The sequence below is a fragment of the Balaenoptera physalus genome, assembly GCF_965194825.1.
Source record: "Balaenoptera physalus genome assembly, chromosome: 14".
Classification (NCBI taxonomy): Eukaryota; Metazoa; Chordata; class Mammalia; order Artiodactyla; family Balaenopteridae; genus Balaenoptera; species Balaenoptera physalus.
Window position 1 is genome coordinate 31678734 of NC_138893.1, and position 144179 is coordinate 31822912.

At 48.8% G+C, this 144179-nt stretch overlaps 1 protein-coding gene across 1 annotated transcript; it reads right to left on the reverse strand.

Annotated features, from left to right (window-relative positions):
* Window positions 1-1105: 1105 nt before the first annotated feature.
* DMBT1 (deleted in malignant brain tumors 1) lies at window positions 1106-110380 on the reverse strand. Its single transcript, XM_082424981.1, has 52 exons — window positions 108781-110380; window positions 100646-100708; window positions 99558-99587; window positions 97540-97569; window positions 95118-95394; window positions 92991-93020; window positions 92009-92038; window positions 91119-91160; window positions 90694-90836; window positions 90166-90386; window positions 89263-89839; window positions 88630-88659; window positions 87267-87590; window positions 86106-86132; window positions 84585-84617; window positions 79416-79739; window positions 78609-78638; window positions 77976-78005; window positions 76593-76936; window positions 68762-69110; window positions 67955-67984; window positions 67322-67351; window positions 65959-66282; window positions 58096-58419; window positions 57289-57318; window positions 56657-56686; window positions 55274-55617; window positions 46198-46549; window positions 45390-45419; window positions 44757-44786; window positions 43394-43717; window positions 37551-37580; window positions 36918-36947; window positions 35536-35879; window positions 32733-33104; window positions 24890-25241; window positions 24083-24112; window positions 23235-23479; window positions 22067-22451; window positions 20907-20933; window positions 19386-19418; window positions 15304-15457; window positions 14804-15006; window positions 13765-14085; window positions 13154-13174; window positions 12051-12080; window positions 11651-11801; window positions 9748-9956; window positions 8703-8887; window positions 3999-4387; window positions 3143-3414; window positions 1106-1660 (listed from the first exon to the last, which is right to left on the reverse strand). Exons 1-52 carry the CDS (start codon window positions 108839-108841, stop codon window positions 1494-1496), a joined length of 8793 nt encoding a protein of 2930 aa, XP_082281107.1. The 5' UTR covers window positions 108842-110380; the 3' UTR covers window positions 1106-1493.
* Window positions 110381-144179: the final 33799 nt, after the last annotated feature.

Genomic DNA, 144179 nt, shown 5'->3' on the forward strand with positions numbered 1-144179 from the left:
CCAGTCCTGAGTAAAACCTGAGGTCTTCTCACCCATCTGTTCTTGGCCCCTAGAGACCAAAAAAATATGACCAGACACTAACCTGAGCTAAGGGCAGTCTCCCAAATCCTGTGTCCGGGGGATCAAGGCAGGTAGCAGCCAGCTTGGCTGCTGCACTTTGGCCTGGTCTCCTGCCCGCTTCTCCATCCTGTCTGCTACATTTCGTGGTTGTCATGGGAACCTAGACCCCGGCTCCCCGCTAGCCCTGCCGCCCAAAGTTTAGGTTGACCAACCCTCCCGGTTAGTCGGGGAACAGAGGGGGTTCTCAGGACAAGCGGCAGCAGTGCCAAACCAAGGAGGTCCTAGGAAGATAAGGGTGAGTGGTCCCCTCCCAAACAAGGGTGATATAAATGAGGCTCCAGTGGCCAAAGGACAGGGGACAGAGGTTTGAGTGGTCAGATGGCCAACCGCATGCAGCGGTGTCAAGCAGGTCCCCTGTCAACCTAGTGGGAGATGCTTTCACACAGATGTTAAAGGCTCCAACTTCCTGTACTTCCTGACCCTCCACCAAGTCTACTCCACACTTCACACTTCACAGGAGGCCATGTGGGAGGGAGCGGACACGTCAAGGGTCACCGCAGGTCTCTGTCGAGAGTTTTCTGTCCTGTTTCCCCCATGATCTCCTGACATTTCACCCTCTCAGCCCACACCCCAAGCTCGACACTACCCCAGGCCCCTCGGGCCAACCTCAGCCCTCCTACAACTACCTGCTCCGTCAAGGACACGTACAAGAAGGGAATGTGCCCAACTTTGCCTCCCATGCCCTGCGTACAGAGGCTGTAATGGGTCCAGGGAGGGGGGGCAGGTTGATGTGGGCGTGGCTGCCCGCCCGTCACAGCCGCCTTGCCCGTGAAGACCCCGAGGGGCTGTGCGTGGGGGATGCGCTGAAGCTGTCTCACCCCCACCTGTCCACTGCTCACTCCACACTCTCCTCCGCCCCAGGGCCACGACAGGGCAGGGCCCCGTGGCCTTTCTCAATCCTTGTGGGAGCCCACGGTACCTGTCTACCTCACATGAGGGGATCAGTGCTTAGATGTGGCACTGGAAACAGGGACCAAACCGACACTTGCTTTGAAAAAAGTTCTTTATTTGGCTTGTCCTATAATAAGAAAAGGCTAAGCTATACACTACAGGCCAAAGAAGCTGGTTCATAAAAAGTCAGAAGAGAAATTCTATCTACAACAAGCGCTGCCGCTCCCAGTGTGCGGCTCACCGCTTCACGTGGGATTTTAGGTTCCAGCACCTGCTTGCCTGACGTTTTGTCCCGGCACCAAGTCTGTGTTTCTGGGAAAACCTGCTCCCATCTTTCTCACCCCCACCTCCACCCACCACTGTGCGTCTGGGCCAGAGTTGGGTGCTCTGGCTGCCAAGCTCTGGACACTGGTTTCTCCCCTCCTCGTACGGGCTCCGGAGCGTGGGGCCCTGCGTCCGAGCATCGCGTGTGTTCCCCTGCTTCACATCCTAGAGCTCAGAGGCAGGCCACGGGCACCACGGGTGCCCCTCCCCAGTGCGAAGGCGGCTACGGCCAAGAGCACGACCAGGAAGACCCCAGCAAGGAGGGTGGCACTGTGGGAGCTCCCCTGGGCGCTGGCCTCCTCTTCCAGGTCAACCTCTGGCCGGTCTGTGAAGGAGAGGGGAGAGAAGTAAGGATGGGGGTCCCAGGGCAGGGTGATGGCAATCAGAACTGTTTGGTGGGCGGGGAAAAGAAGGGAGAAAAGAGTGCCTTTCAGGAAACTGAGGTCAGACCCCAAAGAGCAGCTGAGTGTCAGCCCTGGCAGACTTCACGGTGTCTTGTCAGCCAACAGGAGCAAAGAAGGTTTGTGAACAGGAAGTCAGAGCTGGGCTTTGGCATAAGATATCTGGCTGAAGGCTCCCGATGGATGGGAGGAGAGTGAGTTGGGGCATTTGAGCCCATTTGGGAAATGGGTACAAAGGTCCTAGCAAGAGGGACACCGGCCTTAAGCTACCGCAGTGTCGGTGGGAAGAGAAGGAAAAGGAGAGACATGAACAGCGTCCCCATCGGCCGCCTTTGCCTCTCCCCCTGCCCTGCCTTCCTTCTCTCTTGTAGCTCCAGCCCCCATGGTGGGTACCATGCAGGTGACTTATGACTGCACTGTGTCCCCTCCTGCTGGAATGGAAGCTCCTCAGGGCAAGGATTTTGATGTATTTAGTTCTCTGTCTCCTGGCACATAATAGGTCTTCCAAAGATGCCTGGAATGTTGAATATGGGAGGGAAGAGCCTGGAAGCAGCCAGACTTCCAGGGGAGGGCCTGAATCTGGGCCCTGAGGGGAGCGAGCTGTCAAAGATCCTCTGTGGGGTGAAGCCCTGTGACTGCTGGAGGATTTGTGACTAGTGCTGCCCCACATCTGCCCCTGTCACCAATGCCACCACACTTGTTGACCTGGCCCGGCCTGGACCAGAAATCATGGGAATCCCTCGGCAAACATTTCCTCACCCACACGCACACCAGAACAGCACAGTGGGAAACCTGCTCCCCGTTCTAGATGGGGAAAATGAAATGGCTTTTCCAGGATCAACCCCTGGGAGCCGTGAGAATAAACCAGTCCTGCCTGGATCTACACGGCCCTGCCCAGACCCTGATCGCACTACTCCAGGGCTACAGTTTGTCATCATCATTATAAGTAATAACGTGATGATTAATGTTAACATTGGTGACAATAACGATAGTAACAAAATCACCGTTCTTTGCAGCCAGTGACTTATACCAGGCAGGGGGCCAGAGCAGTGGAACTAACAGTGTTTTGTGTAACCCTCTCAACAGTCCTAAGAGGTAAGTATTAACGTTTTTGTTTTACAGATGAGGAGTGTGAGGTTGGGTATTCAGAACCCAGAGGGTAAAAGTGTCAGGTGTTCTGTGTCCCACATTAGAACTGTCTTGACCAAACCCTACACGTGCATCCCCCACGGACCAGAAGCTCTCGGAAGAAGGTGAGAACCAGGTCTAGCTCCACTTCATATCGCGCACGGTAGCACAGGAGCCCTATTCGAGGGGAAACGGGACACCCACGGAAGCATCCCAAGTCCCCGTGGTTCACGGGCCTGGGCCCCGGCAGATGGCGGGGTGGGAAGATGACCACCTACCCAGGCTCCTCTTCTCAGCGTGCGGGACCTGCAGCAGGATGGGTCCCAGGGCGACATCCACCTTCTCCTGGTAGGAGCCCACGCCCCTCTTGGCCCTCACGATGCAGCCTCTGCTGCAGCGGGACAAGGCATCGTACGCCCTGCACACGACCATCTTGCACTGCAGGTACACGGAAGGGAAGCGGCTCAGGAAGTGGAAGGAACTGAACTTGAAGCGGAGGACGTTGGGTGAGGGCTGCTGGTAGGATTGGTAGGTTTCATCCTTCACACACCTGCAGGAGGAGAGGAGTCACCGTCAGCTCTCAGCAAGGCGCTGCCTTCCTCATGCCACCCACCCCATGGGCTGGGCGTCCTCCTCAGAGGGTGGCGGTCAGGGGACCGCCTGCTGCCTTCACAACATTCCTTGTGGACCACCTGCTGGGCATGCTCTTTGTGCGGCACCCCATCTCCTCCTTGTTTAATCCTTCCAACAGGCTGTGATATGGGCTCCACTACGCTCATTTGATGGCTGCAGAAACTGGTTCAGAGAGGTGCTATTGCCTGTCCAGAGTGATGCAGCTGGGACGGGGCAGAGCTGGCATCTCAACCTCCATCTGCTTCAAAAACAACGTTTTCCCACTACAGGCATGTCTTTTTAATATTAAGGCATGCCTGGAGTTCAGTCACTTAGTCTAATTTTACTTTATAGCTAACCTGCTTGATGGCCACTCTCAGTTCTCCAGATGCCCAGAGAGGACAGCCTGGCTGGTTAAGCTTGAGCTACTGGGAGCCCAATCTGCCTCCCTTGCGCTCTGGGCTGGTTGTGTGTGAGTTATCAGGTAAAGGCTGAAGTCCACCCCATGAAGACACTCCTTACCCACTCCGGATGAGATCATAAGTCAAAGATGTAAAGTCATTGGGATCTGGTGACGCCACACATGTGTCCACAAATAAGGCCAGGGAGGCGTTAGAATGGAGGATTTCAGCCTGAAGGTACAAATCCTGGTTCAGGTCCACATAGTATGGGCTGCTGGTCACGGGATACAAGAATGAAGGGGATGTATAAAAGGAAATGTTCACGTCAAAATTGCTGTATTGTATGTTCTTGATCTCGAGGGTGTCATTAGCAATGTACATCGTGTTAACCCAGGTGTTCTGGAGCATTTTGCAGCTGATGTGAATGAGGAGGTCCTTCCTCCTCTTGATGATGCCACTCGAAACAGCTGCTTTGAGGAAGTTGGAGTAGGTGATGGTATCATTATCCACCTGGGAGAGACAGGCAGGCGAGCAGAGTCAGGCAAACGTCATCTACTAAGGGAATCTCGTTGCTGGTTTGGGTGAGAATGAGACTGAAGTGACACTGCAAGATTTCAAAACCCTCCCAGAACCACACAGAGATGGCACATGCCTATCACCATGGCTACCATTACCTGGGATGGATACACTTCACCAGCAAGACTCCCTCCTTTCACACATCCCCTTTCCTCTGCCACGTGATGGGGACCACAGTGTGTTGGTGCCTCCCAGGAACTGCTGCTTATGGAAAGATGGGGGCGTCTAGATGACCCCCTACCCCTGCTGTATGACTAAGCAGAGTTTGGTCTCCATGGCTCAGGGCCCTTCTGGCTTGTTCTATTTCATTCTCGCTCTTGCTGGGAGAAATCAGGGGAGGCAGTCGTGGGAGGGGCTAGTGGGATTCGTTTTCACTGTGCTGTTTGGATGGGTCAGTAGTTATTGCAGTTTGGTGTCTGAAGCTGCCGGAGCCTGAAGCAACAGAGATCCAGAGTTATGGCTGCGGCAGGTCTCTGACCTCTGGGGCAGGAAATTCCCCAGAGGCTCATATGGACAACAAGGTGGTGGTATGTGTGTGTGTGTGGGGGGGGGTTGGAATGGGGGCCATGGCAATGCTGGAGCACTTCCTGTCATGCTTTGCTTCTCCACTCCCCAAACCACAGGACCATTTCCTGCTGTGCCTTTCATGAAGCAGCAAATTCATAAGAATGTTGGTCTCTATGCTGTTTGATGTGCCTAACGTCTCATAAGAGTGACCTTTCCAGAGACAAGAGTCTCACACCTGGTGGTCTGTAAGCATTTCAAGGAAAGGGTGATGTCTAAGCATCTCTCTCTTCCCAGGGCTTGGTGTAGTGTTAACTATAGCATCAGTAGCATCAATAAAGATCCATGGAATGGAGGAAAGGTCCAGGGGACAGAAGTCCAGCAAAAGTACTTGTGATGAAAGAAGGGTGGTGCCAGGAGCAACCAGCCCAAATGGCCAAGAGGACACAGGTGAGCAAGCGCCCCTGGAAGCCCCATGGTCATGATCATCTGGCCGCAGGTGAGGTGAGCACAAGAGCAGCATCTCCAGTTGGAGACTGGGCGTGGCGCACTCTTTCCCTCCCACATGCTGTGATGGTCATAAGCAAACTTGTCCTTGCCTGCTACGAGTTCCCACCAGCCGTGGGTGCCTCTGCAAGGACAGGCACAAAAATAACACCACAGTGGCCTCAATAGAAGCCCTAAAATGTAAGACAACCTTACTCTTAAAAAAAAAAAAAAAAGAATAGCAAGTTTGTCATTGAGTGACATTTAGTCATATGCACTGTCAGGAGCAAAAGTTCATTCCTGGCCATTTGGGAGATTAGACAAGTTCCCTTCTGAAGCCAGCGCTCGTACAACCTAAATATAATTATTCTTTAGAGCAGCGTGTGTTGGAGAGGCTTTCACTTCATGTCTGAAGTTGCAAAATTCAGCTCTGAGTTTGTCCCTTCCAGAAAGACATGTGAAAAGAGGAAAGTTTAACAACTATCTAAAGTGGTCTTGCCACCCTGGGACCCTTGCCTACTCTCTGACCATGGGTTTCCCTTTTCTCCCGTCAGAGGGAGGCTCTGGCCTGCAGGGGACGCCAGAGCCTGCACTTTGGACTCATGTCTGGCAAAGGGCCTAGGATGGGCTCTACGCCTCCATTCCTTCATGGGAAGTACACTGTGTTTTCTGCCTTTATATTTTCTTAAAAAAAGGGGGGGGGCTTTATATTGGAGTGCCAGTGGTTATCGCAATAAACCATGTAAATGTTGCCACCTTGTTACTCCTTCAAAGACAAGCTGAGGTGCCTTCAATTGAACTCTGTACATTCACATGAAAGTGTTCTTGAATCCACATTTGCCTGTGGTTTCCATGGTCAAGCTAGATTCTGAATGCACGCCAAACAATGAAAGTGGGGTGCAGGTTTATTTCTTGATCATCAGAAGCTGTTCTGATTTTAAATTAAAATTCATTATTAGACGTCTGCTCAGTGTGCAAGGCACTTGGGATGGAGTGGGAGTCTGGCAGACGTGTCAACGGCTATCCCACAGAGACTCGGCCTCTTCCGCCTGGCATCCCACTCCTGTGGTGGGGAGACCTCGCCTATTCAGACACACGAGCCAACGTTTGTCAGACACCCACTAAACGGGGCACCTGGAGGAGATGCAGAAAGTCCCAGCTACGGATCACACCGTCCTGCCTTTGAATCCCGGCTCCACAGTTCGTGATCATGTGGCCTTGGGCAAGTGGCTTAACCTCTGCAAGCTTCTGTTTCCTCACAATTAAATGGGAATAGAAGTTGTCTCGAGAATTTTGAAAGTCTTGTGGAACTCTTAGTTCAGTGCCTGGCACGCATACTAGCCCTTAATAATCTGATTATAAAGGCTTCGGCTCCACGCCAGGGGCACTGGCAGTTGCAAAGGTGAATGAAACATCGGCCTGCCCTGGAGGCACGGTTTGCTAGGGGAAACAGGTATTTAAATAAGCAGAGGAATCAGAATGTAGCCTGTGCTGCCCGCCACCAGCCAGAGTAGAGGACCAGGGCTGGCCCGTGGCTTTGGCAGCTCCTATTGGAGATGAAGGGACACAGATAGGATGGCTCAGATGTCAGAGGCTCCAGGCTGCATATTTGGAACTGGGAGGGGTGGTCACCTTTGGTAGACTGATTCCCACTGACTGAACTCAGGACAAACCAGAATCCAACACGACTGGTTGACAGGGCGAAATGTAAACTCCAGGTCCACTAGAACGTTTGCAGGGCGTGACTCATCTGTACCCTTCTCTGCATATAAGCCTCCCCGACCCAGTCAGCTCCTATCAGAAGGAGATCTGGTGTCTGTAGGGACTGTCCAATGGGAGCTGGGGGGCCACAGTGGCAACTGCAGACCCTCGGGCCCGGGCACCCACCTGTGGCTGACAGGCCCATCTGGTTAGCTAAACGAGTGTCCCCTCCCTCTCTCACGGTTCCTTGTGACCTTGCCAGATAATGAACAGCACCCTCATAGCACCTAGCTTGGCACGCGGCAAATGTACGGTACGTCTTTGGTGACGGGCAAAGCCTCTGATCGCGTGTGTCACACACATTGTACGTATTTGAGCATTTTGTGCTGTATATTTACTGCGGTCCTAAACCTAATAAAAGTATTTGTGCTGTGTCTGTTCCCTGACAGACAAAATCTTGAAGTGATTACTTAGGTGTCAGCCAAAAATTCAGAACTTAGAGTGCAGAATTTAAAATGAATTTACATAAAGTTAAATGCAACGACTCTAAGTTTACCATTCGGTGGGGTTTGACAGTAAAAGACTCAACACTCTCATTAATTCAAACAGCTCCATCCTGCCCCTTTGCAGGCAGTCCCCTCCCGCCAGGTCGGCTCACTATCGTACACAAATTTCATAGAAATGACATCACAGGGTGGGTAATCTTGCATGCCTGGCTTCTTTCACTCAGTGCCACATTTTTGAGATTCTCAGAGTCTGGCGTTGGCCCTACCGCTTCCTGGCTAAGTAGCTTTAAGCAACCTGCTTGACGCCTCAAAGCCCAGTCTCCCTGTTTTTCAAGTAGGATGACAATGAGGGGAGACTTGCATCATCTTGGTGGGGATTTGGGGGAGTTTGACACAGACTAATCTCAGTGTCTGCCACTTGTAGGGTGACAGGATTAAGGAGTTTCCTGGGACATGAGACTTCTCCATGCTAAAATCTGCAAAGTCCCAGGTCAACCGAGACAACTGGTCACCCCAGGTGGAGACAGCTCAACAAATGATAGCTGCAGAGGCCAATTTACTGTGAAGCTAATGAAACTTAAGCTTCAGGGCCCCCCTGCTCAGGCTCTTCCGGGGCTCAGCAATGCACTGGCACAGCCATGTGTTTTTGTAAGATTTCTAAAACTAAGATATGCTTGCATTCTTTCCATGAATGAGGCACCTGCCTCTCTCGCTCACCCCAACACCAACCTGTAGAAGCTCCAGGCCCTTCAGAACCTGGAGCTGCCCCTGGGAGCTGCTATCGCTCTTGCCGAAGTGATAGCAGCCTGCCAGGCACCCTCTCTGGTGGATAATGTGGGAAAACCTCCTCCCCACTGACTTTCCTTCCTTCTATTTGGACATGGCTGCAGCTACGTCATGGCACCAAGGGACGGATTTATATCTTCAGCCCGATTATGTTCTGGATATACCATACTCATGTTTTCTGGGTCCCTGGAATTCACAAAGCACAGCACAGGGCACTGTAAGAAAGCTGGCTCAGCAGGAGGGAGAGGGAGAAGCTCCAGGCTTACCTGCTGGATGGTGCCACAGCCGGAGTAGGGAACTGTGAAGGTCACCTGGCTCGAAGAAATCTGGGGCTGACACTGGTAGTTCCTGTTCCAGCCGGGAATGACAAGGTCTCTGGCAGAGTAGCCCAGGGACAGGAGGTAGCCCACGCTCACGCTGGCTTGCATGTGATTCTGCAGGCAAAGCAGCTCTGGGGGCCGAGGGTAGACAGTGCGGTCAGTGTCAGCGCCCCCCCCAAGCCCACAGAAAGGTGCAGAGATTGAGATGGCTGGCAGATGGTCTGCCTGCAGACACGGCTCACCACCACACCAGGTGCCCTGGGGCTCAAGTCAGTTTTACTCTCGTGAGACCCCTCGAGGGCACAGGGGCTAGGATTCCTCTGATGGAGAAGCGAAGGCAGGGTGGGAAACAAGCAACATGTTTTGCCAAGTTGCCGCTTATCCATATAGTAAAGTAACGCTCGGGTTGAATTGCGAGGATGTCGGAAAATCAACATCCTTAGCTATGGACCTAAACATAGGTCCTTTAGCTAAGGGGCAGGTCGGTGCTTAAAATCCTGACCTCAAAGGGAGCCAGTACCTCACCTCGCCCGGCCCCTGGCCAATCTGTACATCAGTCCACTTAACAGCTCAAACCGTGGCCATCAGCCTCTGCTGGACGTGGCTGAGTGACCAGCTCAGATCATCTTCAGGCAGCAGCCGAATGTGCTAGGTCTCAGGACAAGGTCACAGTGTCCCACACGCTGGGAAGGCCACAAGGCCTCAAGCCAGGTGATCCCCTCTGCCCTTGGCACTGACATCTCACTATCTGTTGAAGGCATCACCTTGCCCTTCTACTTCATCTCTGCTGACCACGGAAAGGCCAACGCACCACCCATCGGCCATGTCTGGGAGCCAAAGTCCCAAGACCCACTGCTCTTGGCCCCTTTCTGCACCAGATAGAGCCTTGGTGACCTGAAAAGGCGGCCATCATTTCTCATTTCACAGCCATGGGAAGGCTGAGCAGCAGAAGTCACTCTGAGGGGCCCCACCCAGACGGACGGGGACTTACTTGTGCTCCCATTGAAAAATTTGGAGTAGTATTCAGCCTGGAACCCTCTCTTCGTGACGCTGCCATCGCTGATGAAGCGAATGGACATGAAGTTGGACGACGAGGTGAAGGAGCCCCTTGTCCCATCACAAACCCGGGCGAGCAGAGGGGAACTGTGGTAAGGGCCGTCAAACACTTCAATATAATCGTAGTTACAGCCGCCTTCAAGCCTGCAGAGACACAACACACAGTTCTGGCTTCACTTTTAACCAGGATTTGATGCAGGGGGTCAGATCTCCGTGAGAGGCATCACACCTCTAAGCCAGAAACTCTGACAAAATTAATTGAAAGTAATAGATTTCCTTTTTTTATTGAAGTATAGTTGATGTACAATATTATACAAGTTACGGGTGTACAATGTAGTGATTCACAATGTTTAAAGGTTATACTCCATTTCTAGTTATTATAAAATATTGGCTATGTTCCCTGCGTTGTATTGATACAATGTATCCTTGTAGCTTATTTTATACATAACAGTTTCTACCTCTTAATCCCCTCCCCCTGTACTGTCCCTCCTCCAATCCCTCTCCCTACTGGTAACCACCAGTTTGTGAGACTTTCTTAAATCGGGCGGAGATTCATCTTCCCATGACCTCCATACATGGTTCTAGCCCTGCCTTTTGGGGTCACACATATGAGATCTACAGCCCCTCTCCTGACAGCCTTTTGCATCACGTGAGAAAGGATCACATCCTACCTTAGACTTTTTCTTTGATCAAAAAAACCCCAGTTTCCCATAGAATTTTTTAAAATCCATGAATTCATAGGGAGAGAAACAAATAATTGAACAAAAAAATACTGGGCAAGTCAAATAGCCTCTCTGCAGCTCAGGTTTCTTATTTACGAAGGTGAAATCTCCCTACCCATGTATACTGAAGAAAGCCGTTGTGAGGCTCAAACAATGTTAATATATGGAAAAGTGCTTCATAAAATGTCACAAATGGTGGTCATTGTTATTAAGATGCTGACTCAGAACCAGTCACGTTCAACCTTTCTCCAAAGGATTTCATACAGTCCCCACAATCCAGTACGAATTGTAACGATGAAGAGATTAAAATAATATTGTACCTTTCACAAAACCCCACACAAATTTCCAAGGCAGAGACTCCCAAGGCCACTGCAACCAGGAATCAAGAGAGAAAACTACTTTGTTCAGTGGTGGCTGTTAGAGGAGAAATTATGGTACCCCCTTCCCAGGACTCTAGAAACTACTGGTGACTCGCTGTGGTCACCCCCCTCCTTGAACCAATCATGTATCACTGTCGTGCTGATGAAGTCTCCTCCACTTAAAACAAGGATTCCCACTCTTCATTGGATGAGGAACAGATAACCTAACCTCTGCTGCAGGGATTTCTCCTCCTCTGCCTGAAACTCACCCAAAAAAAGGAGGGAGTAGAGCGAAAAGGGTTCAGAGAAACTGGTGTGGTTGTTAATAGGATTCTTCTTATTATTACTCCTAACAATTATTATTGTTATTATTATTATTACTATTATAATAATTATTGTAATAATAATAATTATTAGTACTCCTAACTATAATCCCTCCCACTGGATAACATTGTCCAAGTATTTTCATATATTTCTCTCTTGTGACCCTCCCAGTAACCAGCAAGGGTAGGACAGCAGTTATTTTATTCTCCTCTCTTGAGGCTAAGGTGAATTAAATGATTTCCCGTGGTCACACAGGAAATTAGTGACATAGGTGCAACCTGAAACCAGGGCTCTGGTCCTGGTGCTACCTCTGTGCTCAGTCGAAAATGGAACCCATAAGAAAAAATGTCAACGGGGCCAACACCTCTCCTGAAGTGCTAGGTGCCATTTATCCCCTTCTACAGTGTCTGCAAGGTCCCTCACACACACTTACTGGACATCTCTGAAGACCACAGTCACACGGTAGTTGTTTTGAACTTCAATGTCCCACACACACTTGGCGTTGTTCGGATAGTTCCCAGGGTAGAATGGGCTGAAGAAGCTCCCTGAAGATTGGGACAGGAAGCCTCCGCAGGTATAATTTGCTGTTGGGATAAAATGGAAACACTGATGACCTACAGTGCACACTGCACAGTCACCTGGGGGAGAGTTTTTAAACAAATCCCAAGACAGAAACCCACCAGGAGGTGCCTAGACCCAAACTACGCACTGATGGTCAGTGGGGTGCCCCTCCACAGAGGCTGGACTCAGGGTAACCATCTCCTCGTCCCTCCCCAGTGTCACTGTCACCGAGGAGAAGGGAAAGGGGACCTGTCAGGGAGCTCAGAACTTACTGGCTGGGCGGGTGAGGTTGTAAACAGGATCTGTTGACAAAGAGAAAACATAATGATCAGTTTCCCGGTACCCTTGACACAACTGTTGAGTCCTTGCTGGCTCTGTGCCTGGAAATGTGCCAACCCTGGGTTCACAGTGAATGCTGGATACAGGCCTTGCCCTCAGGGACCACACAGCCTGGAGGAGAGGATGGAAAAGAGCCAATCCCAGCGTCATGGGCTGGGACTGTGGTGGAGCAAAGCGCAGGAGGCGGTGGGAGCCTGGAGCTTTGGCTCCTGACCCAGACTGAGCAGGGAAAGGGTGGGTGGATAATCAGGGAGGCGAGGCAAAAAGGGAGAAAGGGTGTTCCAGGCAGAGAGAACAGTGTGTGCGAAGGAAACTAGGTGTACCTGGCACATTTGGGGAACCTCAGCGTGCATGCAGCAGGGACAGGAGGGATGGCGGGAACTAAGCAGACAACAGGAGAGAATTGTGCAGCGCCCCAGAGGTTGTCCTGAGCAGTGAGGATCTGTGACCAGAAGGCCCTGAGGAATCAGTCCCCAAGGTTGGGACTGACCTTGGCATCTTGTAAAGATGCCCCTAGCTGCACTGCAGAGAATGGATCAGAGGGGAGGGCCAGCCTGAAGCTGCTGCTGCTGCAGGAAGCCAGGTGGTGAGGAGGGGAGGGTGGGGACGCAGAGGAAAGATCTCGGGGAGGTGGGGGGGAGGGGGAGTGTTGAGCAGCAGCTCAAGAGCAGCCAGTCAGGAGCTCTTGCTGATTACACACCGAGCTCAGAGGTGAAGCAGGCTCCAGCCAGCCAGCACTGCCCAGGGGCTAGTGTCCAAGGGGAGGGGTGGGATCTACACGGGGGAGGGGGGGCAGTCTCGCCTAGGGACTGACCAGAGATCCGAATCTTAGGCTGGCCAGGCTACTAAAGGACAAAGAAGAGCCTAGAGAGAGGCTCAGCCCTCTTGGGGTTGGGACATCAGCTGCAGGCGATGCCACGTGCCAGAAGCAGCAGGAGAGGCAAACTCTTTGGAGAGTGAGCACCATGACTGCAGCTCGGGGACCAGCAGCAGAGAGGGGGCAGCTGGGTGGTGAGATGAAACCGCGGGTACTTACCAGGTGTGGTTGTATAGGTTCCTAAAAAGGGATAGAAAGAAAGTATGGGTCACTGAAGTGTGGCTGGAAATCAGTGAGTGCACCTAGGGTCTACTGCTGGGGAGGTCTGTGACACTAGGAGGAGGCCTAAGTGGGTTTCCACAGCTGCTCCCCCAGATCCATCGTTACTTGGGGGTCATCAGCTTCACAGCCAAGGTCATAACACCATCACTTCCTACTTGACCAGAGCTGTTCTAAGGATTTACATGCATTATCCCTTTAATTCTCTAATCACCATTGGAAGCAGGTTCTACCATGATCACATCCCCTTAATAAAGGAGGAAGATGAAGCTTCGAGGTTAACTCATTGCTAAAGGTCATAAAGCAAATGGGAGAGTAAGAATAAACTGGACACCAGCTGTGTGTTCTGTACAAGGACCCCAGGCCTACCAGAGATCAAGTGGCCCCTGCAAGGTCTCCTGGAGTGGACAGGCCAAGGGGACAAACTGACAAGCTCCTGCCTGCCCCCTCCCCATGAACTGAGCCACAGACCATCAGCCACCGGCCTCCAGCTTCCACTTGTAGCAGGTCAGAGGTGACATGGGCCTTCCGCGAATGACATCACGCAATACCTGTGCAAATGACCCCAGCGTCTTCGCGGTGGGCACAGTTATGGGAGAACCAGCCTCGGTTCCGGCACTGCCAGAGGTTAGATTCCACCCCTGAGCACTCCACGTCATCCAAGGTGATGGGGCCAGAGCCGGAGCCAAAATAGGCGTTTCCTGGGGCTGATACTGCATAGCCACACCCCAGCTGTCTGCACACCACCTGGGCATCCTGAATGCCCCAGTTGTCATCACACACTGTTCCCCACTGGCCACCGTGGTAAATTTCCACACGCCCGGCACATGCAGGATGGGAGGAGTTCCAATCGACCAATCTCAAGCTGGCGTCTGAAAGACACATGACATAAAAGGTGATGGCCACATCCCCCAACAAAAGCCAAAGGCCAGATAACCCACTGTCCTTTCCAAATCCCCAGAGTCACCCAGTGGCACTGATCAGGGTACAGACAGCTACGTGATCGACTTGGAAAGGGCTCCAGACATCACAGAGCTCAGCCCCCCTCACCCTCCAGATGGGAAGGTGTTGGCTCAGTAAGGTGAGTTATCAGGTGCCCAGGGTGTTGGTGGTGGCAAACCCAAGGCCAGGGTGTGTCACCTATTCTCCACACCTTGCTGCCTTGGATTACCATGGTCAGCTGTGAGACAAGGACGATGAGCAAAGCATCACTGAAGCCCTTCTTTGAATACACCATGATGCACGTAGAAGAGGGGGCTGCAGGAATCCACGGAGCCTCAGAGGTCAGGTCTAGTTTGCACTCATGTCTTTTTTAAAACTTATTTTATTGAAATATAGTTGATTTACAATGTTGTGTTAATTTCTGCTATACAGCAAAGTGACTCAGTTATACATACGTATATTCTTTTCTATTACGGTTTATCACAGGATATTGAATATAGTTCCCTGTGCTATACAGTAGGACCTTGTTGTTTATCCACCCTATATATAGTAGTTTGCATCTGCTAACCCCAAACTCCCAATCCATCCCTTCCCCACAAGCCCTTCCCCTTGGCAACCACAAGTCTGTTCTCTATGTCTTGCACTCACCTCTTGGAAAGGAGTTATACCAAGCGGAAAAGCCAGTGTTTTGGATACTGACATCACTTCGAAATCGAATAGTCATTCGGTTGTAAGAAGAGGTGAATATATCCCTGGTGTAATTACAAATTTTCCTCAGCGAAACATTGCTGCTCAATGACCCATCAAAGATTTCAACATAATCAAACCTGCAACTACTGTGCATCTCCAACCTGTATGGAAAAATAGATTCATGTCAACAACAGAATTCCTGTTGCTTATATATTTTATAGATATTTTGGACTTCATGAATGATGCCCTTGAATCTAAGATTTTCTTCTTGCTCTTCCTCAATCAGATCAAAGGACTTCCCAATATTGCCTGATGCTTCCTGGTAGGGAACAGAGCAACCTGAAATATAGTCTATAGCACGTGAGAGTGAAAAGCCTCACAACCTAGAACACAAGCCAAACCCACAAGGTGTTCCATGGAGGACACATCCTTTTCCAGGTGGCCTGGGTGTTACTTACTGCAGACTGTTGAAGCCCAGGTTAATGAGGTAGCTGGAGTTCACTTGTATTTCCCAGACACAGTTGGCATTGTTGGGGTAGTATCCAGGGTAGGATGGGCTGGAAAATGTCCCACTGGCACTGGATAAGAAGCCGCCACAACTTGAAGAGGGGCCTAGAGAGGAGAGAGAGAGGGACATCCCCATTGTGGTGGCTCTTCAGGGGTGTTGTTCTGGGTGAGACTCCTCAAGGTTTATCCTCTGCACTTACAGCAGGACTCAACTTTTCTTTAAACAAGTCCCCTCTCTCAGGCCTGGTCCCACATTAGAGGCCTTGATCTGAGTTTCTACTTCCCACAATGGGCCTAGCTAGAACAGTGATTATCTGGCAGGAGGTGACTCCAGTGCAGAGGGAGCATGTGTCCCCTTACAGCAAAAAAGTGCCAAGAAAGCAACAAAGACACTGCTGTCACTGTTCAATTACAGACAGGGACATGGGGATAAATCTTGGGTGAGAGAAGTGCTGGCCCGTGGAGAACACCCTGTGATATAATTTATCCCCTAGTGTCTCCTGGGAGCACGAGATTCTGCCACTTGACAAGAAGCAGTGTAAAGTGGGGTCTGTGTAAACAGAACGTCTGTGTTTCTGCCACAGAAGGTCTGAGCTTGCATCTCGGCTCTGCCTTCATCAGCTCCGTGAGCCTGAGCGAGTTACTTATCCTCTCTGCCTCAGTTTCCTCATCTGAAAAATGGGGATGGTAATAGCATCTGCCTCATCAGATTCCGGTAGGTGTGAAATGAGATAATACATGAAAACCTTTAGAAGAGTGCCCAGCACATAACAAGCACCCAACAATATTACCTATTACTATTTATCAGAGAGTGATTGATAAATAATACTGCACATTCAAGCTTTTCATTGGTTGGTTTATTTATTAAAATAAATAAGTGGTCTATTAAGACCACGTAAAAATATTTATGTTCTCCTCAGTAGTGATCTAACTTAAAACTGTTTTTTCTCCTCATTCATAACTTTTTGTTTTTTCTGAAGTATGCAACACCATGGTTTTTAGTATATTCAGAGTGCTGCAATCATCACCACAGTCAATTTTAGAACATTTTCATGACTCCAAAGAGAAACCCTGTACCTATTAGCAGTCCGTCTGCATTTTCCCCAATACCTTCAGCCCTAGGCAACCACTAATCTACTTTCTATCTCTATAGATTTGTCTATTCTGGACACTTCATATAAATGGAATCATACAACATGTGGTCTTTTGTGACTGGTTTCTCTCACTTAGCATAATCTTTTCAAAGTTCATCCATGTTTTAACATGTATGAACATGTATCAGGACTTCATTTCTTTGTATTGCCAAATAATATTGTATAGTGTGGATAGACCGTATTCTGTTTGTCCATTCACCATGATGAACATTTGGGTTATTTCCACTTGGGGGCTGTTAGGAATAATGCTGCTATCTATGAACATTTGCATGTAAGTTTCTGTGTGAACATATGCTTTCTTTTCTCCTGAGTATATGCCTAGGAGTAGAATTGCTGGGTCATATAGTGACCTGATGTTTAAATACTTGAGGAACCACCAAACTATATTTCAAAGTGGACGTACCTTTTTGCATTCCCACTAGCAGTGTATGAGTGTTCCAATTTCTCCATGTCCTTGTCAACACTTATTATTATCCAACTCTTTGATTCCAGCCAACCTACTGGGTGTGAAGTGGCATCTCTTTGTGGTTTTGGTTTACATTTCCCTCAGGCTAATGATGTTAGGCATATGTTCATGTACTTGTGACCATTTGTTGACCATCTTCTATGGAGAAATATCTATTCAGAGCCTTAGCTTATTTTTAGTTGGGTTATTTGACTGTTTATTATTGACTTATAAAATTTCTTTATATGTTCTAGATACAAATCTCTTATGAGACGTATAATTTGCAAATATTTCCTCTCATTCTGTGAAAAAACAGTGTATCTGAAATATAATTTGGCCTTTCAAATATACCCACTCAGAAGTTTTATTTCTATACTAGGAAATAATCAAAGATAAGGCCAAAGTTTTAGACACAGGATATGCATTACAGATTTCTAAAAATATAATAGAGATTTAGAAGATAAAATAAAATTATTACTGGATGTAATTACTTAAATATGTAACATATAATTAGAAAGAATTACTTCTTTTGTCCTATGAATAGCCATTATTTAACTAAATCATGGTATATCCATACAATTGAAAACTGTGCAGCCATTAAACTTTATGGTGTAGAAATAATTTCAGGTCCATAAAAATGTTAACTTTAAGACCATCAAGAAAGTATTTATTATATACTCAAGTGAAAAAGGATGTTATACAATAGGGTAAAAAGCATACCGTACTTCCTGTGTGTGTGTGTGTGTGTGTGTGTGTGTGCGCGTGCCTGTATATGTATATGGACTATACATCAGAATGCCAATAGTAATTATACATTCATCCATCCATTCATGTGTTCACTATTCTTTCTACTTATGGAATGCCAGACACAATGCTAGATAATAAGGATGCAATAATGAAAATGGTAGACAGAATTCCTGCCCTCGGGAAGTGCAGTTTGGCAGAAAAGATACGTGTGATCTTCTGCAAACACACTTCTGATTGTGGAATTCCCTAGCTTAAAACATTTCAGCAGCTCCCACTGCCCTTAGCATAAAGCCAAGAGTTTTAACCTGCACACAAGCTCTGAAGGATCTGGCCCTCCCTCACCCAGCTCTCCCACAATCCCTCCTGTCACCACCTGTCACTCATTTGAAAAGCCAAGATCCTTCCCACGCAGACCATCAAAGCATTCTTTCTGGCTGGAAGGCATTTTACCAATGAACCTGCTTCTCCTGTAAGCCTCAGCAAAAGTGTCACTTCGTAAAGAACTTCCCTAATCCCTTGAGCAAGTAAAGACTCTGCTAATATGCCTCCTTGCACACTGAACTTTCCCTGTGAAGCACCTTTCACTGTAATAATATCATTAATTCGGTATTTGATATTTAATACCTGAGTGAGGAGATTAATATATATCCTTTTCAGTGTTCTGTAATTTTACAACCATTCTTAATGGTGATTTGACCATACACAAAGCAAAGATTGTAAAATATTTAACGTAATAAGAGTTAGTATTTCTTCAGTACATTCTATGTACAAGGCACTATATTAAATTTAGCCAGTAAATCTATTTCTGTCCTAAAAAAATATTGAGGAGGTATGCAAAATTTATTTATAAAAATATTCTTCATCGCAGGGGCATTTATTTAAAACGATGGGAAGAGAAGACAATGACAAGGAAAAGTAGCCATATCATTTCTTAAGAACAATGGGGCTGCCCTGGTGGCGCAGTGGTTAAGAGTCTGCCTGCCAATGCAGGAAACACGGGTTCGAGCCCTGGTCTGGGAAGATCCCACATGCCATGGAGCAACTAAGCCCGTGAGCCACAAGTACTGAGCCTGCGCATCTGGAGCCTGTGCTCCGCAACAGGAGAGGCCGCGACAGTGAGAGACCCACCCATGGCGATGAAGAGTGGCCCCCGCTTGCCACAACTGGAGAAAGCCCTCGCACAGAAACGAAGACCCAAAAACAGCCAAAAATAAATAAATAAATTAATTAAATAAATAAAAAAAAAAGAACAATGGAAACCTAATGAACTATATCCCTATCATGAGGTAAAAAATACTTGTAAAAGCATGCTTATTTGGGAAATTATCCATTTATTCTTTATCCCCCTTCTTTCTCCCAAAGCTTTGGAGATACTCCAAGAAATAAAAGCCATGAGGTCTATTTTTTTGAGAATCACTTATCTCATTCACAAAAAGGAAGGGGAAGGCGATCTCCTTAGTTAAAACAAAAGTCATCTACCGAGCAGGGGAGAATGAGGCTGAGAGTGTGCAAGGTCCATGCTGGCTGCGGGTGAGGGCAGGGGCAGGACGTGGTGGGGCAGCCTGGGTGGGCTGTGTGTGCAGGTTGAGGTGGGCTATGCATGTGTCGGCATTAGCTGCATAGACAGCCACACCTGGGGACAGGAAACCCATGCCCTGTGGGTCAGGTGGAAAAACGTGACACTTACTTTCCGTGGTTGGAGTTGATGGACGCCACCAATCTAGAAAGAAAATGAAGTGATTTTAGGATATTGCTGAATAATTTTTTAATTCCATGTTGTCAGTTTGATTGAGAAAGTCAATCGTTTTCCTTACTGCAGGACTTCTCAGAGCCTTGACCATCCCACCTGCACTGAGACTGGCCAAATGGGCTGGAGTACACAGCACTTCCCACCTTCTTTGGCACCAGATATTATCACTATGGCAATGAGGCAGGAGAAAGATGGGCTCCAGGCTAGAAATTAACAGCTGGCCTCCTGTTCACACTTCCTGGGGTGAGAAGAAGATGGACTCCAGGCCAGACATTCATTACCAACCCCCTGTTTACATTTCCTGAGGCAAGAGACAAACGGGCTCTGGACTACATATTTATGACCAGACTCCTATCTATATTTCGAGATCTGCACTTCAATATAAGAAACAACAACAGGAATGGGGTAGATAACCGAACACTGGTCACTTTTATGGCAGGGACAGAGAGGGGGCTAAACCCTGTTAAAAGATCAAGAGGTCATACATTTCCCATCCTTGGGGCAAGGGAAACATTGCACATGCACAGAAAGGCTCTTTGGGGGTCAAAAAGGAGGGGGCGCCACCCCACAATATGTGATGCTAAGGCCGTCCCATAGGCCTCTGGGCTGGAATGCATCTTGGAAAAAAGTTGCGCAAGCATGTGGGGAGGGTCCTAGGGCAGGGCAGGTGTGGAAAAAGAAGCCAGATAATTGGCCAAAGGTAAACAAAGACCCGGAAGAGCTGCCCTATGTAAGTGACTTCACCGCCTCTTCACTGCGCTCCTCCTCATTAGGCGGGACGCCCACACCCTTTCTCTGCCCTGCTTCTGTCTTAACAAACAGTTTCTCTGTGTGCTCTCCCACTTGTTGTTCTGCTATGTCTCTAATAATAAACTTTGTGCCTGTTTTTACAGTCTTTGCCTCCGTGAGAAATGCGTTTTCACTGGGGGCAAGAGCCAGGGGGTGTGGTGACTAGGATTCCTGGTTTTCATCCAGGCTACCCAGGTTCAATTCCTGGGCAGGGAATCAAGATCTCGCTTCATGCCACCACTCACTGCTGCCTCTGTGAGATCAGCAAGAAGATCATTTGGGGGATTGCTCTCAACATGAAGGATTCTTTAACGGACACACGTTTGTAAGACTGCTACTCGGCCATGCTTCTAACACGGTCACAGTTGTCCATGGGATGACTGGGACAGCTATTTTCATCCAAAATGACCAGAGGAAACAATCTTTTTCTTCCACAGTCTCTCTGAATGAACACGGGCAGCAGGAGGTGACAGGAGACCAGAGGGGCCCTCCAGCCCAAGATGAGTGACAGCCATGGTCTTGGCGATTCAGCTGGTCACTGAAACGGATTCCAGAGTCCTCAGGGGGAAATCAGTCCCTAGGAGGGATATGCTCTCCTCCTTCTATTTCTGGACACCCGAGAGGGTAGGATTCCAGAGAGGAGTCTTGGGGTGGGCTGCAGGGACTCACCTGGGGTAGTAGAACTGATCTGTGCAGCTGCAAGAAAGAGGAAACATGATCAGCCTCAGCACCCAGTATGTGCTGCAACAAACCCATCAGGTTCCTGAGAGAGAGATGCTGAGTGCCTGGCCCCTACCCTCCAGGGCGTGAGAAGGGCGGCCTGGGAGATGTCCAGGAGAGCTGAGTAGCAAACCTCAAACTCATCTATCAATCAGTCTCCACAATAAAAAAGGTTTTTGCGGAATTTGTTGTTACAACTTGTATTCACCCTTCTCTGCCCTGGTGGTCCACTAAGGAAGGTGCTACACCAGACCCAAGAAATTCAGGGACCAAGGTACATGGGTGATGCCTTCAGGGAAACTGCCCATCTTTCAGGGAAGTTCAGTGTGAGAGGAGCTCAGCACGAAGACCCCTTTTCTGGAGAAGACCACACTAAAATAGAAGCTCAATGACTTGGAAGCCAAGCTGAGCAGATGACACTGGCGGCCTCGTGGTGCCCACAGTTGTGGGAGTTCCAACAGCTGTGGGAACTGCTCTACAGGCAGCCAGACGGAGGGGTCCAGGCAGCCCTACATCGCTTATTTCCAACGTCAAGGTGATTATCTCTGTGTCTAGATGACCGAGTGGACCCAAACCAGTCATCAGCCTCACAGCTTTTATGGGCCCACTGAGGCAGCAAGACTGAGGGGTCCAGTTCGAAGTCCAAATCCCGTGTGAGATCTGTCAGCCAGACCATAGGTGATGACAAGGCTGTGCCCGGCAGGCCACACAGGGGCCACTGCCCTGCACACGGTAGACCTGGTGCCCAGACAGTGCATCCCACTTCCCTGGAGGGGCTACCGTCCAGGGCTCAGCAACCAAACCCTGGGCCACCTGCAGTCCTAGGCCATGACCTCCATTCACAGACCTCCTGACAGAACTAGCCTCTTTTGCCTCTGGCTTGCACTGTGGCATGGAGAAAATGGCTTCAAGTCACTTTCAGTTTGCTTCTTTGTTCTAATTCACCAGTTACATGCCTGGCAGCTTGTCAGAAAGTTCACACTAATTCTTAGCAGAGAGACAAAGTGATTTAAGGAAGCGAGAAATGTAAACATGCTTTAAAAGAGATTCAGAATGTCAGAAGGAAACGACACCCCCAGAGAGGGACACCCAGCTTATATGAGACCAACCTGAGCAGACGACACTGGCGTCCTCGCTGTGTGCACAGTTGTGTGTGTTCCAGCCACGGTGAGGGCAGCTCCACAGGTAGCTCTCGTGCCCCGAGCAGCCCACGTCGTCCAGGACGATCGGCCCTGAGCCCTGACCGTACCGGGCATTTCCTGGGGCCGACGTGGCCCAGCCACAGCCCAGCTGCCTGCAGACCACGTTGGCGTCATTGGTGTCCCAGCTGTCGTCACACACGGTGCCCCAGGAGCCTTGGTACAGGACCTCCACCCGGCCCTGACACCTGTCACCTCCATTCACCAGCCTCAGGGCCAAACCTGATTCAGTTCCTGGAAGGAGACGGGAAAATGCACTCTCCTGTGTCTTCCGGAGGAAGAGGTCCTGAGGACTCAACGAGATTCAGAATCCTTCCAGGGAAAGACTTGTGAGATCAAGCTAATGTTTTCCTTCCGGAGGACCTGACTGAGCCTGGCCATCATCGTTTATCCTCACGGGGCTGTTTGATAGAACCCTTGGCTGTGGACTGAGCGACGCATGTTCTCTGAATGGTTCCCCACAAGGCCCAGCAATTCAGTGGCTGATCCCAGCCTTGGGATGGAGGTGGGAAGAGGGGAAGCCCACAGCCTGAATCCCCAGGGACCACTGGGATGAACTTGAGCCCCTGCAGCAGGAGACCACCAGAGACAGCTTCCCAGACCCCGCCAGGCAGCCACCTTCAGATGTTCGCTCCCACATGGGAACCCACTCCATCAGGCCCACGTGTATTCTGAAGACTACTTTTCACTGAGCACTCACTCATGTCCTTTTCAAACCCCAAACTTAAGCTGACTCTTGAACAAGCCATGCACCCGCTGAAAATCATCAGAGCACATGGACATGATTAGGGAGAAGGCATCTATTGGTAGCAGGCTGTTCAGAGTCCTTCCAGGGCTTATCCGCTGAAGAGCTAGAAAGAAAACAGAATCTCTCCCCTACTGGGATACAGACCTCAGGCTGACAACTGCCCCTTGGCAGGAAGCAAGCTGACAGCGAAGTCCATAAACATAAGACAATAGAGGCAAGAAAAGTGCAGGGGAAAAGCTCTACTGGAACTTCTGGATCCAGCTCTACCTGAAGACGGACCACCTCTTAGCTATGGAAGTCATTGCGGCCCCCTCTCCCACCCCCAACTCAAGAGAGTGTGAGTTGGGATCCTATCACTTGGCAACAAAAGCATTCTGAGTCATGTATGCCACAACTGGGAGGTGAAGGTTCTCCGTAACTCCGGCACGCGAAAGGAACCCTCCCCATTAGATGAGGTGGTGAGCTCAGAGGCTCCAACCAAGAGTCAGGAACTGCACCCAGGCCTGATGACTGGCGCGTTACGGCAGGATCCAAGTGATGCTTACCATAGGCAGGAGTTGCGGAAGTCCACCAACCTGAAGGGGAGACACAGCAGGATTAGAAAGAAGGTGTCTAGGGTCAAGGTCGGTCTAGTGCCCTGTCACTCACATCGGGGAAAGGAGGGTCTGAGAATCTCCACTGCCTGGGGGAGGAAGAGGCCTTTGCTGAAGGCTTGCCGTGAGCCAGAGCATGCCCTCAAATGTCCTCGGCATGGCGATGAGGCGCCACACTCCACAAGAGCAATTAGCTCGCTCTCCTGACTGAGTGCGCTCTGGGGAAAGTATCCCTTTTGGATTCCGCGGGGGGTGGGGGACCTGAAACAGCCCTGTTCTCCCCGCACACGTAACTCTCGGTCTAGACAATGCTTTCGAGCAGAAATGACCCCAGGACAGGCCTCCCTGTCACCCAAAGCTCTGGGGAGACACTGTGTAGCCACCATGTCCTGAAATCGCTGAGCCAGACCCGAGGATCCTTGTGCTATGGTCCCTCTGGAAGCGTCTGCTCGCTCTAGAGTGACCAGGGCAGGTGCTGAGAGGTGGAAAACGTCCACTCGCCCCACCTGGGGCTCCTGGATGGAGTCTGTGGAGGTGAGTGGGGAGGGAGGGGACACCCCGGAGTCAAGAGGCAGCAGGACTCACCTGGCAGGAGCGTGGACTGGGGCCTGGCATCTGGGAGAGAGAGAAGGCAGATCAGACCCCTTGCACAGAAGGGGCACGACACGGGCAAAGGGGGTCGACGCTGAGCAGGTGAGACGCTCGGTCCATGCCTGTGCCCTGCCACACAGGGTGGGACCTCTGCCATCCTCACCCCCCAAAGATGCTCCTCCTGACAGGTCCAGGCAGCCCAGCATCCCTTATTTCCAATGTCAAGGTGATTAAATCTGGGTCTAGGTAAGCGAGTGGACCCAAACCAGTCATCAGCCTCACAGCTTTTATGGGGCCACTGAGGCAGCAAGACTGAGGGGTCCAGTTTGAAGTTCAAATCCCGTGTGAGATCTGCCAGGCCAGACCATAGGTGATGACAAGGCTGTGCCCGGCAGGCCACACAGGGGCCACTGCCCTGCACACGGCAGACCCGGTGCCCAGACAGTGCATCCCACTTCCCTGGAGGGGCTACCGTCCAGGGCTCAGGAACCAAACCCTGGGCCACCTGCAGTCCTAGGCCCTGACCTCCATTCACAGACCTCCTGACAGAACTAGCCTCTTTTGCCTCTGGCTTGCACTGTGGCATGGAGAAAATGGCTTCAAGTCACTTTCAGTTTGGTTCTTTCTTCTAATTCACCAGCTACATGCCTGGCAGCTTGTCAGAAAGCTCATACTAATTCTTAGCAGAGAGACAAAGTGATTTAAGGAAGCGAGAAATGTAAACATGCTTTAAAAGAGATTCAGAATGTCAGAAGGAAACGACACCCCCAGAGAGGGACACCCAGCTTATTTGAGACCAACCTGAGCAGACGACACTGGCGTCCTCGCTGTGTGCACAGTTGTGTGTGTTCCAGCCACGGTGAGGGCAGCTCCACAGGTAGCTCTCGTGCCCCGAGCAGCCCACGTCGTCCAGGACGATCGGCCCTGAGCCCTGACCGTACCGGGCATTTCCTGGGGCCGACGTGGCCCAGCCACAGCCCAGCTGCCTGCAGACCACGTTGGCGTCGTTGGTGTCCCAGCTGTCATCACACACGGTTCCCCAGGAGCCTCGGTACAGGACCTCCACCCGGCCCTGACACCTGTCACCTCCATTCACCAGCCTCAGGGCCAAACCTGATTCAGTTCCTGAAAGGAGATGGGAAAATGCACTCTCCTGTGTCTTACAAAGGAAAAGATCCTGAGGACCGAACGAGATCCAGAATCCTTCCAGGGAAAGACTTCTGAGATCAAGATAATGTTTTTCTTCCGGAGGACCTGACTGAGGCTGGCCATCATCATTTATCCTCACGGGGCTGTTTGATAGAACCCTTGGCTGTGGACTGAGCGACGCATGTTCTCTGATGGGTTCCCCACAAGGCCCAGCAATTCAGTGGCTGATCCCAGCCTTGGGATGCAGGTGGGAAGAGGGGAAGCCCGCAGCCTGAATCCCCAGGGACCACTGGGATGAACTTGAGCCCCTGCAGCAGGAGACCACCAGAGACAGCTTCCCAGACCCCGCCAAGCAGCCACCTACAGATGTTCACTCCCACATGGGAACCCACTCCATCAGGCCCAAGTGTATTCTGAAGACTACTTTTCACTGAGCACTCACTCATGGCATTTTCAAACCCCAAACTTAAGCTGACTCTTGAACAAGCCATGCACCCGCTGAAAATCATCAGAGCACATGGACATGATTAGGGAGAAGGCATGTATTGGTAGCAGGCTGTTCAGAGTCCTTCCAGGGCTTGTCAGAAGAAGAGCTACAAAAAAACCAGACTCTCTCCCCTACTGGGATGTAGACCTGTGGCTGACAACTGCCCCTTGGCAGGAAGCAAGCTGACAGCGAAGTCCATAAACATAAGACAACAGAGGTAAGAAAAGTGCAGGGGAAAAGCTGTACTGGAACTTCTGGATCCAGCCCTACCTGAAGACGGACCACCTCTTAGCTATGGAAGTCACTGTGGCCCCCTCTCCCACCCCCAACTCAAGAGAGTGTGAGTTGGGATCCTATCACTTGGCAAGAAAAGCATTCTGAGTCATGTATGCCACAACTGGGAGGTGAAGGTTCTCCATAACTCCGGCACGCGAAAGGAACCCTCCACATTAGATGAGGTGGTGAGCTCAGAGGCTCCAACCAAGAGTCAGGAACTGCACCCAGGCCTGATGACTGGAGCGTTACGGCAGGATCCAAGTGATGCTTACCATTGGCAGGAGGTGCGGAAGTCCACCAACCTGAAGGGGAGACACAGCAGGATTAGAAAGAAGGTGTCTAGAGTCAAGGTCGGTCTAGTGCCCTGTCACTCACATCGGGGAAAGGAGGGTCTGAGAATCTCCACTGCCTGGGGGAGGAAGAGGCCTTTGCTGAAGGCTTGCCGTGAGTCAGATCATGCCGTCAAATGTCCACGGCATGGCGATGAGGCGCCACACTCCGCAAGAGCAATTAGCTCGCTCTCCTGACTGAGTGCTCTCGGGGGAAAGTATCCCTTTTGGATTCCGCGGGGGGTGGGGGACCTGAAACAGCCCTGTTCTCCCCGCACGCATAACTCTCGGTCTAGACAATGCTTTCGAGCAGAAATGACCCCAGGACAGGCCTCCCTGTCACCCAAATCTCTGGGGAGACACTGTGTAGCCACAATGTCCTGAAATCGCTGAGCCAGACCCGAGGATCCTTGTGCCATGGTTCCTCTGGAAGCGTCTGCTCGCTCTAGAGTGACCAGGGCAGGTGCTGAGAGGTGGAAAACGTCCCCTCGCCCCACCTGGGGCTCCTGGCTGGAGTCGGTGGAGGTGAGTGGGGAGGGAGGGGACACCCCGGAGTCAAGAGGCAGCAGGACTCACCTGGCAGGAGCGTGGACTGGGGCCTGGCACCTGGGAGACAGAGAAGGCAGATCAGACACGTTGCACAGAAGGGGCACGACACGGGCAAAGGGGAACGACGCTGAGCAGGTGAGAGGACTCATTCTCATTCTATGAGGCCACCATCACCCTGATACCAAAACCAGACAAAGACACCACAAAAAAAGAAAATTACAGACCAATATCACTGATGAATATAGATGCAAAAATCCTCAACAAAATACTAGCAAACAGAATCCAACAACACATTAAAAAGATCATACACCACGATCAAGTGGGATTTATCCCAGGGCTGCAAGGATTCTTCAATATATGCAAATCAATCAATGTGATACACCATATTAACAAACTGAAGAATAAAAACCATATGATCTTCTCAATAGATGCAGAAAAAGCTTTTGACAAAATTCAACACCCATTTATGATAAAAACTCTCCAGAAAGTGGGCATAGAGGGAACCTACCTCAACATAATAAAGGCCATATATGACAAACCCACTGCAAACATCATTCTCAACGGTGAAAAACTGAAAGCATTTCCTCTACGATCAGGAATGAGACAAGGATGTCCACTCTCACCACTATTACTCAACATAGTTCTGGAAGTCCTAGCCATGGCAATCAGAGAAGAAAAAGAAATAAAAGGAATACAAATTGGAAAAGAAGAAGTAAAACTGTCACTGTTTGCAGATGACATGATACTATACATAGAGAATCCTAAAACTGCCACCAGAAAACTGCTAGAGCTAATTAATGAATATGGTAAAGTTGCAGGATACAAAATTAATGCACAGAAATCTCTGGCATTCCTATACACTAATGATGAAAAATCTGAAAGAGAAATTATGGAAACACTCCCATTTACCATTGCAACAAAAAGAATAAAATACCTAGGAATAAACCTACCTAGGGAGACAAAAGACCTGTATGCAGAAAACTATAAGACACTGATGAAAGAAATTAAAGATGATACCAACAGATGGAGAGACATGCCATGTTCTTGGATTGGAAGAATCAACATTGTGAAAATGACTATACTACCCAAAGCGACCTACAGATTCAATGCAATCCCTATCAAATTACCAATGGCATTTTTTATGGAGCTAGAACAAATCATCTTAAAATTTGTATGGAGACACAAAAGACCCCGAATAGCCAAAGCAGTCTTGAGGGAAAAAAACGGAGCTGGAGGAATCAGACTCCCTGACTTCAGACCATACTACAAAGCTACAGTAATCAAGACAATATGGTACTGGCACAAAAACAGAAACATAGGTCAATGGAACAAGATAGAAAGCCCAGAGATAAACCCACGCACCTATGGTCAACTAATCTATGACAAAGGAGGCAAAGATATACAATGGAGAAAAGAAAGTCTCTTCAATAAGTGGTGCTGGGAAAACTGGACAGCTACATGGAAAAGAATGAAATTAGAATACTCCCTAACACCGTACACAAAAATAAACTCAAAATGGATTAGAGACCTAAATGTAAGACTGGACACTATAAAACTCTTAGAGCAAAACATAGGAAGAACACTCTTTGACATAAATCACAGCGAGATCTTTTTTGATCCACCTCCTAGAGTAATGGAAATAAAAACAAAAATAAACAAATGGGACCTAATGAAACTTCAAAGCTTTTGCACAGCAAAGGAAACCATAAACAAGACGAAAAGACAACCCTCAGAATGGGAGAAAATATTTGCAAACGAATCAACGGACAAAGGATTAATCTCCAAAATATATAAACAGCTCATGCAGCTCAATATTAAAGAAACAAACACCCCAATCCAAAAAGGGGCAGAAGACCTAAATAGACATTTCTCCAAAGAAGACATACAGACGGCCACGAAGCACATGAAAAGATGCTCAACATCACTAATTATTAGAGAAATGCAAATCAAAACTACAATGAGGTATCACCTCACACCAGTTAGAATGGGCATCATCAGAAAATCTACAAACAACAAATGCTGGAGAGGGTGAGGAGAAAAGGGAACCCTCTTGCACTGTTGGTGGGAATGTAAATTGATACAGCCACTATGGAGAACAATATGGAGGTTCCTTAAAAAACTAAAAATAGAATTACCATATGACCCAGCAATCCCACTACTGGGCATTTACCCAGAGAAAACAATAATTCAAAAAGACACATTCACCCGAATGTTCATTGCAGCACTATTTACAATAGCCAGGTCATGGAAGCAACCTAAATGCCCATCAACAGACGAATGGATAAAGAAGTGGTGGTACATGTATACAATGGAATATTACTCAGCCATAAAAAGGAACGAAACTGAGTCATTTGTTGAGACGTGGATGGATCTAGAGACTGTCATACAGAGTGAAGTAAGTCAGAAAGAGAAAAACAAATATCGTATATTAACGCATGTATGTGGAACCTAGAAAAATGGTACAGATGAGCCGGTTTGCAGGGCAGAAGTTGAGACACAGATGTAGAGAACGGACATATGGACACCAAGGGGGGAAAACTGCGGTGAACTGGGGATGGTGGTGTGCTGAATTGGGCGATTGGGATTGACATGTATACACTGATGTGTATAAAATTGATGCCTAATAAGAACATGCAGTATAAAACAAACAAACAAACAAACAAACAAAAATATTCTTCATCGCAGGGGCATTTATTTAAAACGATGGGAAGAGAAGACAATGACAAGGAAAAGTAGCCATATCATTTCTTAAGAACAATGGAAACCTACTGAACTATATCCATATCATGAGGTAAAAAATACTTGTAAAAGCATGCTTATTTGGGAAATTATCCATTTATTCTTTATCCCCCTTCTTTCTCCCAAAGCTTTGGAGATACTCCAAGAAATAAAAGCCATGAGGTCTATTTTTTTGAGAATCACTTATCTCATTCACAAAAAGGAAGGGGAAGGCGATCTCCTTAGTTAAAACAAAAGTCATCTACCGAGCAGGGGAGAATGAGGCTGAGAGTGTGCAAGGTCCATGCTGGCTGCGGGTGAGGGCAGGGGCAGGACGTGGTGGGGCAGCCTGGGTGGGCTGTGTGTGCAGGTTGAGGTGGGCTATGCATGTGTCGGCATTAGCTGCATAGACAGCCACACCTGGGGACAGGAAACCCATGCCCTGTGGGTCAGGTGGAAAAACGTGACACTTACTTTCCGTGGCTGGAGTTGATGGACGCCACCAATCTAGAAAGAAAATGAAGTGATTTTAGGATATTGCTGAATAATTTTTTAATTCCATGTTGTCAGTTTGATTGAGAAAGTCAATCGTTTTCCTTGCTGCAGGACTTCTCAGAGCCTTGACCATCCCACCTGCATTGAGACTGGCCAAATGGGCTGGAGTACACAGCACTTCCCACCTTCTTTGGCACCAGATATTATCACTATGGCAATGAGGCAGGAGAAAGATGGGCTCCAGGCTAGAAATTTACAACTGGCCTCCTGTTCACACTTCCTGGGGTGAGAAGAAGATGGACTCCAGGCCAGACATTCATTACCAACCCCCTGTTTACATTTCCTGAGGCAAGAGACAAACGGGCTCTGGACTACATATTTATGACCAGACTCCTATCTATATTTCGAGATCTGCACTTCAATATAAGAAACAACAACAGGAATGGGGTAGATAACCGAACACTGGTCACTTTTATGGCAGGGACAGAGAGGGGGCTAAACCCTGTTAAAAGATCAAGAGGTCATACATTTCCCATCCTTGGGGCAAGGGAAACATTGCACATGCACAGAAAGGCTCTTTGGGGGTCAAAAAGGAGGGGGCGCCACCCCACAATATGTGATGCTAAGGCCGTCCCATAGGCCTCTGGGCTGGAATGCATCTTGGAAAAAAGTTGCGCAAGCATGTGGGGAGGGTCCTAGGGCAGGGCAGGTGTGGAAAAAGAAGCCAGATAATTGGCCAAAGGTAAACAAAGACCCGGAAGAGCTGCCCTATGTAAGTGACTTCACCGCCTCTTCACTGCGCTCCTCCTCATTAGGCGGGACGCCCACACCCTTTCTCTGCCCTGCTTCTGTCTTAACAAACAGTTTCTCTGTGTGCTCTCCCACTTGTTGTTCTGCTATGTCTCTAATAATAAACTTTGTGCCTGTTTTTACAGTCTTTGCCTCCGTGAGAAATGCGTTTTCACTGGGGGCAAGAGCCAGGGGGTGTGGTGGCTAGGATTCCTGGTTTTCATCCAGGCTACCCAGGTTCAATTCCTGGGCAGGGAATCAAGATCTCGCTTCATGCCACCACTCACTGCTGCCTCTGTGAGATCAGCAAGAAGATCATTTGGGGGATTGCTCTCAACATGAAGGATTCTTTAACGGACACACGTTTGTAAGACTGCTACTCGGCCATGCTTCTAACACGGTCACAGTTGTCCATGGGATGACTGGGACAGCTATTTTCATCCAAAATGACCAGAGGAAACAATCTTTTTCTTCCACAGTCTCTCTGAATGAACACGGGCAGCAGGAGGTGACAGGAGACCAGAGGGGCCCTCCAGCCCAAGATGAGTGACAGCCATGGTCTTGGCGATTCAGCTGGTCACTGAAACGGATTCCAGAGTCCTCAGAGGGAAATCAGTCCCTAGGAGGGGTATGCTCTCCTCCTTCTATTTCTGGACACCCGAGAGGGTAGGATTCCAGAGAGGAGTCTTGGGGTGGGCTGCAGGGACTCACCTGGGGTAGTAGAACTGATCTGTGCAGCTGCAAGAAAGAGGAAACACGATCAGCCTCAGCACCCAGTATGTGCTGCAACAAACCCATCAGGTTCCTGAGAGAGAGATGCTGAGTGCCTGGCCCCTACCCTCCAGGGCGTGAGAAGGGCGGCCTGGGAGATGTCCAGGAGAGCTGAGTAGCAAACCTCAAACTCATCTATCAATCAGTCTCCGCAATAAAAAAGGTTTTTGCGGAATTTGTTGTTACAACTTGTATTCACCTTTCTCTGCCCTGGTGGTCCACTAAGGAAGGTGCTACACCAGACCCAAGAAATTCAGGGACCAAGGTACATGGGTGATGCCTTCAGGGAAACTGCCCATCTTTCAGGGAAGTTCAGTGTGAGAGGAGCTCAGCACGAAGACCCCTTTTCTGGAGAAGACCACACTAAAATAGAAGCTCAATGACTTGGAAGCCAAGCTGAGCAGATGACACTGGCGGCCTCGTGGTGCCCACAGTTGTGGGAGTTCCAACAGCTGTGGGAACTGCTCTACAGGCAGCCAGACCGAGGGGTCCAGGCAGCCCTACATCGCTTATTTCCAACGTCAAGGTGATTATCTCTGTGTCTACATGACCGAGTGGACCCAAACCAGTCATCAGCCTCACAGCTTTTATGGGCCCACTGAGGCAGCAAGACTGAGGGGTCCAGTTCGAAGTCCAAATACCGTGTGAGATCTGTCAGCCAGACCATAGGTGATGACAAGGCTGTGCCCGGCAGGCCACACAGGGGCCACTGCCCTGCACACGGCAGACCCGGTGCCCAGACAGTGCATCCCACTTCCCTGGAGGGGCTACCGTCCAGGGCTCAGCAACCAAACCCTGGGCCACCTGCAGTCCTAGGCCATGACCTCCATTCACAGACCTCCTGACAGAACTAGCCTCTTTTGCCTCTGGCTTGCACTGTGGCATGGAGAAAATGGCTTCAAGTCACTTTCAGTTTGGTTCTTTGTTCTAATTCACCAGCTACATGCCTGGCAGCTTGTCAGAAAGCTCATACTAATTCTTAGCAGAGAGACAGGGTGATTTAAGGAAGCGAGAAATGTAGAAAATGCTTTGAGAGGGGATCAGAGTGTTAGAAGGGAACCACACCCCCAGAGAGGGACACCCAGCTTATTTGAGACCAACCTGAGCAGACGACACTGGCGTCCTCGCTGTGTGCACAGTTGTGTGTGTTCCAGCCACGGTGAGGGCAGCTCCACAGGTAGCTCTCGTGCCCCGAGCAGCCCACGTCGTCCAGGACGATCGGCCCTGAGCCCTGACCGTACCGGGCATTTCCTGGGGCTGACGTGGCCCAGCCACAGCCCAGCTGCCTGCAGACCACGGTGGCGTCGTTGGTGTCCCAGCTGTCGTCACACACGGTGCCCCAGGAGCCTCGGTACAGGACCTCCACCCGGCCCTGACACCTGTCACCTCCATTCACCAGCCTCAGGGCCAAACCTGATTCAGTTCCTGGAAGGAGACGGGAAAATGCACTCTCCTGTGTCTTCCGGAGGAAGAGGTCCGGAGGACTCAACGAGATTCAGAATCCTTCCAGGGAAAGACTTCTGAGCTCAAGCTAATGTTTTCCTTCCGGAGGACCTGACTGAGCCTGGCCATCATCGTTTATCCTCACGGGGCTGTTTGATAGAACCCTTGGCTGTGGACTGAGCGACGCATGTTCTCTGATGGGTTCCCCACAAGGCCCAGCAATTCAGTGGCTGATCCCAGCCTTGGGATGGAGGTGGGAAGAGGGGAAGCCCGCAGCCTGAGTCCCCAGGGACCACTGGGATGAACTTGAGCCCTTGCAGCTTCCCAGACCCTGCCAAGCAGCCACCTTCAGATGTTCACTCCCACATGGGAACCCACTCCATCAGGCCCAAGTGTATTCTGAAGACTACTTTTCGCTGAGCACTCACTCATGTCATTTTCAAACCCCAAACTTAAGTTGACTCTTGAACAAGCCATGCACCCGCTGAAAATCATCAGAGCACATGGACATGATTAGGGAGAAGGCATCTATTGGTAGCAGGCTGTTCAGAGTCCTTCCAGGGCTTGTCAGCAGAAGAGCTAGAAAGAAAACAGAATCTCTCCCCTACTGGGATACAGACCTCAGGCTGACAACTGCCCCTTGGCAGGAAGAAAGCTGACAGCGAAGTCCATGAACATAAGACAACAGAGGTAAGAAAAGTGCAGGGGAAAAGCTCTACTGGAACTTCTGGATCCAGCCCTACCTGAAGACGGACCACCTCTTAGCTATGGAAGTCATTTCGGCCCCCTCTCCCACCCCCAACTCAAGAGAGTGTGAGTTGGGATCCTATCACTTGGCAACAAAAGCATTCTCAGTCATGTATGCCACAACTGGGAGGTGAAGGTTCTCCATAACTCCGGCACGCGAAAGGAACCCTCCACATTAGATGAGGTGGTGAGCTCAGAGGCTCCAACCAAGAGTCAGGAACTGCACCCAGGCCTGATGACTGCAGCGTTATGGCAGGATCCAAGTGATGCTTACCATAGGCAGGAGTTGCGGAAGTCCACAAACCTGAAGGGGAGACACAGCAGGATTAGAAAGAAGGTGTCTAGAGTCAAGGTCGGTCTAGTGCCCTGTCACTCACATCAGGGAAAGGAGGGTCTGAGAATCTCCACTGCCTGGGGGAGGAAGAGGCCTTTGCTGAAGGCTTGCCGTGAGCCAGAGCATGCCCTCAAATGTCCACGGCATGGCGATGAGGCGCCACACTCCACAAGAGCAATTAGCTCGCTCTCCTGACTGAGTGCGCTCTGGGGAAAGTATCCCTTTTGGATTCCGCGGGGGGTGGGGGACCTGAAACAGCCCTGTTCTCCCCGCACACGTAACTCTCGGTCTAGACAATGCTTTCGAGCAGAAATGACCCCAGGACAGGCCTCCCTGTCACCCAAAGCTCTGGGGAGACACTGTGTAGCCACCATGTCCTGAAATCGCTGAGCCAGACCCGAGGATCCTTGTGCTATGGCTCCTCTGGAAGCGTCTGCTCGCTCTATTATGACCAGGGCAGGTGCTGAGAGGTGGAAAACGTCCACTCGCCCCACCTGGGGCTCCTGGCTGGAGTCTGTGGAGGTGAGTGGGGAGGGAGGGGACACCCCGGAGTCAAGAGGCAACAGGACTCACCTGGCAGGAGCGTGGACTGGGGCCTGGCATCTGGGAGAGAGAGAAGGCAGATCAGACATCTTGCACAGAAGGGGCACGACACGGGCAAAGGGGGTCGACGCTGAGCAGGTGAGACGCTCGGTCCACGCCTGTGCCCTGCCACGCAGGGTGGGACCTCTGCCATCCTCACCCCCCAAAAATGCTCCTCTTGACAGGTCCAGGCAGCCCAGCATCCCTTATTTCCAATGTCAAGGTGATTAGCTCTGTGTCTACATGACCGAGTGGACCCAAACCAGTCATCAGCCTCACAGCTTTTATGGGCCCACTGAGGCAGCAAGACTGAGGGGTCCAGTTCGAAGTTCAAATCCCATGTGTGATCTGTCAGGCCCGACCGTCGGTGATCACAAGGCTTTGCCCGGAAGGCCACACAGGGGCCACTGCCCTGCACACGGCAGACCCGGTGCCCAGACAGTGCATCCCGGTTCCCTGGAGGGGCTACCGTCCAGGGCTCAGGAACCAAACGCTGGGCCACCTGCAGTCCTAGGCCATGACCTCCATTCACAGACCTCCTGACAGAACTAGCCTCTTTTGCCTCTGGCTTGCACTGTGGCATGGAGAAAATGGCTTCAAGTCACTTTCAGTTTGGTTCTTTGTTCTAATTCACCAGCTACATGCCTGGCAGCTTGTCAGAAAGCTCACACTAATTCTTAGCAGAGAGACAAAGTGATTTAAGGAAGCGAGAAATGTAAACATGCTTTAAAAGAGATTCAGAATGTCAGAAGGAAACGACACCCCCAGAGAGGGACACCCAGCTTGTTTGAGACCAACCTGAGCAGACGACACTGGCGTCCTCGCTGTGTCCACAGTTGTGTGTGTTCCAGGGGTTGTGAGGGCAGCTCCACAGGTAGTTCTCGTGCCCTGAGCAACCCACGTCGTCCAGGACGATGGGCCCTGAGCCCTGACCGTACCGGGCATTTCCTGGGGCCGACGTGGCCCAGCCACAGCCCAGCTGCCTGCAGACCACGTTGGCGTCGTTGGTGTCCCAGCTGTCGTCACACACGGTGCCCCAGGAGCCTCGGTACAGGACCTCCACCCGGCCCTGACACCTGTCACCTCCATTCACCAGCCTCAGGGCCAAACCTGATTCAGTTCCTGGAAGGAGACGGGAAAATGCACTCTCTTGTGTCTTCCAAAGGAAGAGGTCCGGAGGACTCAACGAGATTCAGAATCCTTCCAGGGAAAGACTTGTGAGATCAAGCTAATGTTTTCCTTCCAGAGGACCTGACTGAGCCTGGCCATCATCGTTTATCCTCACGGGGCTGTTTGATAGAACCCTTGGCTGTGGACTGAGCGACGCATGTTCTCTGATGGGTTCCCCTGAAGGCCCAGCATTCAGTGGCTGATTCCAGCCTTGGGATGGAGGTGGGAAGAGGGGAAGCCTGCAGCCTGAGTCCCCAGGGACCACTGGGATGAACTTGAGCCCTTGCAGCTTCCCAGACCCTGCCAAGCAGCCACCTTCAGATGTTCGCTCCCACATGGGAACCCACTCCATCAGGCCCAAGTGTATTCTGAAGACTACTTTTCACTGAGCACTCACTCATGGCATTTTCAAACCCCAAACTTAAGCTGACTCTTGAACAAGCCATGCACCCGCTGAAAATCATCAGAGCACATGGACATGATTAGGGAGAAGGCATCTGTTGGTAGCAGGCTGTTCAGAGTCCTTCCAGGGCTTGTCCGCTGAAGAGCTACAAAAAAACCAGACTCTCTCCCCTCCTGGGCTGTAGACCTGTGGCTGACAACTGCCCCTTGGCAGGAAGAAAGCTGACAGTGAAGTCCATAAACATAAGACAATAGAGGCAAGAAAAGTGCAGGGGAAAAGCTCTACTGGAACTTCTGGATCCAGCCCTACCTGAAGACCGACCACCTCTTAGTTATGGAAGTCACTGCGGCCCCCTCTCCCACCCCCAACTCAAGAGAATGTGAGTTGGGATCCTATCAGTTGGCAAGAAAAGCATTCTGAGTCATGTATGCCACAACTGGGAGGTGAAGGTTCTCCGTAACTCCGGCACGCGAAAGGAACCCTCCACATTAGATGAGGTGGTGAGCTCAGAGGCTCCAACCAAGAGTCAGGAACTGCACCCAGGCCTGATGACTGGCGCGTTACGGCAGGATCCAAGTGATGCTTACCATAGGCAGGAGTTGCGGAAGTCCACCAACCTGAAGGGGAGACACAGCAGGATTAGAAAGACGGTGTCTAGAGTCAAGGTCGGTCTAGTGCCCTGTCACTCACATCGGGGAAAGGAGGGTCTGAGAATCTCCACTGCCTGGGGGAGGAAGAGGCCTTTGCTGAAGGCTTGCCGTGAGCCAGAGCATGCCCTCAAATGTCCACGGCATGGCGATGAGGCGCCACACTCCACAAGAGCAATTAGCTCGCTCTCCTGACTGAGTGCTCTCTGGGGAAAGTATCCCTTTTGGATTCCGCGGGGGGTGGGGGACCTGAAACAGCCCTGTTCTCCCCGCACACGTAACTCTCGGTCTAGACAATGCTTTCGAGCAGAAATGACCCCAGGACAGGCCTCCTTGTCACCCAAAGCTCTGGGGAGACACTGTGTAGCCACAATGTCCTGAAATCGCTGAGCCAGACCCGAGGATCCTTGTGCCATGGCTCCTCTGGAAGCGTCTGCTCGCTCTAGAGTGACCAGGGCAGGTGCTGAGAGGTGGAAAACGTCCCCTCGCCCCACCTGGGGCTCCTGGCTGGAGTCTGTGGAGGTGAGTGGGGAGGGAGGGGACACCCCGGAGTCAAGAGGCAGCAGGACTCACCTGGCAGGAGCGTGGACTGGGGCCTGTCACCTGGGAGAGAGAGAAGGCAGATCAGACACGTTGCACAGAAGGGGCACGACACGGGCAAAGGGGAACGACGCTGAGCAGGTGAGAGGACTCATTCTCATTCTATGAGGCCACCATCACCCTGATACCAAAACCAGACAAAGACACCACAAAAAAAGAAAATTACAGACCAATATCACTGATGAATATAGATGTAAAAATCCTCAACAAAATACTAGCAAACAGAATCCAACAACACATTAAAAAGATCATACACCACGATCACGTGGGATTTATCCCAGGGCTGCAAGGATTCTTCAATATACGCAAATCAATCAATGTGATACACCATATTAACAAACTGAAGAATAAAAACCATATGATCTTCTCAATAGATGCAGAAAAAGCTTTTGACAAAATTCAACACCCATTCATGATAAAAACTCTCCAGAAAGTGGGCATAGAGGGAACCTACCTCAACATAATAAAGGCCATATATGACAAACCCACTGCAAGCATCATTCTCAATGGTGAAAAACTGAAAGCATTTCCTCTAAGATCAGGAATGAGACAAGGATGTCCACTCTCACCACTATTACTCAACATAGTTCCGGAAGTCCTAGCCATGGCAATCAGAGAAGAAAAAGAAATAAAAGGAATACAAATTGGAAAAGAAGAAGTAAAACTGTCACTGTTTGCAGATGACATGATACTATACATAGAGAATCCTAAAACTGCCACCAGAAAACTGCTAGAGCTAATTAATGAATATGGTAAAGTTGCAGGATACAAAATTAATGCACAGAAATCTCTGGCATTCCTATACACTAATGATGAAAAATCTGAAAGAGAAATTATGGAAACACTCCCATTTACCATTGCAACAAAAAGAATAAAATACCTAGGAATAAACCTACCTAGGGAGACAAAAGACCTGTATGCAGAAAACTATAAGACACTGATGAAAGAAATTAAAGATGATACCAACAGATGGAGAGACATGCCATGTTCTTGGATTGGAAGAATCAACATTGTGAAAATGACTATACTACCCAAAGCGACCTACAGATTCAATGCAATCCCTATCAAATTACCAATGGCATTTTTTATGGAGCTAGAACAAATCATCTTAAAATTTGTATGGAGACACAAAAGACCCCGAATAGCCAAAGCAGTCTTGAGGGAAAAAAACGGAGCTGGAGGAATCAGACTCCCTGACTTCAGACTATACTACAAAGCTACAGTAATCAAGACAATATGGTACTGGCACAAAAACAGAAACATAGGTCAATGGAACAAGATAGAAAGCCCAGAGATAAACCCACGCACCTATGGTCAACTAATCTATGACAAAGGAGGCAAAGATATACAATGGAGAAAAGACAGTCTCTTCAATAAGTGGTGCTGGGAAAACTGGACAGCTACATGGAAAAGAATGAAATTAGAATACTCCCTAACACCGTACACAAAAATAAACTCAAAATGGATTAGAGACCTAAATGTAAGACTGGACACTATAAAACTCTTAGAGCAAAACATAGGAAGAACACTCTTTGACATAAATCACAGCGAGATCTTTTTTGATCCACCTCCTAGAGTAATGGAAATAAAAACAAAAATAAACAAATGGGACCTAATGAAACTTCAAAGCTTTTGCACAGCAAAGGAAACCATAAACAAGACGAAAAGACAACCCTCAGAATGGGAGAAAATATTTGCAAACGAATCAACGGACAAAGGATTAATCTCCAAAATATATAAACAGCTCATGCAGCTCAATATTAAAGAAACAAACACCCCAATCCAAAAAGGGGCAGAAGACCTAAATAGACATTTCTCCAAAGAAGACATACAGACGGCCACGAAGCACATGAAAAGATGCTCAACATCACTAATTATTAGAGAAATGCAAATCAAAACTACAATGAGGTATCACCTCACACCAGTTAGAATGGGCATCATCAGAAAATCTACAAACAACAAATGCTGGAGAGGGTGAGGAGAAAAGGGAACCCTCTTGCACTGTTGGTGGGAATGTAAATTGATACAGCCACTATGGAGAACAATATGGAGGTTCCTTAAAAAACTAAAAATAGAATTACCATATGACCCAGCAATCCCACTACTGGGCATTTACCCAGAGAAAACAATAATTCAAAAAGACACATTCACCCGAATGTTCATTGCAGCACTATTTACAATAGCCAGGTCATGGAAGCAACCTAAATGCCCATCAACAGACGAATGGATAAAGAAGTGGTGGTACATGTATACAATGGAATATTACTCAGCCATAAAAAGGAACGAAACTGAGTCATTTGTTGAGACGTGGATGGATCTAGAGACTGTCATACAGAGTGAAGTAAGTCAGAAAGAGAAAAACAAATATCGTATATTAACGCATGTATGTGGAACCTAGAAAAATGGTACAGATGAGCCGGTTTGCAGGGCAGAAGTTGAGACACAGATGTAGAGAACGGACATATGGACACCAAGGGGGGAAAACTGCGGTGAACTGGGGATGGTGGTGTGCTGAATTGGGCGATTGGGATTGACATGTATACACTGATGTGTATAAAATTGATGCCTAATAAGAACATGCAGTATAAAACAAACAAACAAACAAACAAAAATATTCTTCATCGCAGGGGCATTTATTTAAAACGATGGGAAGAGAAGACAATGACAAGGAAAAGTAGCCATATCATTTCTTAAGAACAATGGAAACCTACTGAACTATATCCATATCATGAGGTAAAAAATACTTGTAAAAGCATGCTTATTTGGGAAATTATCCATTTATTCTTTATCCCCCTTCTTTCTCCCAAAGCTTTGGAGATACTCCAAGAAATAAAAGCCATGAGGTCTATTTTTTTGAGAATCACTTATCTCATTCACAAAAAGGAAGGGGAAGGCGATCTCCTTAGTTAAAACAAAAGTCATCTACCGAGCAGGGGAGAATGAGGCTGAGAGTGTGCAAGGTCCATGCTGGCTGCGGGTGAGGGCAGGGGCAGGACGTGGTGGGGCAGCCTGGGTGGGCTGTGTGTGCAGGTTGAGGTGGGCTATGCATGTGTCGGCATTAGCTGCATAGACAGCCACACCTGGGGACAGGAAACCCATGCCCTGTGGGTCAGGTGGAAAAACGTGACACTTACTTTCCGTGGCTGGAGTTGATGGACGCCACCAATCTAGAAAGAAAATGAAGTGATTTTAGGATATTGCTGAATAATTTTTTAATTCCATGTTGTCAGTTTGATTGAGAAAGTCAATCGTTTTCCTTGCTGCAGGACTTCTCAGAGCCTTGACCATCCCACCTGCATTGAGACTGGCCAAATGGGCTGGAGTACACAGCACTTCCCACCTTCTTTGGCACCAGATATTATCACTATGGCAATGAGGCAGGAGAAAGATGGGCTCCAGGCTAGAAATTTACAACTGGCCTCCTGTTCACACTTCCTGGGGTGAGAAGAAGATGGACTCCAGGCCAGACATTCATTACCAACCCCCTGTTTACATTTCCTGAGGCAAGAGACAAACGGGCTCTGGACTACATATTTATGACCAGACTCCTATCTATATTTCGAGATCTGCACTTCAATATAAGAAACAACAACAGGAATGGGGTAGATAACCGAACACTGGTCACTTTTATGGCAGGGACAGAGAGGGGGCTAAACCCTGTTAAAAGATCAAGAGGTCATACATTTCCCATCCTTGGGGCAAGGGAAACATTGCACATGCACAGAAAGGCTCTTTGGGGGTCAAAAAGGAGGGGGCGCCACCCCACAATATGTGATGCTAAGGCCGTCCCATAGGCCTCTGGGCTGGAATGCATCTTGGAAAAAAGTTGCGCAAGCATGTGGGGAGGGTCCTAGGGCAGGGCAGGTGTGGAAAAAGAAGCCAGATAATTGGCCAAAGGTAAACAAAGACCCGGAAGAGCTGCCCTATGTAAGTGACTTCACCGCCTCTTCACTGCGCTCCTCCTCATTAGGCGGGACGCCCACACCCTTTCTCTGCCCTGCTTCTGTCTTAACAAACAGTTTCTCTGTGTGCTCTCCCACTTGTTGTTCTGCTATGTCTCTAATAATAAACTTTGTGCCTGTTTTTACAGTCTTTGCCTCCGTGAGAAATGCGTTTTCACTGGGGGCAAGAGCCAGGGGGTGTGGTGGCTAGGATTCCTGGTTTTCATCCAGGCTACCCAGGTTCAATTCCTGGGCAGGGAATCAAGATCTCGCTTCATGCCACCACTCACTGCTGCCTCTGTGAGATCAGCAAGAAGATCATTTGGGGGATTGCTCTCAACATGAAGGATTCTTTAACGGACACACGTTTGTAAGACTGCTACTCGGCCATGCTTCTAACACGGTCACAGTTGTCCATGGGATGACTGGGACAGCTATTTTCATCCAAAATGACCAGAGGAAACAATCTTTTTCTTCCACAGTCTCTCTGAATGAACACGGGCAGCAGGAGGTGACAGGAGACCAGAGGGGCCCTCCAGCCCAAGATGAGTGACAGCCATGGTCTTGGCGATTCAGCTGGTCACTGAAACGGATTCCAGAGTCCTCAGAGGGAAATCAGTCCCTAGGAGGGGTATGCTCTCCTCCTTCTATTTCTGGACACCCGAGAGGGTAGGATTCCAGAGAGGAGTCTTGGGGTGGGCTGCAGGGACTCACCTGGGGTAGTAGAACTGATCTGTGCAGCTGCAAGAAAGAGGAAACACGATCAGCCTCAGCACCCAGTATGTGCTGCAACAAACCCATCAGGTTCCTGAGAGAGAGATGCTGAGTGCCTGGCCCCTACCCTCCAGGGCGTGAGAAGGGCGGCCTGGGAGATGTCCAGGAGAGCTGAGTAGCAAACCTCAAACTCATCTATCAATCAGTCTCCGCAATAAAAAAGGTTTTTGCGGAATTTGTTGTTACAACTTGTATTCACCCTTCTCTGCCCTGGTGGTCCACTAAGGAAGGTGCTACACCAGACCCAAGAAATTCAGGGACCAAGGTACATGGGTGATGCCTTCAGGGAAACTGCCCATCTTTCAGGGAAGTTCAGTGTGAGAGGAGCTCAGCACGAAGACCCCTTTTCTGGAGAAGACCACACTAAAATAGAAGCTCAATGACTTGGAAGCCAAGCTGAGCAGATGACACTGGCGGCCTCGTGGTGCCCACAGTTGTGGGAGTTCCAACAGCTGTGGGAACTGCTCTACAGGCAGCCAGACCGAGGGGTCCAGGCAGCCCTACATCGCTTATTTCCAACGTCAAGGTGATTATCTCTGTGTCTAGATGACCGAGTGGACCCAAACCAGTCATCAGCCTCACAGCTTTTATGGGCCCACTGAGGCAGCAAGACTGAGGGGTCCAGTTCGAAGTCCAAATCCCGTGTGAGATCTGTCAGCCAGACCATAGGTGATGACAAGGCTGTGCCCGGCAGGCCACACAGGGGCCACTGCCCTGCACACGGCAGACCCGGTGCCCAGACAGTGCATCCCACTTCCCTGGAGGGGCTACCGTCCAGGGCTCAGGAACCAAACCCTGGGCCACCTGCAGTCCTAGGCCATGACCTCCATTCACAGACCTCCTGACAGAACTAGCCTCTTTTGCCTCTGGCTTGCACTGTGGCATGGAGAAAATGGCTTCAAGTCACTTTCAGTTTGCTTCTTTGTTCTAATTCACCAGCTACATGCCTGGCAGCTTGTCAGAAAGCTCATACTAATTCTTAGCAGAGAGACAGGGTGATTTAAGGAAGCGAGAAATGTAGAAAATGCTTTGAGAGGGGATCAGAGTGTTAGAAGGGAACCACACCCCCAGAGAGGGACACCCAGCTTATTTGAGACCAACCTGAGCAGACGACACTGGCGTCCTCGCTGTGTGCACAGTTGTGTGTGTTCCAGCCACGGTGAGGGCAGCTCCACAGGTAGCTCTCGTGCCCCGAGCAGCCCACGTCGTCCAGGACGATCGGCCCTGAGCCCTGACCGTACCGGGCATTTCCTGGGGCTGACGTGGCCCAGCCACAGCCCAGCTGCCTGCAGACCACGGTGGCGTCGTTGGTGTCCCAGCTGTCGTCACACACGGTGCCCCAGGAGCCTCGGTACAGGACCTCCACCCGGCCCTGACACCTGTCACCTCCATTCACCAGCCTCAGGGCCAAACCTGATTCAGTTCCTGGAAGGAGACGGGAAAATGCACTCTCCTGTGTCTTCCGGAGGAAGAGGTCCGGAGGACTCAACGAGATTCAGAATCCTTCCAGGGAAAGACTTCTGAGCTCAAGCTAATGTTTTCCTTCCGGAGGACCTGACTGAGCCTGGCCATCATCATTTATCCTCACGGGGCTGTTTGATAGAACCCTTGGCTGTGGACTGAGCGACGCATGTTCTCTGATGGGTTCCCCACAAGGCCCAGCAATTCAGTGGCTGATCCCAGCCTTGGGATGGAGGTGGGAAGAGGGGAAGCCCGCAGCCTGAGTCCCCAGGGACCACTGGGATGAACTTGAGCCCTTGCAGCTTCCCAGACCCTGCCAAGCAGCCACCTTCAGATGTTCACTCCCACATGGGAACCCACTCCATCAGGCCCAAGTGTATTCTGAAGACTACTTTTCGCTGAGCACTCACTCATGTCATTTTCAAACCCCAAACTTAAGTTGACTCTTGAACAAGCCATGCACCCGCTGAAAATCATCAGAGCACATGGACATGATTAGGGAGAAGGCATCTATTGGTAGCAGGCTGTTCAGAGTCCTTCCAGGGCTTGTCAGCAGAAGCGCTAGAAAGAAAACAGAATCTCTCCCCTACTGGGATACAGACCTCAGGCTGACAACTGCCCCTTGGCAGGAAGAAAGCTGACAGCGAAGTCCATGAACATAAGACAACAGAGGTAAGAAAAGTGCAGGGGAAAAGCTCTACTGGAACTTCTGGATCCAGCCCTACCTGAAGACGGACCACCTCTTAGCTATGGAAGTCATTTCGGCCCCCTCTCCCACCCCCAACTCAAGAGAGTGTGAGTTGGGATCCTATCACTTGGCAACAAAAGCATTCTCAGTCATGTATGCCACAACTGGGAGGTGAAGGTTCTCCATAACTCCGGCACGCGAAAGGAACCCTCCACATTAGATGAGGTGGTGAGCTCAGAGGCTCCAACCAAGAGTCAGGAACTGCACCCAGGCCTGATGACTGCAGCGTTATGGCAGGATCCAAGTGATGCTTACCATAGGCAGGAGTTGCGGAAGTCCACAAACCTGAAGGGGAGACACAGCAGGATTAGAAAGAAGGTGTCTAGAGTCAAGGTCGGTCTAGTGCCCTGTCACTCACATCAGGGAAAGGAGGGTCTGAGAATCTCCACTGCCTGGGGGAGGAAGAGGCCTTTGCTGAAGGCTTGCCGTGAGCCAGAGCATGCCCTCAAATGTCCACGGCATGGCGATGAGGCGCCACACTCCACAAGAGCAATTAGCTCGCTCTCCTGACTGAGTGCTCTCTGGGGAAAGTATCCCTTTTGGATTCCGCGGGGGGTGGGGGACCTGAAACAGCCCTGTTCTCCCCGCACACGTAACTCTCGGTCTAGACAATGCTTTCGAGCAGAAATGACCCCAGGACAGGCCTCCCTGTCACCCAAAGCTCTGGGGAGACACTGTGTAGCCACAATGTCCTGAAATCGCTGAGCCATTCCCGAGGATCCTTGTGCTCTGGTCCCTCTGGAAGCGTCTGCTCCCTCTAGAGTGACCAGGGCAGGTGCTGAGAGGTGGAAAACGTCCCCTCGCCCCACCTGGGGCTCCTGCCTGGAGTCTGTGGAGGTGAGAGGGGAGGGAGGGGACACCCCGGAGTCAAGAGGCAACAGGACTCACCTGGCAGGAGCGTGGACTGGGGCCTGGCATCTGGGAGAGAGAGAAGGCAGATCAGACACCTTGCACAGAAGGGGCACGACACGGGCAAAGGGGGTCGACGCTGAGCAGGTGAGACGCTCGGTCCATGCCTGTGCCCTGCCACACAGGGTGGGACCTCTGCCATCCTCACCCCCCAAAGATGCTCCTCCTGACAGGTCCAGGCAGCCCAGCATCCCTTATTTCCAATGTCAAGGTGATTAAATCTGGGTCTAGGTAAGCGAGTGGACCCAAACCAGTCATCAGCCTCACAGCTTTTATGGGACCAATGAGGCAGCAAGACTGAGGGGTCCAGTTCGATGTTCAAATCCCATATGTGATCTGTCAGGCCCGACCGTAGGTGATGACAAGGCTGTGCCCCGCAGGCCACACAGGGGCCACTGCCCTGCACACGGCAGACCTGGTGCCCAGACAGTGCATCCCGGTTCCCTGGAGGGGCTACCGTCCAGGGCTCAGGAACCAAACCCTGGGCCACCTGCAGTCCTAGGCCATGACCTCCATTCACAGACCTCCTGACAGAACTAGCCTCTTTTGCCTCTGGCTTGCACTGTGGCATGGAGAAAATGGCTTCAAGTCACTTTCAGTTTGCTTCTTTGTTCTAATTCACCAGCTACATGCCTGGCAGCTTGTCAGAAAGCTCATACTAATTCTTAGCAGAGAGACAGGGTGATTTAAGGAAGCGAGAAATGTAGAAAATGCTTTGAGAGGGGATCAGAGTGTCAGAAGGGAACCACACCCCCAGAGAGGGACACCCAGCTTATTTGAGACCAACCTGAGCAGACGACACTGGCGTCCTCACTGTGTCCACAGTTGTGTGTGTTCCAGCCACTGTGAGGGCAGCTCCACAGGTAGCTCTCGTGCCCCAAGCAGCGCACGTCGTCCAGGACGATGGGCCCTGAGCCCTGACCGTACTGGGCATATCCTGGGGCCGACGTGGCCCAGCCACAGCCCAGCTGCCTGCAGACCACGTTGGCGTCGTTGGTGTCCCAGCTGTCGTCACACACGGTGCCCCAGGAGCCTCGGTACAGGACCTCCACCCGGCCCTGACACCTGTCACTTCCATTCACCAGCCTCAGGGCCAAACCTGATTCAGTTCCTGGAAGGAGACGGGAAAATGCACTCTCCTGTGTCTTCCGAAGGAAGAGGTCCGGAGGACTCAACGAGATTCAGAATCCTTCCAGGGAAAGACTTCTGAGATCAAGCTAATGTTTTCCTTCCGGAGGACCTGACTGAGCCTGGCCATCATCGTTTATCCTCACAGGGCTGTTTGATAGAACCCTTGGCTGTGGACTGAGCTACGCATGTTCTCTGATGGGTTCCCCACAAGGCCCAGCAATTCAGTGGCTGATCCCAGCCTTGGGATGGAGGTGGGAAGAGGGGAAGCCCGCAGCCTGAGTCCCCAGGGACCACTGGGATGAACTTGAGCCCTTGCAGCTTCCCAGACCCTGCCAAGCAGCCACCTTCAGATGTTCACTCCCACATGGGAACCCACTCTATCAGGCCTAAGTGTATTCTGAAGACTACTTTTCGCTGAGCACTCACTCATGTCATTTTCAAACCCCAAACTTAAGCTGACTCTTGAACAAGCCATGCACCCGCTGAAAATCATCAGAGCACATGGACATGATTAGGGAGAAGGCATCTATTGGTAGCAGGCTGTTCAGAGTCCTTCCAGGGCTTGTCAGCAGAAGAGCTAGAAAGAAAACAGAATCTCTCCCCTACTGGGATACAGACCTGTGGCTGACAACTGCCCCTTGGCAGGAAGCAAGCTGACAGTGAAGTCCATAAACATAAGAAAATAGAGGTAAGAAAAGTGCAGGGGAAAAGCTCTACTGGAACTTCTGGATCCAGCTCTACCTGAAGCCTGACCACCTCTTAGCTATAGAAGTCATTGCGGCCCCCTCTCCCACCCTCAACTCAAGAGAGTGTGAGTTGGGATCCTATCACTTGGCAACAAAAGCATTCTGAGTCATGTATGCAACAACTGGGAGGTGAAGGTTCTCCATAACTCTGGCACACGAAAGGAACCCTCCACATTAGATGAGGTGGTGAGCTCAGAGGCTCCAACCAAGAGTCAGGAATTGCACCCAGACCTGATGACTGGAAAGAGAGAGAAAGGACCAGAGAAAATATTTGAAGAGATTATAGTCGAAAACTTGTGTAACATGGGAAAGGAAATAGCCACCCAAGTCCAGGAAGCGCAGAGAGTCCCATACAGGATAAACCCAAGGAGAAACACGCCGAGACACATAGTAATCAAAGTGGCAAAAATTAAAGACAAAGAACAATTTTTGAAAGCGGCAAGGGAAAAATGACAAATAACATACAAGGGAACTCCCACACGGTTAACAGCTGATTTCTCAGCAGAAACTCTACAAGCCAGAAGGGAGTGGCATGATATACTTAAAGTGATGAAAGGGAAGAACCTACAACCAAGATTACTCTACCCGGCAAGGATCTCATTTAGATTTGATGGAGAAATCAAAAGCTTTACAGACAAGCAAAAGCTAAGAGAATTCAGCACCACCAAACCAGCTCTACAACAAATGCTAAAGGAACTTCTCTAACTGGGAAACACAAGAGAAGAAAAGGACCTACAAAAACAAACCCAAAACAATTGAGAAAATGGTCATGGGAACATACATATCGATAATTACCTTAAATGTGAATGGATTAAATGCTCCAACCAAAAGACACAGGCTTGCTGAATGGATACAAAAACAAGACCCATATATATGCTGTCTACAAGAGACCCACTTTAGACCTAGGGACACATACAGACTGAAAGTGAGGGGATGGAAAAAGATATTCCATGCAAATGGAAATCAAAAGAAAGCTGGAGTAGCTATACTCATATCAGATAAAATAGACTTTAAAATAAAGAATGTTACAAGAGACAAGGAAGGACACTACATAATGACCAAGGGATCAATCCAAGAAGAAGATATAACAATTATAAATATATATGCACCCAACATAGGAGCACCTCAATACATAAGGCAACTGCTAACAGCTATAAAAGAGGAAATTGACAGTAACACAATAATAGTGGGGGACTTTAACACCTCTCACATACACCAATGGACAGGTCATCCAAAATGAAAATAAATAAGGAAACAGAAGCTTTAAATGACACAATAGACCAGATAGATTTAAGTGATATTTATAGGACATTCCATCCAAAAACAGCAGATTACACGTTCTTCTCAAGTGCGCATGGAACATTCTCCAGGATAGATCACATCTTGGGTCACAAATCAAGCCTCAGTAAATTTAAGAAAATTGAAATCATATCAAGCATCTTTTCTGATCACAACGCTATGAGATTAGAAATGAATTACTGGGAAAAAAACGTAAAAAAGACAAACACATGGAGGCCAAACAATACGTTACTAAATAACCAAGAGATCACTGAAGAAATCAAAGAGGAAATCAGAAAATACCTAGAGACAAATGACAATGAAAACACGATGACCCAAAACCTATGGGATGCAGCAAAAGCAGTTCTAAGAGGGAAGTTTATAGCTATACAAGCCTACCTAAAGAAACAAGAAAAATCTCAAGTAAACAATCTAACCTTACACCTAAAGAAACTAGAGAAAGAAGAACAAACAAAACCCAAAGTTAGCAGAAGGAAACAAATCATAAAGATCCGAGTGGAAATAAATGAAATAGAAACAAAGAAAACAATAGCAAAGATCAACAAAACTAAAAGCTGGTTCTTTGAGAAGATAAACAAAATTGATAAGCCATTAGCCAGACTCATCACGAAAAAGAGGGAGAGGACTCAAAACAATAAAATCAGAAATGAAAAAGGAGAAGTTACAACAGACACCGCAGAAATACAAGGCATCCTAAGAGACAACTACAAGCAACTTTATGCCAATAAAATGGACAACCTGGAAGAAATGGACAAATTCTTAGAAAGGTGTAACCTTCCAAGACTGAACCAGGAAGAAACAGAAAATAGGAACAGACCAATCACAAGTAATGAAATTGAAACTGTGATTAAAAATCTTCCAACAAACAAAAGTCCAGGACCAGATGGCTTCACAGGTGAATTCTATCAAACATTTAGAGAAGAGCTAACACCTATCCTTCTCAAACTCTTCCAAAAAATTGCAGAGGGAGGAACACTCCCAAACTCATTCTATGAGGCCACCATCACCCTGATACCAAAACCAGACAAAGACACCACAAAAAAAGAAAATTACAGACCAATATCACTGATGAATATAGATGCAAAAATCCTCAACAAAATACTAGCAAACAGAATCCAACAACACATTAAAAAGATCATACACCACGATCAAGTGGGATTTATCCCAGGGCTGCAAGGATTCTTCAATATACGCAAATCAATCAATGTGATACACCATATTAACAAACTGAAGAATAAAAACCATATGATCTTCTCAATAGATGCAGAAAAAGCTTTTGACAAAATTCAACACCCATTTATGATAAAAACTCTCCAGAAAGTGGGCATAGAGGGAACCTACCTCAACATAATAAAGGCCATATATGACAAACCCACTGCAAACATCATTCTCAATGGTGAAAAACTGAAAGCGTTTCCTCTACGATCAGGAATGAGACAAGGATGTCCACTCTCACCACTATTACTCAACATAGTTCTGGAAGTCCTAGCCATGGCAATCAGAGAAGAAAAAGAAATAAAAGGAATACAAATTGGAAAAGAAGAAGTAAAACTGTCACTGTTTGCAGATGACATGATACTATACATAGAGAATCCTAAAACTGCCACCAGAAAACTGCTAGAGCTAATTAATGAATATGGTAAAGTTGCAGGATACAAAATTAATGCACAGAAATCTCTGGCATTCCTATACACTAATGATGAAAAATCTGAAAGAGAAATTATGGAAACACTCCCATTTACCATTGCAACAAAAAGAATAAAATACCTAGGAATAAACCTACCTAGGGAGACAAAAGACCTGTATGCAGAAAACTATAAGACACTGATGAAAGAAATTAAAGATGATACCAACAGATGGAGAGATATACCATGTTCTTGGATTGGAAGAATCAACATTGTGAAAATGACTATACTACCCAAAGCAACCTACAGATTCAATGCAATCCCTATCAAATTACCAATGGCATTTTTTATGGAGCTAGAACAAATCATCTTAAAATTTGTATGGAGACACAAAAGACCCCGAATAGCCAAAGCAGTCTTGAGGGAAAAAAACGGAGCTGGAGGAATCAGACTCCCTGACTTCAGACTATACTACAAAGCTACAGTAATCATGACAATATGGTACTGGCACAAAAACAGAAACATAGGTCAATGGAACAAGATAGAAAGCCCAGAGATAAACCCATGCACCTATGGTCAACTAATCTATGAGAAAGGAGGCAAAGATATACAATGGAGAAAAGACAGTCTCTTCAATAAGTGGTGCTGGGAAAACTGGACAGCTACATGGAAAAGAATGAAATTAGAATACTCCCTAACACCGTACACAAAAATAAACTCAAAATGGATTAGAGACCTAAATGTAAGACTGGACACTATAAAACTCTTAGAGCAAAACATAGGAAGAACACTCTTTGACATAAATCACAGCGAGATCTTTTTTGATCCACCTCCTAGAGTAATGGAAATAAAAACAAAAATAAACAAATGGGACCTAATGAAACTTCAAAGCTTTTGCACAGCAAAGGAAACCATAAACAAGACGAAAAGACAACCCTCAGAATGGGAGAAAATATTTGCAAACGAATCAACGGACAAAGGATTAATCTCCAAAATATATAAACAGCTCATGCAGCTCAATATTAAAGAAACAAACACCCCAATCCAAAAAGGGGCAGAAGACCTAAATAGACATTTCTCCAAAGAAGACATACAGACGGCCACGAAGCACATGAAAAGATGCTCAACATCACTAATTATTAGAGAAATGCAAATCAAAACTACAATGAGGTATCACCTCACACCAGTTAGAATGGGCATCATCAGAAAATCTACAAACAACAAATGCTGGAGAGGGTGAGGAGAAAAGGGAACCCTCTTGCACTGTTGGTGGGAATGTAAATTGATACAGCCACTATGGAGAACAATATGGAGGTTCCTTAAAAAACTAAAAATAGAATTACCATATGACCCAGCAATCCCACTACTGGGCATTTACCCAGAGAAAACAATAATTCAAAAAGACACATTCACCCGAATGTTCATTGCAGCACTATTTACAATAGCCAGGTCATGGAAGCAACCTAAATGCCCATCAACAGACGAATGGATAAAGAAGTGGTGGTACATGTATACAATGGAATATTACTCAGCCATAAAAAGGAACGAAACTGAGTCATTTGTTGAGACGTGGATGGATCTAGAGACTGTCATACAGAGTGAAGTAAGTCAGAAAGAGAAAAACAAATATCGTATATTAACGCATGTATGTGGAACCTAGAAAAATGGTACAGATGAGCCGGTTTGCAGGGCAGAAGTTGAGACACAGATGTAGAGAACGGACATATGGACACCAAGGGGGGAAAACTGCGGTGAACTGGGGATGGTGGTGTGCTGAATTGGGCGATTGGGATTGACATGTATACACTGATGTGTATAAAATTGATGCCTAATAAGAACATGCAGTATAAAACAAACAAACAAACAAACAAACAAAAATATTCTTCATCGCAGGGGCATTTATTTAAAACGATGGGAAGAGAAGACAATGACAAGGAAAAGTAGCCATATCATTTCTTAAGAACAATGGAAACCTACTGAACTATATCCATATCATGAGGTAAAAAATACTTGTAAAAGCATGCTTATTTGGGAAATTATCCATTTATTCTTTATCCCCCTTCTTTCTCCCAAAGCTTTGGAGATACTCCAAGAAATAAAAGCCATGAGGTCTATTTTTTTGAGAATCACTTATCTCATTCACAAAAAGGAAGGGGAAGGCGATCTCCTTAGTTAAAACAAAAGTCATCTACCGAGCAGGGGAGAATGAGGCTGAGAGTGTGCAAGGTCCATGCTGGCTGCGGGTGAGGGCTGGGGCAGGACGTGGTGGGGCAGCCTGGGTGGGCTGTGTGTGCAGGTTGAGGTGGGCTATGCATGTGTCGGCATTAGCTGCATAGACAGCCACACCTGGGGACAGGAAACCCATGCCCTGTGGGTCAGGTGGAAAAACGTGACACTTACTTTCCGTGGCTGGAGTTGATGGACGCCACCAATCTAGAAAGAAAATGAAGTGATTTTAGGATATTGCTGAATAATTTTTTAATTCCATGTTGTCAGTTTGATTGAGAAAGTCAATCGTTTTCCTTGCTGCAGGACTTCTCAGAGCCTTGACCATCCCACCTGCACTGAGACTGGCCAAATGGGCTGGAGTACACAGCACTTCCCACCTTCTTTGGCACCAGATATTATCACTATGGCAATGAGGCAGGAGAAAGATGGGCTCCAGGCTAGAAATTTACAGCTGGCCTCCTGTTCACACTTCCTGGGGTGAGAAGAAGATGGACTCCAGGCCAGACATTCATTACCAACCCCCTGTTTACATTTCCTGAGGCAAGAGACAAACGGGCTCTGGACTACCTATTTATGACCAGACTCCTATCTATATTTCGAGATCTGCACTTCAATATAAGAAACAACAACAGGAATGGGGTAGATAACCGAACACTGGTCACTTTTATGGCAGGGACAGAGAGGGGGCTAAACCCTGTTAAAAGATCAAGAGGTCATACATTTCCCATCCTTGGGGCAAGGGAAACATTGCACATGCACAGAAAGGCTCTTTGGGGGTCAAAAAGGAGGGGGCGCCACCCCACAATATGTGATGCTAAGGCCGTCCCATAGGCCTCTGGGCTGGAATGCATCTTGGAAAAAAGTTGCGCAAGCATGTGGGGAGGGTCCTAGGGCAGGTCAGGTGTGGAAAAAGAAGCCAGATAATTGGCCAAAGGTAAACAAAGACCCGGAAGAGCTGCCCTATGTAAGTGACTTCACCGCCTCTTCACTGCGCTCCTCCTCATTAGGCGGGACGCCCACACCCTTTCTCTGCCCTGCTTCTGTCTTAACAAACAGTTTCTCTGTGTGCTCTCCCACTTGTTGTTCTGCTATGTCTCTAATAATAAACTTTGTGCCTGTTTTTACAGTCTTTGCCTCCGTGAGAAATGCGTTTTCACTGGGGGCAAGAGCCAGGGGGTGTGGTGGCTAGGATTCCTGGTTTTCATCCAGGCTACCCAGGTTCAATTCCTGGGCAGGGAATCAAGATCTCGCTTCATGCCACCACTCACTGCTGCCTCTGTGAGATCAGCAAGAAGATCATTTGGGGGATTGCTCTCAACATGAAGGATTCTTTAACGGACACACGTTTGTAAGACTGCTACTCGGCCATGCTTCTAACACGGTCACAGTTGTCCATGGGATGACTGGGACAGCTATTTTCATCCAAAATGACCAGAGGAAACAATCTTTTTCTTCCACAGTCTCTCTGAATGAACACGGGCAGCAGGAGGTGACAGGAGACCAGAGGGGCCCTCCAGCCCAAGATGAGTGACAGCCATGGTCTTGGCGATTCAGCTGGTCACTGAAACGGATTCCAGAGTCCTCAGAGGGAAATCAGTCCCTAGGAGGGGTATGCTCTCCTCCTTCTATTTCTGGACACCCGAGAGGGTAGGATTCCAGAGAGGAGTCTTGGGGTGGGCTGCAGGGACTCACCTGGGGTAGTAGAACTGATCTGTGCAGCTGCAAGAAAGAGGAAACACGATCAGCCTCAGCACCCAGTATGTGCTGCAACAAACCCATCAGGTTCCTGAGAGAGAGATGCTGAGTGCCTGGCCCCTACCCTCCAGGGCGTGAGAAGGGCGGCCTGGGAGATGTCCAGGAGAGCTGAGTAGCAAACCTCAAACTCATCTATCAATCAGTCTCCACAATAAAAAAGGTTTTTGCGGAATTTGTTGTTACAACTTGTATTCACCCTTCTCTGCCCTGGTGGTCCACTAAGGAAGGTGCTACACCAGACCCAAGAAATTCAGGGACCAAGGTACATGGGTGATGCCTTCAGGGAAACTGCCCATCTTTCAGGGAAGTTCAGTGTGAGAGGAGCTCAGCACGAAGACCCCTTTTCTGGAGAAGACCACACTAAAATAGAAGCTCAATGACTTGGAAGCCAAGCTGAGCAGATGACACTGGCGGCCTCGTGGTGCCCACAGTTGTGGGAGTTCCAACAGCTGTGGGAACTGCTCTACAGGCAGCCAGACGGAGGGGTCCAGGCAGCCCTACATCGCTTATTTCCAACGTCAAGGTGATTATCTCTGTGTCTACATGACCGAGTGGACCCAAACCAGTCATCAGCCTCACAGCTTTTATGGGCCCACTGAGGCAGCAAGACTGAGGGGTCCAGTTCGAAGTCCAAATCCCGTGTGAGATCTGTCAGCCAGACCATAGGTGATGACAAGGCTGTGCCCGGCAGGCCACACAGGGGCCACTGCCCTGCACACGGCAGACCTGGTGCCCAGACAGTGCATCCCACTTCCCTGGAGGGGCTACCGTCCAGGGCTCAGCAACCAAACCCTGGGCCACCTGCAGTCCTAGGCCATGACCTCCATTCACAGACCTCCTGACAGAATTAGCCTCTTTTGCCTCTGGCTTGCACTGTGGCATGGAGAAAATGGCTTCAAGTCACTTTCAGTTTGCTTCTTTGTTCTAATTCACCAGCTACATGCCTGGCAGCTTGTCAGAAAGCTCATACTAATTCTTAGCAGAGAGACAGGGTGATTTAAGGAAGCGAGAAATGTAGAAAATGCTTTGAGAGGGGATCAGAGTGTCAGAAGGGAACCACACCCCCAGAGAGGGACACCCAGCTTATTTGAGACCAACCAGAGCAGACGACACTGGCGTCCTCACTGTGTCCACAGTTGTGTGTGTTCCAGCCACTGTGAGGGCAGCTCCACAGGTAGCTCTCGTGCCCCGAGCAGCGCACGTCGTCCAGGACGATGGGCCCTGAGCCCTGACCGTACCGGGCATATCCTGGGGCCGACGTGGCCCAGCCACAGCCCAGCTGCCTGCAGACCACGTTGGCGTCGTTGGTGTCCCAGCTGTCGTCACACACGGTGCCCCAGGAGCCTCGGTACAGGACCTCCACCCGGCCCTGACACCTGTCACCTCCATTCACCAGCCTCAGGGCCAAACCTGATTCAGTTCCTGGAAGGAGACGGGAAAATGCACTCTCCTGTGTCTTCCGGAGGAAGAGGTCCGGAGGACTCAACGAGATTCAGAATCCTTCCAGGGAAAGACTTCTGAGATCAAGCTAATGTTTTCCTTCCGGAGGACCTGACTGAGCCTGGCCATCATCGTTTATCCTCACGGGGCTGTTTGATAGAACCCTTGGCTGTGGACTGAGCTACGCATGTTCTCTGATGGGTTCCCCACAAGGCCCAGCAATTCAGTGGCTGATCCCAGCTTTGGGATGGAGGTGGGAAGAGGGGAAGCCCGCAGCCTGAGTCCCCAGGGACCACTGGGATGAACTTGAGCCCTTGCAGCTTCCCAGACCCCGCCAAGCAGCCACCTTCAGATGTTCACTCCCACATGGGAACCCACTCCATCAGGCCCAAGTGTATTCTGAAGACTACTTTTCACTGAGCACTCACTCATGGCATTTTCAAACCCCAAACTTAAGCTGACTCTTGAACAAGCCATGCACCCGCTGAAAATCATCAGAGCACATGGACATGATTAGGGAGAAGGCATCTATTGGTAGCACGCTGTTCAGAGTCCTTCCAGGGTTTGTCCGCTGAAGAGCTACAAAAAAACCAGACTCTCTCCCCTACTGGGATGTAGACCTGTGGCTGACAACTGCCCCTTGGCAGGAAGCAAGCTGACAGTGAAGTCCATAAACATAAGAAAATAGAGGTAAGAAAAGTGCAGGGGAAAAGCTCTACTGGAACTTCTGGATCCAGCTCTACCTGAAGACCGACCACCTCTTAGTTATGGAAGTCACTGCGGTCCCCTCTCCCACCCCCAACTCAAGAGAGTGTGAGTTGGGATCCTATCACTTGGCAACAAAAGCATTCTGAGTCATGTATGCCACAACTGGGAGGTGAAGGTTCTCCGTAACTCCGGCACGCGAAAGGAACCCTCCACATTAGATGAGGTGGTGAGCTCAGAGGCTCCAACCAAGAGTCAGGAACTGCACCCAGGCCTGATGACTGGAGCGTTACGACAGGATCCACGTGATGCTTACCATAGGCAGGAGTTGCGGAAGTCCACCAACCTGAAGGGGAGACACAGCAGGATTAGAAAGACGGTGTCTAGAGTCAAGGTCGGTCTAGTGCCCTGTCACTCACATCGGGGAAAGGAGGGTCTGAGAATCTCCACTGCCTGGGGGAGGAAGAGGCCTTTGCTGAAGGCTTGCCGTGAGCCAGAGCATGCCCTCAAATGTCCACGGCATGGCGATGAGGCGCCACACTCCACAAGAGCAATTAGCTCGCTCTCCTGACTGAGTGCGCTCTGGGGAAAGTATCCCTTTTGGATTCCGCGGGGGGTGGGGACCTGAAACAGCCCTGTTCTCCCCGCACACATAACTCTCGGTCTAGACAATGCTTTCGAGCAGAAATGACCCCAGGACAGGCCTCCCTGTCACCCAAAGCTCTGGGGAGACACTGTGTAGCCACCATGTCCTGAAATCGCTGAGCCAGACCCGAGGATCCTTGTGCTATGGCTGCTCTGGAAGCGTCTGCTCGCTCTATTATGACCAGGGCAGGTGCTGAGAGGTGGAAAACGTCCACTCGCCCCACCTGGGGCTCCTGGATGGAGTCTGTGGAGGTGAGTGGGGAGGGAGGGGACACCCCGGAGTCAAGAGGCAACAGGACTCACCTGGCAGGAGCGTGGACTGGGGCCTGGCATCTGGGAGAGAGAGAAGGCAGATCAGACACCTTGCACAGAAGGGGCACGACACGGGCAAAGGGGGTCGACGCTGAGCAGGTGAGACGCTCGGTCCACGCCTGTGCCCTGCCACGCAGGGTGGGACCTCTGCCATCCTCACCCCCCAAAAATGCTCCTCTTGACAGGTCCAGGCAGCCCAGCATCCCTTATTTCCAATGTCAAGGTGATTAGCTCTGTGTCTACATGACCGAGTGGACCCAAACCAGTCATCAGCCTCACAGCTTTTATGGGCCCACTGAGGCAGCAAGACTGAGGGGTCCAGTTCGAAGTTCAAATCCCATGTGTGATCTGTCAGGCCCGACCGTCGGTGATCACAAGGCTTTGCCCGGAAGGCCACACAGGGGCCACTGCCCTGCACACGGCAGACCCGGTGCCCAGACAGTGCATCCCGGTTCCCTGGAGGGGCTACCGTCCAGGGCTCAGGAACCAAACCCTGGGCCACCTGCAGTCCTAGGCCATGACCTCCATTCACAGACCTCCTGACAGAACTAGCCTCTTTTGCCTCTGGCTTGCACTGTGGCATGGAGAAAATGGCTTCAAGTCACTTTCAGTTTGGTTCTTTGTTCTAATTCACCAGCTACATGCCTGGCAGCTTGTCAGAAAGCTCACACTAATTCTTAGCAGAGAGACAAAGTGATTTAAGGAAGCGAGAAATGTAAACATGCTTTAAAAGAGATTCAGAATGTCAGAAGGAAACGACACCCCCAGAGAGGGACACCCAGCGTGTTTGAGACCAACCTGAGCAGACGACACTGGCGTCCTCGCTGTGTCCACAGTTGTGTGTGTTCCAGGGGTTGTGAGGGCAGCTCCACAGGTAGTTCTCGTGCCCCGAGCAACCCACGTCGTCCAGGACGATGGGCCCTGAGCCCTGACCGTACCGGGCATTTCCTGGGGCCGACGTGGCCCAGCCACAGCCCAGCTGCCTGCAGACCACGTTGGCGTCGTTGGTGTCCCAGCTGTCGTCACACACGGTGCCCCAGGAGCCTCGGTACAGGACCTCCACCCGGCCCTGACACCTGTCACCTCCATTCACCAGCCTCAGGGCCAAACCTGATTCAGTTCCTGGAAGGAGACGGGAAAATGCACTCTCTTGTGTCTTCCAAAGGAAGAGGTCCGGAGGACTCAACGAGATTCAGAATCCTTCCAGGGAAAGACTTGTGAGATCAAGCTAATGTTTTCCTTCCAGAGGACCTGAATGAGCCTGGCCATCATCGTTTATCCTCACGGGGCTGTTTGATAGAACCCTTGGCTGTGGACTGAGCGACGCATGTTCTCTGATGGGTTCCCCACAAGGCCCAGCAATTCAGTGGCTGATCCCAGCTTTGGGATGGAGGTGGGAAGAGGGGAAGCCCACAGCCTGAATCCCCAGGGACCACTGGGATGAACTTGAGCCCCTGCAGCAGGAGACCATCAGAGACAGCTTCCCAGACCTTGCCAAAGGGCCACCTTCAGATGTTCACTCCCACATGGGAACCCACTCCATCAGGCCCAAGTGTATTCTGAAGACGACTTTTCACTGAGCACTCACTCATGGCATTTTCAAACCCCAAACTTAAGCTGACTCTTGAACAAGCCATGCACCCGCTGAAAATCATCAGAGCACATGGACATGATTAGGGAGAAGGCATCTGTTGGTAGCAGGCTGTTCAGAGTCCTTCCAGGGCTTGTCCGCTGAAGAGCTACAAAAAAACCAGACTCTCTCCCCTCCTGGGCTGTAGACCTGTGGCTGACAACTGCCCCTTGGCAGGAAGAAAGCTGACAGTGAAGTCCATAAACATAAGACAATAGAGGCAAGAAAAGTGCAGGGGAAAAGCTCTACTGGAACTTCTGGATCCAGCCCTACCTGAAGACCGACCACCTCTTAGTTATGGAAGTCACTGCGGCCCCCTCTCCCACCCCCAACTCAAGAGAATGTGAGTTGGGATCCTATCACTTGTCAAGAAAAGCATTCTGAGTCATGTATGCCACAACTGGGAGGTGAAGGTTCTCCATAACTCCGGCACGCGAAAGGAACCCTCCACATTAGATGAGGTGGTGAGCTCAGAGGCTCCAACCAAGAGTCAGGAACTGCACCCAGGCCTGATGACTGGAGCGTTACGGCAGGATCCAAGTGATGCTTACCATAGGAAGGAGTTGCGGAAGTCCACCAACCTGAAGGGGAGACACAGCAGGATTAGAAAGACGGTGTCTAGAGTCAAGGTCGGTCTAGTGCCCTGTCACTCACATCGGGGAAAGGAGGGTCTGAGAATCTCCACTGCCTGGGGGAGGAAGAGGCCTTTGCTGAAGGCTTGCCGTGAGCCAGAGCATGCTCTCAAATGTCCACGGCATGGCGATGAGGCGCCACACTCCACAAGAGCAATTAGCTCGCTCTCCTGACTGAGTGCTCTCTGGGGAAAGTATCCCTTTTGGATTCCGCGGGGGGTGGGGGACCTGAAACAGCCCTGTTCTCCCCGCACACGTAACTCTCGGTCTAGACAATGCTTTCGAGCAGAAATGACCCCAGGACAGGCCTCCCTGTCACCCAAAGCTCTGGGGAGACACTGTGTAGCCACAATGTCCTGAAATCGCTGAGCCAGACCATAGGATCCTTGTGCCATGGCTCCTCTGGAAGCGTCTGCTCGCTCTAGAGTGACCAGGGCAGGTGCTGAGAGGTGGAAAACGTCCCCTCGCCCCACCTGGGGCTCCTGGCTGGAGTCTGTGGAGGTGAGTGGGGAGGGAGGGGACACCCCGGAGTCAAGAGGCAGCAGGACTCACCTGGCAGGAGCGTGGACTGGGGCCTGTCACCTGGGAGAGAGAGAAGGCAGATCAGACACGTTGCACAGAAGGGGCACGACACGGGCAAAGGGGAACGACGCTGAGCAGGTGAGAGGACTCATTCTCATTCTATGAGGCCACCATCACCCTGATACCAAAACCAGACAAAGACACCACAAAAAAAGAAAATTACAGACCAATATCACTGATGAATATAGATGTAAAAATCCTCAACAAAATACTAGCAAACAGAATCCAACAACACATTAAAAAGATCATACACCACGATCAAGTGGGATTTATCCCAGGGCTGCAAGGATTCTTCAATATACGCAAATCAATCAATGTGATACACCATATTAACAAACTGAAGAATAAAAACCATATGATCTTCTCAATAGATGCAGAAAAAGCTTTTGACAAAATTCAACACCCATTTATGATAAAAACTCTCCAGAAAGTGGGCATAGAGGGAACCTACCTCAACATAATAAAGGCCATATATGACAAACCCACTGCAAACATCATTCTCAATGGTGAAAAACTGAAAGCATTTCCTCTAAGATCAGGAATGAGACAAGGATGTCCACTCTCACCACTATTACTCAACATAGTTCTGGAAGTCCTAGCCATGGCAATCAGAGAAGAAAAAGAAATAAAAGGAATACAAATTGGAAAAGAAGAGGTAAAACTGTCACTGTTTGCAGATGACATGATACTATACATAGAGAATCCTAAAACTGCCACCAGAAAACTGCTAGAGCTAATTAATGAATATGGTAAAGTTGCAGGATACAAAATTAATGCACAGAAATCTCTGGCATTCCTATACACTAATGATGAAAAATCTGAAAGAGAAATTATGGAAACACTCCCATTTACCATTGCAACAAAAAGAATAAAATACCTAGGAATAAACCTACCTAGGGAGACAAAAGACCTGTATGCAGAAAACTATAAGACACTGATGAAAGAAATTAAAGATGATACCAACAGATGGAGAGACATGCCATGTTCTTGGATTGGAAGAATCAACATTGTGAAAATGACTATACTACCCAAAGCGACCTACAGATTCAATGCAATCCCTATCAAATTACCAATGGCATTTTTTATGGAGCTAGAACAAATCATCTTAAAATTTGTATGGAGACACAAAAGACCCCGAATAGCCAAAGCAGTCTTGAGGGAAAAAAACGGAGCTGGAGGAATCAGACTCCCTGACTTCAGACTATACTACAAAGCTACAGTAATCAAGACAATATGGTACTGGCACAAAAACAGAAACATAGGTCAATGGAACAAGATAGAAAGCCCAGAGATAAACCCACGCACCTATGGTCAACTAATCTATGACAAAGGAGGCAAAGATATACAATGGAGAAAAGACAGTCTCTTCAATAAGTGGTGCTGGGAAAACTGGACAGCTACATGGAAAAGAATGAAATTAGAATACTCCCTAACACCGTACACAAAAATAAACTCAAAATGGATTAGAGACCTAAATGTAAGACTGGACACTATAAAACTCTTAGAGCAAAACATAGGAAGAACACTCTTTGACATAAATCACAGCGAGATCTTTTTTGATCCACCTCCTAGAGTAATGGAAATAAAAACAAAAATAAACAAATGGGACCTAATGAAACTTCAAAGCTTTTGCACAGCAAAGGAAACCATAAACAAGACGAAAAGACAACCCTCAGAATGGGAGAAAATATTTGCAAACGAATCAACGGACAAAGGATTAATCTCCAAAATATATAAACAGCTCATGCAGCTCAATATTAAAGAAACAAACACCCCAATCCAAAAAGGGGCAGAAGACCTAAATAGACATTTCTCCAAAGAAGACATACAGACGGCCACAAAGCACATGAAAAGATGCTCAACATCACTAATTATTAGAGAAATGCAAATCAAAACTACAATGAGGTATCACCTCACACCAGTTAGAATGGGCATCATCAGAAAATCTACAAACAACAAATGCTGGAGAGGGTGAGGAGAAAAGGGAACCCTCTTGCACTGTTGGTGGGAATGTAAATTGATACAGCCACTATGGAGAACAATATGGAGGTTCCTTAAAAAACTAAAAATAGAATTACCATATGACCCAGCAATCCCACTACTGGGCATTTACCCAGAGAAAACAATAATTCAAAAAGACACATTCACCCGAATGTTCATTGCAGCACTATTTACAATAGCCAGGTCATGGAAGCAACCTAAATGCCCATCAACAGACGAATGGATAAAGAAGTGGTGGTACATGTATACAATGGAATATTACTCAGCCATAAAAAGGAACGAAACTGAGTCATTTGTTGAGACGTGGATGGATCTAGAGACTGTCATACAGAGTGAAGTAAGTCAGAAAGAGAAAAACAAATATCGTATATTAACGCATGTATGTGGAACCTAGAAAAATGGTACAGATGAGCCGGTTTGCAGGGCAGAAGTTGAGACACAGATGTAGAGAACGGACATATGGACACCAAGGGGGGAAAACTGCGGTGAACTGGGGATGGTGGTGTGCTGAATTGGGCGATTGGGATTGACATGTATACACTGATGTGTATAAAATTGATGCCTAATAAGAACATGCAGTATAAAACAAACAAACAAACAAACAAACAAAAATATTCTTCATCGCAGGGGCATTTATTTAAAACGATGGGAAGAGAAGACAATGACAAGGAAAAGTAGCCATATCATTTCTTAAGAACAATGGAAACCTACTGAACTATATCCATATCATGAGGTAAAAAATACTTGTAAAAGCATGCTTATTTGGGAAATTATCCATTTATTCTTTATCCCCCTTCTTTCTCCCAAAGCTTTGGAGATACTCCAAGAAATAAAAGCCATGAGGTCTATTTTTTTGAGAATCACTTATCTCATTCACAAAAAGGAAGGGGAAGGCGATCTCCTTAGTTAAAACAAAAGTCATCTACCGAGCAGGGGAGAATGAGGCTGAGAGTGTGCAAGGTCCATGCTGGCTGCGGGTGAGGGCAGGGGCAGGACGTGGTGGGGCAGCCTGGGTGGGCTGTGTGTGCAGGTTGAGGTGGGCTATGCATGTGTCGGCATTAGCTGCATAGACAGCCACACCTGGGGACAGGAAACCCATGCCCTGTGGGTCAGGTGGAAAAACGTGACACTTACTTTCCGTGGCTGGAGTTGATGGACGCCACCAATCTAGAAAGAAAATGAAGTGATTTTAGGATATTGCTGAATAATTTTTTAATTCCATGTTGTCAGTTTGATTGAGAAAGTCAATCGTTTTCCTTGCTGCAGGACTTCTCAGAGCCCTGACCATCCCACCTGCACTGAGACTGGCCAAATGGGCTGGAGTACACAGCACTTCCCACCTTCTTTGGCACCAGATATTATCACTATGGCAATGAGGCAGGAGAAAGATGGGCTCCAGGCTAGAAATTTACAGCTGGCCTCCTGTTCACACTTCCTGGGGTGAGAAGAAGATGGACTCCAGGCCAGACATTCATTACCAACCCCCTGTTTACATTTCCTGAGGCAAGAGACAAACGGGCTCTGGACTACCTATTTATGACCAGACTCCTATCTATATTTCGAGATCTGCACTTCAATATAAGAAACAACAACAGGAATGGGGTAGATAAACGAACACTGGTCACCTTTATGGCAGGGACAGAGAGGGGGCTAAACCCTGTTAAAAGATCAAGAGGTCATACATTTCCCATCCTTGGGGCAAGGGAAACATTGCACATGCACAGAAAGGCTCTTTGGGGGTCAAAAAGGAGGGGGCGCCACCCCATAATATGTGATGCTAAGGCCGTCCCATAGGCCTCTGGGCTGGAATGCATCTTGGAAAAAAGTTGCGCAAGCATGTGGGGAGGGTCCTAGGGCAGGGCAGGTGTGGAAAAAGAAGCCAGATAATTGGCCAAAGGTAAACAAAGACCCGGAAGAGCTGCCCTATGTAAGTGACTTCACCGCCTCTTCACTGCGCTCCTCCTCATTAGGCGGGACGCCCACACCCTTTCTCTGCCCTGCTTCTGTCTTAACAAACAGTTTCTCTGTGTGCTCTCCCACTTGTTGTTCTGCTATGTCTCTAATAATAAACTTTGTGCCTGTTTTTACAGTCTTTGCCTCCGTGAGAAATGCGTTTTCACTGGGGGCAAGAGCCAGGGGGTGTGGTGGCTAGGATTCCTGGTTTTCATCCAGGCTACCCAGGTTCAATTCCTGGGCAGGGAATCAAGATCTCGCTTCATGCCACCACTCACTGCTGCCTCTGTGAGATCAGCAAGAAGATCATTTGGGGGATTGCTCTCAACATGAAGGATTCTTTAACGGACACACGTTTGTAAGACTGCTACTTGGCCATGCTTCTAACACGGTCACAGTTGTCCATGGGATGACTGGGACAGCTATTTTCATCCAAAATGACCAGAGGAAACAATCTTTTTCTTCCACAGTCTCTCTGAATGAACACGGGCAGCAGGAGGTGACAGGAGACCAGAGGGGCCCTCCAGCCCAAGATGAGTGACAGCCATGGTCTTGGCGATTCAGCTGGTCACTGAAACGGATTCCAGAGTCCTCAGAGGGAAATCAGTCCCTAGGAGGGGTATGCTCTCCTCCTTCTATTTCTGGACACCCGAGAGGGTAGGATTCCAGAGAGGAGTCTTGGGGTGGGCTGCAGGGACTCACCTGGGGTAGTAGAACTGATCTGTGCAGCTGCAAGAAAGAGGAAACACGATCAGCCTCAGCACCCAGTATGTGCTGCAACAAACCCATCAGGTTCCTGAGAGAGAGATGCTGAGTGCCTGGCCCCTACCCTCCAGGGCGTGAGAAGGGCGGCCTGGGAGATGTCCAGGAGAGCTGAGTAGCAAACCTCAAACTCATCTATCAATCAGTCTCCACAATAAAAAAGGTTTTTGCGGAATTTGTTGTTACAACTTGTATTCACCCTTCTCTGCCCTGGTGGTCCACTAAGGAAGGTGCTACACCAGACCCAAGAAATTCAGGGACCAAGGTACATGGGTGATGCCTTCAGGGAAACTGCCCATCTTTCAGGGAAGTTCAGTGTGAGAGGAGCTCAGCACGAAGACCCCTTTTCTGGAGAAGACCACACTAAAATAGAAGCTCAATGACTTGGAAGCCAAGCTGAGCAGATGACACTGGCGGCCTCGTGGTGCCCACAGTTGTGGGAGTTCCAACAGCTGTGGGAACTGCTCTACAGGCAGCCAGACGGAGGGGTCCAGGCAGCCCTACATCGCTTATTTCCAACGTCAAGGTGATTATCTCTGTGTCTACATGACCGAGTGGACCCAAACCAGTCATCAGCCTCACAGCTTTTATGGGCCCACTGAGGCAGCAAGACTGAGGGGTCCAGTTCGAAGTCCAAATCCCGTGTGAGATCTGTCAGCCAGACCATAGGTGATGACAAGGCTGTGCCCGGCAGGCCACACAGGGGCCACTGCCCTGCACACGGCAGACCTGGTGCCCAGACAGTGCATCCCACTTCCCTGGAGGGGCTACCGTCCAGGGCTCAGCAACCAAACCCTGGGCCACCTGCAGTCCTAGGCCATGACCTCCATTCACAGACCTCCTGACAGAATTAGCCTCTTTTGCCTCTGGCTTGCACTGTGGCATGGAGAAAATGGCTTCAAGTCACTTTCAGTTTGCTTCTTTGTTCTAATTCACCAGCTACATGCCTGGCAGCTTGTCAGAAAGCTCATACTAATTCTTAGCAGAGAGACAGGGTGATTTAAGGAAGCGAGAAATGTAGAAAATGCTTTGAGAGGGGATCAGAGTGTCAGAAGGGAACCACACCCCCAGAGAGGGACACCCAGCTTATTTGAGACCAACCAGAGCAGACGACACTGGCGTCCTCACTGTGTCCACAGTTGTGTGTGTTCCAGCCACTGTGAGGGCAGCTCCACAGGTAGCTCTCGTGCCCCGAGCAGCGCACGTCGTCCAGGACGATGGGCCCTGAGCCCTGACCGTACCGGGCATATCCTGGGGCCGACGTGGCCCAGCCACAGCCCAGCTGCCTGCAGACCACGTTGGCGTCGTTGGTGTCCCAGCTGTCGTCACACACGGTGCCCCAGGAGCCTCGGTACAGGACCTCCACCCGGCCCTGACACCTGTCACCTCCATTCACCAGCCTCAGGGCCAAACCTGATTCAGTTCCTGGAAGGAGACGGGAAAATGCACTCTCCTGTGTCTTCCGGAGGAAGAGGTCCGGAGGACTCAACGAGATTCAGAATCCTTCCAGGGAAAGACTTCTGAGATCAAGCTAATGTTTTCCTTCCGGAGGACCTGACTGAGCCTGGCCATCATCGTTTATCCTCACGGGGCTGTTTGATAGAACCCTTGGCTGTGGACTGAGCTACGCATGTTCTCTGATGGGTTCCCCACAAGGCCCAGCAATTCAGTGGCTGATCCCAGCTTTGGGATGGAGGTGGGAAGAGGGGAAGCCCGCAGCCTGAGTCCCCAGGGACCACTGGGATGAACTTGAGCCCTTGCAGCTTCCCAGACCCTGCCAAGCAGCCACCTTCAGATGTTCACTCCCACATGGGAACCCACTCCATCAGGCCCAAGTGTATTCTGAAGACTACTTTTCACTGAGCACTCACTCATGGCATTTTCAAACCCCAAACTTAAGTTGACTCTTGAACAAGCCATGCACCCGCTGAAAATCATCAGAGCACATGGACATGATTAGGGAGAAGGCATCTATTGGTAGCACGCTGTTCAGAGTCCTTCCAGGGTTTGTCCGCTGAAGAGCTACAAAAAAACCAGACTCTCTCCCCTACTGGGATGTAGACCTGTGGCTGACAACTGCCCCTTGGCAGGAAGCAAGCTGACAGTGAAGTCCATAAACATAAGAAAATAGAGGTAAGAAAAGTGCAGGGGAAAAGCTCTACTGGAACTTCTGGATCCAGCTCTACCTGAAGACCGACCACCTCTTAGTTATGGAAGTCACTGCGGTCCCCTCTCCCACCCCCAACTCAAGAGAGTGTGAGTTGGGATCCTATCACTTGGCAACAAAAGCATTCTGAGTCATGTATGCCACAACTGGGAGGTGAAGGTTCTCCGTAACTCCGGCACGCGAAAGGAACCCTCCACATTAGATGAGGTGGTGAGCTCAGAGGCTCCAACCAAGAGTCAGGAACTGCACCCAGGCCTGATGACTGGAGCGTTACGGCAGGATCCACGTGATGCTTACCATAGGCAGGAGTTGCGGAAGTCCACCAACCTGAAGGGGAGACACAGCAGGATTAGAAAGAAGGTGTCTAGAGTCAAGGTCGGTCTAGTGCCCTGTCACTCACATCGGGGAAAGGAGGGTCTGAGAATCTCCACTGCCTGGGGGAGGAAGAGGCCTTTGCTGAAGGCTTGCCGTGAGCCAGATCATGCCCTCAAATGTCCACGGCATGGCGATGAGGCGCCACACTCCACAAGAGCAATTAGCTCGCTCTTCTGACTGAGTGCGCTCTGGGGAAAGTATCCCTTTTGGATTCCGCGGGGGGTGGGGGACCTGAAACAGCCCTGTTCTCCCCGCACACATAACTCTCGGTCTAGACAATGCTTTCGAGCAGAAATGACCCCAGGACAGGCCTCCCTGTCACCCAAAGCTCTGGGGAGACACTGTGTAGCCACCATGTCCTGAAATCGCTGAGCCAGACCCGAGGATCCTTGTGCTATGGCTGCTCTGGAAGCGTCTGCTCGCTCTATTATGACCAGGGCAGGTGCTGAGAGGTGGAAAACGTCCACTCGCCCCACCTGGGGCTCCTGGCTGGAGTCTGTGGAGGTGAGTGGGGAGGGAGGGGACACCCCGGAGTCAAGAGGCAACAGGACTCACCTGGCAGGAGCGTGGACTGGGGCCTGGCATCTGGGAGAGAGAGAAGGCAGATCAGACACCTTGCACAGAAGGGGCACGACACGGGCAAAGGGGGTCGACGCTGAGCAGGTGAGACGCTCGGTCCACGCCTGTGCCCTGCCACGCAGGGTGGGACCTCTGCCATCCTCACCCCCCAAAAATGCTCCTCTTGACAGGTCCAGGCAGCCCAGCATCCCTTATTTCCAATGTCAAGGTGATTAGCTCTGTGTCTACATGACCGAGTGGACCCAAACCAGTCATCAGCCTCACAGCTTTTATGGGCCCACTGAGGCAGCAAGACTGAGGGGTCCAGTTCGAAGTTCAAATCCCATGTGTGATCTGTCAGGCCCAACCGTCGGTGATCACAAGGCTTTGCCCGGAAGGCCACACAGGGGCCACTGCCCTGCACACGGCAGACCCGGTGCCCAGACAGTGCATCCCGGTTCCCTGGAGGGGCTACCGTCCAGGGCTCAGGAACCAAACCCTGGGCCACCTGCAGTCCTAGGCCATGACCTCCATTCACAGACCTCCTGACAGAACTAGCCTCTTTTGCCTCTGGCTTGCACTGTGGCATGGAGAAAATGGCTTCAAGTCACTTTCAGTTTGGTTCTTTGTTCTAATTCACCAGCTACATGCCTGGCAGCTTGTCAGAAAGCTCACACTAATTCTTAGCAGAGAGACAAAGTGATTTAAGGAAGCGAGAAATGTAAACATGCTTTAAAAGAGATTCAGAATGTCAGAAGGAAACGACACCCCCAGAGAGGGACACCCAGCGTGTTTGAGACCAACCTGAGCAGACGACACTGGCGTCCTCGCTGTGTCCACAGTTGTGTGTGTTCCAGGGGTTGTGAGGGCAGCTCCACAGGTAGTTCTCGTGCCCCGAGCAACCCACGTCGTCCAGGACGATGGGCCCTGAGCCCTGACCGTACCGGGCATTTCCTGGGGCCGACGTGGCCCAGCCACAGCCCAGCTGCCTGCAGACCACGTTGGCGTCGTTGGTGTCCCAGCTGTCGTCACACACGGTGCCCCAGGAGCCTCGGTACAGGACCTCCACCCGGCCCTGACACCTGTCACCTCCATTCACCAGCCTCAGGGCCAAACCTGATTCAGTTCCTGGAAGGAGACGGGAAAATGCACTCTCTTGTGTCTTCCAAAGGAAGAGGTCCGGAGGACTCAACGAGATTCAGAATCCTTCCAGGGAAAGACTTGTGAGATCAAGCTAATGTTTTCCTTCCAGAGGACCTGACTGAGCCTGGCCATCATCGTTTATCCTCACGGGGCTGTTTGATAGAACCCTTGGCTGTGGACTGAGCTACGCATGTTCTCTGATGGGTTCCCCACAAGGCCCAGCAATTCAGTGGCTGATCCCAGCTTTGGGATGGAGGTGGGAAGAGGGGAAGCCCACAGCCTGAATCCCCAGGGACCACTGGGATGAACTTGAGCCCCTGCAGCAGGAGACCATCAGAGACAGCTTCCCAGACCTTGCCAAAGGGCCACCTTCAGATGTTCACTCCCACATGGGAACCCACTCCATCAGGCCCAAGTGTATTCTGAAGACTACTTTTCACTGAGCACTCACTCATGGCATTTTCAAACCCCAAACTTCAGCTGACTCTTGAACAAGCCATGCACCCGCTGAAAATCATCAGAGCACATGGACATGATTAGGGAGAAGGCATCTGTTGGTAGCAGGCTGTTCAGAGTCCTTCCAGGGCTTGTCCGCTGAAGAGCTACAAAAAAACCAGACTCTCTCCCCTCCTGGGCTGTAGACCTGTGGCTGACAACTGCCCCTTGGCAGGAAGAAAGCTGACAGTGAAGTCCATAAACATAAGACAATAGAGGCAAGAAAAGTGCAGGGGAAAAGCTCTACTGGAACTTCTGGATCCAGCCCTACCTGAAGACCGACCACCTCTTAGTTATGGAAGTCACTGCGGCCCCCTCTCCCACCCCCAACTCAAGAGAGTGTGAGTTGGGATCCTATCACTTGTCAAGAAAAGCATTCTGAGTCATGTATGCCACAACTGGGAGGTGAAGGTTCTCCATAACTCCGGCACGCGAAAGGAACCCTCCACATTAGATGAGGTGGTGAGCTCAGAGGCTCCAACCAAGAGTCAGGAACTGCACCCAGGCCTGATGACTGCAGCGTTACGGCAGGATCCAAGTGATGCTTACCATAGGAAGGAGTTGCGGAAGTCCACCAACCTGAAGGGGAGACACAGCAGGATTAGAAAGACGGTGTCTAGAGTCAAGGTCAGTCTAGTGCCCTGTCACTCACATCGGGGAAAGGAGGGTCTGAGAATCTCCACTGCCTGGGGGAGGAAGAGGCCTTTGCTGAAGGCTTGCCGTGAGCCAGAGCATGCCCTCAAATGTCCACGGCATGGCGATGAGGCGCCACACTCCACAAGAGCAATTAGCTCGCTCTCCTGACTGAGTGCTCTCTGGGGAAAGTATCCCTTTTGGATTTCGCGGGGGGTGGGGGACCTGAAACAGCCCTGTTCTCCCCGCACACGTAACTCTCGGTCTAGACAATGCTTTCGAGCAGAAATGACCCCAGGACAGGCCTCCCTGTCACCCAAAGCTCTGGGGAGACACTGTGTAGCCACAATGTCCTGAAATCGCTGAGCCAGACCCGAGGATCCTTGTGCCATGGCTCCTCTGGAAGCGTCTGCTCGCTCTAGAGTGACCAGGGCAGGTGCTGAGAGGTGGAAAACGTCCCCTCGCCCCACCTGGGGCTCCTGGCTGGAGTCTGTGGAGGTGAGTGGGGAGGGAGGGGACACCCCGGAGTCAAGAGGCAGCAGGACTCACCTGGCAGGAGCGTGGACTGGGGCCTGGCACCTGGGAGACAGAGAAGGCAGATCAGACACCTTGCACAGAAGGGGCACGACACGGGCAAAGGGGAACGACGCTGAGCAGGTGAGAGGACTCATTCTCATTCTATGAGGCCACCATCACCCTGATACCAAAACCAGACAAAGACACCACGAAAAAAGAAAATTACAGACCAATATCACTGATGAATATAGATGTAAAAATCCTCAACAAAATACTAGCAAACAGAATCCAACAACACATTAAAAAGATCATACACCACGATCAAGTGGGATTTATCCCAGGGCTGCAAGGATTCTTCAATATACGCAAATCAATCAATGTGATACACCATATTAACAAACTGAAGAATAAAAACCATATGATCTTCTCAATAGATGCAGAAAAAGCTTTTGACAAAATTCAACACCCATTTATGATAAAAACTCTCCAGAAAGTGGGCATAGAGGGAACCTACCTCAACATAATAAAGGCCATATATGACAAACCCACTGCAAACATCATTCTCAATGGTGAAAAACTGAAAGCATTTCCTCTAAGATCAGGAATGAGACAAGGATGTCCACTCTCACCACTATTACTCAACATAGTTCTGGAAGTCCTAGCCATGGCAATCAGAGAAGAAAAAGAAATAAAAGGAATACAAATTGGAAAAGAAGAGGTAAAACTGTCACTGTTTGCAGATGACATGATACTATACATAGAGAATCCTAAAACTGCCACCAGAAAACTGCTAGAGCTAATTAATGAATATGGTAAAGTTGCAGGATACAAAATTAATGCACAGAAATCTCTGGCATTCCTATACACTAATGATGAAAAATCTGAAAGAGAAATTATGGAAACACTCCCATTTACCATTGCAACAAAAAGAATAAAATACCTAGGAATAAACCTACCTAGGGAGACAAAAGACCTGTATGCAGAAAACTATAAGACACTGATGAAAGAAATTAAAGATGATACCAACAGATGGAGAGACATGCCATGTTCTTGGATTGGAAGAATCAACATTGTGAAAATGACTATACTACCCAAAGCGACCTACAGATTCAATGCAATCCCTATCAAATTACCAATGGCATTTTTTATGGAGCTAGAACAAATCATCTTAAAATTTGTATGGAGACACAAAAGACCCCGAATAGCCAAAGCAGTCTTGAGGGAAAAAAACGGAGCTGGAGGAATCAGACTCCCTGACTTCAGACTATACTACAAAGCTACAGTAATCAAGACAATATGGTACTGGCACAAAAACAGAAACATAGGTCAATGGAACAAGATAGAAAGCCCAGAGATAAACCCACGCACCTATGGTCAACTAATCTATGAGAAAGGAGGCAAAGATATACAATGGAGAAAAGACAGTCTCTTCAATAAGTGGTGCTGGGAAAACTGGACAGCTACATGGAAAAGAATGAAATTAGAATACTCCCTAACACCGTACACAAAAATAAACTCAAAATGGATTAGAGACCTAAATGTAAGACTGGACACTATAAAACTCTTAGAGCAAAACATAGGAAGAACACTCTTTGACATAAATCACAGCGAGATCTTTCTTGATCCACCTCCTAGAGTAATGGAAATAAAAACAAAAATAAACAAATGGGACCTAATGAAACTTCAAAGCTTTTGCACAGCAAAGGAAACCATAAACAAGACGAAAAGACAACCCTCAGAATGGGAGAAAATATTTGCAAACGAATCAACGGACAAAGGATTAATCTCCAAAATATATAAACAGCTCATGCAGCTCAATATTAAAGAAACAAACACCCCAATCCAAAAAGGGGCAGAAGACCTAAATAGACATTTCTCCAAAGAAGACATACAGACGGCCACGAAGCACATGAAAAGATGCTCAACATCACTAATTATTAGAGAAATGCAAATCAAAACTACAATGAGGTATCACCTCACACCAGTTAGAATGGGCATCATCAGAAAATCTACAAACAACAAATGCTGGAGAGGGTGAGGAGAAAAGGGAACCCTCTTGCACTGTTGGTGGGAATGTAAATTGATACAGCCACTATGGAGAACAATATGGAGGTTCCTTAAAAAACTAAAAATAGAATTACCATATGACCCAGCAATCCCACTACTGGGCATTTACCCAGAGAAAACAATAATTCAAAAAGACACATTCACCCGAATGTTCATTGCAGCACTATTTACAATAGCCAGGTCATGGAAGCAACCTAAATGCCCATCAACAGACGAATGGATAAAGAAGTGGTGGTACATGTATACAATGGAATATTACTCAGCCATAAAAAGGAACGAAACTGAGTCATTTGTTGAGACGTGGATGGATCTAGAGACTGTCATACAGAGTGAAGTAAGTCAGAAAGAGAAAAACAAATATCGTATATTAACGCATGTATGTGGAACCTAGAAAAATGGTACAGATGAGCCGGTTTGCAGGGCAGAAGTTGAGACACAGATGTAGAGAACGGACATATGGACACCAAGGGGGGAAAACTGCGGTGAACTGGGGATGGTGGTGTGCTGAATTGGGCGATTGGGATTGACATGTGTATAAAATTGATGCCTAATAAGAACATGCAGTATAAAACAAACAAACAAACAAACAAACAAAAATATTCTTCATCGCAGGGGCATTTATTTAAAACGATGGGAAGAGAAGACAATGACAAGGAAAAGTAGCCATATCATTTCTTAAGAACAATGGAAACCTACTGAACTATATCCATATCATGAGGTAAAAAATACTTGTAAAAGCATGCTTATTTGGGAAATTATCCATTTATTCTTTATCCCCCTTCTTTCTCCCAAAGCTTTGGAGATACTCCAAGAAATAAAAGCCATGAGGTCTATTTTTTTGAGAATCACTTATCTCATTCACAAAAAGGAAGGGGAAGGCGATCTCCTTAGTTAAAACAAAAGTCATCTACCGAGCAGGGGAGAATGAGGCTGAGAGTGTGCAAGGTCCATGCTGGCTGCGGGTGAGGGCAGGGGCAGGACGTGGTGGGGCAGCCTGGGTGGGCTGTGTGTGCAGGTTGAGGTGGGCTATGCATGTGTCGGCATTAGCTGCATAGACAGCCACACCTGGGGACAGGAAACCCATGCCCTGTGGGTCAGGTGGAAAAACGTGACACTTACTTTCCGTGGCTGGAGTTGATGGACGCCACCAATCTAGAAAGAAAATGAAGTGATTTTAGGATATTGCTGAATAATTTTTTAATTCCATGTTGTCAGTTTGATTGAGAAAGTCAATCGTTTTCCTTGCTGCAGGACTTCTCAGAGCCTTGACCATCCCACCTGCACTGAGACTGGCCAAATGGGCTGGAGTACACAGCACTTCCCACCTTCTTTGGCACCAGATATTATCACTATGGCAATGAGGCAGGAGAAAGATGGGCTCCAGGCTAGAAATTTACAGCTGGCCTCCTGTTCACACTTCCTGGGGTGAGAAGAAGATGGACTCCAGGCCAGACATTCATTACCAACCCCCTGTTTACATTTCCTGAGGCAAGAGACAAACGGGCTCTGGACTACATATTTATGACCAGACTCCTATCTATATTTCGAGATCTGCACTTCAATATAAGAAACAACAACAGGAATGGGGTAGATAAACGAACACTGGTCACCTTTATGGCAGGGACAGAGAGGGGGCTAAACCCTGTTAAAAGATCAAGAGGTCATACATTTCCCATCCTTGGGGCAAGGGAAACATTGCACATGCACAGAAAGGCTCTTTGGGGGTCAAAAAGGAGGGGGCGCCACCCCATAATATGTGATGCTAAGGCCGTCCCATAGGCCTCTGGGCTGGAATGCATCTTGGAAAAAAGTTGCGCAAGCATGTGGGGAGGGTCCTAGGGCAGGGCAGGTGTGGAAAAAGAAGCCAGATAATTGGCCAAAGGTAAACAAAGACCCGGAAGAGCTGCCCTATGTAAGTGACTTAACCGCCTCTTCACTGCGCTCCTCCTCATTAGGCGGGACGCCCACACCCTTTCTCTGCCCTGCTTCTGTCTTAACAAACAGTTTCTCTGTGTGCTCTCCCACTTGTTGTTCTGCTATGTCTCTAATAATAAACTTTGTGCCTGTTTTTACAGTCTTTGCCTCCGTGAGAAATGCGTTTTCACTGGGGGCAAGAGCCAGGGGGTGTGGTGGCTAGGATTCCTGGTTTTCATCCAGGCTACCCAGGTTCAATTCCTGGGCAGGGAATCAAGATCTCGCTTCATGCCACCACTCACTGCTGCCTCTGTGAGATCAGCAAGAAGATCATTTGGGGGATTGCTCTCAACATGAAGGATTCTTTAACGGACACACGTTTGTAAGACTGCTACTCGGCCATGCTTCTAACACGGTCACAGTTGTCCATGGGATGACTGGGACAGCTATTTTCATCCAAAATGACCAGAGGAAACAATCTTTTTCTTCCACAGTCTCTCTGAATGAACACGGGCAGCAGGAGGTGACAGGAGACCAGAGGGGCCCTCCAGCCCAAGATGAGTGACAGCCATGGTCTTGGCGATTCAGCTGGTCACTGAAACGGATTCCAGAGTCCTCAGAGGGAAATCAGTCCCTAGGAGGGGTATGCTCTCCTCCTTCTATTTCTGGACACCCGAGAGGGTAGGATTCCAGAGAGGAGTCTTGGGGTGGGCTGCAGGGACTCACCTGGGGTAGTAGAACTGATCTGTGCAGCTGCAAGAAAGAGGAAACACGATCAGCCTCAGCACCCAGTATGTGCTGCAACAAACCCATCAGGTTCCTGAGAGAGAGATGCTGAGTGCCTGGCCCCTACCCTCCAGGGCGTGAGAAGGGCGGCCTGGGAGATGTCCAGGAGAGCTGAGTAGCAAACCTCAAACTCATCTATCAATCAGTCTCCACAATAAAAAAGGTTTTTGCGGAATTTGTTGTTACAACTTGTATTCACCCTTCTCTGCCCTGGTGGTCCACTAAGGAAGGTGCTACACCAGACCCAAGAAATTCAGGGACCAAGGTACATGGGTGATGCCTTCAGGGAAACTGCCCATCTTTCAGGGAAGTTCAGTGTGAGAGGAGCTCAGCACGAAGACCCCTTTTCTGGAGAAGACCACACTAAAATAGAAGCTCAATGACTTGGAAGCCAAGCTGAGCAGATGACACTGGCGGCCTCGTGGTGCCCACAGTTGTGGGAGTTCCAACAGCTGTGGGAACTGCTCTACAGGCAGCCAGACGGAGGGGTCCAGGCAGCCCTACATCGCTTATTTCCAACGTCAAGGTGATTATCTCTGTGTCTACATGACCGAGTGGACCCAAACCAGTCATCAGCCTCACAGCTTTTATGGGCCCACTGAGGCAGCAAGACTGAGGGGTCCAGTTCGAAGTCCAAATCCCGTGTGAGATCTGTCAGCCAGACCATAGGTGATGACAAGGCTGTGCCCGGCAGGCCACACAGGGGCCACTGCCCTGCACACGGCAGACCTGGTGCCCAGACAGTGCATCCCACTTCCCTGGAGGGGCTACCGTCCAGGGCTCAGCAACCAAACCCTGGGCCACCTGCAGTCCTAGGCCATGACCTCCATTCACAGACCTCCTGACAGAATTAGCCTCTTTTGCCTCTGGCTTGCACTGTGGCATGGAGAAAATGGCTTCAAGTCACTTTCAGTTTGCTTCTTTGTTCTAATTCACCAGCTACATGCCTGGCAGCTTGTCAGAAAGCTCATACTAATTCTTAGCAGAGAGACAGGGTGATTTAAGGAAGCGAGAAATGTAGAAAATGCTTTGAGAGGGGATCAGAGTGTCAGAAGGGAACCACACCCCCAGAGAGGGACACCCAGCTTATTTGAGACCAACCAGAGCAGACGACACTGGCGTCCTCACTGTGTCCACAGTTGTGTGTGTTCCAGCCACTGTGAGGGCAGCTCCACAGGTAGCTCTCGTGCCCCGAGCAGCGCACGTCGTCCAGGACGATGGGCCCTGAGCCCTGACCGTACCGGGCATATCCTGGGGCCGACGTGGCCCAGCCACAGCCCAGCTGCCTGCAGACCACGTTGGCGTCGTTGGTGTCCCAGCTGTCGTCACACACGGTGCCCCAGGAGCCTCGGTACAGGACCTCCACCCGGCCCTGACACCTGTCACCTCCATTCACCAGCCTCAGGGCCAAACCTGATTCAGTTCCTGGAAGGAGACGGGAAAATGCACTCTCCTGTGTCTTCCGGAGGAAGAGGTCCGGAGGACTCAACGAGATTCAGAATCCTTCCAGGGAAAGACTTCTGAGATCAAGCTAATGTTTTCCTTCCGGAGGACCTGACTGAGCCTGGCCATCATCGTTTATCCTCACGGGGCTGTTTGATAGAACCCTTGGCTGTGGACTGAGCTACGCATGTTCTCTGATGGGTTCCCCACAAGGCCCAGCAATTCAGTGGCTGATCCCAGCTTTGGGATGGAGGTGGGAAGAGGGGAAGCCCGCAGCCTGAGTCCCCAGGGACCACTGGGATGAACTTGAGCCCTTGCAGCTTCCCAGACCCTGCCAAGCAGCCACCTTCAGATGTTCACTCCCACATGGGAACCCACTCCATCAGGCCCAAGTGTATTCTGAAGACTACTTTTCACTGAGCACTCACTCATGGCATTTTCAAACCCCAAACTTAAGTTGACTCTTGAACAAGCCATGCACCCGCTGAAAATCATCAGAGCACATGGACATGATTAGGGAGAAGGCATCTATTGGTAGCACGCTGTTCAGAGTCCTTCCAGGGTTTGTCCGCTGAAGAGCTACAAAAAAACCAGACTCTCTCCCCTACTGGGATGTAGACCTGTGGCTGACAACTGCCCCTTGGCAGGAAGCAAGCTGACAGTGAAGTCCATAAACATAAGAAAATAGAGGTAAGAAAAGTGCAGGGGAAAAGCTCTACTGGAACTTCTGGATCCAGCTCTACCTGAAGACCGACCACCTCTTAGTTATGGAAGTCACTGCGGTCCCCTCTCCCACCCCCAACTCAAGAGAGTGTGAGTTGGGATCCTATCACTTGGCAACAAAAGCATTCTGAGTCATGTATGCCACAACTGGGAGGTGAAGGTTCTCCGTAACTCCGGCACGCGAAAGGAACCCTCCACATTAGATGAGGTGGTGAGCTCAGAGGCTCCAACCAAGAGTCAGGAACTGCACCCAGGCCTGATGACTGGAGCGTTACGGCAGGATCCACGTGATGCTTACCATAGGCAGGAGTTGCGGAAGTCCACCAACCTGAAGGGGAGACACAGCAGGATTAGAAAGAAGGTGTCTAGAGTCAAGGTCGGTCTAGTGCCCTGTCACTCACATCGGGGAAAGGAGGGTCTGAGAATCTCCACTGCCTGGGGGAGGAAGAGGCCTTTGCTGAAGGCTTGCCGTGAGCCAGATCATGCCCTCAAATGTCCACGGCATGGCGATGAGGCGCCACACTCCACAAGAGCAATTAGCTCGCTCTTCTGACTGAGTGCGCTCTGGGGAAAGTATCCCTTTTGGATTCCGCGGGGGGTGGGGGACCTGAAACAGCCCTGTTCTCCCCGCACACATAACTCTCGGTCTAGACAATGCTTTCGAGCAGAAATGACCCCAGGACAGGCCTCCCTGTCACCCAAAGCTCTGGGGAGACACTGTGTAGCCACCATGTCCTGAAATCGCTGAGCCAGACCCGAGGATCCTTGTGCTATGGCTGCTCTGGAAGCGTCTGCTCGCTCTATTATGACCAGGGCAGGTGCTGAGAGGTGGAAAACGTCCACTCGCCCCACCTGGGGCTCCTGGCTGGAGTCTGTGGAGGTGAGTGGGGAGGGAGGGGACACCCCGGAGTCAAGAGGCAACAGGACTCACCTGGCAGGAGCGTGGACTGGGGCCTGGCATCTGGGAGAGAGAGAAGGCAGATCAGACACCTTGCACAGAAGGGGCACGACACGGGCAAAGGGGGTCGACGCTGAGCAGGTGAGACGCTCGGTCCACGCCTGTGCCCTGCCACGCAGGGTGGGACCTCTGCCATCCTCACCCCCCAAAAATGCTCCTCTTGACAGGTCCAGGCAGCCCAGCATCCCTTATTTCCAATGTCAAGGTGATTAGCTCTGTGTCTACATGACCGAGTGGACCCAAACCAGTCATCAGCCTCACAGCTTTTATGGGCCCACTGAGGCAGCAAGACTGAGGGGTCCAGTTCGAAGTTCAAATCCCATGTGTGATCTGTCAGGCCCAACCGTCGGTGATCACAAGGCTTTGCCCGGAAGGCCACACAGGGGCCACTGCCCTGCACACGGCAGACCCGGTGCCCAGACAGTGCATCCCGGTTCCCTGGAGGGGCTACCGTCCAGGGCTCAGGAACCAAACCCTGGGCCACCTGCAGTCCTAGGCCATGACCTCCATTCACAGACCTCCTGACAGAACTAGCCTCTTTTGCCTCTGGCTTGCACTGTGGCATGGAGAAAATGGCTTCAAGTCACTTTCAGTTTGGTTCTTTGTTCTAATTCACCAGCTACATGCCTGGCAGCTTGTCAGAAAGCTCACACTAATTCTTAGCAGAGAGACAAAGTGATTTAAGGAAGCGAGAAATGTAAACATGCTTTAAAAGAGATTCAGAATGTCAGAAGGAAACGACACCCCCAGAGAGGGACACCCAGCGTGTTTGAGACCAACCTGAGCAGACGACACTGGCGTCCTCGCTGTGTCCACAGTTGTGTGTGTTCCAGGGGTTGTGAGGGCAGCTCCACAGGTAGTTCTCGTGCCCCGAGCAACCCACGTCGTCCAGGACGATGGGCCCTGAGCCCTGACCGTACCGGGCATTTCCTGGGGCCGACGTGGCCCAGCCACAGCCCAGCTGCCTGCAGACCACGTTGGCGTCGTTGGTGTCCCAGCTGTCGTCACACACGGTGCCCCAGGAGCCTCGGTACAGGACCTCCACCCGGCCCTGACACCTGTCACCTCCATTCACCAGCCTCAGGGCCAAACCTGATTCAGTTCCTGGAAGGAGACGGGAAAATGCACTCTCTTGTGTCTTCCAAAGGAAGAGGTCCGGAGGACTCAACGAGATTCAGAATCCTTCCAGGGAAAGACTTGTGAGATCAAGCTAATGTTTTCCTTCCAGAGGACCTGACTGAGCCTGGCCATCATCGTTTATCCTCACGGGGCTGTTTGATAGAACCCTTGGCTGTGGACTGAGCTACGCATGTTCTCTGATGGGTTCCCCACAAGGCCCAGCAATTCAGTGGCTGATCCCAGCTTTGGGATGGAGGTGGGAAGAGGGGAAGCCCACAGCCTGAATCCCCAGGGACCACTGGGATGAACTTGAGCCCCTGCAGCAGGAGACCATCAGAGACAGCTTCCCAGACCTTGCCAAAGGGCCACCTTCAGATGTTCACTCCCACATGGGAACCCACTCCATCAGGCCCAAGTGTATTCTGAAGACTACTTTTCACTGAGCACTCACTCATGGCATTTTCAAACCCCAAACTTCAGCTGACTCTTGAACAAGCCATGCACCCGCTGAAAATCATCAGAGCACATGGACATGATTAGGGAGAAGGCATCTGTTGGTAGCAGGCTGTTCAGAGTCCTTCCAGGGCTTGTCCGCTGAAGAGCTACAAAAAAACCAGACTCTCTCCCCTCCTGGGCTGTAGACCTGTGGCTGACAACTGCCCCTTGGCAGGAAGAAAGCTGACAGTGAAGTCCATAAACATAAGACAATAGAGGCAAGAAAAGTGCAGGGGAAAAGCTCTACTGGAACTTCTGGATCCAGCCCTACCTGAAGACCGACCACCTCTTAGTTATGGAAGTCACTGCGGCCCCCTCTCCCACCCCCAACTCAAGAGAGTGTGAGTTGGGATCCTATCACTTGTCAAGAAAAGCATTCTGAGTCATGTATGCCACAACTGGGAGGTGAAGGTTCTCCATAACTCCGGCACGCGAAAGGAACCCTCCACATTAGATGAGGTGGTGAGCTCAGAGGCTCCAACCAAGAGTCAGGAACTGCACCCAGGCCTGATGACTGCAGCGTTACGGCAGGATCCAAGTGATGCTTACCATAGGAAGGAGTTGCGGAAGTCCACCAACCTGAAGGGGAGACACAGCAGGATTAGAAAGACGGTGTCTAGAGTCAAGGTCAGTCTAGTGCCCTGTCACTCACATCGGGGAAAGGAGGGTCTGAGAATCTCCACTGCCTGGGGGAGGAAGAGGCCTTTGCTGAAGGCTTGCCGTGAGCCAGAGCATGCCCTCAAATGTCCACGGCATGGCGATGAGGCGCCACACTCCACAAGAGCAATTAGCTCGCTCTCCTGACTGAGTGCTCTCTGGGGAAAGTATCCCTTTTGGATTTCGCGGGGGGTGGGGGACCTGAAACAGCCCTGTTCTCCCCGCACACGTAACTCTCGGTCTAGACAATGCTTTCGAGCAGAAATGACCCCAGGACAGGCCTCCCTGTCACCCAAAGCTCTGGGGAGACACTGTGTAGCCACAATGTCCTGAAATCGCTGAGCCAGACCCGAGGATCCTTGTGCCATGGCTCCTCTGGAAGCGTCTGCTCGCTCTAGAGTGACCAGGGCAGGTGCTGAGAGGTGGAAAACGTCCCCTCGCCCCACCTGGGGCTCCTGGCTGGAGTCTGTGGAGGTGAGTGGGGAGGGAGGGGACACCCCGGAGTCAAGAGGCAGCAGGACTCACCTGGCAGGAGCGTGGACTGGGGCCTGGCACCTGGGAGACAGAGAAGGCAGATCAGACACCTTGCACAGAAGGGGCACGACACGGGCAAAGGGGAACGACGCTGAGCAGGTGAGAGGACTCATTCTCATTCTATGAGGCCACCATCACCCTGATACCAAAACCAGACAAAGACACCACGAAAAAAGAAAATTACAGACCAATATCACTGATGAATATAGATGTAAAAATCCTCAACAAAATACTAGCAAACAGAATCCAACAACACATTAAAAAGATCATACACCACGATCAAGTGGGATTTATCCCAGGGCTGCAAGGATTCTTCAATATACGCAAATCAATCAATGTGATACACCATATTAACAAACTGAAGAATAAAAACCATATGATCTTCTCAATAGATGCAGAAAAAGCTTTTGACAAAATTCAACACCCATTTATGATAAAAACTCTCCAGAAAGTGGGCATAGAGGGAACCTACCTCAACATAATAAAGGCCATATATGACAAACCCACTGCAAACATCATTCTCAATGGTGAAAAACTGAAAGCATTTCCTCTAAGATCAGGAATGAGACAAGGATGTCCACTCTCACCACTATTACTCAACATAGTTCTGGAAGTCCTAGCCATGGCAATCAGAGAAGAAAAAGAAATAAAAGGAATACAAATTGGAAAAGAAGAGGTAAAACTGTCACTGTTTGCAGATGACATGATACTATACATAGAGAATCCTAAAACTGCCACCAGAAAACTGCTAGAGCTAATTAATGAATATGGTAAAGTTGCAGGATACAAAATTAATGCACAGAAATCTCTGGCATTCCTATACACTAATGATGAAAAATCTGAAAGAGAAATTATGGAAACACTCCCATTTACCATTGCAACAAAAAGAATAAAATACCTAGGAATAAACCTACCTAGGGAGACAAAAGACCTGTATGCAGAAAACTATAAGACACTGATGAAAGAAATTAAAGATGATACCAACAGATGGAGAGACATGCCATGTTCTTGGATTGGAAGAATCAACATTGTGAAAATGACTATACTACCCAAAGCGACCTACAGATTCAATGCAATCCCTATCAAATTACCAATGGCATTTTTTATGGAGCTAGAACAAATCATCTTAAAATTTGTATGGAGACACAAAAGACCCCGAATAGCCAAAGCAGTCTTGAGGGAAAAAAACGGAGCTGGAGGAATCAGACTCCCTGACTTCAGACTATACTACAAAGCTACAGTAATCAAGACAATATGGTACTGGCACAAAAACAGAAACATAGGTCAATGGAACAAGATAGAAAGCCCAGAGATAAACCCACGCACCTATGGTCAACTAATCTATGAGAAAGGAGGCAAAGATATACAATGGAGAAAAGACAGTCTCTTCAATAAGTGGTGCTGGGAAAACTGGACAGCTACATGGAAAAGAATGAAATTAGAATACTCCCTAACACCGTACACAAAAATAAACTCAAAATGGATTAGAGACCTAAATGTAAGACTGGACACTATAAAACTCTTAGAGCAAAACATAGGAAGAACACTCTTTGACATAAATCACAGCGAGATCTTTCTTGATCCACCTCCTAGAGTAATGGAAATAAAAACAAAAATAAACAAATGGGACCTAATGAAACTTCAAAGCTTTTGCACAGCAAAGGAAACCATAAACAAGACGAAAAGACAACCCTCAGAATGGGAGAAAATATTTGCAAACGAATCAACGGACAAAGGATTAATCTCCAAAATATATAAACAGCTCATGCAGCTCAATATTAAAGAAACAAACACCCCAATCCAAAAAGGGGCAGAAGACCTAAATAGACATTTCTCCAAAGAAGACATACAGACGGCCACGAAGCACATGAAAAGATGCTCAACATCACTAATTATTAGAGAAATGCAAATCAAAACTACAATGAGGTATCACCTCACACCAGTTAGAATGGGCATCATCAGAAAATCTACAAACAACAAATGCTGGAGAGGGTGAGGAGAAAAGGGAACCCTCTTGCACTGTTGGTGGGAATGTAAATTGATACAGCCACTATGGAGAACAATATGGAGGTTCCTTAAAAAACTAAAAATAGAATTACCATATGACCCAGCAATCCCACTACTGGGCATTTACCCAGAGAAAACAATAATTCAAAAAGACACATTCACCCGAATGTTCATTGCAGCACTATTTACAATAGCCAGGTCATGGAAGCAACCTAAATGCCCATCAACAGACGAATGGATAAAGAAGTGGTGGTACATGTATACAATGGAATATTACTCAGCCATAAAAAGGAACGAAACTGAGTCATTTGTTGAGACGTGGATGGATCTAGAGACTGTCATACAGAGTGAAGTAAGTCAGAAAGAGAAAAACAAATATCGTATATTAACGCATGTATGTGGAACCTAGAAAAATGGTACAGATGAGCCGGTTTGCAGGGCAGAAGTTGAGACACAGATGTAGAGAACGGACATATGGACACCAAGGGGGGAAAACTGCGGTGAACTGGGGATGGTGGTGTGCTGAATTGGGCGATTGGGATTGACATGTGTATAAAATTGATGCCTAATAAGAACATGCAGTATAAAACAAACAAACAAACAAACAAACAAAAATATTCTTCATCGCAGGGGCATTTATTTAAAACGATGGGAAGAGAAGACAATGACAAGGAAAAGTAGCCATATCATTTCTTAAGAACAATGGAAACCTACTGAACTATATCCATATCATGAGGTAAAAAATACTTGTAAAAGCATGCTTATTTGGGAAATTATCCATTTATTCTTTATCCCCCTTCTTTCTCCCAAAGCTTTGGAGATACTCCAAGAAATAAAAGCCATGAGGTCTATTTTTTTGAGAATCACTTATCTCATTCACAAAAAGGAAGGGGAAGGCGATCTCCTTAGTTAAAACAAAAGTCATCTACCGAGCAGGGGAGAATGAGGCTGAGAGTGTGCAAGGTCCATGCTGGCTGCGGGTGAGGGCAGGGGCAGGACGTGGTGGGGCAGCCTGGGTGGGCTGTGTGTGCAGGTTGAGGTGGGCTATGCATGTGTCGGCATTAGCTGCATAGACAGCCACACCTGGGGACAGGAAACCCATGCCCTGTGGGTCAGGTGGAAAAACGTGACACTTACTTTCCGTGGCTGGAGTTGATGGACGCCACCAATCTAGAAAGAAAATGAAGTGATTTTAGGATATTGCTGAATAATTTTTTAATTCCATGTTGTCAGTTTGATTGAGAAAGTCAATCGTTTTCCTTGCTGCAGGACTTCTCAGAGCCTTGACCATCCCACCTGCACTGAGACTGGCCAAATGGGCTGGAGTACACAGCACTTCCCACCTTCTTTGGCACCAGATATTATCACTATGGCAATGAGGCAGGAGAAAGATGGGCTCCAGGCTAGAAATTTACAGCTGGCCTCCTGTTCACACTTCCTGGGGTGAGAAGAAGATGGACTCCAGGCCAGACATTCATTACCAACCCCCTGTTTACATTTCCTGAGGCAAGAGACAAACGGGCTCTGGACTACATATTTATGACCAGACTCCTATCTATATTTCGAGATCTGCACTTCAATATAAGAAACAACAACAGGAATGGGGTAGATAAACGAACACTGGTCACCTTTATGGCAGGGACAGAGAGGGGGCTAAACCCTGTTAAAAGATCAAGAGGTCATACATTTCCCATCCTTGGGGCAAGGGAAACATTGCACATGCACAGAAAGGCTCTTTGGGGGTCAAAAAGGAGGGGGCGCCACCCCATAATATGTGATGCTAAGGCCGTCCCATAGGCCTCTGGGCTGGAATGCATCTTGGAAAAAAGTTGCGCAAGCATGTGGGGAGGGTCCTAGGGCAGGGCAGGTGTGGAAAAAGAAGCCAGATAATTGGCCAAAGGTAAACAAAGACCCGGAAGAGCTGCCCTATGTAAGTGACTTAACCGCCTCTTCACTGCGCTCCTCCTCATTAGGCGGGACGCCCACACCCTTTCTCTGCCCTGCTTCTGTCTTAACAAACAGTTTCTCTGTGTGCTCTCCCACTTGTTGTTCTGCTATGTCTCTAATAATAAACTTTGTGCCTGTTTTTACAGTCTTTGCCTCCGTGAGAAATGCGTTTTCACTGGGGGCAAGAGCCAGGGGGTGTGGTGGCTAGGATTCCTGGTTTTCATCCAGGCTACCCAGGTTCAATTCCTGGGCAGGGAATCAAGATCTCGCTTCATGCCACCACTCACTGCTGCCTCTGTGAGATCAGCAAGAAGATCATTTGGGGGATTGCTCTCAACATGAAGGATTCTTTAACGGACACACGTTTGTAAGACTGCTACTCGGCCATGCTTCTAACACGGTCACAGTTGTCCATGGGATGACTGGGACAGCTATTTTCATCCAAAATGACCAGAGGAAACAATCTTTTTCTTCCACAGTCTCTCTGAATGAACACGGGCAGCAGGAGGTGACAGGAGACCAGAGGGGCCCTCCAGCCCAAGATGAGTGACAGCCATGGTCTTGGCGATTCAGCTGGTCACTGAAACGGATTCCAGAGTCCTCAGAGGGAAATCAGTCCCTAGGAGGGGTATGCTCTCCTCCTTCTATTTCTGGACACCCGAGAGGGTAGGATTCCAGAGAGGAGTCTTGGGGTGGGCTGCAGGGACTCACCTGGGGTAGTAGAACTGATCTGTGCAGCTGCAAGAAAGAGGAAACACGATCAGCCTCAGCACCCAGTATGTGCTGCAACAAACCCATCAGGTTCCTGAGAGAGAGATGCTGAGTGCCTGGCCCCTACCCTCCAGGGCGTGAGAAGGGCGGCCTGGGAGATGTCCAGGAGAGCTGAGTAGCAAACCTCAAACTCATCTATCAATCAGTCTCCACAATAAAAAAGGTTTTTGCGGAATTTGTTGTTACAACTTGTATTCACCCTTCTCTGCCCTGGTGGTCCACTAAGGAAGGTGCTACACCAGACCCAAGAAATTCAGGGACCAAGGTACATGGGTGATGCCTTCAGGGAAACTGCCCATCTTTCAGGGAAGTTCAGTGTGAGAGGAGCTCAGCACGAAGACCCCTTTTCTGGAGAAGACCACACTAAAATAGAAGCTCAATGACTTGGAAGCCAAGCTGAGCAGATGACACTGGCGGCCTCGTGGTGCCCACAGTTGTGGGAGTTCCAACAGCTGTGGGAACTGCTCTACAGGCAGCCAGACGGAGGGGTCCAGGCAGCCCTACATCGCTTATTTCCAACGTCAAGGTGATTATCTCTGTGTCTACATGACCGAGTGGACCCAAACCAGTCATCAGCCTCACAGCTTTTATGGGCCCACTGAGGCAGCAAGACTGAGGGGTCCAGTTCGAAGTCCAAATCCCGTGTGAGATCTGTCAACCAGACCATAGGTGATGACAAGGCTGTGCCCGGCAGGCCACACAGGGGCCACTGCCCTGCACACGGCAGACCTGGTGCCCAGACAGTGCATCCCACTTCCCTGGAGGGGCTACCGTCCAGGGCTCAGCAACCAAACCCTGGGCCACCTGCAGTCCTAGGCCATGACCTCCATTCACAGACCTCCTGACAGAATTAGCCTCTTTTGCCTCTGGCTTGCACTGTGGCATGGAGAAAATGGCTTCAAGTCACTTTCAGTTTGCTTCTTTGTTCTAATTCACCAGCTACATGCCTGGCAGCTTGTCAGAAAGCTCATACTAATTCTTAGCAGAGAGACAGGGTGATTTAAGGAAGCGAGAAATGTAGAAAATGCTTTGAGAGGGGATCAGAGTGTCAGAAGGGAACCACACCCCCAGAGAGGGACACCCAGCTTATTTGAGACCAACCTGAGCAGACGACACTGGCGTCCTCACTGTGTCCACAGTTGTGTGTGTTCCAGCCACTGTGAGGGCAGCTCCACAGGTAGCTCTCGTGCCCCGAGCAGCGCACGTCGTCCAGGACGATGGGCCCTGAGCCCTGACCGTACCGGGCATATCCTGGGGCCGACGTGGCCCAGCCACAGCCCAGCTGCCTGCAGACCACGTTGGCGTCGTTGGTGTCCCAGCTGTCGTCACACACGGTGCCCCAGGAGCCTCGGTACAGGACCTCCACCCGGCCCTGACACCTGTCACCTCCATTCACCAGCCTCAGGGCCAAACCTGATTCAGTTCCTGGAAGGAGACGGGAAAATGCACTCTCCTGTGTCTTCCGGAGGAAGAGGTCCGGAGGACTCAACGAGATTCAGAATCCTTCCAGGGAAAGACTTCTGAGATCAAGCTAATGTTTTCCTTCCGGAGGACCTGACTGAGCCTGGCCATCATCGTTTATCCTCACGGGGCTGTTTGATAGAACCCTTGGCTGTGGACTGAGCTACGCATGTTCTCTGATGGGTTCCCCACAAGGCCCAGCAATTCAGTGGCTGATCCCAGCTTTGGGATGGAGGTGGGAAGAGGGGAAGCCTGCAGCCTGAGTCCCCAGGGACCACTGGGATGAACTTGAGCCCTTGCAGCTTCCCAGACCCCGCCAAGCAGCCACCTTCAGATGTTCACTCCCACATGGGAACCCACTCCATCAGGCCCAAGTGTATTCTGAAGACTACTTTTCACTGAGCACTCACTCATGGCATTTTCAAACCCCAAACTTCAGCTGACTCTTGAACAAGCCATGCACCCGCTGAAAATCATCAGAGCACATGGACATGATTAGGGAGAAGGCATCTATTGGTAGCACGCTGTTCAGAGTCCTTCCAGGGTTTGTCCGCTGAAGAGCTACAAAAAAACCAGACTCTCTCCCCTACTGGGATGTAGACCTGTGGCTGACAACTGCCCCTTGGCAGGAAGCAAGCTGACAGTGAAGTCCATAAACATAAGAAAATAGAGGTAAGAAAAGTGCAGGGGAAAAGCTCTACTGGAACTTCTGGATCCAGCTCTACCTGAAGACCGACCACCTCTTAGTTATGGAAGTCACTGCGGTCCCCTCTCCCACCCCCAACTCAAGAGAGTGTGAGTTGGGATCCTATCACTTGGCAACAAAAGCATTCTGAGTCATGTATGCCACAACTGGGAGGTGAAGGTTCTCCGTAACTCCGGCACGCGAAAGGAACCCTCCACATTAGATGAGGTGGTGAGCTCAGAGGCTCCAACCAAGAGTCAGGAACTGCACCCAGGCCTGATGACTGGAGCGTTACGGCAGGATCCACGTGATGCTTACCATAGGCAGGAGTTGCGGAAGTCCACCAACCTGAAGGGGAGACACAGCAGGATTAGAAAGACGGTGTCTAGAGTTAAGGTCGGTCTAGTGCCCTGTCACTCACATCGGGGAAAGGAGGGTCTGAGAATCTCCACTGCCTGGGGGAGGAAGAGGCCTTTGCTGAAGGCTTGCCGTGAGCCAGAGCATGCTCTCAAATGTCCACGGCATGGCGATGAGGCGCCACACTCCACAAGAGCAATTAGCTCGCTCTCCTGACTGAGTGCTCTCTGGGGAAAGTATCCCTTTTGGATTCCGCGGGGGGTGGGGGACCTGAAACAGCCCTGTTCTCCCCGCACACGTAACTCTCGGTCTAGACAATGCTTTCGAGCAGAAATGACCCCAGGACAGGCCTCCCTGTCACCCAAAGCTCTGGGGAGACACTGTGTAGCCACAATGTCCTGAAATCGCTGAGCCAGACCATAGGATCCTTGTGCCATGGCTCCTCTGGAAGCGTCTGCTCGCTCTAGAGTGACCAGGGCAGGTGCTGAGAGGTGGAAAACGTCCCCTCGCCCCACCTGGGGCTCCTGGCTGGAGTCTGTGGAGGTGAGTGGGGAGGGAGGGGACACCCCGGAGTCAAGAGGCAGCAGGACTCACCTGGCAGGAGCGTGGACTGGGGCCTGTCACCTGGGAGAGAGAGAAGGCAGATCAGACACGTTGCACAGAAGGGGCACGACACGGGCAAAGGGGGACGACGCTGAGCAGGTGAGACGCTCGGTCCACGCCTGTGCCCTGCCACGCAGGGTGGGACCTCTGCCATCCTCACCCCGCAAAGATGCTCCTCCTGACAGGTCCAGGCAGCCCAGCATCCCTTATTTCCAATGTCAAGGTGATTAGCTCTGTGTCTACATGACCGAGTGGACCCAAACCAGTCATCAGCCTCACAGCTTTTATGGGCCCACTGAGGCAGCAAGACTGAGGGTTCGAAGTTCAAATCCCATGTGTGATCTGTCAGGCCTGACCGTAGGTGATGACAAGGCTGTGCCCGGCAGGCCACACAGTGGCCACTGCCCTGCACACGGCAGACTCGGTGCCCAGACAGTGCATCCCGGTTCCCTGGAGGGGCTACCGTCCAGGGCTCAGGAACCAAACCCTGGGCCACCTGCAGTCCTAGGCCATGACCTCCATTCACAGACCTCCTGACAGAACTAGCCTCTTTTGCCTCTGGCTTGCACTGTGGCATGGAGAAAATGGCTTCAAGTCACTTTCAGTTTGGTTCTTTGTTCTAATTCACCAGCTACATGCCCGGCAGCTTGTCAGACAGCTCATACTAATTCTTAGCAGAGAGACAAAGTGATTTAAGGAAGCGAGAAATGTAAACATGCTTAGAAGTGATTCAGAATGTCAGAAGGAAACGGCACCCCCAGAGAGGGACACCCAGCTTATTTGAGACCAACCTGAGCAGACGACACTGGCGTCTTCCCTGTGTCCACAGTTGTGTGTGTTCCAGCCACTGTGAGGGCAGCTCCAAAGGTAGCTCTCGTGCCCCGAGCAACCCACGTCGTCCAGGACGATCGGCCCTGAGCCCTGACCGTACTGGGCATTTCCTGGGGCCGACGTGGCCCAGCCACAGCCCAGCTGCCTGCAGACCACGTTGGCGTCGTTGGTGTCCCAGCTGTCGTCACACACGGTGCCCCAGGAGCCTTGGTACAGCACCTCCACCCGGCCCTGACACCTGTCACCTCCATTCACCAGCCTCAGGGCCAAATCCAATTCGGTCCCTAGAGGGCAGCACAAGGACACCGCCTCATGTCTCTCCTGAGGTCACAGGCCTAAGGCCGGTTCCAGACTCAGGGGACTTCCTGCCGTTGACTCTCCCCTGGGCAGGAATCACCTTTCTTTTATGCCCAGGAGTTAATCTTCACCACAGGGAAAGGAGCAGAGATTCCTATTGTGCCCAAGTCTCAAGATGCTCAAATGCAGAGACGCAGCCCATCAGTCCAAGATGAGGCGAGCACGAAGGTAACCCCAACCCACCCAGGATACACCCAGGCTAGAGCGCCATGGTCGCAGGAGGAAGACCAAGACCATTCGCCTGTTGGTAGCTTGTTGTCTCCCGGGTAGTTCTCCGTGCGTTCTGGCCGCGCCCCTGGAGGTGACGGGACCGGGGCAGACAGAAGCAGTTCAGGCATTTTACACCCCACTCCTCCGGCTGGACGGCCATCCACGGCCTGAGAGACCGGGAGAGGTACCAGCAGGGTGGAGAGGCGTCCAGGGCCTACACTGACCGCCTGGAGGAAGATCTTTGCTGAGCCTCTGGACCCGATCCCACTGGACACAGCTCACAAGCCCACTAAGATCGGACCTCAGACCTGGCCTCCAGAGACTCTTGCTTCACTCACAGGCACAAGGATATGGACGGCCACACCCTGAACCTGCTCCTGTCACATCCAAACCCCCAGTTTATCCAGAAGCAGAAAGTAAGCCCCAGGGAGGTGGACAGGAATATTTACCTGTTGGTGACGGAGCAGGTGAGGATAAGGTCTGCCAGGAGGCTGGAAGTGGCAACAAAGGGAAAGGTCAGAGTTAGACAGCACAGGAAGGAAGCCTTGGGAAAACTTTTACGCAGCATGATGACACCAGTTCCACATCTGGATCCTGCCACTTGCTACCTGTGTTTGCTGCGCAAGCCTCCTGCTCAGCTAGCTCCTCTGGGACAATGGCCCTGTCTGAGGTCAACCGGCTCCCTCCACCTCTCTAAGCCTGGCATGTTCTCCTTCCCGTGAGAAAACCTTTGCCACCTCCCTTCCATGAGCCATGTCTGCACTGGCACATCTGAGGGGTTGTCCAGAGGCAGAAGCGGACAGAAAAGTCAGGGGGTGAAGCTGGAGCCAATCATGGCCCCTGGCACCCAGAGCACTGCAGTCCCTTATGACCCAGCGTCTCCTGGGCACTGTCCCTGCCACGTCCAGACGCAGGTGTGGCCCTGTTGGATCTGAGATGTGGCCCGGAGTGAGAGATGCAGGTACTCCTCCCTGTTCTCATGTCCCATCAACAGAAGGTCAGTAATCATCAACCTTCCTTCTCCCACAAAACTCTCCTCAGCCGGGATGTAACAGGGCCTAGGGCGGTGGAACACATTCCTGGTTCTCTGAACCTGCAGGTGACAATCTCTGGGACAGTATCAAGGACAGGATGTGACAACTCAGATGGATCAATGGGAAGACGGGAGTGTTGGAAACCCCATGTCTAGATGAGAAGAACCAGCTGGGAGACTGAGCAAGGGAGGAGACAATGTGTCCCCCCAGGTTCTGCAAAGTACAGTGATTCCCCCCGAGGGGAGAAGAATGGGGGATGGGCAGGGAGTAAAGGGACATCCCGAGGAAGGTCGCCTGAGACTCACTGGGCCAGGCAGTGGACTGGGGCCGAGCAGCTGCGAGAAAGACAAGGAAAGTCAGACACAAAGCACACAGGGGCCCCACTGGGATCCCAGGTGGAAGAAACTCAGCCTTCACACGTTGCTGATGCTTTTCTCAGGGCCTCTGCGTGGAGAGTGTGTGCCCACCATCGACGACTCAGTCCACTGGGGCTTCTCGTTCTGTCTCACTTCCTGTGCCTGACTGCCTGGACCTGAGGGCTTACTTTCCTGAATATGAAAGTCCCTGGCATGCCTGCGACCGGCCACCAGTGCGACCGGCCACCGGAGCTACCGCCTTAACTCCCTGTGGGAGCAGCAAGGGTGAGCCCCAGCGGTTAGGGTAGGACCCCAAGGCCACCAGCCCAGCTGCAATGAGGGTGAGGCTCAGCCAGGCGCCCCAGAGTTTCTGCCTGGCGTCCGGCTCCTGCCCCAGTGTCCTAGCAGGCTCGTTGCCACTCCACACAGCCACCCCCTCCCGTACCCCTCCGCCTTCTCAACTGTGTTCACCGCACTCGCACGTGCACCTTTTACACTGGAACTCTGTTGACTGAGTCGGCTATGAGAGGACCCCAGTCGGTAAGCCATCAAGCGCACCTTTCCCTTTTGGTAACAGCATCCCCTAGGCTCCGCCGGGGGTGCGGGACCTGAAACAGCCCTGTTCTCCAGCACACGTAACTCTCGGTCTACACAATGCTTTCGAGCAGAAATGACCCCAGGACAGGCCTCCCTGTCACCCAAAGCTCTGGGGAGACACTGTGTAGCCACAATGTCCTGAAATCGCTGAGCCAGACCCGAGGATCCTTGTGCTATGGTCCCTCTGGAAGTGTCTGCTCGCTCTAGGGTGACCAGGGCAGGTACTGAGAGGTGGAAAACGTCCACTCGCCCCACCTGGGGCACCTGCTTGGAGTCTGTGGAGGTGAGCGGGGAGGGAGGGGACACCCCGGAGTCAAGAGGCAGCAGGGCTCACCTGGCAGGAGCGTAGACTGGGGCCGGGAAGCTGGGAGAGAGAGAAGGCAGATCAGACACCTTGCACAGAAGGGGCACAACAGGGGCAAAGGGGGATGAGGATGACACAAGGACACCGCTTCATGTCTCTCTTGAGGTCACAGGTCTAAGGCAGGTTCCAGACTCACACCATTTCTAATGGCCACAGTTCCCCGGGCAGGGGGTCACTTTGAACATGGCCATGAGTTAACCTTCATCACAGGGAAAAGAACAGAGACTTTCCTTCCCCAAGCCCAGGCTGCCAGAACCTCAGGCTCTACTGGCTGACCTCCCAGCTCTTCTACTCGGGGTACCCCCAGGGGGGTTTACGGGACCTCTGATGTCCACAGGCTGAAAGGTCATGGTTCCTGTATAGTGAAAAGAAATCAGTGTGGCCTCATATGGGCTCAGGAAAGGGCACAGACAAGGTGGCCCCCTCAACGGGTATGCAGCTGCCTCTGCAGGCTGTGCAGCCAGAGACCCAAGACCCTAGCCTGACCAGAGGTCAGCATGCATTGGTGAGGACCACATGGTGGGCTCTGAGCATGGGCAATAAGACCCTCTTGGAGACAGAACACCAAGCTCCATCTTGGAGCTCCTTGGAGATGCCTCTGCAGGTTGATTCCTCCCCTCTCTCAGAGTCAAGGTCCATGGAAGAGATACCTTTTCAGGCCTGAGGCCTTGTTCAGAAGTCCCCACCCTTGAAAGCTGAGCACCTCCATCTCTTACACTTTCTGCCCCTCTTCTGGATCAGAGATGGACCTCTGGGTGCAGTAAGGTAATGAGCCCACAGGGATCCCACATAACAAACTTTACCTTCTGCTGCACTTGCTGTTGAGGGTTCCTCCGTGACAAACAAAGCTACAGAGTGGAGAGAAGGAAAGGTCATTTGATGTTGGCTCTCCTCCGGGAGGGTTGACCCTCTGCACCTTGGCTCAGAAAAGGGGCTGGATGCAAAGATCTGGAAGCCCTGCCCACTGCCCAAAGGCTGTCTTCCTTGTGAAGCAGAACCCATCTCTCTGTCACTCTGTCAGCCCTCATTCAATGCTGGAGGCCACCAGGGACATTCTTGGTTCCAGACATTCACCACCTCCTATGCTTCCACAATATCCATCCAAAATATCACCCTTTGATGAACAGCCCAAATCTATCCACAAGATTAAACTTCAAATACCAACTGCCTATTTCTATGGCTCAAACGTAGTCTCAAATGACAATACCTACCATCACTGAGATATTCCTGAATGTGGTCCCAACTAGGAGGAAAGGCAGTTTCCAAAGATGCAGCCCCAAATGTCAAAATAACCTCCTCCAAAGTGACTGCTCGGACAGACACGCTCTCTTGGGGAACACATTCTCATGTGACAGCTGCACTGTCATGGTCGCATCCTGTGCACAGTGACATGTATGTACACACAGCAGTCCACACAGTAAATGCCAGAGGTTGCTCTAAAGATGGATAATTTGACTAGAAGCTCCCCTTTGGGGCACACAAGACGGGTGGCATCCTTAGAGGCTTCTTTGTGGATTAAAGGACCCATTGGTGCTAGAAGACCCACCAGCACTCTGAGCATAAAGGAGAAATGTTGGGATTTTCCGGGTTAAGTCAGGGAGAATTTCTCTTCTTCACTGAGGCTGTAAATATCCTTCATTTGTCATTTAATCACCGATAAAGAGAACATATTGGTTACTGCTTAGTTTGCTTTTGCTATAGATTTAAGTTTTAAAGACCAAAACTCCCCAATCCTTCTTCCTCGCATTTAAAAGGATGAGAAGGTACCACTTAGGAAGGTGTTTGGTCATCCCAGGCCAGGGATGGTTGCGATGCTGTTCACAGGATCATGCGCCCCGGGGGATGGCACCAGCAAGCTCAGGCAAGTCGCCTGCCCTCTCTGAACCTCCATTTCTTTATCTGTGAGAAGGGACAGTGACACCTGCCCCCTAACATCAAATAAGAGTAGAGCAGGTAAACTGCAGAGTGTTCCGGGTATGTGTCACGACACTGAGGACCTCGGGAGCCCTGTCTTCAGGGTGGCACAGGTGACAGTGCCAGTGACGTCTGCGCTACCTGAGCGCCCGACTCCAGCGTGCTCCCCGTGGCCACGTTCACGGTCGCACCACCCGCTGTGGGGCAGCTGGGCGGGGCAGGGGTTGCTCCCTTCCCAAACAGTGCACGGTGCCCACGAGAACGTCCCCTGAGCCCTGACCAGGGTGGGTCCCAGGGTGGGTCCCACCCAGGGCCGGCAGTGAATGGCCACAGCCGAGCTGTGGGCAAACAACGTCTGCATGCCGGGCGTCGCAGCTGTCGTCACACACGGTGTCCCAGCAGCTTTGGTACAGGAGCTCCACCTGGCCCTGACACCGGTCACCTCCGTTGCCCGGCCACCCTGCGTGGACATGGTGGAAAGCCCTTGCCGTCACGCTCTCTGCCGCCCCAGCTTTCACGAGCCGGCACCCTCTGCCCTCCCTCCTCTGTCCCCTCTCCTGGACCGACGTTTGTCCTCTCTCAGGACCTTATACATGGCGGCTCCCCCAGCGCCGTCTCAGCCCTCTTCTCTTCCCCACCTGGAGGGCCTCATGTACTCTGAGAGCTTTCCAAGAAGGAGACCCCCAATTCCATCTCTCCAGGCCTGATCAGCCCTGACCAGCCCAGCCCCAAGCTCTGGACCAGCGTTTTCAAATGGGCTCCTAGATCCCATCCCCTGCCCCGGCCGACCCCGGCCCACACTGAACACAGGCTCTTTCCTCCATCTGAACCAGCAGTGTCATCACATTCCACGTTAACTGCGTCGGAAATGTGGGCGTAATATTTGATTCCTCCTTCTCCCCACCCCTTATACCCAGCCTGTCACCAAGGTCGTCTTTCCGTTTTTACTCCACCGCCATTTTGCGAGGTTAGGTCTTCCTTCTCTTGAACCTGGCCTTCCCCAGGGGCCTGCCTGTTCATCTCCCTGCCCCTGCCCTTCCCGTCTCGAATCCATCCACACCCACTGATTCAATCAGCATTCCTGAGGTGCCTACTAAGTGCCAGTTCCTGTGCTGAGCTGATGCATCTGTCTCCCCCAGACCACCTCAAGTTTTATCTTTATATAAAGTACAGACATGTGCAAGTCACGTTTCTGTTCCAAATGCCTCGATGTACTCTGCACTCCCATCAGGGTCAAGCCCAAGATGGCACATGTCCAAGAGTGGGCCTCAAGCTACCTTTTGAGCCTCCTGTGAGGGGCTTAGAGAGCCTGATTCTCACCAGAAGGATGACCATGACTGGGGAGTCAGTGGGCACCGTGTTCCTGCCTGACATGATCCTGTAGAATCACCCACGCTGATGACACAAGAACAGGTAGCAGGTGTTGAGGGATCCAGCAGCGTCCTGACAACAGGAGCCTTGTCAGTGGTTAGTCTGAGGTTATGAGAAATTTTTGGTCGGGGAGTGATCAGAGAGGTTAGCATGGGATGGAAGAGAAAGGGGCAGGTGGCGCCCATGGTTGTTGTCAGGGTAGGGGTCAGGGAAAGAGGGAGGAAAGGCCAAATGGACTATCTGTTGGGTTTTCCCAAGGTGCATTCTGGGCTCCCTTAGCCCCTCCTGCTGTCCCCTTCTGGTCACTCCTGTGAAAGGTCCCTGCAGAAGAGATCTCAGCCTCGGCCTGTGCCTTGCTGGAGGTCAGTCACCAGAAAGCTGTCCCTCAAGTCCCTCCCAGGCCACTTCTGGACTCTCAGGGCATGCTCTGAAAGGGCAGGGATTGGCCTCAAAACAGCTAAGACCCAATGGCAGGATCAGCTGCCCCAAGTGAGCACACGAAGGACCCTGACGTATCAAATTTGGTGCAAAGTGTGCGTATTCTCACTGAGCAGAGGAGAAGAGATGACACATTTAGAAAGAATCCTGGACAGAGGCAAAGGCACCTGTTCTGGGATCAAATCTCTGCCCGGCCACTGACCCACCATGTGACCTTAGACACAGAACTTGACAAGTTACCTTACAATGCCCCGGTTTCCCCATCTGCACAAGGAAGGTGATTATACTACTTACCTTGAAGTGTTGTTGGAAAGATTTCATGATAATAGCACTTACTATGTGCATTAGTTGAGCACTTATTATGTGCCAGCCAGTCTTTTAAATGCTTTTTTATATATTAACTCATTTGGTGTATGAAAATAATTTTGTGCAGGGTACAAAGCAAATGCTTGGGAGATGTTAGCTATCTTTGATAGAACTGACATTCATGGTGAGAAGAGGCACTGATTTTTTTTTCACCTCTCTCTCTTGACACCAAGCTGAAGGTAATCTCATGCAATGAATAACTGAGAGGTAGAGAGAAGAAGGAAGGAGAATGACAGATGAAACTGGCTGAGTATGTGTCTGGGACACGCAAAGTATCTCTGAACCCCTTGACCCCTCCCGCTCCATCCCTGCATTCTAAAGGGCAGGCACTTGCTCTGTGGCCAAGACTGCACTCAGCCTCAAGGAACCCTGGCCGACCCAGCCAGCGAGCAAAACCCCGGGGAAGACAAATAAAGAAAAAATATCTTACCATCATCTGTGGTGTGGAGAAGCCACGGATCTAGAAAGAAGTCAAATTCATCTTAGGCGATTCTGCTGTTTGTAAATGATCTACAGTCACAGAAACTGGCTTGAAGTTCACCTCACAACAATGCCACGGGGTGCTGTGGTTCAATGTTGGGTTTCTGTGCCTGCAGCATTCTTGCTGAAAGTGTTTGGGGTTTTGCAATAGACCTTTAAAACAAGTGCGTTGGATATGGGGTGTTCAGTAATATTAGATGTAATAAAGTACATGTCTCCTTACGAGGCCCTCTAACACTAGTTATAGGCCCAGGATGTGATCTATGCTCAGGAGGCACCCAGCTTATTTCATGCTCTCAGGTACTATCTTTTCTGCCATACAGAATGCATCTATCTCAGTGAAGTTTAAGGATTTCGTGGATGGGAGCCTTGTCTGAGCCCTCTCCACGGACGAAGGGGAGGATGTCCGGCCTAAGGGGATGGCACGGAGGGGCAGGGGTGGCACAAAGTGGAGACCGTGCCCGACTGCTCATTGCTTGATGTGTCAGTTTGAGACGTGACCAAGAATGAGCATCCGGGAGATGTGCTCATGGATACGTCTCTGAATTTGCCTCCATCATCTCCACGCAGATTTAGACGACGACTTAGAAAGCAGACAAGAACCGAGTCTGACTGCAGCAGAAAGCAGACAAGAACCGAGTCTGACTGCAGCTGCCCACACACCTGCTCTTCAGCCAGTTGCCCCAAAAGACAAACGGTGTTCTACCACCAATGGCAGGTGACACTTCCAAACTTTGTTGATCAGAAGCCATTTTTTTCTAGAGCTTCAGAAAATGTATCAAAGGCACAGTTTGGAGAATGGGACCTAGAGATAACCTCCCATCAGCACACTACGCTGGTAAGCTACACGATATAAGGATGGCTAAGCATGGGGAGGGGGGAGTATCTGACTGCAGGGGGAGGGCAGCTACTGTCAACCTAAGTCTGTACCTATTCCCTCAAGTTCCTGGCAACAGTGCCAATGACTAACAGAAAAACACTCTTCCTTTCTCCTCCGTCTGGCTAACGCCACCATCAGCCCCGGACCTCAGTTCACCTGTGACTTCCTCGGGGCTGCTCTCTCTGATGGCTTGAGCATGCCTCTCTTGCTCTGGACCTCTTGCTGCAGCACCTATCACAGCTGTAATTGTAACTGTGTGCTCAGAGATTAATGTCTATCTTTCCATTAGACCCTGAGTCCCTGCAGGGACTTCTCCTGTTTAGAAGGATCCTGGTAGGACCTCTTCTGGCCAAATGAGGTGGCACGGATGTCGAAGCCGTTGTGAAAGATGTGTAAAAGTTCAATGTCAGCAATTCACTTATGGAAAAGTCTTTACATCAACAAGTCAGACTTACGATGTAGCCAATAACCATTTGGGAAAATGTTAAAAACCTGCATTTACTTGACATTAAGCAAAATACAGACATTAAGAAAAAATAAGTTTAAAAAGGTAGCCCTTCAAATATATACACGTATCTTCTGTCGCTTGCTTTGGAAATTTTTAGCAAAGTCCCATAATTACATTGTAAACATGAAAACTTAATTCAGTCCTGGGCCATGCAGCATGCTTGCTCAGAGTGTGGTCTGCAGACCATCCTTATTTTCGGTTATATAAAAATGCAGATTCCTGAGCCCCACCCCAGACCAGCCAAATCCGAGTGTCTGGAGTGGGGAGGTGAACTCTAAGGACCTGCATTCTGCCAAATATCCTAGTTGATTCTGATGTGCACTGAAGTTTGAGGCAAAGGCAAATTAAAACTGAAGAAGAACCTAATTGTATAACCACATGGTCCATTTATGCTGTAGCTGAAAGAAGTTTCTATTGCCCTTGTATTTCCATACAGGACACAAATCATATTCTTATGCAACCCTCATACCATTCATTAAAGTCCAGTGAGGCAGTGTTTATTCTTTTTGATATAAATAACTGTATAGAAGGATAAATAAATTTTAAACCAAATACAGGATGCTGTTTTCAAAGTACTTACCACGTGTTCTGGGAAGATCTGATTCAGAAACTATAAAGGAATAAAAGAAAAATCAGACGCACGCATGTTTCATGCACAGGGAACCCTAACCAAGAAATCCACCTTTGAGCCATTGCTTTTCTTATAGTTGACTCTGAACTAAAGATGTAACAACTGCATGTAACTCAACAGCAACAAATCTGGAATCTGGTTTTGAAATTTAATTCAAATCGAAAAGGTTTCTTGAGGCTCTAGTGCAACGAGAGGTCTAGGCTTGCTTCTAAAATGCCTCAAAAGTCCACACTTGTGTCGTCTCTTCTCCTCCTTCACACACACCCAAGGGTGCTGATTTTTAAAAGCTTAATCATGGCAGAAGATTTTGTACATTTTCTAACCTGGGGACCTGGGGTCACATTCAAGAGTTTTACATGTGTCATCTTAGTTAATCCTCATACAACCCCTAGGGAAACTGAGGCTCGGGTAGGTGACCCAAATCAACTGACTAGTAAGTGACAGGGGCAGGATTTGTACTCAGACAGTTGCTCTTAACCATTTCACTATTCTGCCTCCCAGTATATATATTTTTAACGTTTGTATTATTGGGCCCAAATCATGGTCTGCGGTTTTGCACAGGACTAGATGCGTGCACAGGACTAGAATAAAAGAGGAATTAGGGAGCAGAAGAAGTTAGCCTTTAAAGCATTGACTGAGGCAGGGGTATTCATTATTTCCCCAAGACCTGTTAACAATTCTAGAAAAGAAGAGAAATGTGATTCTATCCAGAGAGGCTCAGTTAGAAGCTGCTGTCCCTGTCTGCCCCTGCTGCCCTGCTGTCTGTAACCCCTGCTGGACACCCAGTGGGGCAGTCTGGGGGACAGAGACCTTAGGAAAGAAGTGTGTTTGGACAGAGACTTGCATGGAAACTTGGGGCCTGTCTTATGGTCAGTATGGAACCTCACAAGGAAGGAGCTAAGGGTCCAAGTGGACCCCTTCAGAGGACCTGTCCTACATCTAAAACCCAGCAGGACTCTCTGCAGCAGTCCCTCCTGGGTTCTTGGGGGTGGCCTTGGGCACCACAATCGCCCAGCTCCCGAGTTTGATAGAGTTACCAGAGCTGAGTGTCTGTGTCTCCCGAAAAGCAGTTTCTCTGGTGTCGCTCACTGTTGATGTTGCTGAAAATACAAGGAAAAATAGCCAAATGAGAGGTCTTCCGAAAACAAGAATTAAATCCGGACCCACCCTCCCACCCGCTAATTCAAGCAGGGGAGAACGTTGCATTACTCTTTGCTTTGGAGGGTAGCTGGACCCATCATTCATTAATTGATTCACTCAGGGAATATGGACCAGTCTCTGACCGCACAGGGGACACAGGACAGTAGGGATCCATCACAGAGGGTAAGGTGTAGTCCTCTGGAGCTCAGAGGCCACCTGGCAGCCAGACTTGCTAACCGGTGACTCTCCATCTTGGCCAATGAGGAACACAGTGGAACAGGAATGGGAATCTCAAAAGAAGCAATTCCTGGGCTTGGGAGAAGGGCAGGAGGAATCCAGAGAGGAGAGGAGATTTCAACAGGCTTAGAAGAAGACAAAGACATACATCAGGAAAAAACAGGGTGGAAGTCGAGTTGCCAGATGAAACACAGGATGCCCAGTTAAATTTGAATTTCAGATAAACAATGAATACTGCTTTAATATAAGTATGTCCACAATATTACATGGGATATATGTATACTTAAGAAAAAAAATTTATCTGAAATTCGAATTTAACTGGGTGCATTGTATTGTTATTTACAATATCCGGCTACTCTAGATGAAAGGCATCCCATAGGTGGCAGTAGACAAGAAGTTGTCTTAACTACCCTATATGTAACCCCCTAGCCAGATCCACTGAGGCTCTCCATCCTCTCTGTAAACCTACTGAACACTAGGGCTGGTATGCTAATATCTAGTACACTTGGCATCTTTCACTCCAACCAAGCTGTGTGATCGATTAAAGGCAGGTGTGAGTCCTAAACCTGTTTATGCTGGTTGTACCTGGCATTAGATTAAATTAAATATTAAGTAAATTGATCAAATATGGGTACAAAAAGAAAGATGTCTTTAAAAAAAAATAAGGCTGAATGCTTTGGAAATAAAATAAAATCAAGTTGCTAAAAGAAAGCAAGTGGGTTAAACAGCAAAAAGTAGAAGGATATGTAAAGCAATAGAACTTCTGCCCTCATACTGCTTCGCAAATGTCTTTCATTTCATGCTCTACTTTAGAGAAACTAAAATTAGAAATTATAGATAATGCCAGATGGGCGTAGTTTATATAAGAAACACATTGCAGAATTGCAGAAGATCCCTACTGAGAGAGAAGCCTACAGCAACAAATTGGCAAATCAAAGTGTGTTTATATGTTTTAAGATAAAATGAAACATTTAAAATGTGTCTGTATCCTATTTTACGATTTCCCCATTTTAAACAACATTTTTGAAAAACCAACCAACTACCAGACCCAGTCACGTTAGAAAAGGGTTCCTTTAGAACAACGGCTCTTAAAACGGTTCCATGAATCCGCAGCACCAGTCAGCATGCGGGAATTTGTACAAAATGCAAATCTTTAGGCCTCCCCCAGACTTAAGCATTTACCCTGGAGGTGGTGCCCAACAATATGCGTTTTTAACAGGCATTCGAGGTGATTCTGATACACACTAAGGTTTGAAAACCGCTCGCTGTCCTGCAGCAAGAGCGTTTCCACACAGTGAGAGCGAATAATTCATTCCACAATCATTTACTGGCACCTCCTGCGCGCTAGACTCCAGTAGGCAGGGGGAATGTTGAGATTACACGATGCCGCCTCTGGTAATTGGCTCTAGTTGTCGAGACCTGCAGGTAAGCAATTACAGGACAGGTGACTGAGGGCTCCGATTGCTGGACGTCCGGGAGTCCGGCAGAAGATCACGCGAGATTTCCTGGAATGGGACCTGGACGTCCAAGCGGATGTGCGTCAGGCAGAGGGGAAGATGTGGGTGAAAATGGGCTCCGAGGAAGTAAAGACATTATGAGTAAACTTTCCTTTCGAAATAAACTCATGAGAATAAAACTACAAACTCTATGTGAAGCTTCTTGGCTGTCTCCTGGCAGATGAAGAGATGAATCGGGTTTCTGGATGGAAGGACTGAATATAGGAAAATCAGTTATTCTGAACTAATGCATAGGTTTGATATCATTTCCATCCAAAGGTTTTTCTTGGATTGATTGGTTCTTTAAAAAATGATTCTGAAGTTTATCAGGAAAAATAAATAGGCTAAAAATGACTGAGAAGTTCTTGAAAAAGAAAAAAATACTGATGGGGCATAGGGGCAGTGAGAGTGGGGCTGGGAGGTCTTGTCCACCTATGAACCTGAGAGACAGGCGACTTAGGTTCAAATTCTAGCTCTGCTGCTTATTTGGTCTCTAAACTTGGGCAAGTCATTAATTCTCACTCAGTCCTAGTTTCCATATCTGCAAAAAGGTAGTTACACTAACCTACTTCACAAGGTTATTGTGAAGACAAAATCAGAAAAATATATCACGTGCTTAATATAGTGTTTGCCATGTAGTCAGCATTCAAAAAATTATTATTAGCTCCAAAATATTCAAAATAAAGCTATAAAATTAAAACAAAGTTTAAAAATTTAAATAATTTAAAAATTATTTTAGATACCTATTTCACACCAGAAAGCAAAATAATTTTCAGAACAGAAGAACTAGATTTTTTTTAAACACACCAAAACAGGAAACTCATTAAATGTTTATCTGATTTCTGTGAAATTTCTAGGTGTTAAATCAACAGGAAATCTCAAAGGAAAATAGCAATAAATTTAATCTTGTAAAAATATAAAATATTTGTGTGGAAGAAAATCAGAATTAAAAGGCAAACAACAAACTGGGAAAATATTTGTCATCAGTGTAATGGACAAAGTATTAACATCCAAATTATAGAGAGAGTTTATATAAATCAACAAAGATGATACTAGCTTTCACATGCACAAAATAAATGGATAAAGGATATAAACAGACACTTCAAGGAAAAGGAATGTAAATGGCTTAAAAACATTCACCTTCACTGTAAGCAAAGAAATGCAAATTAAAAGAACTGTACACCATTTTTCACCCAACAATTCAGCCAAGATTTTTGACTGATGATATTCAGATCCAGTGAAGGTGTAGAAAATTGCCACTCTTGGTTTTTTTACTGATTGGAGAAAGAATTGGTATATTGCTAGAAAATAATTTATCAATATGTTTTAAAAGTCTTAAAATGATCGACTCTTTGACTTAGTAATTCCACTTCTAAGAACCTAGCCAGAGGAAATCATAATTTACTTAATGTGGACGAAGATGCGTGAGCGAACATGATCTTCACAGTATTAGCCATTGTAATTACAGAAAGAACCTGAAAGGGGTGGAAGAAATAGGGAGAGGTTGGTAAAAGGGTACAAACTTTCACTGATGCCATGAATAAGTTCTCAGGATCTAATGTAAAATATGGGGACTATAGTTGATAACACTGTATTTACTGTACAATTGGAATTTGTTAAGAGGGTAGAACTTAAATGCTCTCACCAAAATAAAAGATAAAAATGTGAGGAGATGGATATGTTCATTAACTAGGTGGGGGAGAATCTTTTCACGATGCATATGCATATCAAATCACCACGAGGTACTCTTTAAATATCCTATAAATTTCTTGGTCAATTGTATCTCAATATAGCTGAAATGTAAAAAAAAAAAAAAAGGAGAAAACCTGAAAAAACTTTTCTCCAAAAATCATGACTGCATGTTAAAATGTTCAGAATATAAACTATAGAAAAACTGTATATGAAAAGATATCACTTAGGGACTTCCCTGGTGGTCCAGTGGCTCAGACTCCAAGCTTCCACTGCAGGGGACACAGATTCGGTCCCTGGTCAGGGAACTAAGGTCCCTCATGCCGCACAGTGCGGCCAGAAAAAATGATATCACTACATACACACATAATTTGAAAGAAATACATATTTTAACAAAGGCAATCTCGGGTGATAGGACAATGAGAGTTTTCACCTTCTCTCTGTTTTTCTCTAGCTCCTACATTTCCCACACTAACTATGCATTAAAAGCTGTGGTTTGAGGCTGAAGGCATGAAATGAGGTGGTAGGTAAGGTAGGAGGCAGATTCTTTTAGGTTCGCAGGGAATTGGGGTTGTAGCCTAAAAGAAAAGAACAAGGATGAAAAAGAGAAAGAAGATCAGGAAAAAATGAAGCTAAGGATAAAACAGAGAGGGAGGAAGAGGAGAGAAAAAGAAGGAAGGGAGAGGGGAGAGGTAGGGAGGGGAGAGTTAGGAAGGGGAGGAGATGCTCATATCTTTTAGCAATTAGGACATTCCGGCATTAAGCTAAGTGCTCTACCTGTAGTATCTCATTTTATCTTTACAATATCCTTTATGGTAGAATTATTACACCATCTATTCTATAAAAGAGAAATCCAAGGCTTAGGGAAGGAAAACAACTTGTCAAAGGTCACACAGGTGAGACAGAGTGAAACTGATGGCGGAAGTCGAGTGCACTGACCCCAGAGCAAGTGTGCTCACAGCTCAGCTCCACTGCTTCCCAAAATTCAAGTGAAAACACTGAGATTCCACTTCAACTTGTCAGAAAGCAAGACATTCTGAAACAATAATATTTAGTAATGGAGAGGCTGTGGTCAGTATTGTTCCTGATACGGTGTCTGGCTCCCCATAAACTATACATAAGGGAAGAGAAATACTTCACGGGACCTGGCACAGGGCACGGAGGGGATGTCTCAGGGCACAAGCACCCTCTCTCCTGCCCTTCCATTACCATCAGCGGGAGCCTTTGTTAGGCTCTTGGTGACGCACTGTGTTGTACTAAGTGAGCAAGATGTGGTCCCTGCCCTCCAGGGACTCCCGGCACAGCAGGATCTCTAGAAAAATCCACAGATGATCTAGTGTAAGAGTTAAGATGTTATGGGAGAATAACAGTGGTAACCATAGGGTGACACACTGCGTGTGTGTGTGTGTGTGTGTGTGTGTGTGTGTGTGTGTGTGTGTGTGTGTGTGTTGAGAGTACATGTCAGGGTTCCTGGATGGGACAGTGTCCATCGTATTTAAAAATAGCGGCTAGATTTAGCCAGGGGAGGGGAGGGAGGAGGGGAAGAATAAGACTGCGTTCCAGGTGGAGGGAACAGCATGAGCGCAGTCACCATGGCAAGAGGCAGCATTACTGCCGGGCCTGAGGTGGGCAGGACAGGTTGCTTTGTACTGTAGACATCCCGCTACCAAGTATCCTGGAAAACAGGTGGAACAAATAAAATCATGGGGTGGAAAACAGCAGGGAACAAGTGGGAACTGAAACCCAGGTGGGGGTCTGGAAACACAGGAGGCTGGAGAGGATGGCCGGGCGGGAACGCAGGGTCCCGGTGCCAGGCTGTGACGCTCTGGGACTCGGTCCAGGGGCATGGCCTTGGACTTTATCTTCTTTCTGTAACATTCCACACCTAGCCTGGACTGAGTGACATAATGCCCAGGGGGGATTTTGCACAGTAAAGATGAGTTGCAGCCAAGAGAACTGGCGAGGGAGTAATTAGACGTCTGTGGGGTCTGTTTAAGTGATAACAGAAGCGCCTCCCCCAGTCCAATGTCACCAGCATAAGGACATCTCACGGTGCCTTAAAGTCCTTCCATTGCATTTCCTCCTTCTTTTCATGGCGTTAATCATTGCCAAAACCCCTGATAAACTGTGAAAAGGGGAAGTACAGTCATTAACACTTTGCTAGGAATTAGTTTGTAAGCAATTATTACTTTCTTATTTTGCAAAACATTGACCTTGAAGAAATGGGACCAAGGGAAGTTGAGTTAAAATAAATTCTTTCGCAATAACTTTACAGAGTTATAGAAAAGTTGCAGAAAATACAGAGAGTTCCCATACGCTCTTACCCAATTTCCCCTCATGCTAACATCTCACATGACTGAGGTACATTTGTCACAATTACCAAATCAACAATGGTACATTCCTACTAACTAAACTCCAGACTTTATTTGGATTTCACCAGTTTTTCCTTTTTCTAGGATCCAGTCCAAGATACCACTTTGCATTTAGGAAGTTATGTGAGGAAGATGCCTAGGAGAGTAACAGTGGACGGCACCCAGGCCCCCTCACACCCTCCAGGTGCCAGACACCGCGTGGGTGACCTCAGGTCTATACAACCCTGTGAAGCTGGAACACAACCCCAATTTACCAGTGAATAAAATGAGGCTTGCAGAGGCTCCAGAGCTGGTAAATGGCAGAACCAAAGACATTGCCAGGAGCCTAGAGCCCAGCACAAACCTGAGCTCACTAACTCTTTCTCAAGAATTTGTGCAAAGACTGGAACTGAGAAGAGTGTCTGCTGCATGGGTTCCCCCAGCACAAAGCTCCCCCGGGGGGCTCCAGCACTCCTCAGCTCTCTGCAAGGAAAAGCAGGGGTTAATGGGCCAAAGCCGCTACCCGCTACCCGAATGCCAGCAGACCTCCTTCTGGTTCAAATCCTGGCCCACCGCCTGCAACAACTGCTGACTTTGGTTGGGACACAGAACCTTTCTGAGCCTCAGTTTCCTCATCTGCAATGTGGATACCTAACTTGTTAGCAGATTTAGACAAGGGAAGATAGGTACCCTGTCTCACAGAGCGCCTGGTACAGAGCCAGCACTTTGCAGAGGGTTAATTCTTACGTCTAAAATACAAATGCAGGCACACATGTATGTGTGTGTCTGGGCATATATGTGCACATAACATCATGTCAAACCACAAGTTCCCTCAAGCCACGCCTAGAGGCTGCCTTAAGCCCCTTTGTAGATAAGGACATGGCAATCCGCTCCCTGTCCTTTAGGGGCTGACATGAATCCCCTGTCACTTTTCAGAGCCAGTGCAAGTCCAGGGATTAACTTCGTACTCATAAAAGCTGGAGCTAAGAACACTGCCTTCCATTTTCAAATATTTTGATGGAGGCACAAACTCCAGCCCCCAGATTGTCCAGAGCCAGTACCCCCCGAGGTCCTCCTGACAAGAAGGGAAGGTGGGTGTCACCTGTCAGCGTGTTCCTGGTCAGAGACAGAGAGAGAGAGAGACAGAGAAAGAGAGAGACAGAGAGAAAAAAAGAGAGAGCTAATAGACAGACTGGCTAATCGTCCTGTTCACTTAGCACCTCAGTAAAATGACATTGAGATTCAAGGTCTCACTGATTTGTCCAGGGCTCTTTCGTGTCCATTTTATCACGACACTTTAAGAACACAAAGATATGCTTGACTAACTAAGCTTCAGTTCATTTCTCTAGGACTTCCCTGGTGGTGCAGTGGTTAAGAATCCGCCTGCCGATGCAGGGGACACGGGTTCAATCCCTGGTCCGGGAAGATCCCACGTGTCGTGGAGCAACTAAGCCTGTGCGCCACAACTACTTAGCCTGCACTCTAGAGCCTGCGAACCACAACTACTGAGCCCACGTGCCACAACTACTGAAGCCCACGTGCCTAGAGCCCATGCTCCGCAACAAGAGAAGCCACCGCAAGGAGAAGACTGCGCACTGCAACGAAGAATAACCCCTGCTCACCACAACTGGAGAAAGCCCGCGCGCGGCAACGAAGACCCAACGCAGACAAAAATAAATAAATAAATTATTTTTAAAAAAGAGAGAATTTAACTGCATCTTATTAAAAAAATTATTTCTCTAAAGTAGTGACAGACACAAACTTGCAATCTTAATGATCTTATCTGCGCTCAGCCACTTGATCTGATTTTGCTCGGTAAATATTAATTAACAAGCCAGACACACCTGCAGAAAGAAGTCACATTATGAGCATTTCCAGGGCAATCTTTTCTGCCCATTTTCATCAGTACACAAACTGAGGGCTTAACCAATGATGACAAAGTTTTAGGGTCTCTTAATAGTGCACACTTTTCCTTAATTTCAGGAATTTTTCTAAGACCAATCAATCATTTCCTTAGTTGAGTGACTCCCTGTAGACACTGACATAATGATTGACTTTTTCTAACTACAACCATGGCATTTCTCAGCCAGAAACAAAATAAAAATACTTGCAATTACAATGATCAGCAAAGAATTGCCCCCACCCTTGATAGAAAACTCCCCTTGAGATGGAAAGTCTAGCACCAAGAAACAGATATAATTTGCCATGATTTGGATTTAGAGCAGTGAAATTAACAAATGTAGTAATTAGATATAATACCTGTAGATAGAACTTGACCCCATAAAAGACATATTTCAAGGATGACTGTGGAGATCCCCATTTTTCTGGGTTCTTCTCAATTTGAATAAAAATGCCTTGATATTTATAAGTTCCTAGCTAAAAGGAGGCGTGTCTTCTGGGGTACTCTATTTCTACTGCTGCCGTAAAGATAAAGGAAGTAAGTGACTTTTCTAACAATCGATGGTTAATCTGTGGGAACAATTTAGGTGTGTTAGATTGATTGTCATATGAACAGTTTGGCTATTCCCCAACTGCAAAAGCACTGACATTAGCGATGCAATTTCCACTTCCTTCTAGGTGAACCTCTAAGTCTCTCAAGTGCTCCCTGAATATAAGCTTGATTTTAATCTTGGAGAATGTGAATGAGTTTGTGGGAAGACTGCTCCAAGATTCGGGGCAGAGCAGGATGTGGGCTGCTGAGCAAATACAGGACATGGTGCCAAAGGGGAAAAGCATCTCTTGGGGATGATTTGCCCTGGCAGGGCGGTCTCCTGTTGGCCCTTTGCCTTGGAGAAATGAGGATGGCGTCAGTGCAGACATGACTGGAGAGCAGAAGACATGAGTGATACCCATGGATTCCACGGGCTTATACTAGCTTTAGCCGTCACCTTCTGCCTCTGACACGGATTCCATAACCCAGGAGCTGAGAACATGGGACCTCAAACTGAACCACCTCCAACCATTCACAGTCTTTGATTTCTTGCCCTTGGCATTCACATTGTCTGACCCTTGGAGCTTTGCAAACCCACCACACCTGCCCCCAACCTTGCCTGCAATCCCTCTCTTACGTAGGTATCACTTTGGGACCCACAGTCTTTCTTTATCACCAGACTCTGGTTTTACCCCGACAATCTACCAAGAAGGTTTCCTGTCGTTTATTTTTTATCAAAACTCTATTGGTGGTTGGTAACTCTTGGTTAGAAGCACATGGCTTTGTAGGACTTGCCTCTGTTATCGTGGCCTGAGTGAGCCATGTCCCATCTTTCAGCTGAGATGTGGAGGCTATGAGATGACACCTTGGTTTCCTTGCCACGAGCTGTTAACCCCTAGTCTCCTGGTGCTTCATTCTGGAAGGATACCAGGAGCCCATGCCTTGTATCAGCCACCAAGCGGGATTTAGGGCTGGATGTCTGCATTTGGCTTCATCCAGATGAAAGTTACTTTCAACTTTGGATTTCTTTTTTAATCCTATAGCTCTTCCCATCGTTCCCAAGTTCCTCCTCTCCCCTTGATGAGAATAGGCAAATTTCCGCAGGATAACCCCACTCTTTTTCATTCTCCTACTTTCAGTCCAACAATTGATGAGAGTCAGGTGACAAGAGAACCAGGATACACATCTGCTAGGGAATGCCTAAGACCGGACAGCACCGTGATTCCTCTTACGGGGGTTATGATTGTTCGGACCTTGAAGTGCTGGGCTGAGAATGATTGTGAAGTGCTGAGTTTGGGATCATCAAAAAAGAGTGCTGTGATTGATTCATAATGCCTGCCCTGAGCACAGCAGAGAAAAATAGAGGAAGGAGTACAAAATATCCACGAGGGAGGAGGGGGTACAAAGTGTCCCTCCCCCACAGAAGCACACTGTCTGGTCTTAGAGACAATTACAACAGGGCATGAGTATTAATACAAGTTGCTGTGGGAGAATACAGGGAATAAAACATGTAAATCAGATGGCAGAAGCAGTTTCTCTAAGGAAGTGAGACTTGAAATATAAGCAGGAATCATCGGGCAAACAAGGGTGGGAAGACCAGATGCGGAACAGGAGTGACCTTCCAGGACTGTGTGAGAGTAGAGTGGGTGGTAGGGATCCTGCCAGGAGACTGTGGAGGAAACTCCATCAATAGCTCAGCTCAGAGCAGAAAGAACAGCACCACTTCCTCATTTTTGTCACTGTGATGACCCTGTCCTTTCCGCCCTGTGGTTAGCGTAAAGATCCTAACACAACAAGGGATTGTGAGCTTTTTGTTCAGAAGATACCAGGAAGAAGGAAGAGGAGGGAACCTACCTGTCATTTCAAAGCCAGCTGGAGAGGTGTCCAGGTGGGAAGACGGGCGATGTCAGTGGAGCAGGAAGGAGGTGGGGTCCTGGAGGTGCGAGAAGAGCACAATGGGGCCGCAGGCCACCTGCCACAACAGTGTGGGTCCTTCATCACCAGGACCCCCCCGTCCCAAGGCCCTTTGTGTCCCATGGCCTTTTATCAGACCCCGTTCAGAGTGGTCTTCCTCTTGCGTAGAGAGGAGGGTACTGGAGAGACCCACCCCTCTCAGAGGGCCAGCCTTTCCCCTGCCCACTGGTTAGAAGCTTCTATGTCAACAGCATGTCTGGGTAGAAGACCAGAGCTACAGAACTCCATTTCCTAATGAAACCTAACATTAAGAACAGCAGGAAAGGGGGCTTCCCTGGTGGCGCAGTGGTTGAGAATCTGCCTGCCAATGCAGGGGACACGGGTTCGAGCCCTGGTCTGGGAAGATCCCACATGCTGCGGAGCAACTGGGCCCGTGAGCCACAACTACTGAGCCTGCGCGTCTGGAGCCTGTGCTCCGCAACAAGAGAGGCCGCGACGGTGAGAGGCCCACGCACCGCGATGAAGAGTGGCCCCCGCTTGCCACAACTAGAGAAAGCCCTCGCACAGAAACAAAGACCCAACACAGCCAAAAATAAATTAATAAATTTAAAAAAAAAAGACAAAATAATATGCCCAAGCATGATTCCAGGAGAGTTTAAAAAAAAAAAAAAAAAAAAAGAACAGCAGGAAGAAGGAAAAGCTCATTAAAGCTCCAGGACTTGGCCTTCAGACCCCATTTCGCAAGGACCTTCCCCAGGTGATTATGGTCCTGATGACCACCTGCTCTTGAAAACTCCAGAAGGCAGAACCAAGCTCTGGGCCTCAACCCGGGAGGCATGGCCTTCACTGGGGAGAATCCTCTATAGGCGTCCCTCACGGCTTTTTTTAAGAGGCAGAACACTTTCCTAAATTGAAAGTCATGGGGAAGCTCCAAATATTAACATTAACAAATCAGTGGGACCACTCTGAGTGTGGCAGGGGAGTCCCTGCCAGCTCAGCCAATGCCACCAGCCCCTGACCTCCTAGAGGGCAGCCTGTGGCAGAGCTGGGGGTTCCCTGATGGAAGCCAGCCCCTCCCTTTCCATACCAGGAACTGGAGGCCCAGCGAGGCTCCTGGGGTTGCCAGAGGCTCTGCCCTGATACTGAGCCGGGTCCCAAGTGGACGCCGCAGAGCAGGCACCTGCCCTCAACTTGGGTTATCTAAGCCCCTTTCCCCAGAGGTTGGCTCTACACCCTGCCGGCCACCTGGGTCCTCCCACCCTGTGAGGTCTCTGATCTCTGAGCCCGGGAGCCCCGTGACCTGGGACAGACCTAGGTGGGAAGAATCGGGGGCTGTGGCCTCTCAGGCATCACCGTACGCTTCCAGGTACTGGGTCCCAGGAGTCTGTGTGACCATGGCTCCCCTCCGGGTGTCAGCTTGACCTCTAAAATCTAATATTACTGTCGCTGAGTAGCCTGACATAATTGTTAGCCATTGTTACCATTGTAACAACCCTCTGGGCACTGTGTATGTGATACGCACAATGTTGCAACATCACTCAGCTTTGCCCTCAGAGAGCCTGTCTTCCCAACCAGGTTACCAGGGACCCGCACCCCACCCACCCAGCCCCCAGCCTGAGGACCGAGCTGAGTCTCATCCTTTCCTGCTGCTCCTCTGTAATTGGGAGCTTCAAGCCGAGCAGGTGTTCAGTCGGCATTGGTTGTTGAAGGTGGCTGTCAACAGCAGCACCGCCCCCTACCCCTGCCTTCCAGGGTAACCTACAGCCTCGAGCAGGGGACACTCCAGGGACAGGAAGTGACACGCAGAGCCAGGCCAGTGTCCAGGGTGGCAGAAACTGCCTCCCATGAGAAGGATGGAGAGTAGAGGCCTGACACAGCTCTCTGCTCACCTGGATGCAGTCCAACTGCAGAATCTTCCAGCAACAAACACAGCCCTCTAATGACCCTTGAAAATAGAAGGCTCACCACATTCTTCTCATCTTTCTCAGAGCAACGCAGAAAGCCCTCACCATGGTTTACAAGGGCCCGCTCAACCAACCCCCATGACCTCTCTCCCCGCAGCCCACTCTGGCAATCATCCAGCCCCAGGACCTTTGCACTTGCTGTTTTCTCTGCCTGGAAGACTTCTCCCCCAGCGATCTGTGAGTTCACCCCTCCCCTCCTTCAGGACTTTTCTGACATATCATCTCCTCCGGACAGACTTTCCTGACCATCCCTCCCCAGCACTCCCTACCCACTCCACAGCCCTTCTCACCATCTGGCCTCCTTATATTTTCCTTCTTTATTCTTTTGCCTGTCTGCCCACTAAAACTTAAGCTTCACGAGGCAGGAATTTGTGTCTGTTTTGTTTACTGCTGTATCCCCAGAATCTAGAACAATACTTAGCACATAGTAGGTACTCAGGAAATATGTGTAGAATGAGTTGACTGAATGAGTGTGGGCAGATCGGAAGAGGAGGACCAGGGCTCTTTACCCAGATGGTTTGAGTGAGTTCTACATTAACTGGGTGTCAACCACGTGCTGAGGATTATGTTATACATACCTCTGTTCAGTCAACAAATAAGTGCTGAGCACCTACGATGTTCCAGGAACTGCTCTAGGTAATAGGGCTGAAGTTCAAAACTAGATAGACATGACCCCTGCCTTCCTGGGCTTTATAAACTAGGGCAACACAGACAATAGGCAAGAGAGAAATACGTAGGGAGAAACATTTCACATTGGGATAAGAATTATGAAGGAAATGAACAAGGTGATAGAATAGGAAGTATCTGTGGTAGGGAGGGCTATTTGGATAGGGTGGTCAAAATCTCACACTAGCTCAATAACTCCTTCAGAGATTCCTCATCTGAGGCTCAGAGAAGTTAAGTAACTTATGAAAGTCACACAGCTAGAAAGTGGCAGAGCCAGAGCTTGAACTGAAGTCTAACTCCAAAGCCTGGTATTTTTCCACTAGACCCCAAAGCCTTCCCCTTCCCCCAAGAAGACTGTGTTTCCATTCAAATGGCAGGCCTTGTGTCTAAGTGCCCCCCACCGAAGGATGCCTTGCTATTCAGAAACATTCAAAGGAATGGGTAGAGAAGGAAAACTGGCTCTGATGTCATCAGAACAAGCACAGAATTTTTTGACGTATGCCCCACGAAAGATGCTAAGTGGCTTCTCCCTGAAAGAGTAAAAGGAGAATATATTTAAAGGCAACACTAGATCTAGACCAACATGGTTGGAAGTGGTATCGGCAAAATTGCAGTGCCCAATAGGCTCACAGCAAAGTGGGAAAATAAAACATCAGAGATGTGACCATCTCCCTGGAGTTATTTACTCCTTAACGCTTTCCCTTAAGGTACATGAGGTTGGTGGAGCCCAGCGCACTGCCCTTCCAAGGGGGTTATTGCAACTGAGCAGGGAAGCCTCAAGAGTGAAAGTCTAACAGCAAAGTGAAGGAAGCGCAGGGAAGTGGGGGACGGTGGGGATGGCTGCTTCAGGCGGGGCTGTAGACGGGGTGGCAGCATCATGGAGTGTTAACCTTTTCAAGTTCAACTCGCCCCAGTGTGATCAGATTCTAGGAAATCCAGTTACATTAATTACACTCGCCAGACATTAATTACACTCGCCAGACACTAATTGGTGAGCCAGGAGACCAATTCATTCATTTGCAATTGGAGTATACTTTGACTAAAGAATTATTCTGCTTGAGAGATCAAATTATATGCCAGCAGTTTGCTTGGGGAACAAAGAATAAGAACAAGGAAACTGGATAGTGTCCAAAAGAAACTCTTATCAAGATAATGGAGCCTGTCATTACCCCATTTTGGAAGTCTCAGCATAAAGAACCGTTTTGGGTTCCTCTAAATGCTTGTCACCCTGTCTGCCCTTCCAAATCCCCGACATGGGGTCCCTGGTAAGTAAGAGACACAGGAGACTCAGATAGACCACCTCCAACCAGAGCATGGGCGAACTTGGGCCACAGCCAAGTTGGTTCGTTTCATAATTTTTCAAGTTCGATTCAGTTGCTTCAGAAGGGTGGCATGTGACAGTCTTCTTGTTAAATTAAGGGACTAGAGTTCAGTTACTTTAGGTGAAGTCTTGTGGTCCAAAGGGGCTGATGATGGGTCTACTGAAGGGTTTCCTGAGCTGCAGGAGAATCCTTCATCCCCAGCTTCTTCAACACCTTTACACATGACTGGGCAACAACATAGAGGGAGGGATGAAACAGAAACAGAAGTTGCCACCCGTACGCATGACAATCTAGAAAGACTGAACCACCGGCCAAGCCAACCATGATTAAATGTACCCAAATCACACCTGTCTTTGAGTCTAAAAATCAACTGCACCAGTCCTGGATGGTGGGGGTGGGTGGTGTGTTTTTACATGTGTAAAAACCACTATAACATTAGAATCGACCGGAAACATAATAGGAGTGCAGTGGGAAAAGGCGCCACCAAAAGTGAATCGGTCTAAGGGCATCTTAATTGCTGCTCAGGCGTGGGGTGGGCCTGAATGAGGAAGAACCTACTTCCCTCTGGATGAAGCAGACCATACCTCAAGTACTAGCTCAGGTTCATCCGGCCATTTGATGCACTAAACCACTGGAGCTCACAGTGTGGTCCCTGGACCACCAGCACCGGCATCACCTGGGCACCTGTTAGAACTGCAGAGTCTCAGGCTGCAGAGTGGGTCCCAGCAACCTGCTGGGGCTCCGAGGCTCACCCTGCACTACACAAACCTGCAGGGAACGCTGCCTACGCGGCGGGCTCACTTGCCCAGCCAGGGACGTGCAGGTGAGTAAAGCAGGGCCCTGAACTGCAGGGACAAAGCAGGGCCAGTGGTGGTGGGGAAGGAGATTTTAGAGATGATGGTAGCTGAAGTCAGGAATGTAAGCTGGGGGCCGACTGGATGGCAAGGGCGTAGGGACAAAGGGGACGAGGGAGCCCAGGAAAACCAGTTCTACTTCAAGTCTCTGGGCTTCCAGGTGAAAGAGGCACCACATGGGACAGGGAGCCCAGGAGGAAGGGTGGGCACTGGGGACGATGAACGCTTTGGGGGGCTCTGCCCGCCTCTTGTCTTCCCTCTTGACGGACTCCATCTGTTCCCCCGGCTTCATGGACCTGGGACACGCACTCACCCCAGTCCTTTCTCCCCAGTCCCTGCTTCCCCCTCCCTCTTCGAACTTCCCTCTGGTCACCTCCACCTGCACCTTCAGTCGATGCAGCCCTGGAGGGGATGGGAGAGGGGCCCCCGAGATAAGATACTACACTGAAGGACAAGCAGCAGGGGTGGCCGAGACTGAGCCACAGATGACAGCAGCCCAGACCCCTGGACTGCGGTGTCCTCTCCACCCAGGGTGGGACGGGGAAAATGTTGGGAGGTTCCAAGGGTGGGGGTCTGGAAGGCGTGATGAAAAGGAGCAGTAAGGCTGGGGGTGGAGCAGATGCACTTGGGGGTCACCTGTGAAATGAGCTCTGGACCTGTCATCATCCGTGTGGAGGCACTGAGGACAGGGAGGGTGGAGGCTCGTGGCCGGCAGTGGTGTCTGGCAGCAGCACATCCGGCTGAGGTTCTGCAAGTTGCTAAGGTCTGGTGTGGCCATGGGATAAAGGAAGGTCACTGGGCAGAAGGGGTCCAAGAACCGAGGCACTGCTGGACTCTGCACTTCAGCGTGACCCCGACCTGCTGTTCCCAGACATTTGCTTTCACAGCCCTATCAATTTTCAGATAAATGTTATTTGGGGTCATTTTTGTCCCCACAAGCCTGCCATGTTTTATTTGGTAAATGAAGATGCTTTTAAAGCCCAGTTTTCATCACCATTGTTTCACAAACTAACAGATGTTTAAACAAAAAGAATCGGGGATGACAGAAGATCAGATTCAAGGACCATCCTTCCTGAGAAGAGACCTGTTGTCTCATTTTGCCACAGATCAGTCCCTCTTCATCCTAGTGGCGCTGTCCACACGCCACCATCTGGGGGCCAGCGGCAGATGCCAGGGGAGCATGCCTGCCTGAGAGGGACCGGGGCCGTCCAGTCTCCCCCGGACAGCCCCGCTTCTTACTTCCTATCCCAGAGCCATGATTGCTGGACCATCCGTCCACTGACACCAGTGTCCTGGCTGGGACGAGTTGACATGGCCCCCGCGCCCTCCCACATCTGGCCCCTGCTCTCTGGCCGCCAGCCCGGCTGGCCTTCCTTCCAGTCCTCAGCCACACCACGTGCCCTTTCCCCTCAGGATCTGGAACTCTCGGCTCACATCCTTCTCTCTCCTTCAACAGGGAGTGTGGGCCTTTCAAGCCAGTGAAACAACACCAAAGCAGAAGAGGAAAGCCATGTGGGCATCACAGGAGGGCGTGGCACTGGTGACGAATGATCCAGATTCAAACTCAGACTGACCATCCCCAATACTGTGGCTCTTCACACTTCTCTGGGCCCCAGAGTTGGAGGGGAAATACGAGGGGAGCCCAGCTCTTAGCAGGAGCCCAGCAGGACCACCATTGGACCCCTGGGAAGGGCATCAGACCCAAGCCACCACTCTCAGTCTTGGAGATGAGGCCTGTATCCAGCCTTTCATTCTGATTCTGAGGATAGAGGGCAGTGGCTCCAAACAGCAATCAAAGTGGAAAAAGAAGAGCATCCCAAAGGACCCTTATCACCGAAGAGGAAAGCTTTTTATTTAAAAAAGGAGGATCATCTGTTGCCCACATTGGCTGAAGAGCCCACTGTAGTCCCAAAGTGAGCTCAGGTGGCAGATGTGGCCCCAGGGACCAGGAAGCTGTGGCCACGGCCGCTCGGCTCCAGAGAGCTGGTTCACATTGAGGTTGAGGCAGTGGTTCAAATCCACTGCTTTGTTCATCAACAACCCTCAAGTTAGTCTTCGTTGTGGCCTTGACAGGTGGTGTTGAAAACCACAACACCTACTATAAAACTCCAAGGAAATTGGAACAAAAGAAGAGTCTTAAATGGGTACAGGGCAATGACAAGCACACAACACTCAGCCAAACCAAAGAAAACAAAGTGCCTTAAAAACAGCACAGCCATAATGGAGTTCTTATGCACGGCCAGCGAAGAAGGCAACGTGATTGATGGCCTCCACAAAGCTCTCACTGGGTCTCAGCTAGTTCCTTGAGTTAGAAATGTTTCGTTCATGTTTCCTTCTTCCTTGTTACAACACAGGACTCAGAGAGCCAGTGCACATGTGCGTAGGTGTGTGTGCGTGCCGCACGCACGCATGGGCGGTATCCCCCAGGAGATGCCTGACCGACCATCTGGGTGGATTTAATGGAACGAACACGTTTTTGCCGTAGCCTTTGATCCGGCTGAGAATTGAGCACCAGGGAGTCCAGTCCAGGAGGGAGCTGACCTCAGGCCAAGAGAGCCAGCCTGGCTTTACCCAAGGTTGGGGGAGATCTGCGTGACCTGCACCACCTCTGGGGTCACTTCCGAGCCATTGGCGGCCTGGGCTCTGAAGAGGGGCTCTGGACTGGTAGGTGAGCCGGTGCCTAACCCTTTCCTCTTGCCGAAAGTGCCAGGGCATAGGGAGGGCTTTACCCCTTTTTCATTCAGCCAAAAGACTTATTCAGAATTCTCTCTCCTCCTCTGGGGTTGCCTCACACATTCTCAGAAAACCGGATTAACCCCTCTTGCCTCTCTCCACGAAGCCTTTTCTCTCCACACTCATGGAGTCAGTGGCCCCACTCACTCCCTGTCTTCCTCTGGCTCACATGCAACATTGGACGGGGCCCTAATTAGTCTGCATATCACAATCTGGGTCCTCCTTGTGAAATCAGGAACCACAGCTTCTACTCCCCCAGCACTGCCTACCCAGCAAGATCTCAAACAGCACTTGAGGACAAGTTGCAAAAGCTGTCATGCTCTCAGCACCCTGTACTTAACCACAAAGACTCACATACACTCTTCAGGGGAGACTCAGCCCACTTCACAGATGAGGAAAACTGAGGCTCACAGAGGTGAAGTATCTACTCCCATGATCAAGTTTAATAAGTGAACAGAGTGGGGAGAGCTCAGGACACAAACCCACGACTGCCTGACTCAGATCCTACAAGCTCCCTGATGATATTGTTCTTGGCTGAGATTCCCTGATGGGATGTGATATTTCTCCCATAGTTTGTGTGCACCTGCTTTGCTCCAAAACAGTTTGATGCAATTTTCAAAGCCACATATGGTGTAATAGCAAGGAGAGAAATGTTTAACAAGACCATGAAAACTAATGGTAGTTTAGAAAACAAAGCCAGGGGAAATTTTCAACACAAAATTGAGAAATACTGTAAGGTCCTCCACCGAAGGAACTTAGTTGCTAGACAGCAATTGGAATTGTGGCTCTAAGCTTCCTAGCGGCCAAAGCAAAGAAGGAAACAAGATCAGTATAAAATTTAACTCATCTTTGTTCTTAGAGGCATTAGTTTTCTTGTTCCCAAGCCCTGAAAAAATGTCTCCCAAATGGTCTCACGGACAGATTACCTGGGTGAAACACGGCAGCTTTCAAATCATATTCCCACATCCCTGGGGTGCCATGGGTGTGATGAAGAGAAGGGCGAGGAAGCTAGCTCTGCTCCTGCACCCACCTCCTCCCCACCAACCTCAGCTCCAGCAGAGCAGAGATTACACTTAGAATGCTATGGTGGCCTGTGAAGCCTAGAGATAAGCAGCTCCTGCGTGTCAATTCACGGCCATCAGGAATTTTGACTTTGACTTTATTAAAATCTTCCATCTTATCCTATTTTCTAGCACCCAAAACTCCCAGGAGGCTTTCATTTTTCTATGCAAACAGACATACAAGGATCTCAGTCCCATGCAAGGAGCCCTGCAATCTGGACCCCCTGTCCCTTTCTCCTCTCCTCCTCCTCTTCACTGCTAGGAGCCCTCAGTGCCTTTCCTGATCTGACAAACCCCCTTGGAGGTGGTTTTTCTCTTTACCTTATTATTCTCTCAAGAATTCTCCAGTAGAGCTTTTGCCTCTTCTCTCCTCGAAAGGAGGGAAAAGGGAAAAACACTCCACCCTCAGCAGAGAGAGAAGGGCTGTGTCCCCCTCTTAAAATATACAGAATGTCCTTGATTATAATATGGCGTGGATTATACAGAAGTCTTGTCCTGGGTTAATAACTATGTTGGAAGAGGAAGAAGGAAGAAACAGTACAGTAAAAGTGTCTCAACTGAGACAATTCCCAATTTCAGAACTGTTAAAAACCGAACACAAAACGTGTATGTGTGAATCAACAAAATAGTTTGATTAGAAAAGATTTTTTTCTGATAGTTCCTCGCAGTACAAAAAAGAGAGCTTAGACGTCATCTACTCAATCCCCCTAAAGGTTATGTATCCTCCCTAAATCTCCCGACCCCTCCCTGGTCAAAGGTCTTTTCCGTTCCACCTGCTGACTCTTTACAGATTTCTAATAAAACTAAGAACCTACAACTCCTTGATAACCACTGCCTCTCCAGTAGCAAACTGCAATGATAGCTTCGAGATAAGTGGAGATAAGAGAGCCAGAATTTTTGAAGCTGGCTTCCTGGTTGAACCAGAAATACCTTGCCTCCCTTGTCCTGTGGCCCAAGGTGAGGAGGACCCTCCCTGGGGGACAGAGCAACTTTCTCCAGGTCCTCCTGGAAGCTGTCCTCATAGAACCGTGGAAACTTACACAGGGCAGGGGCTCATTAAATTTCCCTTTTGTTTTTCAATAGGGCGACCTGCAGTGGGAAGCTGATGAGTTTGCTCCAGACTGATTCCAAAATCAGAGGCCACTGAGCTCTTCCGGCGGGGGGTTGGGGTGGAATGGGGGGAATGGAATCACCAGGGGTATCAGGGGCATCGGTTTAAAATACAGATGCCTGGGTCCCATGCCCTCGAGAGTCTGATACACTAAGTTTGGGGTTGGACCTGGAGATCTTTCTGCTTAAATTTCCCAGATGATTCTGATATACACCAGGGTGTGGGAACTGAGAGAAGCCAGCTCTGAGCAGGACCTCCTGGCTGCAAGCACGGAAGGAAATTTACACTGGGCCAGTGGCAGATTCATTTGAGAACAGCAGAAAGGAGCTTTGGGCTGCAAGGATGTGGTTTCAGACAGCTTACGGAGGGCTCTGCATTTAATTCACCGGCAGGGTTTTGAGGAGGAGAGTGGTGGGATGCGTCTTTTATAAAGACAGACAATAGAACAAGAAACGACAGTGTGTCTGTGTCGGGAGGCATGGAGGCACACACACATTTATCGAGCACAGCCATACCCGTCATATTGTGCAGAAGTCTGGAAAACTACCAGGAAGAATAAAATAATCCCTGCCTGAAGAAACGTACAATCCAGCTGGACAGAAAAATCACTGGCTCATCAGAAAATAACAGATGGAAACTTTTCGGCCTCTCTAAGACCTTAGAGACCATAGAAGATTTTGACTTTAAGAAAAAAGCTTCGATGAACTCTAATTCCTTTAAAAGCTTGAATCTGGGGAACAGATAAGAGTCAGATATCTAATAGGGAAAGATTTGTGAGATGGTACCTGGCACTGCCTAGGCATGTGTAAGTTCAAATCTTCATCTACATTATGTATCCACTTTTTTTATAGCTAGAAAATCACTGGGTGTTTTGAATTATTATTTGCGTAAATATTTTTTATTTAAAAGGTAAAAATGAAATCACCAGCAGTACACAGGCCACCTGTGCTGTGTCTGGTAGGTGAATGCACCAGGTGGCCTGTGAAGCCAGCTTCCATGGATTCGAGGGATTCAAGGAGACTTAGAACAGTTTAGGGCTTCAGCTGGACCTTGTGGATGCTGTCAAAATCCTTGACGTTTCTGGGAGCTGTGTCCCCAGATCTTGTAAGTATCTGATCACGAACCGCTTTAGAAAATTCTAATGTATTGACAGAACAGCAGCCAGAGGGAGTTGAAATAAGCTGTAATTTGAGTCATGAGTTACCATTTGTGCTTAGATTTAAAACAGTCTCATTGACGAATTGCTGCAACAAGCTATCAAAATTTAATTTCCAGGTCATATACAATTTTGTAATGGAAGAAAAAGTGCAACTTTTTTTTTAAAAAAGGTAAAATGTTTCATTTTATGAAAAAGGGCAAAATATATGAAAATAAACTCTTTCACTTTACATTTGTATAAATGCATCTTCCAAATAAATGTTTTTTAAGAAGAAGAATACGTTTGTATCTTTATCACAAGCCATGGTGAACACTGCTCCACAATTTTCAGATGGAATAAACACCACATTAATTTTTCTTAATCCAATCAAATCCTGCCGCAAGCCTCCCATTCACCAATTTTTTTTTTTGGCTGTGCCGCACAGCTTGTTCCAGGATCTTGGTTCCCCGACCAGGGATTGAACCCGGGCCCCAGCAGTGGAAGCTTGAACTCTTAAACACTGGACCGCCAAGGAAGTACCCCATTCACCAGTGCTGATGAGAAGGCCAACACCCATCATTCCTCAGGGATTCGCCTGCCTTCTAGGGTGGTACCGAGGCCCCAGGTTCTTCCTGGGTGGTCTCAAGTCCCCACCACCCCACTCCACCTCTCATCCCCGCCCTTTGCTTGACTGATACTAGGTTAATCCTCATCCTCCTCGCCCGTCCATCACTATAACTTTGTAGAAGCAAGTCTCGCTTGACCTGCATCCTGCCCAGGCCAGCTGGCTTACTCAGTGGTGGGTGACCCTAGTGTCCAAGCCCCTGGGCTTAGTGCCCAGGGCCCCAGGCTGGCAGCCCCGAAGCTCTGGTTTGTGATTTAAAGCAACCACAGAGCTTCTGAAGAACACCAGCCTAAGTTTTCTTTCTGGAACAGGAGGTGATACCAAATTTTTAAGGGACAAAAACAAAAAATAAATTTGTGTTTCGATTACACCACGGACTGCGGTTTTTCAGCGTATCAGTTACACAAGCAAATTTCTAAAGGACTAGTATGATTTTTAAAATAAGTTACAAAATAATAAAATGAATGGCTTCCTATCATAACACAGACTCCCACCTATTCCCGTAAAGGATTTATGAGACTCGAAATGGCCCCGGAAGGATTTTAAGTATATTTTCTTTACACAAAAGAAATGTCCTTGAAACTTCATGAGTAACATTGTGTGAATGGAACTTTATTTGTATGGAAAGTAGGGAAACTGGCCATTTAAAGGAATCCATCAGGACCCTACCTGTACATTGAAAAATCATTTGCTAGTGATTTCAGGGTAAACCAGGCTTCTGAAGCATCAGCTTGCTCAAAGGTTTAGTTTACTTTACTTTTCTAGGTTAGTTAAACTGTTCTTTCCATTTTGGCTGAGAAACGGAAATTCAAAAGGCAAATCAGTCGTCCTTATAAGCGGAGAGCAGGAGCACCCAGCCTTAAACCCATAGGAAGGCACGGCTCCTTCGCCTAAGTTTTCAGGACCCCTTGGCTTCCCTGTTTGGAAACCGCCCACCTGCAGTTCCAGGTCCCCTTAAGTCGCAGGATCCCAGACCTAGCAGGGACCTCAGCGAACGTTCACATCCAATTCTTCTCCCGCCCCTGTTCTAGAGATGAGAAAACAGAGTTCCAGGGAAGTCAAAGCACACATCCAAATTCAAAGGAGTGGGTCCAACCCCTCCTGCTTCCCACTGGTCACCCTGCCTCTGGGAAGTCCCCCCCCTCGGAAGGGACTGCTGCGGGCTGGACAGAGCTGCTTGCCCTCCAGACCGTCCAGCTGGGGGACGTGTGTGACGGGAAGGACAGGCCGCACAAGGCCACTGTGGGGAAAAGGGAAGCATCTCACCCAGCTTCCGAGCTGTGCAGGGGCCGCTCAGGTAAGAGTGTTCCAGAAGGACTGAGCCGCCCTAGCAGTGAGAAGCCCCCGCAGCCCCCGGCCCGGAAGCCCCAGGACAAGGGGCAGATCATCTGAGTGCTCTTTGTGTGGCGGTGACCACGGCAAAGGTTGCACGGGAGTGGGGGACAGCTTCCTGTGCCCACTGCCAACACAGACTTCCCAGCTCCCCTCTGTCACCTCAGTCAGCGTCCACGGCCTGTCCTTCCACACTGCGGGGCCTCAATCTTCTCTGACCTCTTCCTAGTCTGTCTCCCTTTCTTTTTTTTTTTTTTTTTTTTTAAATTATTTATTTATTTTTGGCTGCGTTGGGTCTTCGCCACTGCGCGCATGCTCTCTCCAGTTGCGGCGAGCGGGGGCCACTCCTCGCCGCGGCGCGCAGGCCTCTCATTGCGGTGGCCTCTCCTGCGGAGCGTGGGCTCTGGGCGCGTGGGCCTCAGCAGCCGTGGCACGAGGGCTCAGTAGCTGTGGCTCGCAGGATCCAGAGCGCAGGCTCAGTAGTTGTGGCTCACGGGCCCAGCTGCTCCGCGGCATGTGGGATCTTCCCGGACCAGGGCCCGAACCCGTGTCCCCTGCACTGGCAGGCGGACTCCCAACCACTGCGCCACCAGGGAAGTCCCTCTCCCTTTCTTTTTGACCTGCTCTTCCGGAGCCAGACAGTGGGTTTCCTAGCCTCCCCTTTGCCTGCTGGCTTTCGGGGCCTTCACTCTCACCCTCTCACCACCTGACTCCATGTCTGGGCAGCCCCATCTCAGAATTCAAGCGTGGTCCTGCCGGAGAGCCAGGCCTGAGACCACCCACCCCACTGGTACCTGCCTGTCTCCAGCCTGATTATTGTCCTGTTGCCCTGTGCCTGGAAGAGGCATCCCTCCCCACGTGGCTCTTTCACAGCCTTCCTATTCCTGCCCCACTCTGTTTTTCTTCGCCTTGCGCGGTGTCCACAGTGTTGCCGCCAGCTGTCATCATGAGCTCAGGAACTAATGCTCAAAGCTTCAGGTTGTGCATTTCAGGGGCCTCTGTCAGGGCACCGGGCTAGGGCTTGCCGGCCACACCGTGTTCATCACAGAACACATATGCGTAATATCTGGGGATCTTTGGACAAGAAGTGTTTCACTGAGAAGCCAACATATCCACACCACAGTCTTCAGGTTAGACTATCTCTTTGAACCAACCCCAGATGGCGAAACTTTCTTGCTTTGAAAAAATTCAAAAAACAAGGCTCCGCTACTCTCAGCCATCTTATTTTGTGGGAAATAAAACACAAGAGTCATGAGAATAAAAGTTGTTAAACACTGTCCAAAATAAGGAAGTGTCCCTTTGTCCCAGCCCTGCTGGGGCAAGGTTCCCTCTGCCTTCCTCTGAGACCAGCAGAAACAGGAATGGGATGGAATGGCCCGTGTCAGCCTGGCTGAGAAGCACCCTTGCCCTAAATGAGCATGTGTGCACAGGTGTACAGGTACAAACGCAGGCAGAGAAGAAAAAGAGATTCAGCTGGATATTAAATTAAACCTGTCATTCAGAATTTTTTAAAAATTCATTTTGTGCATTATAGATGGCGTCTTTTCTCAGGTCCACATGTTATATGAATTTCTCCTACCACCTAGAATATTTCATGGTTCCTTTCCTTGTTCTCATTGGGCCACTTCTGGATTGTAGGAATCGTGCTGGCAGTGCTTGTGCCATACACAAGCCATCACAGTGTCTGTGACTAGAAAGGACAGGCCCTCTTTTTTCTGTTCCAAGTCAAAAAAATCAGGGAAGGACTCTGATTGGCCTAATTTAAGTTCAGTGCTCACCCCTGAGCCAATCAGCAAAGGTCAGTTGCTGGAGTCTCTGAGAACATGGCAACTCCTGCTCCAGTGGATGAAGCAGTTTCCCGAAGCAAAAAGAAAGCTACCCTCAAAAGAATCGAAGACAAAACACTCAAGACAATAGACATCCACAATAAAGTATTCGTAAGTCTGCACATAGGTGTAGTGAGCTATGACAACAGCACTGCCTGAAGACACATTTAAACATAATAAATACATTGAACAGAAGGTAACAAAATGCCAATAGCTATTACATTAAGATGGTAGATGGTAGAAACTGAATACCTTTATATTTTTCTAAAAAAAGTTAGAATTATGTATTAAGTTTAGAAATTTAGGGGTAAGAATAAAATAAGAAATGCAGAATTTATAGCTTCCACATCAGCAAAGGAGGAAAAGGGAACATGAAAAAATTTCATCAATCTAATCGAAGGCAGGACTGGAAAAAAATGCAAACAAAAAGGATGGTAAGCACAAATCATAAAAGAAGATGTTTAAAATAAGTTTAAATATATGAGAAATCACAGTAAATGTAGATTATGCTTACTCTTTAAAAGAAACAGACTATCCCTTCATATTTTTTTAACTAAGCTATATTCTGTCTATAAAAGTCATGCCTAAAACGACACAGAAATATTGAGGAAAGATATACTGTGTAAGTATTAAACCATAGTTTGCATAGTGGTATTAATTTATAGTAAAGTATGATATAACTTACCAAAAATCATTAATATAGATAAGGAAGAATGCTACATAGTAATAAAAGGAACTTTCCACCAAAATTTGATTGCATCTACCAAAATAATCTGGAAATATATTAAGCAAAAACTGAGGATCTTAGCAGGTTTTTCTCAGACACTTACAGATCAAGCAGGCGTTACATTGTTAAGAATACAGAAGAGTTGTTTAAAAAAAAAAAAAATGGGGCTATTAATCACCAAGCCCTGATTAAAATCCAACCACTAATGCAATTTCAGGTAAATCATAAAAGGCAGAAGTTATCACTCCATGGTTCTCAGTGTCCTTTCTCTTCATAGCCTGAAAATAATTTATTAGTGAATAACATGACTGAAAAATGATGGCCATTAGAAAATGATCATTTAATCATTAACCTAATACAAGACACATTTATAAACTTGCCACAGAGTAACAATTTTATAAAAACAAGAGCAAGCCAGTCCTTGACTTTTTATCCTTTCATCGCTTTGAAAAAAATGGCATCAAGCTGAAAGAACAAGAAGACCACCAATATCTCCTGTTGGCCTCTGCCATAAGACCTGCTACCTATTGACCGATGGCCTGGTCACCATTCAGGAACTCTTTCTACGGCAGTGGTTCCCATCTAGATTTTGGCAGGAACTTGAAGAATAAAAGACTCAAAACAACACTAAAGATTACAACAGGATTTCCATGCCATCTATAAAAGCATTCACAGTTAATGTGATATTCACTTGGCTGGTTTTTACCACCATATCTCTGTTTGATCAAGAATCTTTGTTGCCCTGACTGTATTCTCTTAAATACTCACGTCCACATCTGTCTCTGACTCAATTTCATGCTAAGCCTCATAACTCTTTGGGGAAAAAGCTACCTCGCTTCAAATGCCTGCTTAGTTCAACGAGCCTATGATCAATACCACCTAACAAAATAAATCTTTTATTAAAACAAAAATACACTTTAAATGTTTATCTGACTCTTATCCAAGGGTTCATAACCTGTTGAGGTTCCACTCGAGAACCACAGTTCTAGGGTCTTATTATCCTGACATCCTAGAAGTTTTCCTTTATAACATTTTGCTTTCATTTAAGTCCAGTTCCAGGAAGGGAAAAAGAAAAAAATGAAAAATCTTGCATAATCCATTCAATAAGAATTTACAGAGTCCTGGCTCCATGTCAGTTCCTGGGCCAGGTGTTGGGCTTCAAAATGAGTAATACAAGGTCCCTGCTCTTAAAGTGCTTCTGAAACAATGGGGAGAACTATAAAGCAGATAGTAACAGTACAGCGTGATAAGGTAACTAAGGAGGCTCTGGCGGCACCAAGGAGAGGCCTCTTGCTTGGGGACTGGCACAGAGTGAGAGCATTAGTCACAAAGGCCATGCCTGAGCCAAGTCATGAAACAAAGTAGGTAGTAAGGAAGCAGAGGAGGGAAGGGAGGGGGGGGGAGGGCTTTCAGGACAAGAGGATTAGCATGTGCAAGGTCATGAAGATACGAGAAAGCACTGGCACACTGGGAGAATTGCCAGGGAAGCATAGAGTGGGAGGAGGAAGCACCTGGTGAGAGATGGAGGGTCTTGTGTGAGCCCCTGAACGAGGAGACAGGGTGCATTCGTGGCTGTAGAAGGGGGCTTGGTTTCGTCTCTACAGGAATTTCTCATGGATCTAGAGGCCTGATATACCCACCTCTTTGCTGTATCTTCTTTGGGTTTGAATCAATTCTTTAGCCTTTTGACCTGTTTCCAGCTGCCATCAGATACATCTAGAAGCCTTCAATGCTCATTGTCTACAGGACAGACTTCCAAGTTTGACATTCAAGGGCCTGCACCACCTCCATCCAATCTACCTGCTTCTGCATACACTCTCTCCTCCCGACCAACCATGTCCTAGTAACAGACCTTACCCTCCTTCAACTGTTCTCATTTGCTTACAACGGCCAGCTCTCCTTCTGCAAACTTATTCATCCTCTAAGACCCACCTCAGAGCCTGAGAATATGTCTGGCATTTCATACATGCCATCTGGCATTGTCAAATTTCTTATAAGTTTATTTCTCATCTCCTGAGCTAAACTGTGAGCTCCTAGAGGCAGGGGATGTGCTCATAAAGGCACATTGTACGTTTTAAAAAGTGGATTGGATTAACATGGGTCAGAACTTGAGCTTTGTGCAATTGTTAAAAGGAAGATTCAAGGTTAGGGAATGTTAAAGCCTAGCACCAGAGACAGCTTTACTTAACAGAGTGCAGGAGAACGGACAAGGACCTATGTTCTCACTATGAGATTCAGACTATTTCACCATGGTTCCTGTACTGCCAAGGTTATCTCCTGAGCACCAGTCATATCAGCAAACGCTGACATCCATAAAGGTCTGAATTACTAAACAGCAAGATATGGAGAATATTTAGCTCTGAAAGTGGCAACCTAAATCTATGAGGGGAATTTCCCCTTTTACTGTATAAATTTTGGCCTTGTTTGACCCTATTGCACATACATAAGATATAGTCAAAATAAAAACAGCTATTAAAGGGGTTTCTTTTAGTGCCAAATAACCGGAAAGCTTACAAAAAATAATGTCATATTTGGATGTGTGTTCTTGGCCAAGAAATCAACAACAAATTAATCATGGATTTAGCAAATCCTAGTAAAGAAAAGTTGATCATAATAACTGTGAAGGGGGAATTCGCTGGCGGTCCAGGGGTTAGGACTCTGCATTTCCACCGAGGGGGCACAGGTTTGATCCCCTGGTCGGGGAACTAGGATCCCAGATGCCACGCAGCACAGCCAAAAAAATAAAAAATAAAATCTTAAAGGTTTCCGTAAATTATGGGGAGTTCCCTGGTGGCCTAGTGGTTAGGATTCCAGGCTTTCACTGCCAGGGCCGGGGTTCAATCCCTGGCCTGGGAACCGAGATCCCGCAAGCCGTGCAGCACGGCAAAAAAAAAAAAAAAAAAGAAGGAAACATTTTAATTAGCATTAACTGTGTCAGCCTTGTTAGATTTATAAGGACTTTGAAAAAGATGTACTGGATGCCTCCATGCTCTATATGAACCTCCGATTTTTCCCTCAATACCTTTTTCTACAGCAAGTAGAGAAGTCAAAATCATTCCATGGATCTTAAGTCCTTCAAACAGACCCATAGAAGCACTTCTATTGGTTGATGGCAGAGTTTCTGCTCAGAACAGCAGTTTGAGAATGAGGAATCATCGTTTATTCCACAAATATTTATTGCATCTACTGTGTCCCAGGCACTGTACAGTGAACAAAGAACACAGGAGCCCTGCCTTCCTGGGTCTTCCAGACTAGAGCAGGAACCATAAGCAATCAAACATGTAGGTAAAGAGGGACTAAAGCAACATTCTCCCCTTTATCCACTCCTATTTTATTTGAGTCCCCCAACTAATTTATTTGGATGCATTTAACGACCACCAGCGAAGAACAGTGTAGTAATCGGTCTTGATTTGCCTCATCCTTTCCCATAAGGGGTTTATTGAGCTTGCTTGCTTGAACTTGACCACAGAAATACTTCTCACTTGAGTTGAGTCAAAAAGGCAATTCTCTTTAGTACAAGTATTCTAATCTGAGCATCCAAACCTTTCCCTGGGAAAGACAGACGAGGAGGCTCCCCTCCACTGAGGACCCAGATTCTGACTTTGGCAGAATTTGTGATTCAAGGAAGAAGACTGGGGTCAGCCCACTGGACACTCAGCTTCAAAAGAGTCAAGGGCTGGTGAAAAGTAGTAACTGCCAATGCCATTTTGAATCCCGCCAGACTGCAAACATGGTGCATTGTAAGTGCTCCATAATCCATTTATGATTAATTTCCTTTGAGCCGGGGGCTCCCAAACCTGGACCTATGGGCTTGAGAGCCCTACGAACATTTAAAGTATAGGGCGTGTGCATCTTCCTAGTTATAGAGTCCATGGCTTTCATCCAATTCCCAGAAGAGTCTGAGCTTTAGAGGTTGATGTTCTCATCTAACCAACCATTATGAGTGGAGGTCCAAAGTGCAGGAAGAAGAGCAATGAATTCAAGTTCTGCAGTCAAGGTCGCTCATAGCACGGCACCCAAACCGCTCTGGAAGACCAGACAACAATGACAGAGAGAAGCTTTACTAAGCTCAGTGCATCGTGCTGCAGTATTTCATTTATCCGCCCACAGTTTATGAGATAAGTACCAATGTTATCATACCCACTTTACGGATGAGGAAACTGAGGCTTGGGAAAGTTAAGTAAGTAGACTCTTATCACAAATAATAAGTGACAGTGCTTGGATTCAATCCCAGATCTAGGTCTAAGTGGTTTCCAGCCTGTGTGCTTAACCACTAGCTCGTATTTGCTCTTCCCAAGGTCAGAAGCACTTGTCGTCTCCTATGGGAACCCAAGAGCACTATGGTTACAAAGAGTCTCTAGCTGTCCCCTTTGCCAATAAAATCAAGTCGAAAGCCTGGTACCGGAAGGCCCCAAAGGTGTCTCCAGCAAAATCTGATTTAAAAAAAAGAAAGGGAATCCAGACAGGTTCCCAAGACTTCACAATGCTCAGAGCTCTGACGCTGGTGCACGCATATTTCAAAGAGCCATTGTGCATCTTAATTACAGGTAAACAGGTGGACATAATAGTCTCTGTTGACTCTTTTCAGGTCTAGTCATTTCCTTTGGTCTGTTCAAGGGTGAAAAACTCAAGTTCCCCATCCCCTGTCAAGATCTAAAGCTTATGATTCAACTCAATTCAACCATAATCTAACCCAGCACCTATCACTTACATGTCAACAAGCCCCAGGCAACTGTGGGCAGGAAGGTGGTCACAGAGATGAATAAGACATTTCATATATCCCTCTTGGCAAAAAATAAGGATGCAGGATACATTTTATGTAATCTATACAGCCCTAAAACTTAGGCACAAATCTATGGAGTCGGATTGAAGAATGGTGGCAATGATGAAGACCACCACTGTCACCTCCATTTAACGACGACCAACATGGCGCCGGCCTGTTATACGCAGTGTCCCAAAACACTACAACAATTCTAGGAGGTAAGTTTTATTGGCCCATTTTAGAGCTGCAATAAAGTGGAGAATATTGCCCAGTGGCGCTACAATAATAGCTAACTAATTGGCTGAGCGAGAGCTTGAACCCAGTTCTGTTTGCCTCCAGAGCCCTGCCTACTTCCAGCCAGCTCGTTCTGCAAACCTTTTGCTGTAATGTGAATACCCTCTGGTTTATCTGTTTTATGTACTTGGTCTTCCAAAAGCATATTCAAAATAGTAATTTTTAAAACACAATTTTTAAATCTAATTCTAGATTTTAGCACCACACAACATAGACCCGTGATCTAGGAAGAGTTAAGGGCTTCATGCTGACCTTTCCTTTTCAACATTATTTTAAGAAGTCTTCCATTCAGTTACCCATTCACTGGATCATGAGCAATTCACATCTTCCACCCCAAGCCCAGGGCTGGTGCTCTAGAAGCCCTTCTCCTGGGGAGCTGCCTAAAACTAGCTGATCTGGTTTCCTTCCCATGAAAATGAGCTTGAGACACCTACCTAATAACCAACATCATCCAGTGTGTTCATCTTTACACTTCAGTTAATCATTTGCAGTGTTTTGTCACAGTTTAGACCATGCAAGTAATGCACAGCACAAAAATAATCTGCCAGAAAGATTAGTTGTCATTGTTCCAGTATGTTATAAAACTACCAAATTGCTGATGTAAGTTATCAATCACTTAGATTGTGAGAAAACACCATGTCCCAAGAATGGCTTTATTTCATGAATAACTTTGATTCCCCAAAGTTTTCCAGGCAATAAATCCAGCTTCCTCTATTTGTCAAACGTCAGGCTCCTAAGAGCCACTTATCATACTATGAAGTAGTATACTGATAACATGAGTTAACAGGTGGAATAATAAATGTTAATTTAGGGAAACTGATGTCTGCTGGACATGCCATAAAATGCTTACTGTTGTTACTCCTAATAATTGTTTTTTTGGGGGGTTTTTTTGTTTGTTTGTTTTTCGGTCACACGGCATGTGAGTTCTTCATTCCCTGACCGGGGACTGACCCTACACCCCCTGCACTGGAAGCGTAGAATCTTAACCTCTGGACCGCCAGGGAAATCCGTTTACTCCTAATAATTGTTACTAGAGGGCAATTAGGAGATAACTTTTATCCAGACTGTTCTGTACTCTATAGAAATTTAACAGGAAAATCAATCATAAGAATTAATTGGTTCAGCCTAGGTGTACTAAGACCCCAAACTTCATGCTAATTAAGTTCATAAAACTGCTAAGATTGTTAACATTTTGAAAAACTTTTGTCCAATAAACAGAAAAGTCACACTGTTCTCAAATCTTAGGTAACATCAGAATCAAGGGGTCTGGGAGGGGGTAAGGAACCTTAGTATTTGCTCAGGTAATTCTGATACAGGTGATCTTTGAGATTGCACGTTAAAAGGATGTAGCTGACCATCTGGGTACAGGGCATCCCCTCCCCTGGCAGGATGCCCATCAGCAATGCCCTGGGGCTGACCCACACCCTGGTGTAAGGAACGGTAATGCTAATAGTTCCCGGTCCTTGTTTTTCCTTATTCTTTTCAGAGGCGAGGGCTTGGGTTTAAGGATAAAGGCCATTTTAACCCCTGGGAATGTGGCTAATTTGTTTAGTTAGCAAGTGACTGTAAATCATAGAGGCAGGTATGCTCCAAGCAGTTTACCAAGTCCCTGCTCTCTCTCAGAAACTCCTACCCCCTTGGCCCCAATGCCTTCACCTGATCCCTCCCTCCAGCCTCTCACCAATTCTCTCCCTCCTTCATGTCCCCTGGGCTCCAGTACCTCCCCTTCTCCTGGTTCTTTGTCTTTAAGTTTAAAGAAATGTTTATCTTCACTGCTGTTCATTTAAAAATCCTATTTTAATTTCACTTACAAAAGTTGACCCAGTTTAATTGTGTTTTCTTTTGTATATTGTTTTCTTTGTATGATGGGGCCCCGCAGTCACTAGCTAATCACTTCTTTTGAGCTGGGACCTCTACAAACACAAAGATTTTAGATGTGCTTTTCTTGAGGGCAGAGAGTTGTTTTACTCATGCCTGCATTGCTTTCCACAGAGACAATACTCTCAGAAATAGAGCAAGTGCTCAAAATGTAGCTACTGAATTAAGTCAGTCCAGGCTTCAGAAACTTACATCCTGGCTGGGGGTGTGGACATAAGTGCAGGGGAAAAAATCATGACACGGACCGTATTAGTTTCTTATTGCTCGTGTAACAAATTACCACAAACTGGGTAGTTTAAAACAACACAAATTAATTTTCTTATAGTTCTGGAGGGCAGAAGTACAAAACAAAATGGGTCTTCTGGGCTAAAATCAAGGTTTTAGCTGGGCCGTGTTCCTTCTAGAGGCTCCAGGGGAGAATCGTTTCCTTGTCTTTTCTAGTTTCTAGAGGTGCACATATTCCTTGGTTCATGGTCTCTTCCTCCATCTTCAAAGCACATCACTGCAACCTCTGCTTCTGTGGTCACATCTGCTTTCTCTCCTTCTGACCCTCCTGCCTCCCTCTTATAAAGACCCTTGTGATGACACTGGGCCCACCCAGATAGTCCAGAATAATCTCCAGAGCCCAGGATCCTTTATTTAATCACACCTGCAAAGTCCCTTCTGCCACGTCAGGTGATACAGTGGCAGGTTTCAGGGATTAGGATGAGGACGTGGGGGCATTATTCAGCCTACCTCAGACAAGCACAGACCTAGGAATCCAGGAAACAGTGTTGGGGGAGGGAGACCCCTTAGGTGGGATGAGTAGGGGTTGGCTTTGTGTTAGAAAAGGCTTTCCAGCTGAGCCGTGAACGGTAGGTAAAGGTGGTTGGTAAGAGCATAAGTTTTTTTTTTTTTTAAAGGGGTTTTAATCTCTTTTTATTTATTTATTTATTTATGGCTGTGTTGGGTCTTCGTTTCTGCACGACGGCCCTCTCCAGTTGCGGCAAGTGGGGGCCACTCTTCATCGCGGTGCGCGGGCCTCTCACTATCGCGGCCTCTCTTGTTGCGGAGCACTGGCTCCAGACGCGCAGGCTCAGTAATTGTGGCTCACGGGTCCAGCCGCTCCGCGGTGGGATCTTCCCAGACCAGGGCTCGAACCCGTGTCCCCTGCATTGGCAAGCGGATTCTCAACCACTGCGCCACCAGGGAAGCCCAGAGCATAAGTTTTGAAGTGAAGCAAACCCGAAGCCTCGGTTTCCTTATATGTAGATTAATATAATGTCTATTCCATAGGGTTATGGGAGGATTAAATAAGATAATGTATGTAAAGTGCCTGGCAACGTGGTGAGCCTGCCGCGTGACTAATATGTAAGACATAGAAAGAGGATTTTGGAAACAACAGAGATGATGTCCACCGCAACTGCTCATTACAGACTATTCCCCCTCAAGGGTGGAAGGACACAGAAAAAGAGAAATCGTCAGTGAAAAATGTAGTGTCCTAGGAGTGACCACGAAAACATCTTACAGTGCCACTCTCCTTCCCAGAGGTTATAAGTTCCACATCTAGCTGTCAAGATCTCCTGCCAAATTACTTGGCCATTTCCATCCAGAATAAAAAGAAGTTAGGGGTGTGGCCAAGCCAAAGGAAGGGCACTTGGCTCCAAGTGCATTGGCTCCAAACCGTTTCCATAGCGACCCATCCCCACCAGGCAGCCGCCATCTTGGGCTGTGTCAGGTGCTGGCTCTAGTTCTTACCCACTGCCAGCGAAATGCTCCCTCCTCAGGTTTCCTTTTAAAACATTGGGTTGGTTTTATGAGAAAAATACGTCTGAAGGGGACTGTTGGTGATGATCCCAGTGGTGGGCAGCTGACTCCATGCTGCTTGGCAATTGCCTCTTAAATGTGCAGTGCTGGTGAGTTTGGGGTTTGTTGCAACCGGGAGGATGGGGGGAAGCGCGCATTCTCCTTCTCTACGTGTCAGACCCTGCTCAGGGAAGGAATAGGACCACAGGAACAGGAAAGTCACAGATGGGTACCCAGCATCCTCTGGAGGCACTATGGACGTGGCATCAGAACATGGGAGGGAGATTGGAAAGCACAGGCAACACCTTATGAAGGGCCGAGACACCAGATGTCAGGTGCCTGTGCATCCGCACGCCTTCAGCTTTATGGAGTGACCCAGGTCGCTAATATTAAAGATAAAGCGCTCACATCCCTTGTCACCTACTGAGAGCATCAGCACAGCTCCCATGTTTCTGTAACTCATACTGGAAATCACCACTGGTCCCTGCTTCCTGCACCCACTGAGCTCAGCGACCGGTCTCACCAGAGTCTTACCACCTCATCCGTTTGCTCCTCTCTGCCCAGCATTGACCTAAAGTTTCATCAGCAAAACTTTACCCACGATTGGGGACAATGAAAGGGGTTTACAGAAGAGCTAGAGCTTCAAGTATAAGCACCTCCGTCAGCTCTCCCCACCCACAGGGATTTCTCACTGGCTTCCCGTCAAGATCTGTGTCTCTTTGCCCCTCTGCCCTCGGTTTTTCTGGGCTTGTTAACCTCTCTCTGAAGGCTGCCCAGGAAAGACCCAAATTCCTCTTGTCTTCTTTGACAAAGCAACCATCTCCTTCTGCTTTTCTCCTTCTAGATCAGGAGTTTCGCCTGAGTTGGAGCCTTCACTTTTTCAATACCAAAGGCCTCCAAATTCTCCCCCAAAACAAAGAACCACCTGATGTGGTGTGAGTGATGCCATTGCCCTGGGGCTGCATGGCAGCTGCAGACAGCTCTAGGTTCAAAGAGCAGTGTCCCCTCTCTCTGCCAGAGCTGTAAAACCACACTGACTCTGAGCGGCCTTAAAGCGCTGTACACACCCCGGTGAGCCAGCACGAGGCTGCCTTCCAGTGTGAAGGGTGCCTCCTGGAAGAAGAGAATCATGTCTCATAGACCCTGGAGTCAGAAAAGACCTGGAATCAACTTCCTGCTCTTATTAGCTGAGCATCTGGGACAAGCTAATTAGTGAGCAAAACCTCACCTTGTTCACCTCTGACATAGGGCCATAACACCTATGCTGCAGGGTGTTCTAAGGACCAAATATGAGAGTCAACACACTTCTTTTTTTTTTTTTAATTGAAGTATAGTTGATGTATAATATCATATAAGTTACAGGAGTACAATATAGTGAGTCACAATTTTTAAAGGTTATACTCTATTTATAGTTGTTATAAAATATTGGCTCTGTTCCCTGTGTTGTATGTATCCTTGTAACTTATTTATCTTATATGTAGTAGTTTGTACCTCTTAAACTCCTACCCCAATATTGCCCTCCTCTCCCCTCCCCACTGGTAACCACTAATTTGTTTTCTATATCTGTAGGTCTGTTTCTTTTTTGTTATATTCACTAGTTTGTTTTCTTTTTTGGATTCCACATATAAGTTATATCATACAGTATTTGTCTTTCTCTGCCTGACTTACTTCACTTAGCACAGTGCCCTCCAAGTCCATCTGTGCAAATGACAAAATTTCATTCTTTTTTATGGCTGAGTAGTATTCCATTGTCTATATACGCCACAGCTTCTTGATCCATTCATCTGCTGATGGACACTCAGGTTGTTTCCATATCTTGGCAATTGTAAATAATGCTGCTGTGAACATTGGGGTGCATGTATCTTTTTGAATGAGTTTTTTGGTGTTTGTTTGTTTGTTTGTTTTTTGAATAAATATCCAAGAGTGGAATTGCTGGGTCATATGGTATTTTTATATTTTCCATTTTCTGAGAAACCTCCATACTCTTTTCAACAGTGACTGCACCAATTTACATTCCCACCAACAGTGTATGAGAGTTCCCTTTTGTCCACATCCTCACCAACAATGAGAGTCAACACACTTCTATCTTCAGCTAATGGTAGCCATTTTGTCATTATTATTATTGCTTGGCAAAAACTCTTTAATCCATTTTTAATTTTTTAGTTTTTATTTTTTGCAGGTTTTTAATCCATTAAAAAAATTTTATCCTCTCAAAACTCTACGTGACAGCCTCCGTGCGTGCGTGCGCGCGCGCGCGCGCACACACACACACACACACACACACACACACACACAGAATTAAAGGTTCACCTGGCTGAGCTGACCTAGCTAATGAGTGACTGAGCGTGAAGCAGAAGCAAGGTGCCCCACCTCCTCCCCTGCAAAGCTGCTCCTTGGCGCTGCCTAAAATCAAAAGCCTCCAAGCTGACACACTGGGCGGCCAGAGGTGAGACAGGGAGGAGAGTGGACTTCCTCCTCAGGTTACTCGATTTTTCCAGCAACTGGGTGCTGCTGAGGTGGATGCTGACCTGGACCTCAGCCCAGTTCCTGAAGCCTTGGGCTGCACAGTTCTTCTGGCTGCATCAACTGCAACAATAGTTACAGGCACAGGTGTTTCCCATCTGGGAGCTGATTTTTTTTCTCTCTGGACCAGATGAAGTGGTGGAATGCGGTCCCTAACAAAGTCCAGATTGAGCCTTTTAACAGGGAGTTTCCCCTCCGCTCCTATGTTTTACTGATGCCAGGGTCGTGCCCTACTGCCTTCCAAGGCAATAGGGGTAGCTTAGGATAAAAACACAGTACAACGGTGGACATTCAAAGACTCTCGAATAGAGGCCACAGGGAGAGGGGACGAGGGAGCGGATGTGGTTCGACAGCAGGTCACACGGCCGCTTCTGGTAATAGAGTCAACTTGGCTTCCACTTTGCATGAATCAAGTCTCTTGGTTGCCAGAAACAGAAAGTAACTGGAAGCAGCTCACACAAAAAGGAAGATTCTTTATGCATCCGGGGTGTCTTATGGTCTCCAAGGTCCAGGACACAGCAGGTCCCCAGGAGGGGATGGGAAGCAGGGGCTCAGGCTGCTTGGGACTCTCTCCTTCCCTCATCACTGCTCCATCAGAGCTCTCTCACTGGCCTCTTGCTTCATTCCGCCCTCCCCCTCTCTCTCCTTGGATTATCTCTCCTTACCAAGGAAACCTCTGGCTTCCAGCAACTCTCTAATTTGCATCTGCTCCTTTAAGGAGACCCACAACCTTAACCCAGAATCTCTTAGTTCCAACCTAAAAAGCCAACAAATTGGAAAGCAGAGCTTGACACTGCATTTGTATGGCAATTTATAGAAGGCTGAATCAATTGCCTAAAATGAAGAATGGGTGTCCTCAGCAATGAACATCAGGGGACTTGGGAGGGAGGGTTGTGAAAGGCTTAGCCACTTCTCAGAGCTTCCAGGGCCCTGGTCCCTTCACTGTGCCAGGAGGCTGCTTGGATGCCAATTGCACTTTCCATGTGAATTGGGTGAAGAGATAGTTCCGAGAAAAGTTGTGGATGGGGGAGGGCCCTGAGCAGAAAAAACAATAGATGCTCAGTACAAAGTTGTTTATACTTAAGGCAGAAAGCATCCAGAGAGTGTACGCCATACTCATTTCTGGCATACACTGCAGTCCCAAACGTTTCAGCAGAAACTCAGCTCACCAGGAATCTCTCATCTGAGGCTGGAAACAGGAACACATTCAGAGGATGACCAGGATGGCGAAGGGATGGAAGAATGCATCCCAGGAAGGCTGCATCTCCTTCTTAAATTCTGGGTGGTTAGCCTAGACGATGAAAGGAGTAAGGATGGGTATAGCTGCTGCCCTTAAACGTGCAATGTGCTGGGGTTCACGGAGGGGTGGGATGGCCTATATGACCCCTTCAGGCAGAACTGGGGCAAAAAAGTAGAACTTAGCAGGACACAGATATTTGACCCGATTTAAGATAGAGCTGCCTTTTAGGGTTCGGAAGGAATGGACAGCCCATGGTGGTAACTTGTGAAGGAAACTGGGTTCGAGGACTCATAAAATTCTTTCCAGTCTTAGAGAGGAGCCCCCAGGGCTGACCCTGTTCACTGGGCCACAAGCCCTCCTTTTATGAGGCCCACCAGAAAGGTTGCCTTCGCTGGACATTGGGGAAGATACTGGACACAGTGTGTCCTGCAACAGGACTCATCCTGGGGGCTGGAAAACCACTCCCTGTAGGTCTTAAGAAGATTCTGTGGCCAAGGGCCATGTGAGATGCCTTCACCTGGGTCCCCTCACATAGGCTCCACAATGTGTGAGAAAGGTATAATGATTCCCACTTTACAGATCAAGACACTGAACCTTTTCACCATAAAGGTCCATCAATCAGGAAATAGAAAAGTTAATCCTGGCATATTCATATGATGGAGTACTACAATGGAGAAATAGATGCAGATATAGATATAGATATAGATATAGACCTATCAGGACCGGATAGATCTCAAAAAACAAAGTTGTATAAAAACTGTTATAGAAAAATACACTCTATGATACCGTTAATGAAATTCTAAAAGCCTGTATGAAACCATACATATTGCCCATAGATATATATGCAATATACAAATGTATGAAAAAGTGACACATCAAATTAACAACAACAGTTGCCCCTGGGGTGAGGAGGCAGGAAGGATGGGATTGGGCAAAGGTGGTCAAAGGGAAGTTCCGATGTGTTTGTAAGGCATTTCCTTTTTATTCGTAAAAAAGCAAATATAGCAAAGTGGGAGCAATTATTAAACCTGGTCCAATGGAAGACGGGTGCTTGCTATACTGAGAGACAGAGACAGGAACAAACTGAGGCCCCAAGAGACTAAATAACTTCCAACATCACCTGGGACATGGCCTGAAATGCACTTTCCAGGCTGTGCACCCAGCAGCGGGTGGATTCTGACCCAGTTCTGCTCAGTTCCCGCCTCTGCCTCACATTGGGCTGGAACCATCATGCTTGACGGCCCCCCTGCCTCCCCCCTATTCATTGTCCGGAACCCCAGCAGCCTCAACCTTTAACAACAGGGAAGCCTCAAAAGGTCCAGAGTGTGAATCACTCGCTCAGCATCCCTGCAAGGAGTAAGTAGCTCACATCAGAGCCTGAGAAAACATGAGTGCTGGGAGAGGCCTGGAGGCCCGGTGGGTGTGGGAACAGAGGAAGGCAGAAACGGCTGTAAATAAATGTTCTCAGCCTGACAATTTGCCACCCTGGAGAAGACCAGCTTATCATCTCCGTTCCCAGTATTTCTTGCTGGGAGGAAGAGGGCCCAGCATGAGGTGGAAACAGATCTGATCTCCCAGGCAGGGTTTCTCAGCTGCGGGGCCTGTTAGCATGCAGGTTCCCAAGCTCAGCTCCGGGTGGGTCTGGGGGTCAGGAATCCAGGGTGGAGGGGATCCTCAGACCAGGTGTGTCCCTGTGAACAGATACACAGCAGTTTACACCAGGTCACAGCCCAGTGCCACGGGGGACACTAAGTCCTGCTGATCTTCAAAAATGGGAGAGATGCTTAGAAGTAAAGAGAACTATGAGCAGAGGAGATAAATACAGCAGGAGAGGAAACCAGCCCCCCAAGCTGAAGATCAGAGAGGTCCCACTGGTACTCCCCTGCCCCTCAGGTCTAACGGTCCCAAATTTCAAAGTACGGGAAGCCAGAGGCAGCAGGATGCTTCCCACTGGCCAGGAGGGACACAGCAAATGCCTGAGAGTGTGGCAGACGTTTCTCTACTGCAGCTCATTTTTTCATCACTCCTCAGCTGTTCATTTCCTACTCCTTGCCCCACTGGAGACGCTGTGCATAAGGTCCTTGCTGTCAGGGGGCTTGTATTAATATTTTAGCAGGAGAAACAGATAATAAAGAAGCAGACAAGTGAATGAGATCGGTGTGTGCGCACACGGAAGAGAAGGGGGCTGCTCTGGCTGGATCACAGAAGGGAACCGGGGGGGGGGTCAGAGCTGCCCCCCTAGGCCTGGCGATGCTGCCCAGTCATGGCTGGGGGCAGCTGCCCACTTCCGCCCGCAGGCTCGCCGGCCGGTCCTCCCGGTTGCTTCCTCCAGGCACCCCTCCCTTTCACAGCCAAGTCCTCTGACACCTCCCTGGACTTTCATGAGGTCAGTTCACCCCCTAGTGGACACACCTACCCCGTCATCCCAGCCGTGATGTTGAATGGGACCTTTTCTCCTCTCCCAGCCGAGTAATGAATAGTTTTTAGGGGTTCTGGAGCTCAGATGTGATATGCCTGCTTCATAGGTAGAGAGGAGGTGATAAAATGATGCGGGAGGAGGAGAGGAACCCTGCGTGAGCAGGGACCAGGTGGTCCCAGACCTAGTAGCCCAACACTCCTAAAGGGGCTTGGCGGGGGCATTCATGGAGGGAAGAGAGCACATTAGCCGGACAGGGGCACCTGGGGCGGGTAGACAATGCAAGAGGCCAAAGGCACTGCCCGAGAGCCCAGGAGGGAGGTGACGGTGGCTTCACGGAGTAGAGGCAGCTGTGGTCATCAAAAGCCTCTTTGGTCCTGATTGGGCTCTGAGGGGTTTTGTCACAAGGACAGGTGACTGCCACAGGAGAGGGGTGGCACCCAGGGGGTAGAAATGCACACAGAAGCGGTCTGCCTGGCGCACCTCACAGAGCCCCCAGCTCAAGGCACAGCGTCCCCCCTGCCCCCGGCCTCATTAGCCAAGAACATACTTTCTTCCATCAGAACACGTGTTTCTGTCACAGACAAAGGACGCGTCGGGAAGCCCTGGCAGAGCAGGTTGCAAGGAAGCGGGCTTGGAGCTACGTGGGAGCCACGTGGGGGCCAGCAGCGATACTCCCAGCACTTGCGATTGGGGTTTTCACTTATTTCAGGGATAACTCAGCAGGCTTGAGCCTGCTGGGGAATCTCTTCCTTGGGAGGCTCTAAAAGGCACCCTCCTCTCACCTTTGCCCAGAACGCCTGTCTTGGATCTGCAGTCTGGGCCAAAGGAAGCAGAATGGGGCCACTGCTGGAAGCCAGTGTGGGTGAGCAGAATCTGGTCATTTTCTGGGTCAGGCATGTGCTTCCTTTGGCTCTAGGGCTTGATGGTGAGTTCATCTCGTTCAGATGTTTGTTTTTAAACTTTAATTAATAGACTATTTTTGAGAGCAGTTTTAGGTTGGCAGCAAAATCGAGGAGAAAGTGAAGTTCCCATACACCCCCTGCCCCACCCCACCTACAGGCTCCCCCCATCACCATCCCCCTGCCCCGACGGTACATTCGTTACAGTTGGTGAACCTACAAGACACGTCCTTATCACCCAGAGTTCACAGTTTGTACTAGGGTTCACTCTGTGTCGTACATTCTATGGGTTTGGACAAATGTATGTGACCATCATTATAGCATCATACAGAATAGTTTCATTGCCCTAAAAATGCTCTATGCTTCACCCATTCATCCGTCTCCCCCCTAACTCCCGGCAGCCACTGATTTTTTTTTTTTACCGTCTCCATTGTTTTGCCTTTCGCAGAATGTCACATGGTTGGAATCATACGGTTAAGTAGCCTTTGCAAATTGGCATTTAAATAAGCACTTAAAGTTCCCCCGTGGCTTTTCAGGGTTTGATAGCTCATTTATTTTTAGCATTGGGTCATATTCCATTGCCTGGATGTTTACTCATTCATTCAACTACCGAAGAACACCTTGGTTGCTTCTAAGTCTTGGCAATTACGAATAAAGCTGCTAAAACCTCCATGTGCCGGTTTTTGTGTGGAAGTAATTGTTCTTTCTAGATGCTTTTGCTTTCACTCTTTGTGGCTTTTCAGCTTAAAGTAATTTGACTGGTAAGAAAGCTGTGCTGACAAATGTTTACCCCTTTTCCCACCCAAATCCAGGATAGGGAATGGGCGTGGGGCTCCAGACCACTAAGCCAGCCAGTACGGAAGATCCTCTGGGGCCGCCGCCATGGGAGCCAGCACACGGGTTCAGTAGGCAAAAAGCCTGGTTTCGACCCTCTGCTCTGACTTTAGTGTGTCATCCAGTGAGGAACGCTGCCCCTCGGAGCTTCAGTTTCCTCCCGTCAAAAGGGAGGCAGCACGGTTGACTAGGGTACCATCAGAATTCCCCGGGATGGTGGCTGTGGAGCCTGAGCAGCGCAGGGCACAGAAACAGTGCTGCATAAAAGGTCGCAGGAATGGGTGCGTGACCAAGATTAAAAGTAGAAACTGATGCGGTAAGCCCCTACCTCAGCTGCCCTGCCTTGAGAGGACACTCCCTCGAAACCCCCATTCACTTGGATCTACTTTCATTAGTGCAGGAGAGCAGCTCAGACTCTTTCATACCCACTCCACCTTTCTCAATTTCAGTCATTAAATGTCAGTGCAATTAACTCATGAGGGAAAGGGCAAGGATGATAAACCAGAAAACAGCTAAAAATGTTGAGGATTCTAATGAAAAAGAATGTAGGGCTTCCCTGGTGGCGCAGTGGTTGAGAGTCTGCCTGCCAATGCAGGGGACACGGGTTCGAGCCCTGGTCTGGGAAGATCCCACATGCCGCGGAGCAACTGGGCCCGTGAGCCACAACTACTGAGCCTGCGCGTCTGGAGCCTGTGCTCCGCAACAAGAGAGGCCGCGATAGTGAGAGGCCCGCGCACCGCGATGAAGAGGGGCCCCCGCTTGCCACAACTAGAGAAAGCCCTCGCACAGAAACGAAGACCCAGCACAGCCATAAATAAAAAAAAAAAAAAAAAAAAAAAAGAATGTATATATACGTATCACTGACTCACTTTGCTGTATAGCGGAATTTAACCCGACATTGTAAATCAACTATACTTCGATAAAATTAGTTTTTTTAAAAATGTTGAGGATTCTTGGTTTTCAGGATTTTTGAGGAAGTTTGAGGTCAGTGCAAGTGTTTTACTGATCTTCTCTTCCTGGAGGTTTTAGGACGTGTTCTTTGGGCTCAGCGTCAGTGCCAGGCCTTCAAAGATGAGGCACGCTGCTTACCCTGGGTATGGTTTCAGACTTCGTGTTCCAGATCTAATGACTCATCAGAAGACAGCACAACAGAAAAGGCACGAAGGCAGACAGGCAGCTGGGAGATGATGCCTGGACGATCTGTGAACGAACGCGAGACGGCTGTGCCTCGGGCTCTCCCTTACTGCCCACAGCATTTATGACCCTTTCTGGGGGGCAATGCCCATGAAACCATGTGAGCTTTCCCGTTCTGCAAAGTCA

Excerpts from the sequence above, each read along its gene's own strand:
- DMBT1 (XM_082424981.1), bottom strand. The coding sequence starts at position 108,841 with ATGGGGATCTCCACAGTCATCCTTGAAATATGTCTTTTATGGGGTCAA. Across the intron at positions 55,618-56,656 it reads TTCCGCAACTCCTGCCTATG|GAACTGAATCAGGTTTGGCC; the intron begins GTAAGCATCACG and ends GTCTCCTTCCAG. Across the intron at positions 11,802-12,050 it reads CAACCTCACCCGCCCAGCCA|CAAATTATACCTGCGGAGGC; the intron begins GTAAGTTCTGAG and ends TTATCCCAACAG.